Here is a 144,179-nt window from a genome sequence, read left to right as displayed (position 1 = left end):
TTGGAAATTGCTTCGAGTATGAATGAGTGGTGGATGTTGTCAAACGCTTTTTCTAGATCTAGGCACAGAATGGCTCTCACGTCTCTGGTTTCATTGTCGATGACCTGGTGTTTGATAAGCTTCAATGCATCTTGTGTGGACAGCCCTGCCCTGAATCCAACCATATTGTGTGTATATATGTCGTTATCTTCCAAGTACTTGTTTACCCTGCGCAGTATGGCATGTTCTGCAACCTTGCCGATACATTATGTCAAGGATATTGGCCTCATGTTGTCCAAGGTAGGGGGCTTTCCTGGCTTAGGAATAAGGATCGTCCTGGCTAGCTTCCACTGCTCTGGCACCCTGCCTTCTTTCCATGCTGCATTGATCATATCCTTCAGGGTTTCAATTGAATCGTCATCAAGGTTACGAAGGGCCTTGTTTGATATACCGTCCGGGCTAGGGGCCTGCCTGCCGTTGAGATCATGCAAGGCTCTTCTGATCTCCTCGATGTTAAAGTCGCCCTCAAGACCTGGATTGGGCCTGCCCTGGTACTGTCTACTTGGTGGTGCGAATCCTCTTTTGATTGGGAGGTACGTATGCCCAAGCTGCTGCACAACTTGCTGTTCTGTAGTGCGCCCTATCTCTTTATGCAAAATTCGAGCGATAACATGCTTTTGATTTGTTTTGGTGGTGTTTTCGTTGAGGGGATGCTTTAACATATTCTATGTCTTGCCATTGCGCATCTGACCATCGACGGAGTTGCAGATTTCGTCCCATTGCTGCCTGGATAGTACGCGACAATGTTCCTCGACTGATCTGTTTACCTCAGCTATCTTCTTCCTCAGTCTTCGGTTCAGGCGCTGACCCTTCCAACGGCTCAGTAGTGCTTGCTTTGCCTCAAGAAGATGAGCGAGCCGGCTATCCATTCTCTCAACCGGAAAATCTGTGGTAATGGTGGAGGAGACGGATTTGATGTCATCTTTAATCTGTTTGACCCACTGCTCCAAGCCTTGTCTGTGGCCATCTTGTTCCCTTTCCATCCTTATCTGCCTGAACTTATCCCAGTCTGTGAAGTGGAATTCTCTCTGCTTTTTACGCTCCACGGAGAAGGTAGTGGCAAGAATGCAGCGGTCACTCCCTAGGTCTACAGCAAGGTTCATCCATTAAATGCGAAGCATTTCTTAGCGAACCTCGGCGACTTTGAGCGTATACATCTATCTATCTATCTATCTATCTATCTATCTATCTATCTATTTATCTATCTATCTAGCCGCCTACTACTTTTAGCTCTCCTGGCCGTTTCGATAATGGTAACGATACCAAACTTGGTATGGCATAACATGACTGTATGAAAAACATATTTGACTAGTCATAACATGAAAATCATGACATGCATGTCAGGAATGTCATGATTTACGTTTCATGGTTCTGCAGCTCTCGCGGTGATTTGGTTCACATGACATATTGCAAAACTGGTATGGTATGACATGATTGCATGGCGAACACAAGTGACAGACCCTAGCATGAAAATCATGACGCGTGTTATGTAACAACATGATTTCATGCCACGCTCATGATGCGCTCGCGACCGTTTCGCAAGCTTCACATATACCAAATTTGGTATTACGGTACGTGAATGGATGACAAAGGTATCTGACCGGTGCAAACATGATAAATATGATATACGTGTAATGGAACAACATGACTACATGCTACGCTCATGATGCGCTCGCGGCCGTTCCGCTAGCTTCACATTACCAAACTCGGTATTACGCAACGCGAATGAACGACATAGGTAAATGACACATCCAAGCATGATAATCACGACATGCGTGTCATGTAACTACATGACTACATGCCACACTTATGATGCGCTCACGGCCATTTCGCTAGCTTCACATACAACAAATTTAGTATTACGTGACGCCAATGGATGACGAAGGTATGTGACTGGTGCAAACATGATAATCATGAGATACGTGTCATGTGAGAACATGACTACATGCCACAGTCAAGACGCCAATACATTTCACCGTGACGGGGTACGCGTGCGCGCCGGCGTTAATTTCGTTGCGTCACGCCGGCGTTGCCACGACAGGTGCCGGTCCTACCATGTACTCGCAGGAGCGCGCCGCGCTGCGTTGCTTTGACGCATGCGCGTTTCAGCGCGTCCGGCGTCCCTCCGCGCAGCGTTGTCTGTGTAACGCAACGGCACGAAATGTAGTATGTCGCATTTCGCGCCGGTTGCCGTCGGGCCGCGCCGACGGACGCCGCGCCTGGCGTCAGACTATAGAGTGCTCGCGTTTTACTAACGTAGCGTCGATTTGCCGAGCATGTGCGCGCGTCAAAGCTACATTGGAGTATATTGGGCCCTTCATGATGCGCTCGCGGCCGTTTTGCTAGCTCCACATATACCAAATTTGGTGTTACGTGATGTCAGTGGATGATGAAATATATGACTGGTGCAAACATGATAATCCTGACACGCGTGTCATGTAAGAACATGACAAGGACTCGCTTGCTGGATTCCGTGCCAACCGGTTGTGCCCTCGCAATCTCCAGCGTCAGCGTAGCTCTGGCCGATTGGGCTCGCCCTACGTCATCTCCTGGCGCCGACCTCCGACGACAGTGTAGCTCTGACCGACTCGACTTGCTCTACGCCATCTCCTGACGTCGACAAGAGCTCTCTCAAGTGGTGCCCCGTCCTCGGACTCCTGTGACCGTGTTTCCATCTTTCCTATCTCTTCTATCCCCTCGGTTTGTCGTCGCTCTCTCTGGCTTTCCTCATCTCTTTTTCTCTCTCTCTACACCTGTATTCCTATCCTTTTAATCCCTCCTCACCCCCATCCCTTGTGAGCTACTGCTGAGGTGTCGCACCCTGATGCAGACAGTTGCGGGGCTCACTTTTCTCTTCTTTTCCTTCTTCTAAACATAAACACTCCCCCCCCCCCCTTAGAACATGACAACGTGCCACGCTCATAGCATGCTCGCGGCCGTTTCACTAGCTCCACGTATGCTAAATTTGGTATCACGTGACGTGAATAGATGACGAAGGTAAACGAGAGATTCAAACATAATAATTATGACACGGAAGTAACGTACGGAATCATTTACCTCCACTCTTGACGTTAATTGTGCTGATTTTAAAGTGACATATCAACCTTTCCCATTCGTGCTTCGCATATCATCGATTCCCACTGCACGTGGGATCTTCCAATTCTTAGTATGTTGTATTACATACACACACACGCACACAGTAGATCGTACCAGCGCGCGCGCGCGAATGGTACATACAGGTTTTTGATCTAAAGCAAGAGTCGCATGGCCTCCAAGATATACGCCTCACGCTCGCCATCATGGAGGCCATAAATAGTCTCACAATGCATCACAGGTAGCACCACATTATCTGGTGTTTGCTTGATCAACGCCTCTGAAAAGGCATGATATGTTTTCCACTAGATAGACATAGTTTAGAAGCTGTTTGAAAGTTCCCGTGATTTTTTAGTGGGGCTGCACTATCCGGCAATTTTTGACGTAGCTTCAGGATCCCCAAATGTTTCTACAAGTGACTTAATTGCCTCGTTTTCGTCGTGGGACATGTCGAACTAAATGCATTAAATGAGCCCTAAAACACTTTTTCAAGTAACCATGGCTTGAATTCACTAGAAGAGCTTATTGCCCCACGAATTCAACGTCGCAAACGTTCTAAGAATCCGTCCGGAGCGAGTGAAGTTACAAAGGATCGTCGCATGCTGCACTTGCATTATCTCTTCTCTCGTCCCGACGAAAGCACTGGAAGCTAAGCAGGGAAAGGTGGCAGGGGCAAAGAAACTACCGCGCCTCATGACCTTGAGCACTTTTTTTTTCCTTCGAATACAACGCTTTTCTAGCGTGATTGCGCGAGCACGCATGGACAATAGCGGCCTCCCGCGGCGATCTCGATAACTTGACTTTTCGGTCACAGACGCACAGGCGATTTTTCGCTCACAACCAACGGGGCAGACACCGACGGCGGGATTTCTGCGACACGAGCTCTCTAACGCTATCGCGTTGAAATACACATGATGAAAAAGGAGACGATTACAACTTGGGCACTTTCTCTGCGAAGGACGTGGGGGTAAATGCAGGTCGGCTAATCGAAGCCTTCCACAATAGTGCGGCAAAATTATCACTCTAGTTCAGTGATATGAGCAGAGCGCTCATTTATTTAGACCTTATTTACTGTGCTTCGGTTGGCCATCTCATAAATGTCCGTATGCGATTAAATACTTAAGCGTATCACCCCCCCCCCCCCCCCTATTTCGACGATATGTCAAAATAGGGGGGCGATATGCTTCAGCGAGAATAATTAGCCCAGAGAGCCCAGATAATCAGCCCAATGCACATCTCCAGAAAGCAGGAATGCTATAATGGCTCTATATTTCTGAAATCGAGGTATTTAGCACCAAGATAAAAAGGACCGTAATAGAAAAAAGTAATAATGCCTTAACGAATTCATATCTCCTTACAGTGATATATATCAGGAAAATTCGGAGTTGCCACGCTTTTCTTCGTAAATTAGACGAAAATAAATGCAGTAACAGAAAAAAAGTCACGTGCTTTTAGTGCATCCAGAAGATTCTGGTTGGCAATTCTTGCTTCTACAAAAAAAAAAAGCACGCACTCTGGAATCCCAGGTGCTCTGCTCTCTGCCGCGGTCTGCGCCACCGTCGGAATCTGCACCCTCTCGTGGTAGCCGTGCGCGCGAAGAGATTGTGGTTGTGGGTATAAGAGGGAAAAGAAGAGAAAAGTGAGCCCCGTAACTGTCTGCATCAGCATGCGACACCTCAACAGTAGCTCACAAGGGATGGGGGAGAGGAGGGATTAAAAGGATGGGATTAAAGGTGGGGAAAGAGAGAGATGCGCAATGACAGTGAGCGACGACATAAGAGAGATAGGAAAGATGAAAAAACGGTCACAGGAGTCCGAGGACGGAGCACCACTTGCGAGAGCTCTTGTCGGCGACAGGAGATGACGTAGGACCAACCCAGTCGGCCAGAGCTGCGCTGTCCTCGGAGATCGCGAGCGCACAACCGGTCGGCGCGGAGTCCAGCGAGCGAGTGGCGATACTCGTTTTGCAGGGGAACGCGCCGATTGGGAGGACGGGAGAGAAACACGCCGGCCGTAGGCTCGCTGTCTAGCAGGCACTATGGTTGGAGTCCCCTGCTTGAAGCCCGATTATGCCCGGATATGTCACATGTGTGGTAATGCCACCAGCGACTTCAATGCATGTAGGGCACTGCCCGACGAAGGCGTTTGTGCGCAGCTAAAGCCATTTTTTTTTTTTTTTGCTCGCTGTTATATATACTGCGCGGAAATGCACGCGAATTTCAGCAGCGTAGGTCATGACGCGGATGTAGCCGAGAAAATTAAAAGAAAACTGATGCGCTCTCGGTGCGTTGGCCAATATATGCGTGCCCGTGAATCACGATAACTTTCAAAATACTCTAGCGTGGTGTATCCAGCTCTGCTGTTAGTTCGTGATATCATGTTAAATGAAACACACTCAAGACCGTCAGTACTCGTTCGAGTAAAGCTGCCGCAAAAATTTTTTGAAACTCTGTCATCGCTATACTCGTGCAACGCGCGATTACACTGCATGCAAAATTAGGTAGGTACATGCAAGAGATTGTGCGCTATAATTTCATATGCACATCAATCGCACTTGTGTGTGGTAGTGGCGGCGAACTTTTAGAAGCTTACATTGCGCGACTATCAATTGTAAACTTGATTCTTTGTACTCCGTTAAAAAGGCACTCCTTTCGTCATGCACACCTTTTACGAGTTTGTGAAAGTACTACCGATTCTGTTCCAGTTTAGTTTGCTACATGCACGTAAGGTTATACATTCCTAATCGTTTAAAACCTTGCAGCTGCTTCTTGCTGCAGATCTCCAGTATACCTTGGCTCTGTAGTTTGGCTACTTCTGCACAGAATATTTCTATTCAGAGAATGTGAAAATCCACGGATAAGAAAAACAGAAGGACACTGTACTCAAGTGCAGGGCACAAGCATGATTATTTATTTGTCAGATATATTGATGACAGTTGCTTACTCGGCATTTCGGCTTCAGTATCGAGCAGCGGCTCAAGTTTGTTTTGCCTTTTCGCGCTTCCCTGATCTCTCGCCATTCACAAGAAAGTGCAATCGCGTCACGACATTAAAGCTGATTATGTCTGTTGAGAGGCCAGGAGAATGTTCCGTGCACCCAACTTCTTGGGAAAACCTTCCTTTGACGATCGCAATACATCCGAAATGGCCCCGCCGCGGTGGTCTAGTAGCTAAGGTACTCACCTGCTGACCCGCAGGTCGCGGGATCGAATACCGGCTGCGGCGGCTGCATTCCCAATAGAGGTGGAAATGTTGGCCAGTGCGCTCAGATTTGGGTGCATGCGTTAAGGAACCCCAGGTGGTCGAAATTTCCGGAGCCCTCCACTACGGCTTCTCTCACAATCATATGGTGGTTTTGGGACGTTAAACCCCACATATCTATCAATACAACCAAAATTTTGTCCGAATGCAGCTAGCGTCAGAAAAAGCACTCCATAAACATGTTTCTTAGCTTGCTCACAAAACTGTACAAGTGGCTGAAGGGATACGACAGTCCACCTATAGCTTTGTCATGAAAGGTAGTGAGACGATCGTCTCGCCACCTTTCGAGCGAGCTGAAAATCTGACGAGCGAGCACACACGGCAAATGCGTCGTCCAGAGCTTTATCCGCTCGATGCAAATTCTTTTCTGATTGCTTCCTCAGGGCTGCATCCTTCGAAACACCGGACAAAGACGGCTTTGATCGGGCTCCCTGCTTTTTACGTGGACGTAATCCATCCGACAGCTTGGCACAAAACTGTGGTTTTGCCGCCGCGGAGGCATTTTAACCCCGTAAGACAGCCACTGCTTGTCAGGTTACATCACTGTTCACTGAAAACCTAGTGGATTTTCGAGTCAAGTCGCGACGGGTATTCAAGGAACAAAACTCGCACACACCGGCCGCCGCTCCAAACACGCAGAAACTGGCGCGGTGCCAACGCTGACGACATTTGACGTCGATGATGATGATGATGATCCTCTCATATTGTTGGCACTCGCCCACTAAAGAGAATCGGCCAAGAACCAAGCGGCAGGATCTATAAGTTCCACCCTGTAAGCGGAGGCGCAAGCACATATCGAGGCACCCTATGGTTATATAGTGGTGTCCTGCCCTTTTGCAACAGGGGAACATAGTGTCCTGGCCTCACGGGAAAAAAGTAACGAAACATTAAGAAACACCCGCCAATGGCAGGAGTTGCGCACATAACAAATCCTAAGTTCGGCGTACAGTTCTCCACCACTCGGAAAGCCGCCTTTTCGTGACAGCCACCGCGCAACGTCCCCCCTCATTGCTTAGCATACACAGTAAATATAGCACCTGTGGGTTGGTTGCGCCCTCCACCGGAGCAGTGGGAAGTCTCCTGGAGCGAAAAACAAGGTGCTCATTGCGTCTCGGTCTCCATACGCAGACTCTCCACAGGCTGCTTACGACAGCATCATCGAACCTTCTGCTGTACTTGAGAGTGCGAAGAGCCTCTGCTCTTGCCTGGAACAGGAGGCTGCTGTTAATTCTGTTGTCATAGAAGCCCGACCCACTCATGTTTTCCTTGTGAGTCCTGTAGCACTCAAGAGTGGACTTGGATGGTAGAGTTACTGCATATGCATATACAGTAACTCTACCATCCTTCCAAGTCCACCTTTGAACGAAGGCGGAGTTATTGTATATGCTACCTAAAGGTAGCATATGGTAACTTTAATGGATGCCATGAGCGCCCGGGCCCCTTTATAACGGGGCGGTGACATGTGTGCCATCAGGCTCGTAAGAAAAAAACAACACGAAATCTTTCTTTTGGGATGGTCTAATGCCTTATCTGCTTCGAATAAATCGATCTTATTATAACAAAGAAAAATATAAATTTGCATTACACCTCTCTGCCTCTTCAGGCAGAATGACCTGATTCCCGCTATTTCTGTCCTTTACCTCTACCTTTCTGCAACCAATACCCTATCTCTTATTTGCTTCTATCACGGACGTGTTCAGCTTTTCCTGTTTAATCCTGAAACCCAAAGCCTCGTGTAGGCTTGTACCCACACGTATACCTAGGAGGATATCGTCGCATTCAATCAGAACTTGCTCTATGGTATCCTTAACTCCCCCCCAGCGTGTACATCGTTCTTCTTCTTTATTGAATCTTGCTTTATGACTACCGGTTCTAAGGCAATCCAACCTGGTTTCGAACAGTACGGCTCTTTCCCCTTCAATTGTCATGAAACCTCTTCCTCGCTGTTTCGTTTTTGCTATTTCTGTAGTTACTGAGAGCTTTTCCATCGCTGTCATCCAATACATCCTCTCCGCCTTTCTGACTTTTTGCTTAATGCTCCTTGTTGCCATGTCGCCAACACAGGCAGCCGCATACTTATTGGTGTGCCTCCTAGTTCTTTTTCTCCACTTTGTGTCCACGCTTTTCCTATACAAATACCTGAACAACTTCCTTGCCCATCTACATTTTCCCAAGCCTCTTTTCAAATCTCCTTTTGCTCTGAGCTTCCCTTACTTTTTTTTTGTCTCCCATACAGATAATAATAATAATAATACCTTTATTTTGGCGTGTTACAGTTACATGGCACCGAGATCAAGCAAAAGGAAACGGACGTAAGTGCTTCCTGACAGGCCTGTCCATCCCATATCTCCCTTTACAGCCTCATTCGGCATCTTGCCGTGAGCGCCCAACGCGAGGCATCCCACAGTCCTTTGATTGACATCCATTCCTGATTGCACCTCTGCTCTGACTTCATGCATGTATGGATGGATGGATATATGTGACTGTACCCTTGAGATCGGGCGGCGGCTTACGCCACCTAGCCGTAATACTTAGTGAACCACCAATTAGATTTATCTTTTTTTTTTCTTTAAATAGTGAAGTATAGGACTGGTACTTTGCAGTGAATGGTTTAATTTTCCCCCATGCCCTGATTTTAGCCACCAATCAGATAACCTCCTTCTAGTTCATTCTACCCGCTTAAAGTCTATTTTTGCCCTCCCTGTCCCTAAACCCCTATGCTTTGAAAAACTCTGCGCCATCATCCTGAACTGTAGGGTGAAGCCCTTTACAGAACATTATCAAGTGTTCGACAGTTTCCGCCTCCTCTCCACATGCACTGCATACCGCATCGTATTTGGCCCGATATGTATTGGTTCGCAGTACTTCCGTCCTGGCCTCAAACAGCTACCCCGAGTATTATCATAGATCTTTTCCTTGGCGATTTCCTGCTTAAAGGTTCGATAGATCTCTAGTGCGGACTACTTAATCATGCCAATTCTCCACATGCCAGTCTCTGTTACCTTCACCTTCTTCTTAACCGATAGTTCTTTTTGGTTTGGTCCCCTGCTGTTTTTCAAGTGCTTACCCGTCAATTTTCTGGTTCACTTCCTCCATTTTGTATCGACATTCTTCATGAACAAGTAGCTGAATACCTTCCTAGCCCAACGCTCCTCCCCCACTTCTCTCATCCGTTGCTCAAATTTCATCTTGCTGCTAGCTTCCCTGCCCTCAAATGACGTCCATCCCAAATCACTTTGTACTCCCTGATTTAATGTATTCCCGTGAGCTCCTAAAGCAAGCCTACTTATTCCACGTTGCTTAATTTCTAATCTTGCTTGGACTTCTGATCCCATGCGCAAGACCGCATTGCCGAACGTCAGACCCGGAACCATGACCCCTTTCTATATTCCTCTCACAACACCATGCCTATTGTAATTCCACAGTGCCCTATTTTTCATCACTGCTGCATTTCTGTTACCTTTAGTCGTTACGTATACTTCGTGTTCCCTTAGGTACTCGGTCTCATTGCTTATCCATATGCCCAGATATTTGTATTTACACCACCGAGTTGGGTGCCATCTTGTGACGCTTCGCGCAACTACAGTCATAAACACGTATTTGTTATCTATTGCCTAGTGTGGGTCAAATTTATTAAAAAGGCAACTCATTTGTAATTATTCCACTGCAAAACATTCGCACAAGGAGAATGTGTGATGTTTCTGCAATAACAATTTTGTGCTTGCCCTATTCATTTTGACCCCACTAGATGACACTTTCTATACAGCCAGTCGGCAAAATAATAATCGATGGAGAAGTTCCCGATGGATGGAAACTTAGCAGGATGAGCATTATCTATAAAAGAAAGGGGGACAAAGCTGACATAAACAACTACCGTCCTATAACAGTTACATCAGTGGTCTACAGGCTGGCGGTGCAGCTTATAAAGGAAATACTGCAGGCATGGATAGATGATGAGGGGGTGCTGGGGGAACTACAGAATGGGTTTCGGAAACACAGGAGGTTGGAAGACAATCTGTTCTCACTGACGCAGTGCATCAAAATAGCAGAAAAGGAACACAGGCCCCTGTTGCTATGGGTAGCAAGAGAGCGTATGATAGCGCACGTGGTTCAAGAGGACTTGTGGGGAATACTGGACACACTATAGGTGTGGAAGATGGAGTCACTAATTTTTTTAAGAAGATCTAGAAAAATAACAAGGTAGTTATAAAGTGAGAAAAACAGGTATCTAAGCCCACAGAGGTGAAACGGGGGCTCAGGCAGGGGTGTCCTCTGTCACCCTTGTTATTCGTGATGTACCTACAAGGATTAGAGGCCAAATTAGAGGGAAGTGGACTGGGTTGCAACCTCTCTTTCCTCAAACAAGGAAAACTCATTGAACAGGCACTAGCATTGATGTACGCAGATGATATAGTGCTAATGGCCGACAACAAGGAAGATTGGCAGAGATTGGTGGACATCTGCGGTAATGAGGGAGATAGGTTAGATTTCAGATTCAGTAAGGAAAAGTCAGCAGTCATGATTTTTAATGACAATGAAGGTAGTGAGCTTAGAATACAGGAGGTCATGCTAGAGATAACAGATAAATACAAATATCTGGGCGTATGGATAAGCAATGGGGCCGAGTACCTAAGGGAACACAAAATATACGTGTCGACTAAAGGTAACAGGAATGCAGCAGTAATGAAATAAAAATTCCGCCATATCCACGAAGTGAATGATGATGAGTGGGCGAAGCTCTGGAGGTAAACCTGGTAAACCATGAATCCTCTGTACATTTTGCCCACTCGATTTTATTACATCGCTCCCCCTAGCGTACGTCGCCGCACTAAATCGAACGATTGCCTTTAACTAATGACACGCGCCATATGTGACATCATTCCTATTTTATAAGATCTCGCGTCTTTCATCAACTACAAGTACCGTTTTCTAGTTTATAACATCTTGCATCTTTTCATCATCAGCTACAAGTACCGCCATCTAGTAAACACTACAAGAACTAAACGAGAGGTGGCTACATACAGGAGACGGTACCGCCATCTAGTGAACACTGCAAGAACTAAACTAGAGGTGACTACATACAGGGGACGGTACCGCCATCTAGTGAACACTGCAAGAACTAAACTAGAGGTGGCTACATACAGGCTACAGGGGACGCACAGCCCACGCCCTAAGGAGCTTCGCCCCTAAAACAGGGCACTGTGGAATTACAATAGGTATGATGTTGTGAGAGGTATACGGAAAGGGGTCATGGTTCCTGGTCTGACATTCAGCAATGCGGTCTTGTGCATGAGATCAGAAGTTCAAGCAAGATTAGAAATTAAGCAACGTGGAATAGGTAGGCTTGCTTTGGGATTTCACGGGAATACACCAAATCAGGGTGTACAAGGTGATATGGGATGGACATCATTTGAGGGCAGGGAAGCTAGCAGCAAGATAAAATTTGAGAAGCGATTGAGAGAAATGGGGGAGGAGCGTTGGGCTAGGAAGGTATTCAGCTACTTCTACATGAAGAATGTCGATACAAAATGGCGAAAGCGAACCAGAAAATTGACTGGTAAATACTTGGAAAACAGCAGGGGGCCAAACCAAAAAGAATTATTGGTTAAGAAGAAGGTGAAGGAAGCTGAGACTGATATGTGGAGAATTGGCATGATTAAGAAGTCCGCACTAGAGATCTATCGAACTTTTGAGCAGGAAATAGGCAAGGAAAGGATCTATGATAATACTAGGGATAGTTCTCTACTGTTTGAGGCCAGAATGGGAGTATTGCGAGCAAAGACATATCGGGCCAAATACGAAGGGGTAGACACGGTATGCAGTGCGTGTGGAGAGGAAGAAGAAACTGCCGAACACTTGGTAATGTTCCGTAAAGGGCTTCACCCTGTAGTTCAGGTTGATGGCGCAGTTTTTCAAAGCACTGGGGTTTAGGGACAGTGAGGGCAAAATAGACTTTAAGCAGGTAGAATTAACTAGAAGGAGGTTATCTGATTGGTGGCTAAAGTCAAGGCCCGAGTGAAAATTGAACCCTTCGCTGCAAAGTACGAATCCTCAACCTCACTATTTAAGAAAAAAAAAATTAATCTAGTTTTTGGTTCATTAAGTATAACGGCTTGGTCGCTCTAGCCACCGCCCGATCTATAGAGTACAGCCATATCTATCCATCCATCCACCCATCGTCGGGAAGTTTAGGCCCCTTACGTTTATAGCTTCGGTATTCTACGTCACTCTAACTTCAGTAAGCCGGCTGAAACAAGGTCATCGCAATTCACACTCGCATTCCAGCTCATTTGGTCTTGGCAGCTAGTCTCTGAAAAGCGGCATCACGCATTACCACGAATGAAAGCAGATTTGTGATTCTGCGAGTAGTTTACGTTCTGTAAAAAGTCTACGTTCTTTAATGGCCTGTATAGAGTTTCCTAATATACACTAGAGGGAACTCTGACGCTAGTGCCTATGGGAGCTGCAACGCACGACGCTTCAGCGAGCATGGGAATGATGGGTAGTGCACATAATTGTCTCATTTTCGTACTTCTGGCCTACTTGTGACTCCACGTGTGTTCGTGTGGCTTGAAGCTTTTTTTTTTCGCAAAAAAATATTAGCAAATGTTCAGCATTTCGCTTCACAACCTTATTCTTTTAGGCTTACCATTTCGAATTGGGTCACAAAGTCAAAAGGGTTCGTTCTTTTCTTCAAAACAAAACCATAACCAGCAATAAACGAAGCCCCAAGTACGAAGACTAGGCAAATGTGTATAATACCCATCATTCCCATGGTCGCTGAACGATCGCAGTGCCAGATTCCCCTCTAAATATATTTAGGAAACTCTATGATGGCCTGCACATGCACAGATTTGTTCTGGCATAACGTAAAGAAGTATACGTACAAGCTAAAAGCTCCAAAATGCCAGTTTTCTTAGAAGTGTAGCTTCACGTTTATGTGGCAACATCTCTTGCGACCAATCAATGGTAAAAAATTTATTTTAATTTACACCCTCTGCTAGCATTACCGCAAATTGTGCCACAAACGGCTTTACACAACACTTTCACCCTTTTAAGAGAGTTCTGAATGATCAACAAGCTCCCCGAAGGCATCTTTGGCAAAGTAGCCCAACACGAGATGAGCGGAAACAACAAGCCACTAAACACCCATTGTGCACTGGCCTTTTTTAACCGCTGGAGGTCACTATGGAATGTTCCAAGATTTTATTCGATATGGGGGTACTATTTATAGACAGTGGAGTGTGCCTACAACCAAAACTGCTAATCCGTGCTTTGACATGCATACAAATGTGATTAAGAGTCAATGAGTGAACTGTATACCTTATGAATTATTTAACATTTAAATCATGGCCTAAAACGTTAGTGAAGCAGGTGCAGGATTGGAAACTTTAGTCTAAAGTGTCTAATCATAGTGATGTGCCTTGCACATCAGTGTGATGTTATGCGAATTCTTATGTTGTACATGCACACTCAGCATCGAAACCTAATTAATAGCAATAACTGGGAGCATAAGTAATACTATAATCAGAAGTCGGCACATGAAACCAAGTAGGAGAATTTCCACACGAGAGTTTATAATTGAAGCTTGAGCCCACCCTCCCAGCACCAAAATGTAAACGCTGCTGCATCATCATGGCAGGTAAAACAGAAGTTGGAGAGATATAGTGATAGATTAAGAATTGTTTTAACATTTCTGGTTGTAAACATCTGTCCTTCATCACAGGTGACCCTAGCGTTAGCTTAGTTACATGAAGCATTCTTTGGCTGTGAATGGATCAGCCATACTCGGCACAATGACCGAGAAATTGTTGTTACTGCATGTCGAGAGGGGAAAATTGTTAATGTTTTTTACATGTTAGGCAAACTAATTATCGAACAGCACACTATACGAGGAGTTCTGTTGTATTATGGATGTAAGATTGTGCTTGTACGCATCAAGGGTTTATCGAGAATTGATTATTTTTTTTTTATTTTTTGAGTGTGTGAAATAAAGGTGTGTGTATGTGGAGGGGGGCGGCGGGTTGAAGGAGTGCATCTTTGTAAGAAAGGGAAGGTTGGGTCGGTTTGAGAAGAAATTGTGGTGTTATATAAATTGAATCCCTGAACACTAAACTGCAAAAAAACAAGAAAAATATGAATATGGAGCATATGCGCGAAAATATTGTACTTTAATGTCCACTACAAAGACAGACAGCTCTATTAGCTGACTCTTCCGAGGAATACTAGCTTTTGAATTAGTTGTCGAAAGACACAAGACGCGCGTGGATGATGGTATTCCACGGGTTGGCATCTAGCAGATCACAACTTCAAGATCAAAATGACAGGTTAGTATGTGTGTGTTGTGCACTGAAGCGTGCACAACACACAAGGCAGCGCAGGACCAAGCACGATTTCCCCAATGACTAGACGAGCGCACAGCTTGGCACATAATTCTACTGTCAGCAACACACCAAGCACGATGTGTTACCGAACGGCCCACAGCACGATCGAAGCAACAGGCGAGGAATTCAATCGACGCACGCGCTGTCAAAACACAACCAACAAGAAAAACCCTTTGAGGAGTGGTCTCAAACCCTTAAAATCACTGCTTGTTCTTCCGAACACCGTCGTGAGTCCTTTTCCGGTCACATTTATCAGCAGTGACCTTCCGATCATCGCGTGGGTCCTGTGATGTTTTTTTCGGGCGGTCCTCAGAAGACTGGCGACGGGCCGACCTGCCTCCGCCGTCAACTGGACGACTGTCCTTTTCGGGCTTGCGCTCCGACTCTGCCTTCGCCTCTCCTCTCCTTCCGCCTTTCCTGCTGACCAAGGTGCTGAGAATCGTGTTCTTGAGAAAGTTCTTGTTGGTCGGATGTACACGCGGTTTCTCCCAGCCGTAGGCGCCGTGGTCTTTCGCCCTTTCGGCACCGCGTCTCGTTTCGCGCAGTATCTCCTCCCTGGCGAGTCGCTCTAGCTCTTCGTCGGTCAGAGACATGGCGAAGTCGCGCACTGGCGGCAACCGAGCAAAGCAGTTACAACAATAAGCAACGGATCAACAGGTGCGACTTCAAAAGCGGCACGGCGCACTTGAAGTAGCGGTCCCCGAAGCCCTAGCTCGTAGGAGCTCCGACGTTTTCTGACGTTCGTTTCAGTTACCGGCAAACTCGCACATTGGGTAAAACAGCCTTGTACTTTAAACGTCGCAGTACTATCAGCACTATCATACCTACGCCGCGCTTGATTCAGTTTGATGACTCGCGCAGCTGAAAGCGTCCATGTTGACAACTATACAGCCATTCGCTTGAGACGCAAGTTTCGAATCAGAAACCGAAAGTGCAACCAGGTACAATTCGCGTGCTTCAGCTGGGCTTTGTTTTGCTTGCTTGCTTGCTTGCTTGTTCCTTTCTTTTGTGGCTCTCAACCACTAAGGGGGATTGGCCAAGAAGCCGGTGGTTAATGCAAGTCAATACCTTTAGATTTTCTAGACTAGGGGAATATGATTACTGTGTTTTGACTGTGAAATTAGTTTGGCGCAATGTGAAAAAAAAGAAGAAAAGAAAAAAAAGAGAAAAGGGGGGAGAGAAATAATAGAATTTGTTGAATATCTGAGGTGGAATTGTTATATGAAATTCTCCTGAAAGTTGAATCATTGCAGTGTATCAGCTAAATAAGAAGTGGTAGTGTGGCTAGTAAAATTCGAGAGCTGATCGCTGACTCAGCAAGGCACGGCTTCCTCCGTGCAGCAAGGTAATCTTCTTGTGTTATATATGAATTCGCAGAGAGCCCCGCAGATGTTCCTGTCGCTGTGTCCCAATGAAGTGGACCCAAAAGACAAAATATTGGGAGTAGTAAGTGATATTCCTAGTTTTTTTAATAAAATTTCGAAGCAGTTTTCTCTTTGATTTTTGAAACGGTGACATGTGATAAAAAAATGGTCTATATATGTTCAGGTTCGTTACAGCTTGAGCACAGAGGGGATGGCACCAGACCAGACCTGTTTAAGTAGAAATTAAGAGGTGGTACACGGTAACGTAATTTTGTTATCAAGACTGCCAATTTACGCGTGGGACACCATTTATTATTCTATGTGAAGTGCAGGTGCGACAAATCTGGATTCGGTATCATGATTTTTGATGAGTCTTCAAGAAGAGAAAGTTTTCTAAACCGCGCTGCTGTTACATAAGCTGTAGGAGGCATGATTGGCACAATCGGAAGATCAAGAGATGTTCGCGCAAGTGTGTCAGCCATCTCGTTTATAAATATACTACGATGGCCTGGCACCCATATCATTCGCACTAGACGAATGTTTGCTGGGATTAGTGATTTAAAAGTTTCTACTACTGCTGATGTCGACGACGATGATAAAAATGAACACACGGAATACGAGTCAGACACTATCACAGCAGACATCGAATGAGTCGCAGGAAGTTTACGAATAGCTAGTGTAACGGCCATTAATTCCGCTTCAAATATTGGTGTATAATCTGGGAGGCGTAATGAAAATGACCAGAATAATGAGAGAGAAAAAATTCCCACACCTGCCTTCTCGCCACTCATAGATGCATCCGTTGCAATTACTATATTAGTACCTAATTGAGACAGATGTTCTAATAAACCAATCAAATATTTAGAGGGCAAGTGTTTAGCGTTCATGGGGAAGATATATCGTCAAATTTTATTTGCACTTGGCCGATTGATTTGACAGATGGTGTGATCTCGAATATATTAACATTTAAAGCATCTAGAAGTGTTTGAACAAATAGTACCTGGGGTTTATATACACGGGACCAATGCTCATTGAAAAAGACACCAGGCTTGGCAAAGAATACAAACTGTCGCCTTCTTAAAGTGGATTCAGAAAATTTTAAATAGGTTTTCACTGTTAAAATACGAAATCTGCAAGCAAGGGTGGGTATCCGAGCTTCTTGATACAAAACATTGTTAGCTGTGAATTTTGGCACACTAAACAACTACGTAGAGCTTCCCGCTCTAAGAGAATCAGGGGGTTTATATTGTATGCTGGTCCACCAGAGAATAGTACACATCCGAATTCAAGAATCGGACGAACGTACATGCGATAAATCATGATCAGCGTATCTCTGCGAAGACCGGAACGGAGGCGGCCAAGCCTACCTATCATTCCAACAGCGCGTGTAGCCTTAATTTTAATATATTCAATGTGGTCACGCCAGCTCAGTTTTTGATCGTACAGTACACCCAGATATTTAATACAGTTAACCTGGGGAATTATTTCTTGATGGTATGCATTTCCGATCGAGGCGGAAATGTTGTAGGCCCGTGTGCTCAGATTTGGGTGCACGTTAAAGAACCCCAGGTGGGCTAAATTTCCATAGCCCTCCACTACGGCGTCTCTCATAATCATATGGTGGTTTTGGGACGTTAAACCACACATATCAATCAATTATTTCTTGATGGTACTGAAGAGAAATAGTAAACGGTGCGTCCAACGGAAAAACTATTATAGCACTTTTAGTTACGTTCAGGTTCATATGAATTTTCTGAAACCAGGTTTCCAATGTTGCCAAACAACACTGTAAAGTCGAATGTAGTAAATAAATATCGCTGTCAGATGCAAAGAACGTGGTATCATCTGCATATACATACACTTGTACCTTATCACTCAGTGGTATTGAACTTAACAAAATGTTAAATAGCACAGGCGATAGAACAGAGCCTTGAGGAACACCTCTCGTTTGGCTATACTTCGGCGTGGAAACACCTCGTTGGAAGCAATAAAATTTTGTCTTTTAAAAATTCGTATATCCAATTTGTTATGTACTGCGGGAACGTAAGCTCTTTAAGGACGTTGATAAGAATAGGATGTTCAACACTGTCATATGCCTTAATGGCTAAATCAAGGGTTACTAGGGCCGCATATTGTCGTCTGTGCCGAGCAAGCTTTATACGAGCCTCTAAATCAACATGCGCCCACCATATAGAGTAACCTGGTCTAAATCCAATCTGGCACGCACTGAGTATCGCATTATCTGTTATGAACTTCGTAATTCTAATGAAAAGTATTCTTTCTATTAACCTAACTACGTGTGATGTTAAAGCGATTGGCCTAATGTTATCTATCTGCATTCCTAGTCCCCGTTTTTTAAGAAGCGGTATTAATTTTGCAAGTCTCCAGTCAGGAGGTATCTAACTATTTTCAAGTGAATAGTTGACAACGTTAAGGAGGTCTTCAGGAGAGATGACGAATAATAATTTTAACATTTCTGAAGTGACGCCATCTGGTCCAGGACCTGTGTTTGGCAGAATACGAACGACGTGCGCAAGTTAATCCCTACTTACTTCAATAAGATCATTTCCGAATGACGGTCTTGCACACTTTATTTTGATTTGTGATGTAAATCTCTTCTCCAATCCTAATGCAATTTCAGTTAATGTAGCTTCCAACTCAGCTGGAGAAAAAATAAGCCAGGGGAACTCTAAAACAATGCAATCTTCTTTCTTTTCATTGACAGCGAGCATTCCAGCACATCAATTGTCAGCCAACAACACCTCAGACAAGCCGTTATTCCCTTTCAAAACCACGTTTAATGTTACCAAGAGCTCCATATGCATCGCAGATTTACAGTGCATTATTTACTACACTTACCCTTCAACGTTCTAGCGGGACACCACGAACGCTTGTCAACTGATCTTCATTGTTGTGGATACAAACCTTTCGTTATCTTTCCAAGATATATCGCCGCAACGACTTATCACTCCGTTATCATCACACCCAGGCTTGTACCCAGCAATTTTTCGGGGTGTGTTTTGTGTAGAACAGTTAACTTTGGCAACTGTTGGTCGATGTGAAGGCGTGCAAATATGGTGGTACCACTATAAAAGTTAAAGCATTAAAATATTTCGTGGGGTGTTAAACCCACTCAACCACCCTCCAGTTACGGCCCTGATCCAATGTTTTCGTCAAGAATAGCTTCTACCCGATGTTAAAGTCAGCTTTCTTTTCTTTATGGTCACAGTATACTGATCGCGAATTTAAACATGACTGCCATGAGCAGGTGTTCGCGATGCGCCAGCTTGCAGTTCCGGCCGCTAAAGGTGATGCATTTGACGCAAGCGTTCCAGTGATAGACGTCACTTTGGAGTTGAATAGATAGATATGCCGCCGGCCAAAGTAGCCTTTGCATCAGGTGGACTCAGTATAAGCACAGAACACCTATGTACTGGCATATGTGTCTTGGCCAAATTGTATTAAAAAACAAACTCAAGTTAAAAACACCTCTCCTTTCGGGTTTTTCTAGAGTTACTGTATATGCTAAAGGCGAAAAATGGTCGGGGTCATCGATAAAGTGAGTTCAATGATGGTGAAATGCATTGCTCGCGTACGTACTTCGTCGCTTTGGCATCATGTCTACGTTTAAATGCAACGCATTTAGGCGTTACAGAACGCACGTCGGGCTGCTTGCCTCAAACTCGATGTCAATACGATGCTGGCTTGCACTTTACGTGCAAGTCGCAGCACGCCGAAATAAACTGAAACATCTTTGGCGTTGTACCCGCAGTTCGCTATGATGAGCTTCATACTATGACGAGATCCTACTTTTCTGAAGCGACGTTGTAGTGACGTAATAAGCTTGCCAGGTCCTTGATTATCAGGAAAACGCGCCTTAACACCAACGAAAGAGGGCCTATGCACATTCGTTTGCAAACGGCTATTTGCACTGCCCAGTTATGGCTAGCGCGGCGACTGGGGCACTGGTGGCGGCGTTTTTCGCAGCGCCGCCTGGACAGAGTGACGTATATAACTGTAAATGCTGGAAACGAAAGTACGTGCACTGTTGTACCCTAAATATTTCCATCCTAATCTGAGAGTACTGTAGACGTTTTTATCAATTGCGTCGCATACAGCAATGGCTGGGCGCGCAGGTATAGAACGCGCATGCGATGCACTCTGTCATGAAATGACGCAAAAGATTTCAAAGGAAAAAAAAGCGCACTTTATTTGACCTTCAGTTTGTACAGCATTCCTGGGTGCTTCCCTTGTGTGTGCCAAACCAAAACCTGCAAAACTCGATCACAACACGAGATGAGAGCATCCACATCCTAATGCAAAAAAAAAAAAAAAATCGCACTACGGCACTCGAAATCCCGAACATGGAAAGCGATGACGTACACTCATGTTTATTCACAGAATGATCCAGTTAAAAACCAGCAGCAACAGTTGCCTAAGTGTCTTCCATCACGTTGCGCCGCCATGTTTACAAAAAAAAAGGGGGGAAGGGGAGGTATTGAAATCTTGTAGCAAGGAAGTGAACTGGGGGAATTTTGGAGTAAATAAAGTATGCCAACACACTGATGAAGGATATTGGGATTTCTGGCAAAAATGGAATTGATTTGTGAACATCACATCAAAGTTTTCAATCAATGCAACAAGGCACTAATAAAAACATTTTCACACAATAAGAACATCACCTAAGCAAATAACTTTCTCAAATGCACACACAGTGGCAGTGCAGATGGAGATTAAATGTGTGACAACAATGTTCTGGCATAGATAAATAAAAAATTTTCAAGGATAGGCAACACTTCACATTACAAACAACATTGCAGCAAGGAAACTCGCTGCATGGATTTCATGACCGAGATGACATTTTAGAAGACCAAAGGTACACTGCACAGGACCGCTGCAGTCACTTCAAACCTGAAGTGCACGACTTAAGAATGCGAAAGCTTTATTGCCGCACAAACTTGCTTTCATTCTTCACTCTTGCTTCCTATCACTCTATTACTAGTTACATTAGAATATAAAAATAGGATAAGCAAGGAAAAGAAATTTCTTATTCAAAAGCCCTTACTAAATGGAGAATAGGGGCTTTTTTCAAAGCCCTCTGAAAAAGATGAAGTTGCAAAGATACAAACAAATGAAAAAAAATAGGAAGTTGTTAATTACCCATTTGTCGATATACCCTTTATCTTAATATGAATAGCTTTCCTTGCTGCTTTGTTTAGTGTTATTTCACTGAGTCTTATCCCACTATCAAATCGCAAACTCCCAGGAAGTTCCTTTTTTTTTAGCCATCCACAACCTGTGTAGCGCCACTTTAAGTGTTGGCATGCTAACCATCACTGTTACTTCGAAATGTAATGTACGTCGTACAGCCTCCACGCACAGTGGCCAGCGAAGTATAATCGTGCTCACTGGGCAACATGAAACGATGCGGTCATGTAGCATTTGCTAACAAAGATGGCCAGCAACTATGGCTCGTAAACAGGTGAAACGGCTTCTTTTAAGCAAATTAAGAGCTTTAGTGAACTTTCATAGGCGGAAAGTGTGGGCACAGATGCTAAAGACACAGTAAAAAAATATATTGTGTGCAATATACGTATTACGGAAAACAAATTATGCTTATGATTGGAAAAAAATACCAACTCGTCCAGAGTGACCACGAAAAATAAAGGTTGCGAAGCTGGTATGTAATGACAGCACAAAAAAATAACAAAAACATTGAAATAAAAAAGGTCCAATAAAGATCATCTGCATGTGGAAATTTCTTATGCGACAGTAGTAGACGAATAGACATTGTGCCTCAAAGATGCAATAATTTTAAGATTAGATGAAAAAGTAGAAATATAGGGTGCTGCATGAGCACTGAAGCTGCCCACTCAATGACTGCATGCAGTGCTACAGTGACTCAAACCAGACTGTGCACCTTCGTCACTGAAGTTTATTAACAATAACAGTAAGTGAGATAGCACTCTTTGCAGGGGTACAACAAAAAAAAAAGGTAGAAGGGTTGTGGGGATGTGGGTTCAAGAAAACATACAATCTCCTGCAATCACCACGGTGAAGCAGCAGCAGAGGCGTGCAAACTTAAATGCAGATGTGTCTGAAAAACCGGGCAATTTGCATAATCAGGAATGTACCAAACACGTATCCAACAATTGGGGGTTCCATACAAAGGCTTAGCCCACTACTCGAGACAAATTTTTTTTTTTATGCATCATGGCAAAGCAGTCCGTAATTAAAACTTAAGTACTTCATTACAGTTTATATCACAACATGGCCAGAATTACCAAGGTTCGAAATCGGTAGAGATAGCCACAACGCATCTTCCTCGCCACATTGTGATGCCAGTTTCCTCTGAATGCTTTTCCTTTTTCTTGTTAGTAAGCTTACATTATTTTAATGAGTATCACAGCACACTTTAATTCCAGGACAGCTTGACGCAGAGCAACATCTCCAAGCCACGCTCAAGGCATGTCGAACAACCTGTATGCCACACTCAGCCATAGTGCTTGTTCAAGAAATTTTGTTGACAGCGGGCACCAGATTTTCCCCTAGGTAGCACTGTAAGAAACTACTGAGGAAGGAGTTTTTTTATACATTTATTTTCTGAATTAGCAGAACAGGATTTTGCCACCATGGGTTCCTCGTCTACATAGCTGTGTGCAAACACACACACACAGTCTACAACAACAATGAAAACTGGTAATGGTGAAAAGGAAGATGAACTTGTGACAAAACGAACGCAGTGAAAAACACTAACACAAGATGAGAAGGCAAAAAAAAATAATAATAGCCGTAACAGGCTTCCCGAAACCCTGAACTTTTTCGGTGACTTGGCTTTAGAAAAATACGCACGGCCAACTTGGCAATGTTTCGATGAAAACTCACTCACATGAGCACACACATACAGAAGAAGGTACACTGCCGTCACATTTTCCAACAATGCACAGGAGAGAGAGAGAAAAAAAAACAAACGTCCCCGGCGACAGATCTTGAAACTAACGCAAACCTCGAGGACCACGTGCCCCGTTTTCAACTTGCAGCCACCAGAACCCTCCAGTTGTTTGAGGAGAGCAACCATTGTGCATTTGTAGATGCTCTCAAGTATATCTGAACCACAAAAGTCACGCAAAATAATTTCGTCAGGGCCGCCACAATGTGCATCAATAGCTTGTGGCAACCTAAACGACACCTGGCTTAGCTGTGCCTTCAGAGACGCTTACCATGAAGAGCAGCAGTTTAACAACACGCAACCTAATCAATGAAACTTTGAGCACCACCTGCTCAGCGTTGTCAACGCTTCTGCTTTACCCTTCACAGACAGCAGTCAAGCACCAACTTAGGAGCAGTGCGATATAAGAGGGATGCATTTTAATTAAACTGGTTCTTCTAGAGAAACCTAAAGATTGAGAACACGCTACATCCTCCCAGCTTAATACAATAACACAGATACTAAAAAAGAGAGAGAGAAAAAAAAAGGAACATGTAAAAGACTTGAAACACACAAGCTGTAGTGTTTGCACAAAAAATGCGCAACAAATGGGGGATATCCAAAATCCAGCTTACGTTGCGGTTCTGGCCTTCTAGTGCCATGTCCATCTTCTTGATGGGCAGATAAGTCAGTGTCCGGCCAGAGCGGCCCGATACGGCTGTGGGTTTCAACCAGCAGCCGGCTGCTGCGTATGTTGTAAGCCTAGACAAACCTCATCTGAGGTGTGTGGCCCCTGATCCTTTTTCATGACAGTAGCAAAGTATGCGGCGAGCCTTCGCAGCACAATGAAGGAATTGGTATTGCACATCACGGCTGCCTGACCAAAGCTCCAACAAAAAGGGAGCTACAAATGATGCTGAGCCCTAACAGTAATGTAACAAACTGTGTAATGGCCAATTGTTACTATGATTAAGCAAAAAGAAGTTGTCTTTTGTAGTCCCTGTTCAAAAAAAAAAAGAAAACTATAAAACACACAGTGCATTGCTCCTGCCCATCAGACGAACACTTTCCCTCAAGGCCGACACTGAAATCAGGGCAAAACTAAGACCAGATACACAGCCCCGATCGGTCCCTCCCCACAATAACATAACTGGTCGTGTCCACTGGTGCGGAAGGCGCACATTGAGTCCGGTCGGCGATGACAGCTGGCGACGACCGAAAGAGCAGAATCGGCGAGGAGGAGGTGACAAACGCAATCCTTCAAGATAACTGCTTGGCTTCTGAACATTAACAATTATGCAGAGATAGTGACAAGTCGAGACAAACAAGAGGCGGGTGAGGAAGGACGGTGGTTACATCGAGAAAACAGAAAAGAGTGGATGACTGATGGCAGGACAGGTTCGTGAAGAAGGTGGAAGCAGTGTGTGAGTGGACATGTTGAGCATCCTGAAAATAGCAATGCCGAAGAATGGAGTGGGTGCAGGGAGGGTGGATGTGAAAGCCAAGCAGTGGTGACGGAATTTCCTGAATCCTCTGCTCCTGCTGCTCAAGATATTTTTTGTTGTTTTGTTTCACGACTTTGCGCCTTTGTCCTGAGCATTTTTTGTCTCGTTCTCCCCTCTCTTTTGTTACCTGCGGCAGTGGAACGAAAGGCTCACACCGTGGACTCTAGCGCCGTCGCGTGCAGCGGTGACCTCGCAGTGCTGTCAATGCCCTGTAAGAGAAAGAGAATAGAGGCAACATACTTGCAACATACACTTTCATTCATTGCCACACTGGAGACCCTGTAACACGATTTTTGAACAGAGTCAGAAAATGGAGTCAATCGGTTGCCGAGAGGTTCTGCAAACTTGTAAGCCAGGCTACTATATGGTGCCAGGCACAAGATTGAATTTGAAATCCAATCAAGTTTCAATGTCAGCTCGAAATTGCTTGCCTTTCTCTCAACAAATGATGCCATAAGTGCAATTCAGCTTATGACATCACTTTGGCTGATTTGACCATATCGTGACCTCGACAGACACTGTAGCTGCAATAAGGTGTTGCGACATGCCTGCACTGCGCACGCTTGTGACCACATTGAACGCGAGCTGCACATTTAATTAGGAGGAGGAGGGTGCGCTCGAGGTCATGACGTGCACTGCCATATGAATGTAGCTTCTTATTCTCTTGCATCGACCACCCCGTCTAGCTTTGAAAAGCAAGGTCACTGGAATGCAGGGGAGGGAGGAAGCTACAAATCCCTGCAGCCCCGCACATAGTACTTGATGGATTCTAAAAAGCTTTGCAGCACTCAACTAGTGCAGGAATAAATTCTGATAGCATCATGGGTGCAACAGCCAAAATAGAATTTGGAGTAATTTTGGAGCAGCAAAATGTAACTTTTGGAGCACTACAATCCAAATTTGGAATATCATGAAACATCAAAATTGGAGCAGTATTAAAGAAAAAGCTTACATTAGAAAAAAATACATCGACAAAACATTCAATACACCTAAATCATGCAGGGATAACATGAGCACTGCTATTTCAATAAAAGCAGTGTACCTAAATACTCCACCTGTCAAATTCTTTGTCAGACTCTGCAAATTCAAATTTGGCTCTGCCAAGCTGGTGGCCTTGAAATTTGGGAGATTTGTAAAACCAAAGAATGGGGTGGCAAAAAACAAACTGATGCACAAGTTTTTTTGTTTTTTTCTAAGGTGGGGGGTGGCAGCAGCAATGTCATTCGCTGCTCCAAATGATTACCAGTAACTTTTTTAGACGTCAGCAGCCATACTAGTAGTACTCAAAATTACGCGGCACATACACACATGAGTAATTGAACAAAATGTGATGTGTCGCGTGACTAGCACTAACAGCCCTTTCCAAATCATGATTCACTTTTCGCAAGGCACTAGTGAACTGCGGAAAGGGTGGCTTAGGCAGCGACCTGTGCAGATTCGAACAAGGCTAAGCAACTTTTAAACCACTACAACCACCTCCACTCTTTTTTTTCTTTCACGCTGTGGTTAGGTTTAGGGCAGAACTTCTAGGCTTGCTTGCAAGCTGCGTTCGACCAGATGAAGTAACAACGGCGTGCGCCTGTCAGCCCAGCGACGGCACCGGATATCTACCGTCGGGACAACGCAACATCCAAGCCAGAAAATGTTTCATGTGCTGTTGCTACGGCAACCAACGTCGTGGATGGCAACGACAACGTTTGTACACGAAAAACGCGGCATATGTTCCCAACATGCTATAACCACATTTGCCGACTAATAAATTCATATTTGTCACGAAGCTACGCATTTTGTATTTGGCGTGAAGTTCCATTTTTCCAACGATATGTATCTGCTGCGGTCAGCGGACCGATGGGCGTGCGGCATTGTTCCTTTCTCTTATATTATCTGGTTGATCGAGTCTTGCAAGTGACCTCACCTAATGAGTATACAACTTATTATACTGTGCTCTAGGGTTAGTGTTTCCGCGATTGGTTTGCGTGATGACGCAAAAGGCAGGTGGCCAATGTGACCTCCATTTCTTGCTGAAATTAGCCCAGCTCCTCAAGTTTTGAGGCTGGTCAGGCATTTTGGCACCGCATAGAGCAATTTCTGCAAATTTCATGGTTTTGGTACAGCTCGGCTCAACAATGAAGAATTCTATCAAGAGGCGCTATTGGCGCAGCTATTGCACCTCCGGGTCACTTAACGATTAATACTTGGAACGGGTCGCATGACCCCTTCAACTCCTAGCATTAGATTTCCCTGCTTGTCCTACAAACAACATAGCATAGAGTCGACAGCATAAGAATAGACTAAGGACCTTGTTGGCAGAGAGTTACTTTATGCCACAATTTCATTTTCCCCTCCTCCAACATTGAGCTTCATCGATTTACCAAGTCCTGGACCACTCGCCGGCAAGCTGTGGACGCCTCGGCTCACAGGTGGCTACGTCACATGCACATGATCCATGCAAGACCGAGCGGCCTCGGGCCATCTGCCTGCTTGATGCTGTCTGCGTCCGCTGTGGCATCTGCTGTGCCGTCTGCTCCTTCCATGGATGTGACACAGGCCACAACGTCGACCCAATTCCAACCTCAACAGGAGTTATGTAGTGAATTATACCTATTTCAGCTGCAATACAATTTACTGTAAGTCAAATACTCGAGCGAGCACACATCGTAGACCCGCAAAATCGTTCCGCCGCCGTTTCTCCTAGCGAGAATTATCTCGTGTATGCCCAACTTTCGGGAATACGCACATGCTCAACGTGGCTCACAACACCGATGACAAGAACTGGGTGTGCAAACAATGTGAAATCTAGAAACATGCGAGACGCGGACATAAGAGCAAAGAGAGAGCAAGAGTGCTTCAAACATTTACCGTGTCTAATCCAAAGAGAGAGCAAGAGTGCTTCGAACATTTACTGTGTTTAACTCAAGATTGCTGCACAGGCATGCCGCTGCGCTGTCGTCTTCCAGCAGCCCAAAAGAAATTGTTTAGACAGTCTTGGGCCGCCCGAAGGTCACCAGGCACGCGAAAAACGAACATGGGTTCGTTTTTCCATCCCGGACCAGTGGGTGGAGCTTTCGGTTGGTCCCCGAGAAAAACGAATGCGGCACTAGCGTCTGGGGCCGTCCCGAACGTGTAAATCAATGAAGCTCATTATTGCAAATACACTTCAGTTGTATACAACACCGCCCATGCTTTCCTTGCTTTCACATGGCTGTGTCAAGCCGAGTCCATGAGATCAATACCTTGCATTAATATAAAATGGGAACAATATATTAAATATTATAAAAAGGGAACAAAAAATAGCTCTATAGTTTTCTCCATTATTCCACTGCTTTTCTATTGTTCCCCTTGTTTTAATTAGCATTTTTAAAGCCTAACCAGCACACAAGAGACAGCTTTTTCAATGCCCATTTCACAAAAAGACTGGCCACACTGCACACTTACGTCTGAGATGCACGCCTTTTCTTCAATGGCAGTTGACGATGTTACGGCAGAGCAGGGCTTCGGACTGTCACGCTGCAAGGCAATCACAGACTGCACAAGAAAAATGAGAAAAGCAGGGATCGCAGATCAGCCCATCTCCCTGAAATAAGCTCGCACCTGAGGACGACCCACACACTGAAACCCAGCGGGACACGTCTCAGGCACACAACACGAAATCACCATTTCTTCTAAAGTCATTAGTCACTGCAAGCCCACAGGTAACGGCGAAAAGTGCAGCTTGAGAAACAAAACGTTCACAAAGGTTTCGAAAGCCAGTACTTTCACTATAACTGAAAGGATGAATTATGAGAATGTATCACACTTAGCAGAAAAGTGTGGGTAGTCGGGGGAAGTGTATATTCTGCACCTGTTTTTATCAGACAAGAAAGACGCACATATTCGATAATATACAACTTCTCCGAGATGCTTATTAAATGAAAAAAGAAATACCTGCTTAAAGAGTGTGACTGCTGAGAAACACTTAAAAGACACAATTTGATGGCCATGTTGGTATAGTGAAAATTCACTCGGCATAATTGACATTATTAAAGGGACACAAAACGCAAATATTAGGTCAACGTTGATCGTTGAAATAGCAGTCCAAAAACCCCAAGAAAATACTGAAATACCATATTTGCTCTCGTAATGAACACACTTTTTTCCCCAAAAATAGGAGCAATGTTGGTGGGTGCCTTTTTTACGCGGGTTAAATTTTATGAAAACATTTTCCGGAAAAAGAAAAAATGCGGTAATGCAAAAAAAAAAAGTTAGGTCACTTAGCCTTTAGCTATTTACATACGCATACACTGTTTGGAAACAGCTTCTTTGTTGCACTTTACTCATCTTCGGTGGTTGATGGAGCTAGGGTTAGTGGGACTGCAGCGGATGAATGTAGGTGATGCGTTTATTACAGATAGAAAAGCAACACGCACGCGGCAGAAGGGGGGAGGGAGCGAGCCAAGGAGGTTGAGGGGGTGTGCAAACTGATAAAAAAGGGAAGAGATCCAACGGGTGAGGAGGCCATGGTAAACGGTACTGCAGCGGATGAATGTAGGGGGTGCGTTTGTTATGCGAGGGGGGGGGGGGGGGTAAATGCAAATTTTGATGACCGAAGTTTGGGGTGCGTTTCATATGCAAGTGCGTTCATTACGCGAGTAAATACGGTAGTGGTCCAAAATGGTCCTCCGACAACTTCTGTGCCAAGGAAGTGCTTAATTCGAAATAGTCACGTTTCAATATTTGCATCGCGCTAGCATACTTGAAGTCCCGCCTGAAAGTGGTCCTTCTGATGTCACTGTTGCCGTGCCCAACATTGCCCACCTATACTGCGCGACCGCCGGCACCAGTTGTAGCAGATTTACGGTGAAAATGGATCATCTCCCCGAAGAGAACCCTGATGGGATGCGAAGCAGGTACACTCCGCACAGTGTTGGCCCGGTAGAAACCGGCGTCGGTGCGGGTGCTGAAGGAACAGTTTGAAGTGAAACTCGATGCAGCGTTTACGCGAGTAAAACCTTGTTTGAAGCGCAATGACACAGCAGGCGGGTTGGGTTTCGTGCAAGTTTTATAGCAGATAAATGAGCTGAAAGAGTGTTTCCACCTGATGTGCAGTTGAGCGTTGTGGGCGGTGGAGAGGGTAAACCGAAAGAGAAGTGTGATACGAGCAAGCGGGGGATTCGGCAGCTGCTGCAGGTGAGAGAGAGTCAATGCAAAGCTGCGATTTGGCTACTTGGCACCGCTCCAACACCTGAGACGAGGAGAACGCGTTGCGGCGCGTTCATATGACCGTACCTACAGCGTTACGCACCTGAGTCAAAGAGATGCTTCGTATCTAAATGTAGCGGGAACCATAATAGCAACAACGGCCATTAAACAATTTTCTGTGATCTCGGAGGCCATGCTTCTGCTTGCTTGATCCAACTGATCCCTGCTAGAAGGCACCGCTTACCCAGCCTAACCAGCCGAAAACGGAACTTTTGAACCACTTGCATCATTTCCCACAGTAACGCCAGGCAGTTCTTTGTTTTCTTTAAGGGGAGACACTGGTCTGAAATTTTTTTTTTTTAATTTTCAGTATTTCCAGCTGAAATTTTAATACAATATGTATTTTTCACAGCTGAAAACAAACATGCAATTAGTTTTGTGCTATCACTTTTATATTTTTAAATATTGACTGTTACATAAGCTTGCATTCTGCCCAGCCTTTTGACATCTTCCTCATAAAATATTGCTACAAATTTGATATGACAGCATTCCATGAAGGCCAGGGAGTGCAACAAAACCATAATTTTATTTTTAGCTTCATTGGTACCAGAGTTATGGCCTTAACAAGTATACTCACTAGAAATCTGAAACTGTTGCTTAAGTTTGTTGCTAATTAAATCACTATTGTAAATAAAAATATTACATTTTTTTGGTTTTCTTGCACTAATCAATGTATAAGCTTTCAAATGCTGCAAGAATTATCAAAATCCGACTGCTACATCAAAAGATACTATGGGCAATGGCTTAGGGTGTGATGAAAAATGTTGTTTTCAGAAAATGAGAAAAGAAGTTTAGAAACATGCTGAGCACTTATATTTAACAAGAAAACGTGTCAATCGGTGTATTAACCATGTTAGAAGCCACCAGGAATGTAGTCATCATCATTCTCCTGGGTGCGCTTTCTTTTCATGGCATGCTTGAAGTTTTCAGCATGTTCATGCTTCTTCTCCACTGCCACTAGTCCGCGACTGTCCTTTTCTGAGCATCTTTCAGCGGCCACAACACTCTGCTGCAGGTGCAGCTCCTTCAATATGGCAGCATCTGCTCTCCCTTTGCCAGCGCTGAACCTTGCGACAGCTTCGGCCACAGCAGCTTCAACGGTGAAAAGCGACGCGTGTTTGTTTTTGGACACAAGCGACCAGATGACGGAGTGCAGGCTCTCGTTTGGGTTATGTGTATTGCCTCGCTGACAATGCTCCAGCAATTTCTTGTCAGAGAGGCGCGTGTAAATAGGCCGCAAGGCATCAATCACATACTCCGGCAGGTTGTAGCGATGGTTTGGAGGAGTCTCCTGCTTTGCAACAGCCTTGTTGTACTTGCACCATGACTCTTCACCAGTTGGGCAGTGAGAGTGCTGAGGGCCTGCATCAGTAGATGCTACGTGATAAAAGGTTGCCCAGACAGCATTATTCATGTCCTCAATGCTTCCTTGGTTGCTTTGTAAAGCCCATCCATAATATGACGTGAGCTTTGTGACCAGCTCGCCTGTCAGTTTGCCCTTGCCGCCAAGGCTTGGCATTCCTTCTGCTCTTTGTTTCTGCAGGAGGTTTCGAAGTGCAGTGCCCATGCGCTTATGCACAAGGTTGACACAGTCCTCTTTTTCTATTGGCACGAAGCCATATACCTGTGCCTCCTGCAGACTGTTGAAGGCCTGGCTGTCTCCATCACACAACAGGGGTGTGTAGTGGAGCCCATGTCTCTCCAATGAGCGGCCAAATAAAATTTGTGCTGCTCGCACCTCCATTTGTCCTGGCTTACTGGCGGTATTCTTTTGGCAAGTGTGACCAGCTAGCCACTCGGCATGCCTCGGGTTGTCCTCCTTCGGCCCTAGCTGGCAGCCCAAACAAAAGTTCGATAGGACGATGAAGTCGAGCACATAACCCGTGAATAGTTCAGTCACAGTCCCTACACAAATATGGGATGAGTGGCCCCTGGTCAGCTAAGTCCCATCAAAGGAAACGGCGATATTCCCAGGATTTCCATAGTTGAGCTCGGAATACACAGTTTTCACGGTACACGCGCAGTCGTCAAGAAGGCTGCCGCGCAGCAGCCTTCTGGGCGGCAGGGTTCATTTTCAATTTCACATTATCCTGGTATGTCTTGGTGTGCACGCCTCTCCGTGAAATATTTAGGGCGGAAAAAATATCGTTGAGCGCAGTTTGCCCGTTTCCTGTGCACATTGCCGTGCGAACCGGGGGCACGTTAATTTCGAAGGGGCCGTGCGCTGCGTCCCGCCCTGCTCTCGGCGAGCTCCATACGGTCCTCAGTTTACCGCACTTGTCACCTGTGAGAACAAGTTTCGCAGCTACGCCATATTCGCGGTCTTCCTTGGAGATTCTGCTAGGCCCGCCACACACACCCCACTTCATACACTGAAGAAGTTCGTTGCGGCTCCATCCGAGTCACGAAAAAAAAAAAAAAAAATGCTTGCGTTTTGTGGCAGACTTCGATGAAAGATCTTGCATAAGATCGCTCGCACGACACTCGATGGCCACTTTTTCAGCGTCGGAAATCAGGGGAGTGTCGACGCGCACAGCTCTCGTGTGATCTTGGGACGCGGCTATCGCGTCCGCGATCGCGGGTGCCGCGGCGGTGATAGCGCTGGCACAGCCTGCTTCTTCCGAGTTCTCGGCGGCAGAAGGTCTCGCTGGTGATAAGGTGCTGGCTCTCGGACGCCGTTTTCGCCTTTTTCCGAACGCATGAGCGCTCCGGAATTTCCGCCGGAACTTCCGATGACCGCCTGCCATTGCACCGAATGCACAGCCGTTGTTATGCCTCTACGCGAAATGGCGGCTTGCACGCAGCTGTCTAGCAGACGAATCCATTCGCGTCAAATAGTAAACCGGGAACTGCCCCACGTGACAAAAACGCACCAATAATGTGCGAGTATTCAGTTTTTCTTTATGCGCGATAGCTGAGTTGTTGCTAGACGAAAAATGTACTTCTGCTAGGAACAGATAATAGAAAAATGCGTCTTTGAAATGAGACCAAAATGGCCGCGCTACTTGGAGCGGTTCTCACGCGCTGCGGCGTTAAATACGACCGTTTTTGAGGTGGTTTCGGAATCGAAAATCGTCATCAAACTGACTTTGCGACCCAATAACTCGACAAATACGCATTACAGGGCTATAATATTTTAGGAACAGCTTCCTTAGACCTTAATTATTATGAAAAAAAAAACATAAAAAAATCGGATTTTCGGAAAATTTTCGGCCTCCCATACCCATGTCTGCTCTTAAATCAAACAGAAACCGGCAATCAGCATTGTATTACACCTCTTGATGCACAGAGAGTTCTTTTTCTTTTTATTGCAGCTTGTTTGATTACTAGTGATCAATTGTAGGCAGACACTCTCACGTCATCGAGATCATTTCGCAGATGTCCCATTCGTGGTGCACGTCCCGTGTTACATTTAGATTAATCTCTTGGTAAGTAAGGCATTGTTGATGATTTTGCCGTTTTAGACGTCATACATTAAGCTTTCACTCCGCCTTAAATTGTCATTCGCCTTTAGTGTCCCTTTAACATGTCACAGCAACATCACTCATAAGAGCCAGTGTATCGCATGCCTTGTACCAAGACAGAAATTGGCTCACATGTATTATCGTCAGAGTAGATTAGCTGTTCCAACTTTTGCCAATATTTTAAACCTGTGTCAACGGTTAAAATGAAATGACAAAAAAAAAAAATGAAAGAGGTCTGCTCAGAGGTCGGTCGTTGCACATTCACTGAGCTGGTTGAGTGAAGAAAAAAGGCACTTTCCATGCAACAAAATTTTCCAGGCACCATCTGGAAATACACGCAAAGGATTAAAGAAACTCTCAGAAATAAAGCACTGGTGCAATAAACAAAAGAGCTTGTGCGTCAAGCAAACTTACGCCTTGATTGCTGGTAAGGAAGTGCCACCCTAAAGCAGCGCCCAGCCACAATCCAACACAGCTGCACCACACCAAACGACAACAAAGTCTGTTCCGTTGCCGCACAACAAAAGTACTAGCAGCTACACGCAAGATACACACAGTGCTATTTCTAAATACAGGTTACCAATAAGTGATCATCTGTCATCTTGCTGTTGAGGGATTACCAAATCATAAAGCTCAGTCCATACTACACCTTTTTAACACTAACCAAGTTATCCTTTACCGTTGACCAAATTACAGCACATTGTCCGGACATATTTACAGATTACTGGTAGTGAGACTAGGCACTGCAACGTTTAACGAGAGGCACGCAAAGCTGATGCTGCAGAGACTCAAATATTGTGTGAAACAAGTGGTGTATAGCTATACCATTGGAAAGAAGGCATTTCCTAAAGTACTAATGTCATGTTCTTTTAATGAAAGCAGTAGTGCGTGAAAAAATGTTTTATAAGCATCGTTTCTGGACAAATTGCCACAAGAGATTGTGCACAGCTATGCTACTACTTTCCAGGCGTCCGGAAAACTGATGATGTGCAAATCCCAAGAAGTTTATGGACAAGCTCGAAATCTACCCAACATCTAGTTTAACAAATGTGACTTTTTCAGGTTACCAGCAGCCAACTCAACACTGGATGATTAGTTGGTAAACACAAGTTGGCACTTCGAATGCCTAGAGCGGGTAATCAATATGTTCTATTCATCAAAGTACAACACGGTGCAATGCTACGAATATGACCTTCAATACACTCAGTCACATAGCGTTATATCCAGGCATCTGAACTTATCATATTTATTTGAAATTTGCCCCAATTCAGTACATTAATACTTCGCTAACTCGAACTCGCATCTCGAAAAATCATCCAAGTCGAAATGTTCCGCAGCATCGCACATTTTCCAATATGTCCTATGTATATTTTTCCCTATGTTTCAAAGTATTTTTGGGTCGGATTGTAGATAACTTGAAATCTTGACTGGGAGTGGAAAGAAAATTCCACCCCCAAACCATTTCACAAGATTCGCGTGATGCTGCCACGACCGAAGTCCATCGACTGTTTTTCCTTATCTATCCGCACCTGCCGCTGCGTCGATGCTTTCCGCGAACTTGAAGTGTGCGAAGTCTGAGCCCAGCAAAACATCAACTTAGTCATGCAACCCTGTGGCACGTCGCGTGACACATGCACTCAGCAAGTAGGCCCTCTGCCCACGCTTGGCGTAGTTTGTCTTGTTTGCTTTGTACAGTGCACATAATTTTCCCTGAGGTGTGATTTCCATTCATCTGCACAGACCAAGTGGTACGGATTTTTCGCTGCCTGTGAAGAGCGGCAACTTCGCATGAGTGCCGCAACTATGGCATCAAAGCAGTGCAAGTCGCTAACTCTAGAAAAAAAGGTTGCCCTAACTAAGGAAGTGGAGAAAGGAGGCCGAATAAAATCGAGCATCGTGCAGGGATTTCGCATCCCTTCGTCTAAACTTTCGCGGATGCCCAAAAACAAGCAGCAGGTGCTGGATGGATTCGAGCAGAGCTGCTCCAGCTAGCGAAAACAAGTTCGAGAGTTGAAGTTCCCAGACGCTGAAGCAGCGTTGATGGTATGGCTTCGAAATAAGGTCGCGTGCAGCGACGGGGAATATTGACTGATGCGATGTGTCAAACAGCTGGAAGATGTCTTCCTAGGCCCGAGTATGACCGCAAAGCAAACGAGCATTAGGCAGTTTTTCTCTGCTAAATAAAATGGCAGAGCGGTAAAACCCAGATGTTAAAGTCTCTTGTGTGTTAGTTTTGTATCTTTTAAACCTGCACGAGAAGAAAGATTAAAAACTGCAGCTGAAGAGCCAATAAATAGTAGTGATTTTGCTGAGAAGTGCTCATTTTTCTCGGCAATTAGTGCAACTCTGCTTATCTCTAAAATATGTTAATCTCTACATTTTCTCTGGTTTTTATGACTTCGAGTTAACCAGGAATGCCCACAATGTTTACTTCCGTGAGCACAGTGCTTCATTCACTTGGTACTCTGGAAATATTTCGCAACAGATGAGAACTCACACTGAATATAACTGGAGTGCTAAAGCAAACTTCAACAACTAAGTGATTTAAGCTACTGCTCAACTGTATCTAGCAGAGGACACGTCCCAGCTATAAAACTATTGTTGGCAACAGAGGCTGAGATGTAACACTGTCTCGAGGCAAAAGCTACTTATGCTGCTAGTTTCACTTGACCCTGTAACTTTTTTTAAATAGGTTTGTTCAAAATAAATGCCCTCTCCATTTAACTATACCTGCGTTTAACTATACTGTAGACCTAGCTTCCGCTATGACACCATCCTCGCACTAAGCACAAGAACTTTGCAGTGTAAATGCCAGGGTGCTGCATGCCGCAATGCAAAACCATCTGGAGACTGTTTTGCTTCTCGACTTAATCTAGCTGACAGAAATGCTGTCTGTACGGATAGACAGACGCACGGATGCACGGACAGAAGCAAGAATGAACGGATTGACTGATGGATGCTTCGCCCCACTCATCATCATTCACTCTGTGGATATGCCGTGAACAGCAACTTCAAAAACAACCCTTCTAGCTTTCAGAACTTGCTTTACATATATGAAAAAAGCACCCCCTTCTTGTTGAAAAGCCATGCTACCTTCAATGTAATTGAGCGACCACTGAGAACTAACATGGGCAGCCCGTCAAGTATGGCGGTCATTTTAGCCTGTTATAAGCAACCATGATCGAACTTGTCACCACCCTAAAAAATGGAGACGCCTGCACATGGACTCTGTGTAAAACAAGATGGCACCCAGACGACATTCTCCTTCTGGGATCTTTTCTGGGCTCATTCATTATTTTTGCAAAATTGTACAAAACATTTGTAAAACTATAAAAACAAGAAAAAGCCCGAAGAGTTAACACAGCAGTCAATTGGAAGGAATTGGATGATATGCATCCCCAGCGCTCCTGCTTACACTAAACAGCTATAAGGTTCTAGGCAACATGACGAGACTGTGATGTATTTATTCTTTTACAGCAAGCATTGCCGACACATTAACCTTCCCATCAGTACATAGTCATCATTCCAGTTTGGGTCAGAGTAGCTTGGGGTTATTACTCACCACAAAAAAAAAAAAAAAAAAAACAAGACCCAATGCCTAAATGCTTCTTCAAGCAATGAGAGAGAAGGAAAGAGCAAAAAAAGAAATAGAGAACAAGTGGCCTCCCGACGGGGGGGGGGGGGGCAGGCTCTGCCCAGTCGCAACAATACCTCGGGCCCGCTTGCCGACGACCCCAAACTCGCAGGCTCAGGTTCGGGCACCACGTGGTTGCGCTGTGGCGACGATGAGGACACCGTGTTGTCGTCGTCCTCCATCTTCTGCGCAGAAAACACAAATGCCAGACAACACATTTCCGGAATTAAGATTTGCAGGTAGTTGACACCAGTATTGTACTTGGAGGAAAAGTGCAACCATCGTGTTGACGTCTATGGAAGTAGCAGTGCCAGTGTTGGACATGCCGTGGCCGTTTAATAAACAGTTAAGAAATGTCCGTATTTCATGATGCGCTTGTCAAAGAAAAACAATATACATGAAAAGGAATATTGCAATCTTAACGATCTAACCATTCTACAGGGTTGAACAAATGGCACAAGACTAAACTACTCTCAACCATGACCTCAGCATTCTGTAAACACTGGAACAGACGAAAGCTTGCAAGAGCAGGTTACAGAAATTGCACAAGCAAAAGAACTAGACTGACATGGCACTACTTTGAATTGAGCTTTGTGGAAAGGTTAATAGAATTATATACCAAAGAAAGAATAACAAGTACAAGAAACGGGCAACCATATGTACAGTCATGAACAATCGAAATATGAACAAGTTAGAGCTGACTAAAATACGTTCTCGTTTTTGCCGGTGTACTTGTATCGTCAGCATGATTTGTTTGTTATGGCTAAAAAAAAATTTTACAATCGCATAATTACCGGTGCTGTACTGAGATAATTATGCGATTACGGCTGTGAAAGCTCATGTGCTTTGTAATTTGTTGTTCATGCTTCATACGAGTATGCCCACATCTGGATTTTTTCTTTCTTTTTCTTGTGCACATCTTTCTAGCCTTGTGTGGCATTTTTGATGATGTGCAGTGTGAAAAAACAAAGTGATAAAAGAGAAAGAAACTGCCCGAATTCAGTGAAATCCCCAAAACACAGCGGTCACTCACACAAGCTATAACACGCACCTCACTGCTGTCTGGCTTGGGCCGCTTGGGCGCCTCCCCGTCAGCTTCACAGTCATCTTCGCAGTGCCGCTTCGTGCCACTGCTGGTGTTCAGGGGCGACGAAGAATCGTCCGTCTGGAGACAAAGGATCGGGTATTTCAAAGCACTGACTACTGAGCAAATGCCAAGATACCTGTGTCAGTCAGCCAGTCAACAAACTTTATTCAGGTCCTAAGGAACTACAGAGTCGTAGTTGTGAGCCGCGCCCCCGTTTAATCGAAATGGGAAGGCTAAATGAAAAAGGCAGCACGACAACAATAGGCCTGGAGCAAGTATTTCCTAAAAAATTTGCCCCAAATGGAAATGTACAGTATTGTCGAATTGAAACAAATTCAATACGTCAACAACCGCGATCACAATAACAGAGTTGGGCCAGTTGGTTTCGGTACATTCATGATAAACAAATGCTATGAACAATTGCGGTAACTATGTCAAGTTGCTGCAAACGTTGTTGCTAAAAGCTTTGACACAAATCTGTCATTCCACCAATGTAACAAGAATTGTAGACAAGAGAAAAATGTGCAAACATTACTTGGCCCTAAATTACAATTACAATGTAAGAGTACTCTGCCCATCACAAATTTTCCAGCTCCTTTTATTCCAGCTGACTTGAATGCCACAGTGCCCCTTGATTAATTTCAGATACTGTTCTTTTTTTATGATGCAACTAAATTCATTATGAACAAGGTTTCCACTAATAATGACAGTGTTGGTTGGATCGATCTTCTGCACAGCAGCAGAAGAGTACAGCCGCTATTCCACTGTACTGGGTTAGCACTCACTAGAGACACACACTTCGTAGTGGATCCGTAGAACCAGCACCAAAGTATCCTACATGTATGTCAAGGCTGTTTTCTGAATGTGACACACATTAGATACCTGCAATAAATAGTGCTCAGATCAGGAGCCGTGCACTCTTAAAAGACACCGACACAAAATCTTTGCACTCGTTTTGTTGCAACAGGTATCTTATGCTTCACTTATCACAGCCGAAAACCTCGTTTGCACAAATGTGTGACAATCATTCTTTTAGAGACACTGTTAGAAAGCCCAGTTGCAGTTTCGGTTTCAAAGAGCATAGAGCTAAGGTGGAGGAGTTCCAGCAGCAAAACACGTCTGGCCACATGGCCAAGCAAAACTGCGACGTGGCGGTGCGTGCGAGAGCATACGTAAGCGGGCGCTGCACTAAATGCCAACACACGCAAAGCCGCAGGCACGGAGAAAGATATTGCAGGCAGTGCAAGCGCAAGGTGTGTGCCAGCAAGCAGCCAACACAAACTCGCAACGTAGGCTGGTTTACACTGCCGCTGCGTTGATGCTGGTGTTGCAAGGGACTCCGAGTGTCGCTCAATTGAATAGGATGCACTTTAAAGTTGCTTTTAAATATGTTCAAGCTATATTTGCCCTTGATATTTTGTAGATGCAGGAGGATTGACAACTACTATACTCGCCACACACCGAACCAACAAAGACTATACTTGTCAAATGAGTCTCGCAGTGCTAGATGGCCACACTTGTCTATGCTGTGCTATAGTATTTGTCACTGCTCTTAATCTATTGCCATGCAGTGTAGTCGCCCTCAAGTTATCTTGTTTTTGGCAATTGGTGAAATAAAGGGGCCCAACTGAATTAAAGAAAAAAATGGTGCAGATTTAATTTCAAAAAGGATCCACAAGTTCAACCAACAAAAATTTTTCTTACAAATTCTGGCGCATTTTTCTTTACTTCTTATGGTAGCTATAGGGTTCCAATGGGTACTATTCTGAAATTCTGCATCTAGGTGTGAAGTGCCACCTACAGTACTAGACAGTGAACAAATTTTTTTGTTTTTTTTGTTTTTTTTGCAAGATGGGCACGTACAGTGCCCCCACAAGTTAATATGAGACATTTTTTCCAGTATAATGATAGCTATGACCAATTGCTCGTGATCACCACACCATGCCATTGCAAGCCTGGCCATTAAAAGTGATTTGGGCTCCAACTGTAGACGCTGTAAATAAGAGCATGCAAAAAAGTAGGCTGGAAACAAAGGTACGAATGCTGAAATATATGTGAACGCAACTCTGTGCAGGCAAGCAGTGTATTTTTTACTCTTCGAAGAGCACACATAAGTTGCCACATTTTATCTTACAGTGTAAGACCACCTATGTTCTTTCTAGTATAACATCGTGAGCTTCTCCAGTTAACACTTTCTTTAAGAAACCATCACTGCTTAAAAAATACAGCACAATTACCTGCTGTTGACCATAGCCCCATAGCTCTGCTCGAATTGTCGAGTCTACTTCCGAGAAGGCAGACGCCGACTGACACTAACGGCACATCGGATGCACTTACCTTGCATGAGCAACGGGCGAGACATGTGCGTACAAAGAGAGGCTGGCACGTAGCAAATTGTACAGCACAGGCTTTATTGCAGTTAGTAACATTATCTGAGCTTTATTTACAATACAACACCAGCGATGTAAATTCACGTCAATTTTCAAAGCAATGAACAGCGCTGCACAACCATAACAAGAAATCGCAGCATTGGCATGAGAAGCTCTGCTGCTAAGGGTGAACTTCGTGTTGCAGACTCTACTCTGATGAACTACCCCTATCCGTGTCACAATGAAATGCAAGATGGTAAAGCACAATGGTCATGGTATGAAATGCCAAATCAAAACATCCGGCATGACTGGTACACGAGATTGCTTGAGAACTACATAATGCCATTATGATATCGACAACTGAGGACTGACCCCAATGCAAGTGGACGAGAAAACAAACTGAGGACTGACCCCAATGCAAGTGGACGAGAAAACAAAGTGATGCTACACGAATCAAGGACGAAACAAAAGTGTCGCATAGTCACCCATTTCATTTCGTGGGCACTGTGCACCGAAGTACAACACGAAATACCATATATTAATGCTCAAGTTCCAACTGTCTTATAGTTCTTAAGAGTACAGAATATTCTGCAAAATAGAACGACACTTAAGTGTGCACACGTCCATTCACATTAGCAACGAAATGTTTTTCTTCAAACTTGTTTCCATTTACTGAGCAAGTTTATTAACCAATAAGAGTTCTTGTCGTATAGTACAGTGGCAGTTTTGCTTTCCGCAAGCTCACTGCCATACGTCTAAGGCTTCAACCCTGCGTTTTATTTCCCACCATAATGATACACGCCAACAAGTACTTGCAAGAAGCGTTTAAAAATTTTGTTTTTTCTGTCTCCTTGCCATTTTCTGGAACAATGTCCAGCTTTGCATCACATGGTCTGCAGCAATGCCCTTTCGTGGATTGTTTCGTCGTGTTATCAGAATGCATAGTCACAAGGGTTTAGCAGTCAGTGAACGCACTAGTCTCTGGAAGAGACTGTCGTGGATTTGTCACAACTGCGTTTTAGCCGTCGTAGCTTGAAGTGGATAAATATCAACCCTTGGAGGGCCAATGACAAACTTACATCCTCCGCAAACGTCTTGAAGATATCAATGACGCACATTTATCATTAATTTCACACTATTGCCCCGTGCACTGCTGAAATAAGTGAACAATTCTTGCCGCCATGTCTTTCTATTTTTATTTTATATGCTTTACAAAAGCAGTGCACCGGCTAGTTTCTGTTGCATCCTATAAGATGTCCCCGCTTGATTTCCGCCCGTAAAACTGACAGCTGTATAGTTTAGAATCTCTCACTATTTGGTTACGTTCTCGTTTATTGCTCCCCAGGGTGCAATTACACCAGTTTCCGTGCACGCACTGGCACAATGCCATTGTGGTTGCATTTCCCGTTTAGACGACTGTCAACAACCTCTTCAGTCTCGTTCGCGATAAGACGAAAAAGATTACCATAAAATACCGAGCAAGGTGAAGGATAATCCAACTAGATTTGGAAGCAGTATGCTTGCTCAACCCCGAACCAGTCATTGGCCCTTGCTCGGGTCGAGGGGCACTTGCTTGGAATTTTTTAGGTATTGTAGGTTTCAGACTCGTTTTTTGCTTTCCGGGCGTGTGCACCACTAGTTTCCTTCAGTGCGCTCACTGAGGCAGCTCGCTTGCTCCGTGAAAACGTGTGCCGGTTTCTCTGCTGCAAGTGAACCTAGAAGAGATTCCTCCGAATAACTGCTCAACTGCCAAATCGGAATCAGATTCATTGCACGTCAGCCTGTCATACATGGAGTTCGAATTTGAATGTTCATCACCGTGCAGTGTTTCAGAAGCGTGCGGCTTTTTTTAGACTATACAGATTTTATCAATGGCGTTATTTCCTCATCCGCGTTTTTCAGTTGACGCAACTTCTTACACTTACTTTCGTGTGCCTGGGAACTACACAGAACAGATCTTATTACAGTTGGCAATTTTTAAGTCGAATAAGCTTTTTTTACAAAATTTATCTTGGTATTACTTGTGAATAAACCATGGGAATGCAACAACAACACAAACCTTTTTTTTGTCACATTATGGTAACCGTAAAGAAACTTCAACCTTTTCCAATACAGTAAGCAACCTGGATCGCGTTAGGCGAAAAGAATAGACCCTCAAAAGGTTAACCCTTGGACGCACACGTACATCTCACAGAAAAGCCACAAGATGGTGAAAGCTTAACATGTGCGTTGTCGCTTGAATTTTTATTGATTGATTTGTGGGGTTTAACTTCCCAAAACCACTATTTGATTATGAGAGACGCCGTAGTGGAGGGCTCCGGAAATTTTGACCACCTGGGGTTCTTTAACGTGCACCCAAATCTGCGTACACGGGCCTACAATATTTTTGCCTCCATCGGAAATGCAGCCGCCACAGCCGGGATTTGATCCCGCGACCTGCGGGTCAGCAGCCGAGTACCTTAGCCACTAGACCACCGCGGCGGGGCCGCCTGAATTTTTAAACCGGTCGCTTTTTTCCATTATTTTTCTTGCTTACAACATGCTGTCAAGTTACAGGTATACATGATAATTTCTTCTAGCACTGATGCTTCTCAGTTTCCATTGCTACGCTCAAGTGAAATGGCTAGCTTTGATTTCGTCCTTCGATTGGTGCCCACTCATTGCACTGACGGAACTGATGGCTTTAGAATTAAAAATCTCAAAAGGAGACAGATTAGTCAGCATCCAGTTAGGTACCTCCCGGTATGCAGTCACACCCATTTCTGCGCAATACACTTATTGACACAAACAATGCCACTGTGGTTGAGTTTCCAGTTTCGGGGACTCAAAAACCGCTGCTCTTTTATTTGCAACAAGAAAAATTTTATTTCTATATTTGTAAGCTCAGCACTAGCCAAGAACAAGCTCACAACTGCTTAATTTTCTTCAGTGCACTCACCCGCACAGTTCCCTTGCACAGTTCAAATGCGTGCTTCTCTGCTGCAAAAAAGGGTCTAGTCGCGATTCGTCTGAACTACTGCTTGACCGGTGAATTTGAACCAAATTTAGTAAGTGCTTGGTGATGCCACATCCTGGACTTTGGTGTATGACAGCCATTTATTGCAGCACGTGATGTTGTGAACTCTTATAGAACGATTTTTTTCATAGAATTTATATGTGCGAAAAACTGTATATGAAAACACAAATAATTTTTTTGTCACTTGGCATTCACTTAAAGTGGAATTTTTATTTCATAGATTTGTCTGTAGAACCTTATTCAACTATAAAAAATATACAATTCTGAGACTCATTGCACGAAAAAAACTAGCCCTCAAAAGGTTAACCCCTAACTGCAACGAAATTTCGCACACCTCAAAACATCGATTTACAGGCACTCTAGCTAGAGTTATTGTTGCGAAATTTCACCTCCAAAATGCAAGTGGTTACACGAGAAAAAAAAAAAAAAAAAAACTCCAACAATCCAACCCTTCATACCAGAGCTAGAAAAAGCTACGCCATTACGGCTGACTAACACACAGCCTGCAGCTCAAGTACCAGGCAAATTATTTGCTCTGTGCTCCAAAGTATTCTCTCGGCAGCGGTGCTACAGAGTTTTATTCTTAGATGGTGAAGAAACAAACTATATAAAGGTCCACAGTGAAGGAAACACTAATACATGCTCACAAAGCACTCCTTTAAGCGCGCTTCACACCTGTAGTTTCATCCTGTTGTCTCCGAGAACTCACTGGTCCACAAAGCGATGCTGCTGGTTTAAACATTGTGCATTCTCGCTTCATTAATAAACTGCAAACGGTAAGATAGCATTGTTTTCAATATTGATGCTGGGTTTGGCACACTTCCAGGTCTACCAAAATCATTTCTGCATTACTGTAACAGTAAACTGCACCCAAAACTTTCATTATATTAGGCTTGACGAAATTACGTTTACGTTCTTGAATCACTTAGAATTAAGCACGACTACATTTATGTCAAACTTCGCTGCTTTGACTACTCTCAACAAGATGCAATCCGATACGCTTTTGAGGCTTCCATTACTCGCACGTAGATAGTGCAGCTGCCAAGCTAGTCCTCTGCGGGGCATTGTTTCACTGGTTTCACACTATTCTAAACGTCTTTCGAATCGCGTTGCCCTATATGATAGCGCGCAAAACACACCAACTCAAGCGTTTTACGCTATACTCTAATACGAAGAGTACCTCTCGACGTACTTCCCGGTGTTAAGCTCACAGTGGCTGAATATTCACGGCACTGCATTGAGTAAAGATTCAACGTTGTTTGAACAGTATTTAAGCAAAGAGACATTGGCTGTGCATACTGTTGTCACCTTTGAAGTGCGCCATTCAGAGTACCACACTGTTTGATACATCGCCAATTTCTTCCACCTAGTTGCAATGACCCACAGCTATTGGAGCCTTACATTTTTTGGGAAAGCACAAAAGTTGGTTTCCACCATAACATACCGTAATTACTTGCATAATCCTCGCACTTCTTTCTGGTGGAGAAGTGATGCAAAGTTGGGAGGGGCAAGAATTACGTGGGGAAAACTTTCCACGAAAATGTACAGAGCGAAAAAGAAAACGAAGTAGCCGCAAATAGGGCTTCTCGCACCAGCAACTAACAGCAAGCTTTGAGAAGTACTAATTAAAATTTACCTGAACAATAGAAGCAGAGGTTCAACACAAGGCAAGATTTGTTTGAGACATAGTGCAAGCAAATAGTCGAGAATTAGAATACCATACGCAAAGCTTGTGGGCGTTGCGGGCGTAGCGGTAGCATTCGTCACTCAACAGGAGCCCTCAAAACGTAAGAGTAGGACATCAGTATTGGGCTGATGGCTATTTAACAGAATTGTCTGCAGTTTTTTTCTGAAGAAATAGTTTAGCATCAACCCCAGTCATATGCACACGGCCGGCCTAACGCGCCTTGGTGGCTTTCAGCTGCCGTCACCAGTAGCGAATACAAAACTCGCCGACTTCGAAGGGCCTACCGGCAGCCCTGTTGCTGTTGTTTAGTGCATGATAAATCACTTTCAACTTGAAAACAGCCGTGTAGCTTCAGTACCGCCCCATAACATGACAAGATTATCGACACAACATACAAAACACGCTGCAACGCACACATGGCGCTTTGGCTTGGCTTCGATTGGATTGAATCTTCGTGCAATAATCATACTCTTGGTGCTTAAAAGATGGTGCCAGATGGCGCCCGCTATCATCATCAATGGCTGGAACGAGCAGACTACATTACTGCATCAATTTTTGGGGTGCGATAATTACTTCTCGAGAAAAAAAAAAATCGTATTTTTTATGGGCGATGTCGGGGGTGAGAGAATTATGCGAGTGCGAGGATTATGCAAGTAAATACGGTGTTCTAGCATCCTACAGCCATTCATTTCGTCCAAAAAGAGTTACCTCTTCCGAATTAGCCGCTTGTTGAGGGGCGTCACCAATGTTGGCGTCACGCAGAAAAGGAAGAGATGCTGCTGCAGAGTTTTTGCTAGCTGCAGTGAGCTATAACTGACGTCACTCGAGTTTGTGCCAGATTCGGCGGGACACACAGGTAGGGCTCCACGTCGTGTTTAAGCTGACAATTTAGAGCACAGATTGTAAACCAAATACGCGACTGCGAGATTTTTCGCTGTGGTTGTAATTATTGCGCATTTCGAGCAAATCCTGTCCCAAGTGAAATTTCGTTGCAGTTGACCTTTAAGCTTTGCAGTACTTTCCGACTTCACATGCCAGATCAAAAATACAGCTAACCCACTAAGGTAAAACAGCTCACCCAAAGTGAACACTCAAGAAGACGAGTACATCCACAAGCACGGCACTTGGCTTTTAGAAGAAAAGTATACCTTTATTGAAAGCCATTACAACCTGCTTTGGCACACAGAGATCATAACAAGAAATTGCACGCGCTGTAATTTTGATGCCGCCCACGGGATGTGTGCTCAGATGACAGTGCACACAGGCACACCCCCAATGGGAGAAAAAGCTACATGCAGTCCATGATTTAGCGAGAACATAGGTCAGCAGACGAGTCACAACAGGCACATAATTAAGGATCAAGGATAATGAGCTGAAGGTGTGAGAGGGCAGCTGAGCCACAAAGTGAGTGGCAACTTAAAAATAATAAGCAAAGGAAGGAACTGAAAACTAAACTGCCAAAAAAAAAATTTCTTTAATGCCTCAATGATGAACGTAACTTTCCCACCACAGAAAAGTGTGGCACACTGCTGAATGATGACATAGCCCTGACCTATCCTGCTTGAAACTACTCAATTTTTTTTTTCTTTGGGGGGGGGGGGGGGGGGGGGGGCGTCATAAAATTTACAAAGGTGGGAAGAAGTTGACTAGAATTGACTAGATTATGCTGCAAAAGGAAGAGAAACACTGTCATGACTGTTTCAAGTGGGTCTTCCTAAACAGAGGTTACATTTAAGGGGGAAGGGGGGGGGGGGTAACAGCCTTTCAAGATTAAGGGTAAGAAAAAGAAAAGATCGCAGGGGATACAAAAACATCCGAAAAGAAAAAAACAAATCTCGCCACGAACGGGTTAAACACCGGATAGAGGGAGAATTTACGTGCTAGGGGTACTGTACGTTTTCCAAATTGCCGAACTGCCACTAACTAAATAAGCAGAATGTTACGCGAAAAAGAGGAGGGTGGGAAGGAATGGCAGGGTGTCAATCCATTGCAGCCATGCGGTGTACAGCTACACTACTGCTAATGCTGCCACCTAGCAGGAAAGGCACATCATGTCGTCGGCTGGCGTCTGGGCCAGGGGGGTGTGCACAGAGAGAAGCAAGGCCAGCACCCAGCATGCATGGAAACGAGCGTCCCCCTCAGATGACAACAGGCAAGCAGGGTGCAGCAGTGCAGGCCTTGTGTTTGGAGGTGGCCGCAAAGGGACCTCGAGAGCAAGCGAGGTGGGCGGGCACAGCGGCAGTGGTGGCGGCAGAGGAGAAGGCGATGCTTTTTTTTGTTCATTTTTTTTCTCTTTTTTTCTGCACGTGCTCATGAAGCGGAAGTAGCGAGGAAAGTGTCAGCCCAACACCTACAAGAGAACAATGCAAGGAGAGAGAGGGGCATTGCTGAAGTAAGGAAGGGCCTCTTTCATTTTGACATAATTAAGCTGCTATAAATAATTGGTAAAATGTTACGATGCAACTGCACGCTCCACAATAACTCGTGGCGCTTGGAGCCTTGGAAGCAATGGCAAAGGTAGCATGATGTCGAGAGTTCACCCGGGCATCCACACCAGGCCGTCCCCGTGGGCCACAGAAGCGGCAAAAGCAGTTGCAATTACAACCCGACCCTATAGATTCGTTGCTTTTTTAGGCAAAGTGGCCACTCCTGAGACAGCAAGCCATGACCAAAAGAAATCCTCAAACAGGGCACATTATTGGCGCCAGCAACATATTTCGTTTGAAGATTTCTCATCACCTCAGCAAAGCCTCCACGCTCCCCAAGCTTTGGTCTCGTTCAGATAATGGCCCGAGCGCTTACAGGCACCGGTGCATGGGCTGCACTTGAATGCTTCTTAAATATCTATAACTTGGCAAACAGGTACATGAAAGTGATCACGGCCAACTCGCTACCATTACACTGCAGAAAATGCTTGAGCAACATCCTACAATGTAGCGAAAAAAAAAAAAAAATTATTCTCCTTTGGAGACGAACACTTGCTCAAAAGGCGGGAAAGATTAGACTGCCGCCACAGCTGCTGCAGCACACCTTCATGGGCAATGCACCCTCCTACTTGGTGTCAAACTGGGACGCCACAGGCCTGTTAATGTTCATCATGTTGCCTTTGCCACCACCATCACCACGGGCCACACTGAAGCACATGCTGCCACAGCTGGCGGTGGGAGCATTGCTCTTTGCAAGAACCCATGCAGGGACACTTTCACTGGCAAACACAGAAGCGAGCGTTCCGTGCAACGAGTAGAGAGGTCAGCAAGCACATCTGGAGGAGTGCTGAAAGCACACTTAGGCGTCCAACATCGAAGAACACAGTTTTTCACTGGTCGATCCGGGTCAGATTTGTACACATCGTGGTGACGCATCCTATTTTCACTGGTCAATTTGGAGCGAGTTCGCACTTTCCAATGGTCATTCTGGATGCACTCTTTCCTTGCTAGAAGTAGCCCTTGTCACATCTGTCATGTCTCGAGTTGGGCATAGCTTTTGATAACAGTTAGTGACACATGTCGATGCACCTCCTGTATGCCTCCTCGCAGAGCATTTTCGCAGGTTGATGCAGTTTTAAGAAATCCAAACTCTCCACCCTGCATTTCTGAGGCCATTCCGGATCGGCCAGTGAAAACCACCACAGGGATGCGCGCACTACAAATTCAGCACCCCTTGCTGCTTTCACACCGTACCTCAAGCACAGAAGAGTTCTTTCATGAAGCATTTTAATCCAAATGCATTATTATTGTAGGGCACTTGGCCTGCCTTAGGTCTACAATGCTAAATACTGCCACTACTGGAACAGTCATTAAAAGTCAATGCATTGGACCACTGCCACCTGAGTATTGTGCACACTGGCAAATGCTGAAAAGCATCAGAGGTTTACTGCTATTCAACCCAACACAGGCAGCATTGCAATATCCATGATATCAAAGGATACACGAAGAGAAAGTGTATCGCTTAATATCAGGTAAGTGCAGCAGGAAAGTGTTCTTGCAGACACCTTTGGCAATATGATCATGTATGCCACTTAATTTTCGCAGGGAATATTTATAGCAATGCTTTATTTGCATTGTGCGTTTCCACACCATGCTTTGAGTGTTCCATGGTTCTGCTGGCCAAATGTGTTATACTACAGTAGAATCTCGATAATACAGTAACGGTTTATGTGAATTTCGCGATGATACGAAATTTTTTGCTTCAAATAAACTACATTATATAAAATACGCCGTGGTTCAATGTTATACGAATGGTTCCCCCAGCAACTGCGGATGATACAACGCACGATGGACTGCTGCATGCGAGCGGTCCAACCGAGCTTGTCTGTGGGAAGAAGGCCCATTCCTACCTAGCCTCGAAGGAAGCGAATGCGGCAAAACTCACCAAAATGTCCCTCGCTTTGCTGCTGCAATTGTGCCCGGAAAACAATGCCGTGAAACCAACTAGAAAAAATCAGTCCAAGATCAATTTCGTTGCCACACTATATTGGATCACTGTTCTGCTACGGCACTGGCTAAACCTGCTGCGCTAACTCTTAAACCTCGTGATGTAAACAACGAGCCGTACATTCAAGATGGCAACCAAGCCGCCGGCGGGTGCGGGGGCTCGGGTTGGCGCAATTACAAACTACCTGTGCACCAACATCAAGGCTCACGAACTTGAAAAAAAAAAACATTCATCGAGAGCTTGGTTTGGATTACGATCGCTGCAAACACCAAAAGAAGAAGAAGGTTCAGCAGTAGCGAATCGGCATGCCCTAACATGTCTCTTTTGCTTTGCCAGTTGAATCTGTTGGTGCCGGTGTTGGTGCGTCTGCTCCTGTCGTTTCCTCTGACGTATCTCCAGAACGTTTATAAAGGGGTAAACTGTTTCTTCTCAGGGCTTTGCATGCATAACTAGAACTTGGTGGGGATTCTAATGCTCAGGAATAAATTCTCATGCGGCGAAGATGGCGGCAGAACAAATGTGAACATTTGACGGGCGCGAACGTGGGACTCACTTTGCCGCTTAAGCGTCAAAGCGAGTGAATTTTAACAAGTTCTGCCACTCCCCCCCACCCCTTTTTTTTGACGCCAAGTATGAACGCGCCTTATAGCGCCAGCAGCATGAGTGAGGAAACCACGACACTTTATTGAGATGCAGTGAAAGCAGAAAAATTCAGAAGATCATCATAGACTTTCTTGAGCAAGAAGCAGTTGGCCCCAATAAAGTTCTTGTTCATCTTCACAATCAGCTTTAACTTGTTTTTGGTCCATATGATACTAACATTTTGCGATGATACTAACATTTTGCGTGCTCCCTTCGAGTTCGTATCATCGAGATTCTACTGTACTCTGAAATTGGTCACAGGGATAATAATAACTGGCACCGCCTGACAGGATTACGGGTAAAACAATAGGTCGTATTTTTACACAGAGTTACGACAACCAAATTAGACCAGAAGTCTGCAGTATCACTGACAGGGAAACCCTAAACACTGCCCCAGATGAGATGAAGTTTGCAAAAGTACTTTCTATGACACGGGCTGCCATAGAGTTTCTCACAATCATACCTAGAAAGAAATCTGGCACTACTGAGCTGCTGGATGCAAGGAAATGACAGCGTATGTGAGCTTCGAACTTGACTTGGGTTTGTATACCTAGAAAACGCGTCTGGCTTCACATAAAAATAATTGCTTTCTTACTAAAAGGATACGTATAAGCTATTTTTGTCATTGTACAGAAACGTGTTGTATTTAACCTGTTGTAAGAAGTAATGAACGACTGCTAAACTTCGCAGGCAGGCAGACGACTAAGCGAGCGTTCTTTCTGCCACTTTTATTTCGTCACGTTTTTTTTCCCTCGCTGTTTCGTTGTGACCTCAAGGCGAGTGGACTTTTATTCTAAAATATAATATGCATGAACAACATCCGCTCAAACGTTTTGCTTTAGAGAAGCTTTATTTAAGCAGTTGTATTCGCTTTTGAGCCGGAGCCTCGCTCAACACCAGCAAACACAAGCCTCACAGACACATACAGTCGAGCCCCCTTATAACGAATCTGAGCGTGACGCAGCATCCGTTCACTGTATCCCGAAATTTGTAGTAAATGAAACTCATCTTTTAAAAAAGTTATCGAGTGAAAGCACAAACGTTTTTGAACCAAAGAAGTCTGTGATGCACGTGTTCTGAAGAGCAGAAGCGATAAGGGTGGTCTCGAGTTCACTTAAAATGGCAGAGTGCGCGTTCGCCGAGGCCCGTAGAATAAGCTGCATGAGGCACTGACTCCAAAATTTCGTCGTTCTCGTAATCCGATTCCTCCAAATCGCTCTCGCCACGTGCTTTATTCACAATGCCCTATTCTGTGCACGGTTCCGCAGTGTCGGCATAATCATCGGCCGTAATTAAATCATCGATACAGATGTCCCACCCGCTCTCCCAGGTTGAAGTCGGTAACGCACTGTCACAAATCGCCGCCGCAGTTCGGAAGCTTCAGGCTCAGCATCGGTACCGACGTCGAGGAAGTTGGCCTCGCGAAAACAGTTTCGCGCGCATATAGTTGTCACCGCCGCCCACAAAATAGTCACCATCTCCACAGATGAATACCGGGACGCCCGAAGTGGCAAGTTGGCAGCTAGATGGTCAACAGCTATGAGCGAGCGCTCCGCAACGCGGCACCTAACGTGCGGATTACGTTCAAGCCAAGCGGTTACACTTTCGACGTTTTGTTGAGCGGCAGGAAAAAGCGTGCTAGTCCTCCCGTCGGCCATCATGACCACACACGCACACCAAGAGGGAGCAAGACCTGCACACGCGACGCACATGCCAGAACGCGTGGAACACCTCTGCACCCGTTTCCAGTCAGAAAACGAAACTGATTCAAGCCAGCGTGGCGGGCGTTGCGGAGGTGTGGAGACGGGCGAAGGGGTTGTGATCAAGAGAGGAGAGCAGACTTGCGAGAGAAGGGCAAGGAGTTGCAATAAAGAGAGGGGAGGATGCGGCGGGTGGGCGACCTTGAAAACCAAAACACACGGGAAGGAGGCAGGTTGGGTAGCTTGCTTGAGAAGTCCACGAAACTCGCATGTGGAAAAACTTGGAAAGAGTGCCTGCGCGCGCAGAAGTTAAAGCATGGCCGCCTGGATTGATGCGTGCGGCAGTGTTTGAAGAATCGGCGGCCATGGTCAAAAAAACGTTTTGTTGCGCCGGTGGGTTTGCGTGGCCTCACAAACTTCGATATTTCGCGATTCTTTTCGCGTACACACGTTCGCTAGACGCAGACTATCGGATACAGTCGGTGGCCGACGATGTTGGCGAATGGTCTGGCAATGGCAATAGAATGGTCTGGCAACAACAGAATGTATGGGCACTTCTCCGATGCCTGATCGGTGGTCGAAATTTGTTTCCTAAGAAGTCTGTAGACTGCCGACTCCGTTCGCTGTAACCGATCAGCGGCGCTCGGAGAAGTCCGTTGCAAGTGCGATTTTGTGCCATTGAACCAATCTATACTTTCACGGTCACGCGGATATTGTTAGTTTTAAGCGAAAGTTCGTTTTATGTGGGGCCGTTATATGTGGGCTCAACTGTATACTGCCATTCCCAGCGCTCCAACATCGCCCCATAAGAAATTCGCATAAACAGTGGCGCCACACTTCTCTCTAGGTATGTGTGAGAAACTCTATGCGGGCTACTGCGAGCAACTGCAAGAGTCTGCAGACACGCAAAAATGCACCACAGGCCATATCCCTGAGTCGGCGATACCACTTTCAAGACATGCTGATAGGTTAGACAGGCAGGCAACCAACGGCTTCAGTGATTTGGCACTATCACGTGCTGCTGTGACTGCTGTGACTATCATAGCTGCTGTGACTAGGCGAACTTCCAACTCTCGATCATGCAGCGAACCGATTCTCTGACATGCTGCAGCCACAGCAAAAAAAGACACCAATGGGACCCGATAATCTGTATCAGCCAATAAAATTGTATGAGCACTCCATAGCCAATAATTTTGCCACAGTAAGCTTATAACAAGAAGGTAAAATGAAGGCTGAAGTGTGCTACGAGTTTCGCGCTAAAACACCAGCACAGTTCACCATGAACCTAAATCTGAACACACGAGCCTCTAACATGATGCCTACATCAAAACACGGCCGTCAAGGCTAATCGAACCCCACAAACTTCAGGTCAGCAGTCGAGCACTATAACCACTATGGCTGTACACCTTTCTGAGAGACAGTGAAGTAACACACTCGGTAGGTACACTGTGATGTAGGTACACTGTGATGTAGGTACACATCACAGTGTACCTACATCACAACAGGCGTTAATCCCAAAATTAAAACATGGTGCCCTATTTATAAGATAACTTCACCTAAGCGACAAAAGTTACTACTCCCTGGAGTGTGTCTCTTAGAAAAGAGTTCAACTGGGTACCACCGAGGCAGGTCTTTTATGTATGACCATAAAACCCATGGAAGGATACAGGCTCCATCTATTACGGCAGCCTGACTATGACTTCCCAACTTTGGCGCAAAAATACTCACCGCCATGATATGCATCAATACAGTGCACTCACCTGCAGCTGACTGTCGGCAGCACTGCAATCGAGAAATGGCATATCAGGGTTGGAGTTCTTGCCCAATCCGATGGCATCCATGAAGGCGGCGCTGTTGATCTCGTCCGAGCGGCACCGCTTGTTGGCCCCGTCGTCATCGTTGCCCTCTTCTCCTCCAGAGCCCCCGCCGCCGGCACACTGATTGTTGTACAAGTGGCCGCCAGCGTTTGTCACTCCCCCACCACCACCACCACTCGTAACAGCCACGTCCTCACCAGACTCTGGATTGAGCTTGCGCTTGTGCACGGCGGACGCCTGGTTGCCGCTTGCAGTCTGCGCAATACGGACAGGACTGAAGCGTTCTCACACAAGAACGATTTGGGTGAGTTGGTGCACAGTCAACCGGAGAAAAGCAGTGAAAAGGACAAAGACAGTCAGTGCTTGTCACACCAGTGTTCACAGTCTTCTTTGTCCTAGTCCTTATACGCTTCTGTTCCCTGGTTCTTCACAAATTTGCAACGACAGAAAGCACGAAACGCAAGCCCAAACCCGGTTGTATCTAGCAGAGATATCGCACTTTCTAATTTGATCCCGTCCCTTTCCCCTCTTATCCTTCGTATGGAGAGACGTTACCTGGCTCGCGACTTCGACTTGACTTGAGCAAGTCGAAGTGAAGCAAGCAGCGGACTTCATAACGCCCAAGTCAGCTTTCGCATTTCATAGATGCTCAGGCTGTCTTGCTTGGTCAAGTCAAGAACGAGCTTCAAAGCAGAAACACGCTGCTCGCCTGCTAACGAGGTTAATAATGAAGATGTTTGCGTAAGACACGTGTTACAGCAAAAAAAGACCATATGTTTTAAAATAATTATAAAAACAAAGTGCCACAAGCATATTTTTGCCATTTTACGGCTAACGAGCGGCACGCGGTGCATGCCGCCACAGCGATGCGCAGTGTTACTTCTGTGAAGCGTATGTTGTCCGCTAGTTTTAGTGGCCACCCAAATGCAGCTCATTTCTCCACACTTGCTTGTTTGGAGGCAAACAAGCATCACATTGAATTCTTTCATCATTTTTTTTTTTTTCAATCGAACGCCAAGTGTACTTGTGCTGACCTGGCTCGCAAAGTAACGCGATTTTCACGGTATTTGCGTTTCTGTTCGCCTGTAGACATGCCTGTAGACATGCTTGTAGCAGGCTAAGTCGCAGTTATATATGCAAAAAAAAAAAAAAAGTTCTGGGAACGAAAGTGATTCGTATCCTTTTGTTGAGCTTGGTAAACAAGAGAAAAAGCAGGGGTCAGGACCTTGCCCTGAGTAGAGTTTGGTCTCGCGGGGTGCAGCAATGTCTCGCTGCATGATGGTGAAGGGGGAGGCACATGATCAAAAAACCTGTGATAGGGGCACCTCTTTTTTTTGTGTGTGTGGAATTTTACGTAGCGTTGTGCTGCAAGCCATGCCTTTCTGAGCAAGAAACAGTGCCCTAGACGGGACGAAAGAGTAGACTAGCAACACATACACAGCGCCGAGTCAATGTTGTACCGAAAGAGACTGAACATGTCGTCGTGTTTTAGAAAAACAAAAATAGCCTTTGCAGTTATGGAACACATAGGCAGCATCACTACTGGGGCTATTAATACACACGCGTGTGTAGTCGACAAAACGTGTAACGCCAGGGAACACAGCCACTTCATAAAAGTCCCGCATAACTTTAGAAAGTGCCGCCGGCTGCGGAAAGCGCACCAGCATCGCGTACAGGTGCTTTGCGATGAGTAGCGTAACTTTTCCGACTGCACGGCACAATGTCTACTAGACTACGAAATGCGGGCGAGATTCCCGGTGACTATTTGGAATGTGCCAGCGCCGTAAAACCGAAGAGTTATCAGTAGCTGTAACACTAGAGGCATAGGCTGTCTTCAGTTGTCCTCAATTTCACGGAGCAGCAACTAACATTCTTTGTGAATCTGTACAGAGCGTGGAATTGTTGCTCGTCGTACAACTGCATCGTATTTCTTCGGTCACGTAAAGCGGGTCCAAGAATCTTCGGCAGGCAGTGCGCCTCAGAAAATGCTACGCTTATGGTGAGGCAAGCAAATTCAAAAGCGACCACCCTCTGCGCGATGTTCATTCGAGATGTGGCTATGTTGGAGTAATGCATGAAGTCTCTTTCAAGTTAGTCCACAGATGACTTGAAACTTGTCCTGACTTCAACCGAGCCAAGCTGCCTTCAAATCGTCCGCAAGTTCGAGAGCGATTTATGGCGACCGGCAAGACTGCCTTGAGTCAAGAACAAGTCAAGTAACATCTCTGCGTTCGGGGGTTATTACCACAGGTTGTTCAAAATGAACTGCCTCGTAAAATGGTATTGCTTTAGCGCAGCGCAGTTTGAGCATGGAGATGCTACAGTCAACAAGGAAAAAAAAAACAGACTACAGTATTCATACTGTTTTGCGATGATACGAATATTAAGGTTGTTTTGAATGGACTACATTACACAAAATACGCAGTGATTCAATGCTATACGAATGGGTTCCCCAGTCACTGCGGATGATACGAATACACAATTCACCACTACACGCACGCGCCGCAACGTGGCTTGTTTGTGGGAGGAACTCTTGGCTTCAAAGAGAGTGAATGCGGCTGAATTCGGCCCAATTTTCCTTGCTTCAGTGGCCGGAAAAACGCCGCAAGGTCAACGTGAAAAAAATCGGTCCAGGACAAATTTTCCCGCATTAGCAGATCGCTTTTGGCTTTGGTTACATCGGCTGCTCTAGCTGTTATACCACGTTATGTAAACAACCAGCCGCAATTCAACAGGGTAACAAAGACGTCCACGGTTGATCGGGTCGGCGCAATCGCAAACTACCCCGCACAGGATGGAAAAGCTCACTGCCTTAAAGAAGACTTGTTGCCGCTGCGTCCGCGCGTGTCGTTTCCGCTGGCGTACCTTCCAAGATGTTTGTAAAGGGTAAACTGTTTCTTTTCAATGCTTCGCATGCATAACAAAAACTCTGTACCAACCATAACACTCGGGTAACGGGCAAAATAGAATGAATTCTCAAATGGCTATGTCAGTGGCGGTGGTGGCATGTATGAGGGGCAGAACGAATGTGAACGTTTTCGACGAGCGTGGTCGTAGTTTTTCTGCCGCTCTGGCGTTTCCGCTTGAATTCCCCAGCGTGAATCCTCCAAGACTAATTTTTTTTTTTCATGTCGACTTCGCGGCGCGGTTCTCTGGCCGCTTAAGCGCGTCGAAGTGAGTTGATTTCCAATGAGCTTAGCCACTTTTGCTTCCTTTGACGTCAAGAGCCACACCAGCAGCATGAGTGAGGAAACCGCGGCACTTTAAGGAGAAGACGGTGAGTGCAGGATAGTACAAAGGAACGTCACTTTTTCAGCAAGAAGTACCGTAATTACTCGAATCTAACGCGTACCTTTTTTCCCGGTTCAAAGACTCCAAAAACTCGAGTGCACCACGATGCCGCTTTTAAAAGAAAAGTGATCGCGTATGCAGAAACGGACGGAAATCGGGCCGCATTGCGGTCGTTCGGAGTTCCCGAAACGTGCATGCGGGACCGACGGAAACAAAAGCAGAAGATTGTCAACAGCAAAGCTTCACGCAAAGGCTTCAGTGGACCACAGCAGGGTCGGTTTCCGCAAATTAAAGAGCTGCTCGGCGAGTATGTGCTTGAGCAGCGAGCGGCACAGCGGCCCGTGACGACAGAACTGCTCCAAGTGCGGGCTATGCAATTAGTCTTAGAAAAAGGTCTAATGCGGAGCCAGTTTAAAGCGAGCAGGTGCTGGCTAACTAACTTTATGAAGAGGAAAGGCTTTTCCCTTCGAAGGGGAACATGCATATGCGAAAAGTTTTGCGGAGAAGTACGATGAAAAGCTTCACAGTTTTCAGAGGTTCGTCCTAAACTTGCAGCGCAACAACGGCTACCTGCTTGGGCAAATCGGGAATGCCGATCAGACGCCTCTTTACTTAGACATGCCTGGCACCACAACTGTCGAGAAGAAGGGGGCGAAGCAAGTTCGCGTGCTGACATCGGCCCACGGTAAAACTAGTGACGGCAATGCTCTGTTACACGTCAGATGGGCACAAGCTTCGCCCGTACCTCATATTTAAATGGAAGATGCTCCCGAAAGTAGTAGTTTTTTCGAGTGGTGTGATCGTGCGGGCCAGCGAGAAAAATGGGTGCACGTTGCAATCGATGTCTTATGTTTTCTTTTTTCGCGGTGGAAATCGGGTGTGCGTTACAATCGAGGGCGTGGTAGAATAGAGTAAATACGGTAGTTGCCCCTTGCGAGGTACACACATTAACCACACATTGCTACGGTCGTGCCAGACCACAGATGCAGCCCACCATGGTCGGCCACAGCTCAAGTTCTTTTGCGGTTGATTCACGCGTGCGTTTTCTCACTGCATTTTGCGCGACTTCTAAAGAGTAAGTGAACTGTTTTTTTAGAAGCTTTGCTTTTTTGCTCCATTTTGGGACCACAAAGAACCGAGGGTGCGTAAAGATCTCGGACCACAAAGTATTCAGATGGTTACCACACCACACAAATTGACCACATTTCTGTTCACTACGCACCACAGTGAGGCTAGAGCAGGAGTCGTCGCTGGTCAGTGCGATGTCGTTGCCAACCGTGCTACCCATGCCGTCTCCCACTAGGCTGAGGAGAGCAGAGTCGGAGCGGCTGGAGGACAGCGCCTTCTTTCCCGCCTGCGATGTCATGCCAGGGCTGTGCTGAGGTGTGGAGTTTGGGGTTGTGCTCTGGAAGCAACCACAGCACGCACATTGGTTGAATCAAAACTAGGGCCAGGCAAATAAGAGAAATTTTCAATGATCAGATCGACACGGTGTGGAATATTATAGCCTTTACATGTTATTACTTGTCTTTTTCCAAGTTGTAAAAAAGGCCAATTGCACAGTAACCAGCCCTGAATCACTGCAAAATTGCAACAAATTTTACCACCATGCACATAGCGAAGGCACAAAAGCACGACAGCACAACAAATACCTTGCTCACAGGGCCAATTTTTACCGGCTTTCCAACGATCTTACGCACTCTCCAAAGGGTTTGGCACATTTAAGAATTTTCGCTCTCAATCTTCAGTTTCTGCTTTCAATGCTATAACTACAAATCCTAGGCCTTCATCTATTTGATTTTGATTCAATTCTAACACAGTAGTTGCATCTGCTCAGCTCTCAAGTTGAAACACCTCAGGCTGACCCGGATGTGTGCGAGCAACTTACCGTTGTCTTGTTTCCTTTTTTCTTGCACCGATTGAGCACCGTCTGTGGTAGGTATTTCACAAGCTCTCTCCTGCACCCAAAGAACAACAGTGTTGAAAAGTGGGGTAAGGGGAGGGGAGAGAAGCAATGCCATTAGAGGAGGATACTGAAGTCATCTAGATAGCTCCAGTAAGAATGCTTTTGCCCGTGCTCCCCGAGAGCCAGCAGCTAACAGGACTCAATTTTTCCCCTTTTGTCACTAAATTTATCGTACGCTTACACACAAAGTTGGACATGTTTATGTGGTGTCTCTCAAGTTGCCTGAAAACTAGGCACATTCACCAGAAAATGGCAGAAAAAAAGACCCACCGTCTGACATATTTGATGTCCACTTCCATGTCCTGCTTGAAAATGTTGATTGCTGTCGCTTGCCGCTTCACTGAAACACACAACGTAGGTCAATATATAAACAAAAAACACCAAAATGAGGGCAAGCAAGTCTGCCACGATCACTCGCATAATTTGCGCATCTGTTCTCCCTGTTTCAAGGCGGTTGCCTCGGATCTCAGAAGAGCTACAATCCACCTCCGATTATGCATTACCCGGCTTGTTCGGGCGGTCTGTATCAGTTTTTTGGGCAGGGCCGAGTGTCACCGACTATATTCTTAGTCTTTCAATTATACGATGCCCGGATTACATGAATTTGCTTTGTCCCCTGAAGGTCGCATAATCAGTGTTCCACTGCAACTGCATCCCTCACATTAATGAACACGGCTGCTTCGATGGCATTTGCCACGGCACAGTTTACAGCATTCCAATGCATTACACATGCTCCTTTGACCGAGAACCTTAGCGAATGTGTAAAGTCGATCCTGTTTCCCAAAAATTCGAAATACAAAATATGCATATTTAAGGCCAAAATCGAAGAACTTCAGAGCTCTGAAATTGTTACGAAGAGCTAAGATAAAGATTCGCTCAAAAACAAGGTGCAAACTGCAGGTTACCGCACTTTATTTAGTCCGTAAACATGTCTTGCTTCTTGCGCGCTGTCAAATTCCAGTCATCCTTAATGTCGTGGAAGCTTTCCAAATAAGCGAAGTTAGCTTCTTCGGCCACATAGCTGGTTGACGCAGAATGCAGATGCAAGCTTTATAGTGCAGCAAAAGCTTGGTTAGCGGTGGCAGCGAAGGCGTTGGCGCATTCATAACCGCACGGCTACACTTCTGTGGCACTGGTGACGGCAGCCAAAATCTCAGCGTCGATGCAGCCAGAAACCACAGCATCGTCATTTGTACTGATGAGCCACTAATGTCGGAGATGGTGGCCGGAAATGCTGACAAGTCGCAGAATTCCCTAAGGCACCGTACGCCGTTGTTAGCAGTCATGACGCATTCGAAGTCATCACCTGGCCCGCAAGGAACGTTTACAACAAAGTGTTTTACTTGATGTCGCTCCAAGCGCCAGTCAATTTTTATCGCTACGCGCAGGTCAACGTTCAGTTAAACTCCCCAATGAGGATTTATCCGAAGCGAGGCAAGAAGTGCACAAGGCTACAAGGCGCAAAAGACGCAACGCGGAGTTTGAGTTTTCAGTCGACGTGTTGGCGATATCGATGTCACTATGGCTGTATAGATGGCAGCCGCTGCTTTTAGCGACACTGAAAACACTAAAAATACGTAACAAGGTACCACATCCAGAAGACCATGCTATTCAGGCTTGCATGCCATTGTGAGCTAAGGAAGAGCATGCGAATTGTATTTGAACATTGCACTGAAATCGACAAGTCACTTCCCATTCTCATTTCGGCGCCCTCATCAATCGGTCTTCTGGAAAACATTATGTCCGCACGCTTAACACCTCTAGATCGCGCATCAAACGTACAGTGCTGCACAAGGAACCAAATCAGCACGACGGAATAACATCCGTTTCTTTCGTCGACTGAGCGGGAAAAAGGATTGAAACTTGTTAAAATGCGGCCTAAAATTGATCAATATTTGCTAGGAAAAATACACTTTCTGGGCTTTGGCGCGGCACAGCATTCGATATAGCGGATCTCCCGCTGTGCGGAAGTTTGATATAGGGTGCACGTGCCCTATATTTTTGCATGAAAAGTTCAAGGGAATTTTTCAACAGTTCGATACAGCCAAGAATTCGATATATCCTGCATTGCTTGGGAAGTTCAAGAGAATTTTTCAACTGTTCGATATAGCCAATAATTCGACATAGTACTGCATTTTTTCGCACATAACCCCCTTGCATAAATCCCCAACCCTGATGAGGAAAAAACTTAATGGAGGGGTGGAGGAAGTAAGAGGTCCAAGCATATCATCACAAAGTGTCGCAAACATTAGACTGCAAATAGAAATTTGCATATAACCTGCACTCTAACTTTACGAGGATCAGCCGTCATGCAGACACTGCGAAATCAGGGCATCGATGAAGTATATATAAACATCCTGCAAGAAATCTACAGGGGATGACCTGCTACCATACTGCTCCATAAAGAGAACAACAGAATACCAATCAAGACGGGTGTAAGGCAGGGGGACACAATCTCCCCAATGCTGTTTACTGCATGCTTACAGGAGGTTTTCAGAAGCCTAGAATGGGAACAGTTAGGGATAAGAGTTAATGGAGGGTACCTTAAGGGGGGACGCGGCACTTCGCGACCGAAAATCAGCCAAAAAATCGAGTTTTCGCGGACCTTCTTTTCGCGTTCCCGACATCATTGCGCACCTATTTACAAAATTTCATAGCCGAATACCATCAACTTTTATCGTTATTCAACTTTAAAAAACCGAAAACGGGCGTCCTGCCCTTTAAATTAAGGGCGAATAGCGCAGGTTTCGGCTCTACGATACGCGGGAACTACGCGCTCGATCGGCGCAATTTTGGTCTTGTTTGAAAGAACGCGTTTTAAGCTGTTTTTTTTATTCAGTAAGCAACATTGAGCGTTTCCCCGGCTCGAAAAACGGGGCCTCAAAGACGAAGAGCCGCGCTCACTGCCATTGGCTAAACGGCGCACGTGACTGAAATGGCGCTTTCCGGTTGGCTGGAAGCTCGCGGCTTGCGCCTGCATACGCGACTCGACGCCATTTTGAAAGGGTTACCGCTGTGACGCCTCGAAATCGGCAGAGCACTCTGAAGCTTCTGATCGTATCGCCATGCCTGGAAACGCAAAAAAGTATCGGACCGTGCACGCATTTGGTCGCAGGAAACGCAAAGGTCGTGGGAGAAAGTCTACGAAGTCATCAGAGCCCTTGGTTGACTCCGACGAACGATGTGTCGACGCTCCGCGGCCGTTCAGCGATGGTGCGACCGAGCGCGTTGCCTCCGACGACGATGACGGTGAAGCGAACTCCGGACGACTACGAATCGACGCCAAGGTGGTGACAAACGCCGAAGTTGAAGAAAATCATGCCCGGGAGAAAGCGACGCTCGACCGGCTTTCATCGGCGCCAGCAACTGCACGGAAAATAGACTTTTTCACCGCGAGTTGTAGCGAGGCAACCGCACAGGACTCTGACCACGCTGCTCCTTATCTGCTTATGCATCTAGATATCCTAAACGCGATAATGGGTGCCTTGTGTTGCAAAGCCTGCCACGGACCGGCTACAATCGTCAGAGGGGATCGGGACTACGGGCTTGCCGTGAAAGTGCTAGTGCAGTGTGAAAGGTGCGGCGAGATCGCGAATGAATGGACTTCGCCCCGCACGAACGGCACGAAAACGTGCAATCCGTTTGAAGTAAATCTTCTCGCTTCGAGGGCGATGGTGGCTACCGGCAACGGCCAAACAAAAAATGAACGATATTTTCGCAACGATGGGCATCTCACACCGCGGTATGCACCACAAGACGTTTCAGCGGCATTTGAAGAACACGCTGGCACCCGCTGCAACGCGAGCGGCTGAGTCCGCTATGAGCGAATGTGCGGAAAAGGTTAGAACAATTTATGATGACTTGTGCTTCGGCCACCGGGGCAATATTGCCGTTAGCTACGACGGCACGTGTAAGACGCCAGGCCATTCTTCCCACATCGGCGTGGGCACAGTTATCGAATTATTTAGTGGCTACGTGTTGGACTACGTCGTTCTTTCCAACTTTTGCCTAGGCTGCGAGGTGGGCCCAAAGCCTAGTAGTGAGGGCTATCAAGAATGGAAGGCTAACCACAAATGCCAAAAAAATACGAACAGCAAAGCGGGGCAAATGGAAGTGGAGGCGGCTCTAATTCTATTTCAGAGGTCGCTTGAACGCCATGGCCTGCGCTACACAACTATGCTGTCTGATGGAGACTCTAGGACATTTTGCGCCATACAAGACGCCAAGGTGTATGGTTACATTGACGTGCAGAAGGAAGACTGTATTAATCATGTACAGAAACGGATGGGCACCGCATTGAGAAACCTGGTGCAGAAACAAAAGTGCAATGGGAAAAGAGGCCTTGGTGGGAAAGGCAGGCTCACAGGTGAGCTGATCACCAGGCTGAGCACATATTATGGCCGGGCTCTGAAATCGCATGAAGGTGCCGTGGGCGAGATGCAAAAGGCTGTGATGGCCACATACCGCCACGTCACCTCCACTGATGAATGCTCGGACCACAGTCTGTGTCCAGCTGGTGAAACTTCATGGTGTCGGCACAATGCCGCAAAAGCAAAGGGTGAGCCCGACCCCAGGCATGCCTACAATCTACCGAAAGACGTGGCAGAGGCATTACTACCGGTTTATACCCGGCTTTCGGAAAGAGCCCTGCTTCAGAGGTGCGAACGCGGCAAAACGCAGAACTCCAACGAGAGCATACATTCGGTAATTTGGAGTTTGGCCCCCAAGGAGCACCATGCGTCCCTGTTTGCTGTTGAAGCAGCTGTTGCAGAAGCAGTGCTGCGCTTCAACACGGGCAATTTGAATTCTGCAACGGCAATCTTAGGTGAAATGGACATGAATGCGACAAGTACTGGTGCCAGGAGAGCGAGAGAAAAAGACCACCGTCGCAGCATTGTCTCCAACAAGAAAAGAACAGCCTCATTGGAACTCCGGAAGCTAGTGAAGAGGAGGCATGAGCACAGAATGCATTCAGACTATGCTTCTGGTGCGTTTTGAGGTTGTCTTGTTGCATCTTCTGCAATAAAAATGTGTGCCCACGTTTTTTCTCGATTTCTCAAAACGACAATTTTCATGTGCTTCCCATTATGCCGGAGCAATATCTCTTGTTCTATCTGGGTTATCATTACGATTTCTTTTTTGTTTCGAAGATAAATGCAGGGGATGTGTCGTAAAGTAAGTTTTATTGTAATAATTTTTGGAGAAAATTGTCTAAATGGATCTTTTGTTTCAAGTGTAGATGGGGAAATTTTTCATGTCATATTCAACATCCCACAACTTTGCTTCGAAATAGCCCAGAACAATGATTTATACTTTATTGCACACTGTGAACATACCGAATTGGTTCTATAGGTTGCACATCAATATCCAAGTTAAAGTTAATTAGCTAATTAGGCCTTAATTGAAAAAGTCGCAGTTCATTATATGTTTAAAACTAATTGTCACAGCAAAAAAAAGAATTAGATTTTTGAAATCAGCAGTAAAATCTACATAGGCTCTCCAAATTTGACTGAGGTACTTGCAAAAATAAAAGAGTTTTTGGAAGGTGTAGCATCCCCCCTTAAGTAACCTGCACTTCGTCCATAACATTGCATTGCTGAGTAACTCAGGCGACGAATTGCAACTCATGATTACGGAGTTAGACAAGGAGAGCAGAAAGGTGGGTCTTAAAATTAATCTGCAGAAAACCAAAGTAATGTGTAACAACCTCGGAAGAGAGCAGCGCTTCGAGATAGGTAATAGTGCACTTCAAGTTGTAAAAGACTGTCTACTTAGAGCAGGTAATAACCGCGGAACCGAACCACGAGACTGAAGTAGATAGCAGAATAAGAATGGGGTGGAGCACATTTGGCAAGCACTCTCAAATTATGACAGGTAGATTGCCCCTATCCCTAAAGAGGAAGGTATATAACAGCTGTATCTTGCTGGTACTTAGCTACGGAGCAGAAACCTGGAGACTTGCAAAGCGGGTTCAGCTTAAATTGAGGATGATGCAGCCAGCAATGGAAAGAAAAATGATAGGTGTAACCTTAAGAGACAAGAAGAGAGCAGAGTGGATTAGGGAACGAACAGGGATTAAGGATATAGTTGAAATCAAGAAGAGGTAATGGACATGGGCCAGGCATGCAGCGCGTAGACAGGATAACCGCTGGTCAATAAGGGTAACTAACTCGATTCCCAGAGAAGGCAATGGTAGGTGTAACCTTAAGAGACAAAAAGAGAGCAGAGTGGATTAGGGAATTAACAGGGGTTAAGGATATCATAGTTGAAATCAAGAAAAGAAAATGGATATGGGCCTGGCATGTAGCGCGTAGACAGGATAACCGCTGGTCATTAAGGGTAACTAACTGGATTTTCAGAGAAGGCAAGCGGGTTAGGGGAAGACAGAAAGTTAGGTGGGCAGATGAGATTAAGTTTGCGGGTATAAATTGGCAGCAGCAAGCACAGGACCGGCTTAACTGGCAGAACATGGGAGAGGCCTTTGTGCTGCAGTGGACGTACTCAGGCTAATGATGATGATGATAACTTTAGCTTCAGATTTTCTACATGTTCTGTGTGAGTAACAAGTGGTGATATTGTCAGTCATTGCTTGGGCAAGGAGAAACACCTGCCTCTTTTAAGTCTATCGTTTTGGTACAAGATGGTTTCACCGTTCTGTTCCTACCAACATTTCGTGTGTGATAGGACAATGATGCAGACACAAGAAGCACTTCTTGAGAAACCCTTGCGTAAAATGAGCTTTTCAAGGTAAGGACCTTTGTATTCGAATATAATAAAGATGTACCCAGTAGAGATCTCAAAGTGAGCGAAACTTGAATGCAGAAGAAACGTAACTGCCAGGAGAATTAATTTCCTACTCTATGGGGTGCTTGCCGCTCTCTCTCTTTCAATCGTCAATGCAATGGCATGTCACAGTTTCCTTTTTAAAATCCGGTATGGATACAATCTTGTGCATTCTTATTTTAAACTGCAAAGTTCTAAGCTAGATTTAAACGATTACAGCACGTAATTCGAAACAAATCACATGTGACAATCCATTGGGTGGGCTTGACTCCACTACAGAGAATTCAAACCGCCCCTTAAGTTGTGGCTAAAGATCATCAAGGAAGTCTATACCAGATACACGTAAGCCACGTACCAGTGTCGACGAATGACCGTGTGTCGTAGGTGAGATCGATGTTGACGTGCTCGGTCTTGTTGAACTGAAGACCAATGAACCACATGGACTGGCGCTTGTCCCTATGGGTCAAGCACACAAATACGTAAGTCACTAGACAAGCGTAAATTCAAGGCGTTTCAGGCAGCTTCAACTCGCACACAACTACCACAAAAACTGGGATGGAAGGAGTCTATTTTTTAAAATTTTTTATACAAAATTAAAATTACAAACAAGGATCATTTCTGAAGTAAATATTAAGCACCACGTACCCCCTAAAAAATTCTGTGTTTTCATGCACAAAACTCCTTCCCCCATCCCAGTTTTCACTCCAAGAAAAGAGCCTACCTAGATACATTGAAACGTCATTAATATGTACCTGCCAGGAACACTGCATAACAATGCCATAAATGGTAGTACGCATCAACCACCAAGTGCAGATTTAAATTTGATGATATGAGCCATTACCGCCAACAAATAGTTTCATAGCAAATACTTCCTACAGTACCTGCCACTAAGCCTTTTCTTTCTTCTTGCCGAAGTGTAGAAAAGATTCCGCCACTATCTAATAGCATGGCCAATACAGTCAAATCTCATTGTAGTGAACCTCAGGTCAACTTGTTCATTCAGATTGACAACTTTTTTGAAAATCCCGCTCAATATGTCTGTTGGTTTAATGCAAAATATTTCACTACTACCACATTTGTAATATCGAATGTTCAAGAAGATCGTATAATTTTATCGCCCTTACATCTCCGAACACTTGAAGATAACAAATAGTGATATTTAAAAAATGCTCATGGCTGTGAAAACAATGCCTAGCTTCTAACGTGCTACTATCATAAACAAAAAGCCCCCGTATTTCTCTATGGGCCTGTGCTATTTAAATTTGCGACAGCCCTATCGCCATTGCGACAGCCTGCGCTTGTTTTTAGGGTCGGGCATAACTGCATTGCATTGCCTTAGTTTAGTCTGGCAGCTCTACCTGAGAGCATGCAAAGCTGTATTCAAATGAGGGATGAAATTGTAGCGATTTAACCTGGGCAACGCATATTACGAACATCATTGCATCTGCTAACAAAACACTCGGGTTTTTAAAACGCCATTTGCGTCACGCTCCTAATAATGTCAAATTACTAGCTTATCAATCCCTCGTAAGGACGAAGATAGAATACGCATCAGCCATTTGGAGCCCGCATCAAGCATATCTCATCAATCAACTCGAGTCACTTCAAAATCGAGCCACACGATTTATTCATTCTACGTACTCTTACGATATCAGCATATCAGCACTGAAAACAGAATCTGGCCTATCATTGCTTGCATCTCGTCGCCGCATTTCTAGTCTTTCCCTTTTTCACAAGTTTTTTTACAGCTCGCTCGGCAGGCCACCATACATTCTTCCTCCGGCACGCATCTCCCATCGCACTGGTCACCCGCAACAAGTTGAGCGGCCGCGTACGCGCACCGTCACTTTTTCGTCCTCATTCTTTTTTCGTGCAGCTACGGACTGGAACGGCCTTTCTAACGAAATCACCGCCATAACCTGTCCTACCACCTTTTTGAACACCGTAACAAACTACCTTGCATTGTAAAAAAAAAAAATGGCTTTCACGTTTTCATATATGTACCCACCCCTTATGTAATACCCCTTCAATGGGGTCTTTAAGGTAATAAAATGAAATGAAATGAAATGAAATTGCGATTAACACCAGCAAATAACCACCTCATCCCCATACAGCACCCGCCCCACTTTTCGTGAAAAAACGGACGCCCAAATCACAGTTGGAATCCTTAGAGAGCAAAGCCAAAATCCTCACTTGCAGGGTGAATTCACTGTCTCGTGAACCCTGGTTGTGGAGGGATCCGAATCGCATCACATGTCACACGACTGATCAGCCCCTGATCACGTCCGTCGTGTGAATACAGCTTTACACGGCTATTTTCTCGCCTTTGAATTGGTGGTCGTACAATCACAAGAGCTCCGAAAACTGCTGAACAGAATGCGATGACAGCGAAAAGTGCACCACGAGCAAGAACTATGTAGAAACAGTGCTAAAGAGTTCGCCTTGAAGCAGTCGAGCTGCACCCATTAGGCAATGACTGCACTCTTCCTCAAATGTGCACTTTTTCCATAATAAAATCGAGCCCGCTTATAGCGAACCTGAGCATCACGCTGAATCCGTTCGCTGTATCCCGAAGTCTGTAGTAAATGAAACACAGCTTTTAAAAAAAGTGATGCCAGTGTTTCGAAGAGCAGAAGCGATAAGGGCGGTCTCGAGTTCATTTAAAACGGCAGGGTGCTCGTTCGCCGAGGCCCGTGGCATAAGCTGCATGAGGCACTGGCTCCAAAGTTTCGTCATTCTCTTCTCGCAATCCGATTCCTCCAAATTGCTCTCGCCCCATACTTCATTCACAATGCCTTAATCCGTGCACGGTTCCGCAGTGTCGGCATCATCATCGGCCGTAATTAAACCATCACAACAGATCTCCCACCCGCTCTCTCAGGTCAAAGTCGACGATGCGCAGCCACAAATCGCCCCAGCAGTGGTCCTGTTCGGAACCTTCAGGCTCAGCATCTGGCCCGACGTCGACGAAGTCTGCCTCGTGAGAACAGTTTCGCGCGCCTGTAGTCGTCACCGCCGCCCACAAAGCCAAGCGGTTACACTTTCGACGTTTTGTTGAGCGGCAGGAAAAAGCGTGCTAGTCCTCCCGTCGGCCATCATGACCACACACGCACACCAAGAGGGAGCAAGACCTGCACACGCGACGCACATGCCAGAACGCGTGGAACACCTCTGCACCCGTTTCCAGTCAGAAAACGAAACTGATTCAAGCCAGCGTGGCGGGCGTTGCGGAGGTGTGGAGACGAGCGAAGGGGTTGTGATCAAGAGAGGAGAGCAGCCTTGCGAGAGAAGGGCAAGGAGTTGCGATAAAGAGAGGGGAGGATGCGGCGGGAGGGCGACCTTGAAAACCAAAACACGCAGGAAGGACGCAGGGTTGGGTAGCTTGCTTGAAAGGTCCGCGAAACTCGCATGTGGAAAAACATGGAAAGAGTCCGTGCGCGCGCAGAAGCCAAAGCATGGCCGCCTGGATCGATGCGTGCGGCAGTGTTCGAAGAAACGGCGGCCATGGTCAAAAAATCGTTTTGTTGCGCCGGTGGGTTTGCGTGGCCTCACGAACTTAGATATTTCGCGATTCTTTCCGAGCAAATCAACAGCCCTTTTTCGCAAGCACGTGAAAGGCATGCTGAGCCGAGTGCGAAGTGAGCGAGAACAAGTCCTAAACACGAAAAGAATCGCAAACTATCAGAGCCGATAGGGTAGCGTTTACGCGTGAACTAGACACAGACTATCGGATACAGTCTGTGGCCGACGATATTGGGAAATGGCTTGGTCACTCCAGGCCGGCGATGCCAACGACAGTACCAGCGATCAAAAACAGGGTAGATGGCCGACCAGTCGTTGAAAGATCGGTGGCAGTGTGAAAACACTGGCCTCGTCTAGCGATGCGGCGTGCTCAGAGTAGCGGTGAGGCAAAAGACAGAGGGGTGCTTAACAAAAAGCAGTCGGGTCATGGAGGAAGGAAACAGCTTTCTTTCCTCCATAGGTTGGGGAGAGCGGCAACTAGAGGTTCGCGGAGGCAGGGTCGGCGTTTAACAATAGAATGCATGGGCACCTTGCCGATGCCCGATCAGTGGTCCAAATTGGTTTCCCGGGAAGTCTGCAGACCGCTGACTCCGTTCGCTGTAACAGATCAACGGCGCGCGGCGACGTTGGTTGTAGGAGCGATTTTGTGTCATTGAACCAATGTACAGTGCAGACCACTTATAACGTAACCGCTTTTTGCGCGGGACCGGTTATAACGTGGGTTTTTTTGACCACCGATATGTCGCCCATAGAACTCAATGTATAAGCCGACTGTTTATTGCGTAGGCGCGCGAAGAAGAATACCGGTTATAGCGCACAGTTTTTAGGCGCGCTACCATAAAATCAGCGAACGGAGCACGGTCGGCACGGTGTCCCAACGGCGTTCCCGGCGCGCCAGAACGCTGGGAGTGTGAGAGGGAGGGCGCACGTGGAGACCGCCGCAAAAAGTCAAACATTGCGGAGGAGAACAGTAGGGAAGGAGTCAGGGGGACCTTGGAAGGAGGGAGCGTGTTTTCGTCACTGTGGCGACTGTGGCAGCGTCCAATCCGGGTGCGCGCTGCGTGGAGTGGGGCAGAGAAGCGGTAGCATGCTTTTTTTTTCTCAACCTCCTTCTTTTGCCTATTTGGATTTGCTGTGTGCGCTTTGCCGTGTTGTTGCCGTCTGAGAGCCCAGAGCACGTGTGTTACGTAGCTCCTGTCGCCATGGCATCGGCGGCGTCTTCAAGCGGTGTGAAAAAACGCTGTGCATTATCGCTGGAGATTAAGGAATGCGTCATAAGGGACATTGAAAGTGGCCTGAAGAAGGCGTTGGTGGCGGCGAAATACGGCATTTCAACACGTCCATGTCGACTATCTACAAAAACAAGGACAAACTGCAGCAGCAACTGCAGCAAGATTCGTCTTCCATGTCATGGAAGAGAATACGTACGCCAAAATACGAAGACGTGGACGCAGCGCTGTTCAGGTGGTTCCGCGAAGTTAGTACTCAGAGCATCCCAGTAAGTGGCCCCATGCTCCAACAAAAGGCCAAGTGTCTCAGAGCTCTTTTAGGCCACGACGACTTCAATCCACTCAACGGGTGGATTCAGCGTTTCAAAGATCGCCATGGCATCAGCTGCAAAGTGGTGTGCGGAGAAAGCGGTGCTGTCGACGACGAGTCTATCGAAGTCTGGCTTCCCTTGAACTTTGAGAGTATGCTGTCGACCTATACTGACAGAGACATTTATAATGCCGATGAAGTTGGTTTATTTTATAACCTTTTGCCCAACCGCACGCATGCCCTGAAAGGCGAAGCCTGCTCCGGCCGCAAGGCCTCAAAGAAGAAGGCATAACTGTATTGTTTTGCGCCAATTTGGACGGGAGCGACAAGCGCCGCATCTTTGTCATAAGTAAATCGGCAAGGCCACGTTGCTTTAAAAAGCGAGAGTGCCTGCCAGTGACCTACAAAGCCAATAAAAAGGTGTGGACGTTGCAGGATTTGTTCACCAGCTGGCTTTGCAAGTTTGACGAGGATATGGTGGCAGAAAAGCGGCGGGTCGTGCTTATCCTCGAGAACAGCACGGCCCACAACGTCAAGCCGAAGTTGACTGCAGTCAACCTGAAGTTTTTGCCTGCCAACACTACCTCTCGACCAGGGTGTCATCGCAACCGTAAAGGCGCTGTACAAAAAGCGCATTTGTGAGAGAGTTTTGCTGAGCATGCAGCAGCAGCAGCCTCTTGAAGTGAACTTAAGAAGAGCAATTGACATGGTGGTCGCTTCATGGTGGCAGGTAAATGCTTCATGGTGGAGGTAAAGACCGCTTATAACTTACGTTATAAGTGGTCTACATTGTATATTTTCACCGTCCGCGAATATTGTTTGTTTTAAGTGGGGCCGTTATATGTGGGCTCGACTGTATTTCATGCTTGCTTTATCCCTCTCATTGAGTACTGAGCAATCGCATATGTATACCCAGGACAGGTAGGAGACTCGCGTCGTTTCATTTGCAATTTACGTGCAAATTAATACCTCTGTCACACGGGCACCCGTGAAGACCGTTTAACTCCCTCGTCTTTACGACAACGAAGATGCGGTTGGTGTCACACGGTCACCCCTACGCAAACGAAGGTGAACAAAGCATTTCGCCAAGGACGTTCAACGATCTCCCTTCGCAGCGGAACGAGGTACTCTCATCCTCAGCAGTCTAAAGGTCAGAGAAAAATTTCGAGCACTAAAAGGCCGCAGTGAAAGAATAATACATTTTAGCAATATTAAACATTCTTTCGTTGTAGTACTCATTCACAACGCGTGTCTATTTACAATATTTAAGCCCGCCAGAGTTCACTTACTCTCAACACCGATGCCCTACACACCGTGCCTCGCGAGTCGGGCCGGCTGGCGCCAGCCGACCAACGTCATTACCAGCGCAATATCGCACTACTTCCTCACGTCGTCCGCTGTGTCACTCATGGCTGAAGAACACAAAATGTGCACTCACGAGGCAAGGACGCATAAGAACTTTTGTACCGGGCATGTACACAGGCAACAAAACAACTAAAAGCACAATGTGGCCAGCGTCACTAGCAGCATTGCTACAATTAGCAAATGTGTTTTTATTTGAAATTATTTTTAATGGTTTGTTAGTCGCATACCTACTTTATAGTGCTTTTTTGTAAAAACCCCATAACGAGGATTCACAAAAAAATCAATAGGGATCAAATTAGAATACTTTTCCGAAAATAAAACAGCGCCAGCTGAGCCCCCTCGCGGCAACTGTTACAACCTTGTGATTGCAGTGTGACACTGCCACAACTCCTTCTCCGTCGAAACCCCTAGGGGAGATTTACATTGACGGTGTTCAACGGAGTTTGGTGGTGGCCGTGTGACAGGGGTATTAGACATTTTATCTACAAAGACTTTACAAAATAACAAATGATTTTGAGCGGTCCCTGCAGATTTGTTGTATCGAGATTTCACAGTAGCACACGGTGGCAATGGCAAGCACCATTTCGAAGATACTCTGTGGTCCCGGATATGCAGCAACTGATATAGCAACGAAACAGGCAGCATTAGCAGCTGTACACAATACAGGTGTTCTGCAATCTGCTACCAGTCAAAAATAATAGTTTTCTTGGCCCAGCCGCAGGTTGCACATTGTCTATTGGTTAGTTGCGTGCAGGGCTTCACCTACTCTGCTCACTCCATCACTGCCAGACTGCTTGCTTTACCACATGTGCGCACCTTGTGGCGATCTGAGGCGCGCCCGCGACCATTTCGCGGGCATTCCGCCACACGGCCACACCCTTTTGCTTTCCCGCTCTGTTAACACCACGCGGCGATAGATGGCGCCACGTGCGGGCACGGTACGCGGTACGCGCGCGCCGAGGCAGCGCTCTTTTTTTCCGTCGTCGGCGTCGGGTAAGCACGTGTTTTCCTTCGTCCGCGTCCCCTTTGGGAATCGCGGACTGTAGCCTGCCCGGGGTGGCCTTGGGCACCCCGGCAGGCGTGTTTGCTTGAGTGCTGGCTTCGGTAGCGTATGCTAAGCCCAAAGCGGTGCCTAGTGCTTGAAGTGGTCGTACCACAACGAGCCGCACTTGCCGTAGGCCTACGCGTACGAGGTTTGCCCTAACACTCGCGACCAGGCCCAGTGGCCATCGTGAAGAGTGCGCAGCATAGCCGCGAGGGACCTTTTCCCGACCGGTGTGTCAAAGCTCGCCATTGCCAGCTGCGACGTGCTCGCGGTTTTTCCCCTTATTGTGAACGTCCGCGTGCGAGTGCCTTTGCTACCCGCGTACCGGGAGCGGACGTTGTACTGTGGTTCGGGGTGCCGCCAGAGGCAATAAAGTGTTGTGTACTTTTGCCTTAGAACACTGTCTATTTGCCGCGCCGCGCTAAATGCCTTGTTAGTTGAGCGCGCGCGGAGCGGCGCGCTACACGCGAGTAAACGGAGTAGCTGCCCTGTGGCTCGCTAAGCGTGAACCCGCGGCGATCGTCCGCTGAAGTTAGTAGCGGGGTCGACCACAACCTGCAGTGGGCGTATTCTTTATACCGACTCCGATTCGGACAAGGCACAGACGCAGCAAGCAGCCCGACGTGGCAATGACGAGCTCCTTGCAAACATTGCACTCAAAATGCTGCAGACGAAGTACTCAAGCAGCCCTGGCAGCAGATACACATTTGGATTGTCACTTAATAAAAGCGTGCAGCACAGCGCTACGCTTGCTGCACTTTATGTACACTTTATACAGTAGTATGCAGTGAGGTTTCTCGGCGCCCATGACCTGCAACGCTCAACTTCGCAAGAGCGAACTTCTTTTTTCTACAAGGAGTGCTTGCTCACACAAGGAGGCAGAAATTGACGGCCCAGTGTATCAGGGTAGTCACCTATGTTAAGTGTGCAGTGGGCTGTAAGGGGAGATGCTACTCGATGACACTTTTTAATATTCACCCTAGAGCAATGAAACTTGAGCTGTTTATGGGATTTAATATCCCGATTTCAAATATACAATAAGTTTTCTTGCAAATTGCACAACTTTCAGCTCTGTGACATGACAAAGTGAAACAACCCTTTTGCCCCCCTCTTTTTATCCCTAAACTTCCATAATTTTTTAACATTCATAGTTCATAATGTTTTAAATAAAGTGTGGTATGCAAATAACTAATTAGAAAGCAGATACAAAATATGTAGTAGACGAAAAAAGTCCATATTTCACCTACCCTAGTAAAGGTGTACATGCAATTTTTCATTATATAATAAGATATTGAAATTTAAACTACATTGTATTTGCCATACTTTGGAAAAGATCTGGGCAAAATTTCATGCAGATCCGAGCACCAGAAGTGCCCGAAAAAGGAGGGGCACTTTGACAAAAATGGCAAAGTTAGTGTTTTGAGAAACACAAGCTTTAAAAGTTAAAATTGAGTTTATTTATGAAAAAAAGTCATTAAATGCAATAAAATTTGCACACCAGAAAGAAAAATCCTTGTAGTGGCCACTGCCACTAAAATACGCCAGCACCACGAGTTTGCCCCCGAGAGCTAGGAAAAGTTCGACAGGACTGCGAAATCTAAACTAAGTTCAGTGCTAATGCCATTTTGCGGCCAGGCTTGTGCTACATACCATTGTACATTAAAAGGCCAGGGATGGCTCAGACTTTTTTTTTTACACCCACCATACAAGCTAGGCAACTCGTAGAATAGACCATAGCTGCCCCGTTTTCTGAATATTACACTGCTGTGCGCCGCACAGAGCCTCTATTTAAAAAAAAGCAATTCCCACGGATCTTTCCTACGCCTGACCAACCCCATTGCACGAGCCGTGACGTCAACTCGGCGATCGGCAATGTGACGTAGCACGCAGCTCGCAGATTGGCCTAATCAGGTGTGAAAAAAACAGTAGTGAAGTCAAGATCAGTTCCTGTTGCCACCCACAGCCACGAAACTGCCCCTCGTTTCATGGCACTGCGGTGAAAGAACCAGCCTCGCAGTTGTCTTGTGCACATGTACACTCCTCGCTCAACTACAGCACCTGTGCGCACGTACGAACGTACTTGGCCCTTGACATGAGCAACACGGGTAAAAAGGCGTTGCTCTGTCGTCAGCTGCAAATCAAGCAACTGGGCAGAGGAGCAGCACTGGCACCGGGTGCCCCACGATGGGGCCCTGCGCGGTGCATGACTGAAGCGAATCGGCCGTCCAGCGACGTACATCAGGGACCTGGTCGTTTGTGGTCGACACTTGGCCCCCGACGCTTACACGGTTGACCCGCGGCTGGTGCGGCAAACGGTGAACAAACAACCACGCTTCGCAGCAAGCGGAAGTGCGTTGCGACTGATCGAGTTCGCCGATGACGTCAATCGCTGAGAAGGTGTCACGTTGCCGAAGTGAGCGGAGTCACGACAATGGGCTATGCCTTTTCCTACATGGAAGGGAGAAGGGGGGCGAGGCCGCGCGAAAATTTGAAACCAGCTTTGACTGATGTTCCAACTTCTGTAACTTCCTTAATATAACATGTATTAGCAAAATTCTTGCAGCAGCATGTTTGCAAAAAGAAACTGCACATACAGTCGAATCTCATTAATTCCAACACGCTTAATTCTAACTTTCGGTCAATTCAAACTCACGATGAGATCCCGTCAAAGCTATGTGTATTCCAATGGGCAAAAATGCCCGGTAATTTGAATTCGGAAGCACTTGCGACGGTTAATTCGAACATGCCGCGCTCCGAAAATGCTCTCAGCACCCCGCCCAATCCCGCGGCAGCACCTGCGACACCTCAACGCTGTGCGCAACGCAAATGAAAAGGAAAGAAAAGGCTGCGGTGGAATGTTTGCTGTCTCTGAAATGCCGATCTGCGATGCGCTCGTGTCACGCTTCTCCCTTTTCCGTCTCTGCCACGTAAAAACCCTTCTCCTTCCAATGCCGCACGCGAAGAGAGAGAGGAAAAAAAGAAAGCTGTCGCTGTGTTGAATGAATGTGTGGTTGAAAGAAAGGAAAAAGGCACTATCTTCTGCAGCCCTTGCTCCTAGTGGGAGCACGGTTATGCGCCTTGAGAGGGGGGTCTCTCACGCGCCGGTGCCACGCTTCCCCTTTCCCGTGTCTGCCACGTAACCCTTCTCCTTTCAACAACCCCGCGAAGAGAGCAAAAAAAATTTAAAAAGAAACTGCCGTGGAGTGTTGGTTTTTTTCTCAAATGCCGATCTGCTTCTCTCCGCCTGAAGACGCTCCTCCTTTTTCGTCACGTGCTGGCCATGCTGCAGCTCCCCTATGCAGCCGTTATAGTCGTCATCTCAAGAAAGTGTCGGAACTGGACATTTCCGCACGCAACGTCTCTTGCCAGGAGAATGCTGAAGCCGAAGTAGAAATGCTTTGCAAGCTGCGTGCGAAATTTGTTTACTCGTCGCAAGGCAAATGTGTGCAGATGCGTATCACCGATTACTTCAATTATTAACGGATGTCCTGTGATTTGTGAAGAAATGTAAGTCTTCTGAAACTTCTCCCTTGTGTGTTAGCTCAATGCACATGCGCCACTGCATGGAGAGCCCTCCATTTAGCTTTCATTAATTCGAACTTCTTTTAACTAGAACAAATTTTCGGGCCCCTTCGAGTTCGAATTATTGAGATTCGACTGTATATCTCTTTATAAAGTTTTTGGACCTCAGGGCTGTTTACTGGCCCTTTATTAATGGCAATGTTGTCCCCTCTAAGTTCCTTCGCCCTCGCAAGATTGGCGCCGACGTCATCCATTGCCCCATCACAAAATTTTCGTCTGGTGGCTGTGAAGGACTTTTGATGCATTGGCTTTTGCAAGCCAACAACTGTCGCAAATCGGATCAGCTGCTCATAGCCTACTCCTACAGAGCACGCCCCAATAAATTTTAAAAAAATCGGTAATTTTGAAGAAAACTTGCATTTTTTGACATGCATCTCCCCTTAAGTAGCACCATGCCACACACGTGCCGTAGCTGATAGCAGAGAATACTTATTTGGTAAGGCTTTCCGTCAACGATAAGTCATACTAACGTGTTCAACAGATGATGCCACCTCACCTTCGTGCTCTGATGTTGCATGCAACGTTCATGGTGAAAATTTACCGTGCAAAATGAACAGTAAAAATGCAACATCACAAGCGATCACCGTGCCAAGATAAGAGAGTGGCAGCTTACCCGTTCGGCTCGGTGGATGGGAATGACTCCGTGTTAACGTGAGCAATGGCGATGTACGGGTGGCGTTCCAAATTGGAGATGAGGATGCGGATCTTGGACTCGACCAGGCCATACCACTCCAGGTGGTGCTCCTTGGACTGGGTGCTGGCCATGAGCACTATGAAGTGCTTGTACTTGCCGAAAAAGTTGGGCGGCTCGAACAGCTTCATCCAGTCGGTGCGCCGGAGCATGATCTCGTCAGTGATGGCCAGCCCTGTAAAACAACACACTTTTGGAAGACACACCCCTCACACCTTTTACAGGATATAACATTTCCAGGACCCTATCCCACCATGCAATTCCCAGACAACTATGCATTACAATCCCCCTCTGATTTGTTCCAGGCATCCTCTGTTACACTGCGAACTCTTGCTGTGTTTGACATGCCAAGGAAGCAAGTCTATGGGCTTGGCGATGGGAGGAATACAAGAAATTCATACTACACTCAAGACGGCTTTACCCTAAAGCTCCATTCACACCTTTCCAAATTTCCAGTTGGCAAAAAGGATGGCAACATGTCGTACATCACACTGTAGAGGGACTTGAAGAGAGAGAAAAAAAAAAAAAAAAAAACTCATCATGGCAATCGGTCTGCAAACAATTTTAGTCACTGGGATGAAGAACCAACCTTTGTCACAGGCCAATCAAACTGCTATGTTATGAGATAAAGGAAGAGAACGAGAACCTTAAAACCGGTATGTCGCTCAGTTGAGAGCATTTATCTATCAGGCTACATTGCAGATGACAGTATTTTCATATTGCACAACATCGGAGACCGTATTGGCAATCTCTTCACCAATCAGTAATGGAGTTTAGTGTACGGCAACATGTGTACCGTACTTTCGGGTGTATAACTCACTTTTGAAAAAGACGTACCACCAACTTCTTACGACTTTTACAGAAAAAAGGATGATTTTGACACTGCCAGAATGATCCAACACGAAGCACGCAGAGTGCTTTCATTGCAAAATGCAAGGTCATGGTCATGCACAACGTTGAATACAGTAGAATCTCGATGCGAATTCGAAGAGATCGCGTAAAATATTCGTATTAGCCGGCATTCGTATGAACCAAAAACAACTTAAACCTGATAAAAATGATGAACTTCATTGGCAACTACACCTTGATAAAAAGAGTGTGATGTTCTTTTGAACTTTCCCGTCTTCACAGTCTCTCAAGTGCCGCGATTTCCTCGCTCATGCTGCTCACGCAGCACGTTTACAGTGGACGTCAAAGCAAGCGAAAGCGGCTAAACTCATTGGAAATTCACTCGCTTTCCCGCTTAAACAGCCAGAAAACAATGCCGCGAAGTCTACCCGAAAAAGAAAAAAAAAAAACGAGTCTTGGAGAATTCAAGCGAAAATGCCAGCGCGGCCGGAACACCACATCCACGCCCGCCGAAAACGTTCACATTCGTTCTGCCACTCGTATACATGCCACTCCTGCCGCCGCCATCGTTGCTTGAGGATTCATTCCATTTTGCCCGTTTTCAGAGCACTGAAGTTCACACCGAGTTATAATTATGCATACAAGGCACTGAAAAAAAAGCAGTTTACACCTTTACTAACGTTATTTCAGAAGACACACCAGCCGAAATGACACGAGCAGGCACAGCGGCGGCAACGGATTTAGCCGGCAGTGCAAAAGCAAGACACGATCGGGCAAGCAGACTCGCTGCTGCTGCACCTTCTACTTCCGGTGTTATCAGCGATCGCAATCCAAGCTAGGCTCTCGACCACCCCGTCCTTATCAAGGTCGTGAGCTTTGACATGCCGCGCGGGTAGTTCGCAATAGCGCCGACGCGACCAACTGTTGATGCTTTCGCCGCCAATGTCAATTTTCGGCTGGTTGACATCACGTGGTTTGAGAGAGAGCGATAGTGCAGCCGGTGAAGCCAAAGCCGTGAAGCGAAAAGGCGATACTATGCTTATGGCATGGGGGGAAAATTGGTCTCAAACAGATTTTTCGCATTGGCCTCGTGGTGTTTTTGCCGTGTTGCGCCGCTGGCATGCAGCGGTCAATCGCACATTCGTACCATCCGCGGCGGCTGGGGAAACCATTCGTATAACACTGAATCAAGGTGTATTTTAAATAATGTAGTCCATCCAAAGCAATCTTGAATTTGAATCATTGCAAAATTTGCATCAACCGTAACCGTACAGAGATTTTACTGTATCTCGATGTTGGTAAAACCTGTAAATAATGCTACCATGAGGTGCAGAAAACCAGTATTCCACTGGATTCGAAGCCTTCGATGCACTACCAAAAGTTTTTACGCCTCGGTTGGCAGCATCTTCGTCGTTGCCGCCGTACTTGACCATCAAGTAGCCGACATTGAAGACTACACCTGCTTCATTGTTATAACACTAGATGTCTTTTTATAAATGTTCCCAAGCTTAGTTTACCATACTCACGAAAAAAATATCGGCATTATTGACCTCGCAGAATCGCACGAATTTTTGCGTATGCAAGACGCTCGAGCGCAAATACATTAAATAAACTGCATCTTAAACACCGGAAAATGTGGTAATGCCCCTCCTCCTCCACAGCAGCTGCCAATCCACACCTGACTTGAACTCCTGGCGCATGACGGTCAGGGTGGAGATAGACACGTTGAAGGTGGAGTTCTGCTGAGGGTAGGCAGGAGTGATGATGGGCATCAGGTGGAAGCGGTCCGCCACATTCACCCGGGGGTCCCACAGGGGGAAGCCCAGCCGGCTCTCCTCGGGCTGCTTGAGCAGCACGGGCTTGGGCCAGGGCCACTGGGAGAAGACGAGGAAGAACTTGTGCACCAGGGTGGCAGCGGCCGCGTTCGGGTACAGCTGGCAGGTGCGCGCCACCAGCATGGCCCACGACACGCCGCCCAGGTATCCCAGCACGTTGGAGTACACCCCGTGGCGCTTAGCCCACAGCTTGATGGCACGCAGCGCCAGCCGGAATGTCTCCCGGTTGGGCACCAAGTGCAGGATCTCGTCCGTCACGCGACAGCCTGCGCGAGAGACGGGGATGGCAAGACTTGGCAAGAGTGCGCCAGGTCATAGAATACATGCACTACTTCGCGAGCTTTATAGTAATACTCCAGAATTTTACCTTCCAAACCCTGCAGGATCTCAAAAGAGATGCTACACAACAAACGAACATAGTACACAACATTGTACAATGTATGTGTAGACTTCTAGTTAAAGGAAATGCGGGTTTAAAAAACCCAAGATTTCCTTAAATTTGCTGTTTTTATGAGGTTATTACCTTTACTGTTCTGAGAAGAAAAAAAATTTATGCCGAAAATGGCGTCGTAAAGAGCACAAGGTAGCTGTTGAAAGGCTGGAAGTGCGCAGTCTTTGAGCACCTTGCCATTGATAATGCGCCGTCAATCGCCATTGTCGATCACATGAGGCAAAGAGCCGAGCCTCACTCTTCAAATAAGGACGGTTTCCTGCGCTGCTGCAGCCCTACAAATAAAAACTCTCAGCATATCCACGGAGTGAATGATAATGAGTGGGGTGAAGCGGTGCAGGGTTTCATCGCTAAACCGTGAACCATCCGCGAATATTGCTCACTACATCATCAAAGAAGTGACAAACACTGTATACATTTATACAAAAATTTTCATTATTTGTAATTGGAAGCTATACGTCGCTTCCGTTCCCCCTTCATTATAACGGCTTTATGGTCGATGAAGTGCTGGATGTGGTAGCGGGCAGTTTGCGGTATAGGCGGTCATGTACATACAATGGATGGACAGACCCACGCGTTTAGGAGCTTCACCCCTAAAAGAAGCATGCCTTTGCCAAATTTTTTGGAGCGCCGTGACTGGCTTTTAAATCGGGGACCGCCATTGGCCGCTGAGCACCTGTAAGAGCTGTGAAGCCTACTTGCAGGGTCTGTGTCTCGTTGAGCAGCGTAGCCGAACAATGCTTTTCTCGCGTTTTTATCTCCACTATGGGTGAAGAATAGTGTAGCTTGCGCGATAGCTACACTGTCAACGTCAGAGCTGTTGTGGCGGCATGCTCTGTAGGAATAGACTACGAGCAGCTGGTCCGATATGTGGCAATTCGTGGCTTACAAAAAGTCAATGCATCATAAGCCATTCACATTATCACACGGAAAGTCCGTTATACAGCAATGGATGCAGTCTGCGCCAATCTTGTGAGGTCGAGGCAGCTCACAGTGAAACAAATTAGCAGGGACGACATTTCCGTTATGTACGATGGTGCGTGGCACAAACACGGCCACAAGAGCCATGGCAGCATGACTTTGCACGCATGACTTTGCACGCATGACTTTGCACGCATGACTTTGCACGCATGACTCCGTGCGCGAGTTCGGAGGCGTGCTTTGGCACTCGCACGCCTGGCGACCTCCGCGCAGCACCACGCCTCCGCCAAAACCCGAAACTCTCAAAAAGGTAAGGGCGATAGGGCTCGAACTGCACAATTTCCACGGAAGCCCTCCATGACAATCTCTATCTTGCGAGAAGGCTTTCTTTTTTTTTGTTTCTCTTTTTTCTTTCATGTTTTTTCAGCGTATCCGTCGGGTCGGAGAGCAGGAACGAAGAAGCTAATGTCCTCATCCTTTAGCCTTTTATTTTTTGTTGCTGTTTTGCGAGGTTTGATCAACCAACCACCGCTCGCACCTTTTGCTCTTGCCCTCACAGGTGGCCGGCCATCGCCTCGCGAGCGCTTTGCTTCTGTAGTCGCGTCGCCTACGTACATGTACCATCGCATGTGCAGAATTTCTCTTTTGCGTGCGCAGTGTGCAAAGCTGCTGCCGATTTCTTAAATTTACTTCTCGTGTAGCTATAGCCAGCATCAAGAAGTGCAAGACCTTTGACTTTGCGACGAAGTTGAAGGCTCTTCAGCGTGTTGAGGAGGGCAAAAAACGTTTGACCGTCGCGGACGACTTTGGCACACCACGGAGCACTCAGAATACCTTGTTAACAAAGCAGATATCAAGGCAAAAAAAAAAAGCGAACATCAGGAGTCTCATGTGCACGCTTCTGCCCACAAGAATGTAGAAGAGGCAGTCTATGCCTAATTTTTAGAAGTGCGCGTGAAGAACGTTTCGGTGGATGGCCCGATGCTGATCACCAAGGCCAAATAATTTGCTACTGCACTCAGCAATTTAGCCAACAACACCGGGTGGTTTCACCGATTTAAGCAGTGCTACATCATTAGCAAACCGATTCTGGCGAAAAGTGAAGCTGTCCAGCTGTAGATGACAAAGTGGTCGGAAATCTCCACGATGTTCTCCCACGGAGATCTTCAATGTCTGGTGAGACGTGCAAACTGACACAATGGTCAACTGCTTTCACAAGGCAGGCTTCGAGAGGGTGTAACTTGTAGAAACCGGTGAAGACGACGACGAGCACATAGAAGACTTGTTTCGCGAGTTGTTGTCCCGCTTTCCGGCAGCAGTTTAACATGAGGTGTGTGCGGACGACCATGGAAGCGGACTGCAATGTCCAAGCCGTTGTGAGCCTCGCTGACGAGAACATAGTAGCTGCGGTGGCAGGAACCCAGGATGCCCAGGCCGACAGCTTAAGTGATGAGGAGGATCGTCCTGTCGAGGCACTGGCTAAACACGCATACTCCACCACTGAAGTAGCGGCAGCGTTCGGCGTCATTTGTCGATGTACCAGCGACATGGAACGAACTGGACTGTCGCACCTGGACGGCCTTGATAAGATCGAGACTAGTATCTTCAACTTCATTTTAAAAACGAAGAAGGCCATGATAAGCAATTTTTTTTTTCATGCAAATAAATCACTGTTGCAGCTTGCATGCGAAATTGTCATTCTTGAATGCGCCTATTACAGGTGACAATCTGCTTGAGATAGGCTCTTGAGGTTTTTTTTTTTTTTCAAAATTTTCATAGATCGAACTAATTCGCGGGCCCCTTCGAGTCCAATATATGTGTTCGACTGTAAAACACAACAGATACAATGTACCTCCAATGCAGGGTCACCAACACTCTGCCTACTGCACTGGTTCGCAAGATTGGGCCACGGTAACTAAAGGGCCTCCCATAACAGATGGCCGTCCATGGACACATCAAACCCCAAATAAAAGTCAGCTCTTTCTCATGTGCCCGTATACTGTATTTACTCGCATAATGAAACTTTTTTTTTTTTTTTTCAGAAAACTTGGCGCCAATTTCGGGGTAGGATTCATTACGTGGGAGAAAAACGTCCCGGTAGTTACAACAGTGAAAAATTCGCACGATTCGTTTGGCCCGCGAAATTAGTGATGAATATTTTTTTTGTAGCCCAAAGCTCTTATTTTTCCCCGTAACGAACGCGCACAGATCGACGCCAAAGTGTCGTCCAGTTGCTCGGTTCCCATGCTCCAGCGCATGCAGCCATGTAGCTAGCGTATTGGCCGAACGCACCCCGCGAAGCAGATTCGTAACTAAAATCCCTACGACAAACCCGACAACAAAAACGCAGCGTAGATTAGTGGCGCACCAACTCTGCAGATGCGCAACGTGCTGTCAGCGCCGTAGCGCTTTGCATGGCGTCTGATATGGCGGGCGTGCGCCGCAAAAACATGCCGCACGCCCGTCATATCTGAGGCCATGCCGTTGGTTTTTTTTGCTTTACTTTCGTGCCACTGTGCTTTCATGGCACGCAAAAAGGTTTCTCCAGCAATCTACAAATGGCGCTCTAGCGCGACTTTTAAATTTTGATTGACGTCACTTCGATTGATAGCTACTTCGAATCTCCCAATGCAATTCACCACCAATTATGCTATCTCTGACACATCGGCACGATGAGGTGAAAATGACATCACAGATGGTTAAGCACTCCCTGCAAACCATACATTAAGTTACAAGGCACGTAAATTTCGTGCAGATTTTCGAACAAGCATCCAACTGTCAAGTATGCAGGCATGCCGGCATTTCAACCTCATTAAATTGCTGACACCATGGCCATGAACACTGATCCGTTCTGCCTGCTTAAGAGTTCACAGGTTGTCTTGCGCCAAATTAGGATGCGAGTAACAACAGAACTAACATCCCTTGTATCGAAAGTATTAGACAAGAGTCTCTAGGTACACTGCCAATATCAGCGTGTGTTGATCATTGTTGCAACACTACAGTAAAAGCTCGTTAATTTGACACCCGTTAATTCGGACGGCTCTATTGGTCCCGGCCAAAGTGCATGTTAATCTATGGGACCAAACCTTCGTTATTTCGGAATTCGGCTTGAACATTGAATTCGGCTTTAACATTCGGCTTGAACATTGTATCGTTGAAAACGTCAGAAGGGTGGTTTGCGAGGTTTCGAGAGAGACACGAACTTGTCTTCAGGAGTGTGTGCGGCGAAAAGGCCAGTGTTGACGAAAGCGTGACCACCGAGTGGAGAAACGTGAAGCTGCTGGAGCACATCGCCGCATATGAACCATGTGACGTGTTCAATGCAGATGAAACTGCTCTATTTTTCAGAGCTCTGCCCGACAAGACGGTGACTTTCAAAGGGGACGCGTGCATTGGTTGCAAGAAGTGCAAGCAACGGATAACTGTGCTTCTTGCCGCCAATATGACTGGCACGGAGCACTTGCCACTACTTGTCGGGCAGGCGCTTAAGCCACGTTGTTTTAAGAACGTCAAAAGCCTTCCTGTCGAGTACACAGCGAAAAGGAAGGCATGGATGACATCGGACATTTTTCGTGGCTGGCTGCAGCAGTTGGACCGGCACTTCACGTCGAAGGACCGCAAGATAATTATGGTTGTTGACAACTGCAGTGCCCATAACTGTACAGTCGAACTGAAGAGCATCAAAGTAGTTTTTTTGCCGCCCAACACTACGTCTGCTCTTCAGCCGATGGACCAGGGTATCATTCACTACGTGAAGTCGAAGTACCGCAAGCACCTGCTAGAGCGAATGATCCTATGCTCAGAAGCTGGAAAGTTGTATTAAGTGGACTTACTCGGCGCAGTGCACATCATCGCCCACGTGTGGAAAAACACTCCGCCGCTGTGCCAACTGTTTTTGGCACAGCGGTTTTGTGAGGTCCGAGCATGCAGCAGTAGCTGATGGCATTGAGGAGGTGTCAGCCGAGTCCACCGACGATGACTGCCCGACTTTCGATGCTGTCCTTCCCACAGATGTGACCTTTCAGGACTACATCGCGATTGATCATGGTGTCGCCACGAGTGGTCTCCTGACCGATTAAGAGATTACTAATGATGTCACGGGCGCCCATGAAGACCTCGATTTCGACGAAGAATCATGCGAGGAGATACAGCCGCGACCTCATCGCACCTCACGGGAAGTCTCGGAGGCGCTGTTAATATTCGAGGACGCTTGCCTGAACTCTCCCGACAGCTTGCGTGCTGTTGGCCATTTAGAACAGTTAAAAAAATTGTGATGTCAGTCGGAATCTGTGCGAAAACGCAGACGACAATTACAAAATACTTCAACAAATAAAGGTATGCTTCTGCAGCTTGATTTTAAATGTTGCTTTCCCTGTTCATTTGTTAATTCGGGATTCGGACACTTTTTGCGGTCCCGTGAAATCCGAATTACCGAGCTTTTACTGTATTTGTCACCAGGAGTTCTTGGGCTCTAAACAGCACACACTGCTGTAGGCTGTTTACTTAGTGGACTAGACAGCTCCTAGAGGTCTTGCCCGGGCCAGTTTTTTCTTGTTGGATCCTTGATAAAGTTCATTACCTACCTACATAGTGGACGAACAGAGTACCCCTTTCACGTCTTTGGGGCCCCAGATATTTATAAAACGGAGCTAGACATGGAACTGGCCGAATGTGGGGACCCTCCGCAATAATCCAACAAAGAGAGTTTCACTTTAAAACTGTTGACAAGAATCTGCACTTCCCGCCCTCCTTCCAACTCTCCTATGAGAATTGTGCAGACCAGTTGAAATTTGTCCACATTTGTAGTGCACCCACCGTTCAGACTGCGCACACACTTCTGGTCCAGATTCTTGAGGATGTTGACGTCACGCAGGTCCTGGTCCTCCGGAATGTCCTTCAGGGCTAATCGAGCAAACAGCATGTCCAGCTGCAACAGAAACAGTTTCATTCACTTCCTTGTGCATTTAGTCACAGTGCTACAGCATATGCCAGAAGAGAGGAAAAAGCAAATAAATCAGTTACGAGACAATGCACAATGCTACTCGACATATACACTTGCGTACCTCTCAACTCTCTCCCAATCTGCCCAAACGACCCGAATTTCGAGCAATTATGCGAATTGTACGGTAATAGCCATTAATCTCCCAAGAAAACAGCCTCTACCCTGCCGTGAAAGAAATGGCGAAGGGCAGCAGCCCTCAAATTTTCTGGCCTTGGTCTATTGAATGTGCAATACTTCTGGCCGTGCACCACTGATGTCATGCAGAAAAGCATGCCAAGATTGGGAAGGGTCTAACCGCCATCCCCAGAACAGAGCACATGTGCCCTAGTTATACGCTTCTGTAGGCACTATATGCTGTACAGTAAAAGCTTGTTCATTCGGATTTGATAGGACCGGAAAAACTGTCCAAATTAACCGAATGCCGAGTTAACGGATGAACAGGGAAAACAACATTTAAAATCAAGCTACAGAAGCATACCTTTATTTGCTGAACTATTTTGTAATTGTCGTCTGCGTTTTTGCGCAGATTACGGCTGAAATCACAATTTTTCTTAGCTGTTCCAAATGGCCAACAGCACGCAAGCTGTCGGGAGTGTTCAGGCAAGCGTCCTCTCATATTAACAGCGCCTCCGAGACTTTCCGTGAGGTGCGATGAGGTCGCGGCTGTATCTTCTCGCATGATTCTTCGTCGGAATCGTGGTCTTCATGGGCGCCCGTGACATCATTAATAATCTCTTGATCAGTCAGGAGACCACTCGTGGTGACACCATGATCAATCGCGATGTAGTCCTGAAAGGTCACATCTGTGGGAAGGACAGCATCGAAAGTCGGGCAGTCATCATCAATGGACTCGGCTGACACCTCCTTGATGCCATCGTCCGCTACTGCTGCATGCTCGGGCCTCACAAAACCGCTGTGCCAAAAACAGTTGGCGATGACTTGCGGCGGAGTGTTTTTCCACACGTGGGCGATGATGTGCACTGCCCCGAGTAAGTCCACTTGATACAACTTTCCAGCTTCTGAGCATAGGATCAATCGCTCTAGCAGGTGCTTGCGGTACTTCGACTTCACGTAGTGAATGATACCCTGGTCCATCGGCTGAACAGCAGACGTAGTGTTGGGCGGCAAAAAAACTACTTTGATGCCCTTCAGTTCGACTGTACAGTTATGGGTACTGCAGTTGTCAACAATCATAATTATCTTGCGGTCCTTCGACGTGAAATGCCGGTCCTTCGACGTGAAATGCCGGTCCAACTGCTGCAGCCAGCCGCGAAAAATGTCAGATGTCATCCATGCCTTCCTGTTCGCTGTGTACCCGACAGGAAGGCTTTTGACGTTCTTAAAACAACGTGGCTTAAGTGCCTTCCCGACGACAAGTAGTGGCAAGCGCTCCGTGCCAGTCATATTGGCGGCAAGAAGCACAGTTATCCTTTGCTTGCACTTCTTGCCACCAATGCACGCGTCCCCTTTGAAAGTCACCGTCTTGTCGGGCAGAGCTCTGAAGAATAGAGCAGTTTCATCTGCATTGAACACGTCACGTGGTTCATAGGCGGTGATGTGCTCCAGCAGCTTCACATTTCTTCACTCGGTGGTGGTCACGCTTTCGTCAACACTGGCCTTTTCGCCGCACACACTCCTGAAGACAAGTTCGTGTCTCTCTCGAAACCTCGCAAACCACCCTTCTGACGCTTTGAACGATTCAATGTTCATCATTGCAGCGTATTTCTCACCTTGCGCCATGATGAGAGGTCCGCTCAAAGGCAGATGCGCGTTGCGACAGTCAGTAATCTACCGGGGCAAAGCCTCTTCGAGCTGGGGATGAGCTGCGGTTCGCAACCGCTTTCTAGAGGCATGAAACTTCTCGCTTTCGAAGGCTTGTCGAATCTGTAGTTCATTTTTCACGTACGTTCCCAACGTGCTCCGCTTCACGTTGTACTTGGTCATAACCTTCTGTCGCGATTCGCCGTTCTTCAGTGCTTCCAAAGTTTCCACTTTAGTCGCGAAGTTCTTCGTGTCGTAGTTCTGCCGCTTTTTCGGCGTTGCCATCACTGTAGCGCACGATGGTGGTGGCATGCAAATACAGTCACAATGGAAGAAAAAGAGAACTCCGCAAGAAGAGATGGTTCCGACATGACAACACAAGAGAAAACAGCGTCGGAGGCACTGAGTGGAGAAAAAAGAAGACGCCGACGTTCGGTGACGCTGCGATCGCCCCCACTAGTTGATGATGGTGGCGATGCAACTCAGGTTTCGGTTTCACTCCAGTGATGCCAGCACTGCTTTATCACACTTTTGTGTAGCAGCAGCCGTCAGCATTTGTCCGAATTAAGTGGTGCGGAGCTGAATTCGGACGAAATAACGAAGGTTTGGTCCCATAGATTAACATGCATTTTGGCCGGGACCAATAGAGCCGTCCGAATTATCCGAATTGACGGGTGTCAAATTAAAGAGCTTTTACTGTATTTTCTAGCAGATAACCTGCATGATGAAATGGGCTAAAGTTATATGCGATGGCATATAACCTGCAAGAAAATATGAGTTACGAGTACCAGTATCATGGCAGACGCCTAAAAACATTGTCAGCAACCATTCAGATGAGCTGCCTGCGAAGCTGCTATGGCCTAGATGAGCTGCCTGCGAAGCTGCTATGGCCTTGAGATACAGACATAGCATATTTACTTGCATAATTTAATTCTCGCACTTTTTTAGCAGAAGACTGATGAAAAGTTGGGGGTTGCAAGATTGCGAGGAAAATGTTCCACGAAAACAAACGCGGTAAAAAAAACTAAAGATTGACAAATCGATATTCTCATGCAAGCGATTAACTCCAAGCTTTGACAAGTACAAATCAAGACTTACCTTAACAATAAAATCACAAGTTCAACGCAAGAAAAGATTTATATGCGACACAAAAGCTGCAAGCAAATACTACCGAGCTTTGGAATACCGTACACAAAGCTTGCAGGCAGAGTTCGTCACTCAACAAGAACCCGCAGAAGCATAAAGTTTTGTAAAATTAACTAGAGCGGACTCTGGCATTGCGATCGTTTAGCGACCATGGGAATAATGGGTAGTACACGGATTTGCCTGATCTTCGTACTTGTGGGCGGCGAGTCGCACTTGTGGCTTCGTTTGTTGCAGTCTTTCGGTTTTGGTTTGAAGGAAAGAACAAACCATTTTGAACTTCGTGACCCCATTTAAAATTTACGGTGAGCCTAAAATATAAGGTGGTGAAGTGCAACTGCTGAACATGTGCCTATTTTTTCGTGACAAAGCGAACTGAAGCCACGCAAATCCAAAAGGAACGTGAAGTACGAAGACTAGGCAAATCCGTGTACTACCCATGATTCCCATGCTCACTGAAGCTCCATGCATTGCAGCTCCCATAGACACTGGTGCCAGAGTTCCCTTTGGTGCATAAAGTATTTACTGGCATAATGAACCCATTTCCCACTTTGGTCCTTAAAGAAAAAAAATGTTTTTTGATGTATCTGCATTTCATTTTTGTAAAATAGCTAGTGCCATTGACAATCGAGACATTAAATCAAGCCATTATATCAGAAAATAATGGAATATACCGTATTTACTCGATTCTACCGCGCCCTTGATTGTAACGCGCACCCGGTTTTCACGACGAAAAAGAAAAAGTAAGACGTCGATTGCAACGCGCACCCATTTTCTCGTTGGCCCACTCGATCACACCACTCGGGAAAAAGACTCCTTTCGGGAGCATCTTCCGTTTAAATATGAGGTACGGGGGAAGCTTGTGCCTATCTGACGTGCAACGGAGCATTGCCGTCACTAGTTTTACCGTGGCCAGATGTCAGCACGTGAACTTTTTTCGCCTCCTTCTTGACGGTTTTGTGGTGCCAGGCATGCCGAAGTAAAGAGGCATCTGATCGGCATTGCCGATTTGCCCAAGCAGGGAGCCGTTGTGCCGAAAGTTTAGCACGAATCTCTGAAAACAAGCTTTTCTTCGTACTCCTCCGGCAACTTTTGGCATGTGCCCATTCGCCTTCAGAGGGAAAAGCCTTTCTTTTTTATAAAGTTAGTTAGCCAGCACCTGGTCGCTTTAAACTGGCTCCGCATTAGCCCTTTTTCTAAGGCTGACTGCATAGCCTACATTTGGAGCAGTTCTGTTGCCACGGGCCGCTGTGCCGCTCACTGCTCAATCACATACTCGCCGAGTAGCTCTTTAATTTGCAGAAACCGACCCTGCTGTGGTCCGCTGAAGCCTTTGCGTGAATCTTTGTTGTCAACAATCTTCTGCTTTTGTTTCCGTCAGTCCCGCACACACGTTTCGAACTCCGAACGACTGCGATGCAGCCCGAGTTACGTCCGTTTCGGCACACGCGATGACTTTTCTTTTAAAAGCGGCATCGTGGTGCACTCGTCGAGTTTTTGGAGTTGGCCCTTCCATGCCGTCGATGCTAATGCACACCAAGATGACGAACTCCTCAACACACGTACGAAGTGCCGCACATGGGAAACACATAGGCAGAAATGGCCTACGCGCCATGCCGACGCACGTAGGGGCGGCCATTTTGGAATGCCGATGGCAATAGAGTGACCGTATTCATTTTTTTTTTCGCACTCGATTCTAACGCGCATGCCATTTATGAACTTGCTTAACAGGAAAAAAAATGTGCGCGTTAGATTAGAGTAATTAAGTTAAGTTAAAACACAGTTTCACAACTACTTGAAACAGTTGCGAGCACCGCGAGCATAGACAACTTCAATAAAAATGTTAAAGTCGTGCCTTTTGCAACAATGCACCATCTGTTGAATGCAGGAGGAACTTCTTTGCTGATAGCGCCACACAACCACGCCAATGGCGTGTCGTGCACCCACAGCGTTTACCGTAACGTTTGTGCACCGCAATCTGAGCCTGCCTTTTCGTTGTCTGGTTTCTTGTTGTGAAATTGGTAGATTCTCCTGCTGCGCAGGGCACGTTCGGCCAATACATTAGCCAAACGGCTGGTTACAAACAGCATGCGCTGGAGCACGGGAACCGGGCAGCTGGACAACACTTTGGCGTCGATCGGTGCACTTTCGTTATGGGAGGAAACAAAAAGAGCTTCGGGCTACAAAAAAGATTCATCGCGCACTTGACGAGCCAAGACAAGCAAAGCCATCACGTGAAACTTTTGCTTATAACTCCCGTTACTTTTTTTTTCACCCACGTAATAAACCCTCCCTTCAAACTTTTTGGAGAAAAAAAAGCGAGTTCATTGCTCAAGTAAATACAGAATTATTGAAATCTTAATGCGCAAAAAGTTAACGTACAACATCAACATTGCGACGACGGCCATCTAACACGGAATTATTCGCAGTTACTTCCTGACAAAATAGTCTTACGTTCCGTCTATGTCTGACACATGGAAGGTCCAGTGCATCTTGGTGGCTTTCAGCTGCCCGTGCTGCCGTCTCCAACAGCGAACAGAAAACGTCTCCAAAGTGCCTACTGGCGGTCCTGTTGCCGTTTAGTGCGTGGTCAATCACTTCCAACTTAAAAGCAGTCATGTAAATTCGGTATCGCCCCATAGCGTAACCACATAACGGACACAATGTACACTAATACGCTGCAATGCGCACTTGCCATTTTGGCTTGGCTTGGATTGAGGCTTCGTGCGTTAACAGTACGCGTAACAGTTAAGAGATAGCACCAGACTGTCGTGCGCTATCATTAGCAGTGGTTGGAAGGAGCAGATGATTATGTGGCTCCTATTTTCGGAGGAGCAATAATTGCAGAAAAAAAAAAATCTTATTTATTGTTGGGAAATGTGGAGGGTGCGAGGATTACGTGAGTAAATACGGTACACCAGTTTCCATCTATTGCAAGACTAGACCTACTTGTAGCATACTGTCACAAACGAGCGTTCAGAAAAGAGTGTCGCCAAATACTGGCAACAGTGACGATACCAAGCGCCAGAGAGACGCCTCAAGGTCAACGCTAAAGAAGAAAACAAGCACCCAAACTCCCCGGGCGCACTGTATTTCCCCCTCAAAAGCGTAGTTTCGCAGACCAACCTCCTCACATCGCCCTGCTACGGTGGACTAGTGGACAAGGTACTCGGACGCTGACCCGCAGGTTGCGGGATCGAATCCCGGCTGCAGCGGCTGCATTTCCAACGGATGCGGAAACGTTGTAGGCCTGTGTGCTCAGATTTGAGTGCATGTTACAGAACGCCAGGTGGTCGAAATTTCCGGACCCCTCCACTACGGCGTCTCTCATAATCCTATGGTGGTTTTGGGACATTAAAACCCCACATATCAATCCAACCTCCACACCGGCGGCCGAACAAGCCCTGGAAAGATTTGGAAGGAAAACGGCGTGGCGATGAAGAGTTGCGTCACGAGTCGTGGACAGTCCTCGAAACGTCTCACTCTTTCCCCAGCCTTGGCTGTGAACCATGCCGACGAAACAATTAGAATTTTCTGGAATCTAGCGTGAAAGGTATTTGAGCGAGCAGCGAAGAAGGGAGATGAAGACAGTTTACACCAGTGTGCGTCGACAGGAGATGGAGTTTTACGCAAATGTACGTAGGGTCATTCCGCCGTGTCGGCGAAGGCTTTTGTTGTCAGTGACAAAGCAGGTGATGAAAAGGGTTTCGGCCCGAAGGGTGAAGGCTGGTGGTACCAGCAGAACAGTGAGAGTCTGCCACCATAGAGCGAAGACGCGTCCTGCAATCGCAACGTGTGGGAAGTCTACGTGTTTCTGGCAAAAATGTTTGGTGCTTGGAGTGCGGACATTTGAAGACTATTTCCTGAAAAAGAAACTTCGGGGGCAGCGAATCGACAACAGCGCTGGACTGAGCGATTCTTGGGAGAGTACCATTCAGACTTTGTTCCAAGGACTTTGGACTGAATGAGTTTTCGAACTCTTTAGTCTTTAAGTGTCTTGGTTGTTTGATGCATGTGTTTGCATTGTAGCGTGTATTGTTCTTTGTGTCTGTTGTTTCCAGTGTAGCTGATTGTACTGGGTAGTCCATTGTTTGATTGGTGAAATATTGTACTGAACTATTGCCGAGTGTGCATGTTTGTGTATCGTTTGATCTGACATACTTGAGGATATAATTTTGTTTTGTTTATCAACTCTCGGATCTGACTCGTTCTCTAGACCACAGCCGGCGTCTGCTGGCGCGCCAAATAGGACCACTTTTAAATTGTCCATGCTGTCGTGGTGCAGTTCAAGAAGCCAGTACTTCAGCCCTTAGAATTAGCCTGGTGATCGCCTCCCTAATTAACAGGACCTGTGACACATACACAGTCTGCTCTAGCCTTCATGCACTCATACACAGTGTTGCTAGAACTGTGCAATGCACTGTCAGTAGTAAAAGGACGTCATTGCCAAAAATTGCGCCCCCCCCCCCCCCCCCCAAAAAAAAAATGGCATAAGGCAGGAGTAACAAGTGAGGCAGATTACCTCAATTCCATCGAATGTCATTTTGATGACAGGTACAAAAGCCTCTTCAACAGCCTGCAAAAAGAGAGGTCACAAATATGAGCCACGCAAGCACGCACACAAACAAAAGCACAAAGCGACCCGTCTGAGGCAGATGTTGCCATTGCGTTTTCGAAACCACATTTAGCAATTTTGAGTTACAATGCTGGACAGGAAGTGCACGTACATTTGTTTATATTTGCTTAAAGAAACACACAACCCCGACTTCATTGTGCTCCGGTAATGCAATGAGGAGGAACTCACCCGGAGGTCCTTGACCTCCTCCTGTTGACGGAGTAGCTCTACAAACGAAGTGAAGAAGTCACTGCGCTCTATGTGTCGTGGTGCCACGCACAGGGTATCAATATCAGCCCCTGAAAAGCACAAACAATACCACGCTTATGGGTGTGCAACGTTTCAAGAATTGCTCACATTGTATCAAACCATGTCCCATTCTATTCTCTCTTCAAATATAATAGCTGCTATTCATAAGCAGGGTGCCACAGCCGAAATACAATTTGGGGCAATTTTTGGGAAAGCAAGATGTTTTTTTGAAGCACTAAAATCCAAATTTAGAGCAGATTACAGAAAAAAAATACATTTCTGAAATGCGAAATTCGGAGCAGTAAAAGAAGGAAACTCACCCTTAGTGTGGACTCCGAGACGGTACGACCCAAATGTGTAGATCTTGCCACCAACGTTCTCAGCGACACTAGACGGCATATTCTGCACCAGATTAGGGCACCGACACTTTTGAGTATACCATAATAGCATACACTTCACCTGACGCAACAGAGTAGGAGAGCAGCGCTGATTAAAAGCATCGCGACACTGCGCAAATGCATAAGGTGGGGTCAGTACGCACAAGGAAATAAAGTCGCTTAAGTGAGAACTCTTTCACAAAAGCAAAAGCACCGCTGTTACGGCCCTTCGCAGGTGTGCAAAGATACCAAGACACTGCTGCCAATGCTCTGCCTTGAAGTTCCCTCACATAAATGCTCATGGGATGCCAGATTGCATATCATCTGCTACAGACCAGATCATTATCAGCAGAAAATACTTGCACTATTTTAAGAAGCCAGAAGTAGCATCACAAGTTACAGAAAATCTTATATCCTCACAAGACTCAGTGTGAATTTCGGGTAATGAATTTTTTTTAACGCTTTCTCTGGGTGCACGGATGAAAAGTGTAACGTAGGTTTCCTAAATTTCGTGTTACTTGTCATGCTCCATGCTGTCCACTATATTACATTATAGGGTATTTTGGTGGGAGGGGGGGAGAGAAGGTATGGGGCACGCAAATGTGTGTTGCGTTTTTATAGTTCTTGCGAACAAAAATAGACACTGAAGTATGCATAAATACATGCAAGAATTCGTAAAAACTTTTACCCACTTCCTAGGCCGCTGGTGTAAAATGTCACTCGTGCTCAATCACCATTTCTAATGATCCTGAAAAGGCGAGAAACGCCGTGACTGACCATATTGCCTAAACAGGTGCACAGGTACCAGCAGCAGCTGAAAACGTGCTTTTAAGAGACCGAAGCGCCTCAAGAGCCACTGCGTGCCACCCACGTTCTATTGTTTAATATATTGGACCAATTTCTAATTGCCAATTCTCAGGAAAATATTAGTCAATATGGCTAAATGTACACAAGGTTCAACGTTCTAATTTAGGTACAGAATTCAATTATGGAACTTTTACCTTCATTATCTTTCACAATCAACATACAATGACAAAGTGAATTATGACAAGTGCTCTCAAGGTAGTTAATGTTTAACAATATGTCCCTCGAAGCCGCCCAGACTGCCGCAAAAGGTTGAGTAGGAGGCCCAAACACAATAATTCATAGCCATCAGTGCAGCTACAGTCGAACTCCGCTACAACGAAAGCCGCTTCAACGAAACTTCCGCTACAACAAAAAATTCACGATTCCCTGTCAGCAGTCCATAGGAGTCAATGCATACATATTGTCGCCACAACGTACACTTTTTCTTCGATTGTCCTGCTTCAACGAAATTTTAGGATCCAATGCCAGGCTCAGATACTTATTTCTATGCAGTAAACCCAATCTTTAGCATTTCGATGCATTTTAAGAGCCTCAAAGTGCATCAACAAAGTCAAACACGCATTGGCACCACCAGACACCACCACTATGAGGACGTTGTTCAGCAAGCAGGGGCGCCACCATTGCTTGATAGCGATGGCAATGAAACTGCCCTGCTTTTGTTTTGCCACTGGCTTGCTTTTGAGCCGCAGACGATCTGAAGCTGAAGCTCAGTTCATGGTTTCCTTCTCGCAGCTGCTTGGCGCAACTGTGGCGCAACCCCTTTTCAGATTCCGATGCTTACCATTATGTTCGCGCTTGGCCAGTGTGGTAAACCGCCGCTCCACGATACCCTGCCTCCACCACCTCTGCGTTGTCGGACACTTTTGACGGCGGACAGCTGCTGGTGTTAACGTGTTAATGCAACTGTTTGGTTCGTTCACGAAAGAGGTTTTAGGAGTTGTTTGAGCGTGCTTTTCACTATGGTCTCGCTATGCATAGGTGAGAATCACGTAATGACGCTGCTGGGAAAGAATAGCAAGCAGTGGACATTTTTTGAATTTTGAGAATAAACGTTTCTTTGTTTTGCTAGCTCAGATCAGCTATATTTCTTTCGATTTCACTACAACGAAATTTTTTCCTTGCCCCGTCAGTTTCGTTGTACGGGGTTCAACTGTATTAGGAGATTGGTGGTGTGCCATCACTAATATTGAGAACGATTTCATTCAAATTACACAAGTTTAAAATAATAACTTAACAGGAGGTTAATGTTAAACATCAACGTTTAAAGAAACAATATCATCTGAAGCCCACGCCTGCTTACATCTAAATGCTCCAGTATGTCCAGTGTTTGCAATCGTTAAGAATGCATGAGCATCATCAATATAGGCAGTTTTGTTATGGCAATAAAATGGCACGATGTACTGATTGCATGAAAACCTAACCTAACCTACACTTCATAGCCACAACTGTTCATTAGCAATATAGTTTGTGGCACACATTGAGTAATGTAGCTGTAGAGTGTGTCGCAGGCAGCATAGCTCAGTGTCCCATCCATAATGCGATGGGCAGTACATGCATAAATACAAGTGTTAATAAAAGCACACCCAATGTTACAAGGTTGAATGTGTCACCATAGTGTACATACGTCTTCATTGGTGTTTTTATCCATATTAAAACTGCAGTTATGCTTGGAGGGGGAGAAAAAAAGTGCAATTACAAACCTTATGAAGAAAACTTAGATTAACCTTTCATGGAAACAATAGGAGAAAAAATGAACACGAAGCTCACCTTTTTAACACTGACTTCATAGATCCACTTCTTCACAAGCTGGTTGATTTTTGACAGCACATCCATCCTAGGCAGCATAAAAAACCAGGCAGAACGATATCGGGGACAGCTCACACCATGACAAGCATTTCAACATGGACCAGCACATGCAAAAGGCCTTTCACCAATACATCAAACAAGTGCAATGGCTGGCATGCAAAAAGCTCCCTTTCACACAATTGCTATAAAATAGCTAAGATGTTGATATATTTGCCACTCAATGCTTTTGCACATGAATGACTGTGCTGTGGGCCTCCAATCTGTCGACAGAATGGATGCAAAAACTTGTATAGATCGTGTGCGCACACCGACAGAAGCCACATTCGCTGGGCTGCTTTCTTCCGCTGGGCTGCTTTCTTCAGCCCAAATGACAATGGCACTTCTGCACAACTGATGCCACACAACACGAGAAAGGGCTCGTCTTCCAGATGAGTCAATCAACGGCACCAATGCTGTCTTTCACCAATGAATAAACAAGGCTTTAACACACGCACACACTTAAGCACAAGAAGCACATTATCCACACCACACACACAACACAGACAGGCAGCAGATGGTGAGCACCTGTGTGCCAGCTCCTCCTCAGACTCAAACAAGCCGAACTGGCGCAGTGTCTCTTCCAGTTCCTCAGTGCGCTGCAGGTCGCTGGGCTTAGGCGGAGCGGTGCTGATGGCCGAGGTCATGCCCAGCGTCTTGTCCGGCATGCCGGCAGCCGAGCCTATCTGCTGCGGTGGCTGCAGGGCTCCACCGCCATTGCCACCCAAGAGGTCCCCACGGCCCCCTGCCACAGGGAAGCTGCGTACAAAGAACACATCAGAAAGGCTTTAGGAGTAAAAAGTTTTGTTTACAACTTCTTAACAGTAATTTGTAGCTTTGCTCCTGGTGATCACATAATTAAATCGTAAATAACTGAATGCATTATATAATTAAAGGGACGACACAGTCCTTCATTGCTTTTCTGTTTAGTGTCGCAATAAAAGTGTAATCTTGCAGGGATTTTTCTGTGGAGCACGTAGACATTTTTAAAACAGAATTTCGCTATCTGAATTCGATCTTTAATCGGTGCCCATAACACTGGTCGGTCGGGGCGATGACCATTGTACTGCCGTAAAAGTCAAAAACAAACTGCATGCGGTCATTACAGGCTTCGTCAAGTTTTGTTTATTAATAAAACAAATGCTTTAGTAGTCATTTAAGGCATGCACACACTTTGTAGGTCTCATTAGCGGCAGCAAAAGCAGCACTTGAGTTCCTCCACCCTTTGCATGCAGGCAAGCAAACACAGCGCCGCCAGGCACTTCTTTGAAAGTGTGACAAAGAAAAGCAAGAATTAATCTTTGGCACTGCCTAAAGAGCGTGAAATACAATCTCAAGTTATAGATGTTTGTTTTTAAGCAAAATAAGTCTACCTTCTCAAGATCTCACTAGAGCCACAATAAAAAGTTTTCGGAGCGGTACACAGCCCCTTTAATAAGAAACACCATCAATCCATAACAATGATGCGACAGTTCAAAATGCCTGCCAAATTACCATAAGAAACTAGCGCCCCACAGCGAGGCAGCGCCTGAGACTACATGCACTCAAGCTGCGGTGACACTGAATGCGCTGTTTTCAAATTGGGGGACCCGCCAGCAGTGAACAGTGAAACAATGTGGGTGCTGCGAGCGCGTCCCCCTCGGAAAAAAAAAGAAATGCATCCCTGGCGTAAGCAGCCAAAACCACATTGTGAGCAGCATGACAACAGAGAGAAGCAAGAAACATCAGTCCTTGCCACATGCCAGTCGGAGTATTGCGCATGCCCCGCAATTGTTCTACAAGGACCATACTCTTTATGGAACGTAACGTCTCCGTCTACATCGAACCAGAGAAGATGACGATTGGAACTGATTTAGATGAGCACTCACCTTTACTTTCAAACCAAACTAAAATATTTTATAGGCAAAGCTCATCACTAATAATTGGTCAGAAGTGCCCCCGCCCCCACCTGCATGCAGCGAAACGACGCATCTAGAGTTTCTTAATTTGGTGTCGGGGGGTCCTTGAAGCTCTTCGTTGCGAAAGCTCGGCAGCACCTAGCACGCGCAGCACAGTAACTCTATCGGCACGCACTCTTCATTACCCTCCTTCTCTTTTTCTTAAGAATGACTGTAAAGAATGAACTTGGTGACGTACAGTCAAGAGATGAGACGTGTAAAATTTTCTGTTCCTGCAGCAAGTTGGAAAATAATAAAGCCCGTGACCTGCACTTTTTTGGGTTGACACGTTGGATGTGCAATGTTGTAGTTTCTTCAATACATGAGCCTTCCCAAGAAAAGAAAAAAAAAAAGAAGCCCACCACAGATAAGGGCAAGAAAAAGAAGAGAAACAGGCAAGAACACAGACAAGACCTTGATGCAGTACTGATTGACACCATGAAAATCTGGGCATGTTAATTATACCCTTGCTAATTAATACTATGTAAATAACTTAGGTCAGCCCCGAGCTCTGCTGTTAGTCCAGCCTTGAACAACTAGTGCAAGCTCCCCACATTTTCTTACACGTTCCCTTGCACGGCTGCCATCGCCGTCTGCGTTCTCAATCGCATACTACGCCTTTGCTAACCTAAAAAACTAACAGATCCCATGCACTGCGGGAATGAATTTCATGCGAAACAGTAGGCAAATAGCAGCCTATGCTGCATTTTTAGCCAAGCGTCACAAGGTAACCGATGTGCTTATGTAAATTGAGCAATTTCGCACATATTAAGGGCTAACCAATTTACCAAGCACACAGTTGGGTAAAAAGGCAGCCTGTGGCCTTATTTAACAACCGAGCTCACGCTAGAGTAAAGTTGTGTTTTATCACGGGCATGCAAACACTCCAGTGCAATGATGCAAACAACAGAAGCAGCTATCGTACGCGCATTTGCGGAACACTTTACTATTGCAGCGCAAAACGAAGATGTGCATAATATTCGATGTTTATTACATGGACATAAAAGCAGCCAGCCAACACTGCACCTATGAATAACATTATTCCGACATGATGCCTACAGCTTGCTGCAGAGATTCCTTTTGGAAGTTCAAATATGTCTCTAATGCCTATTATTTTCACTTTAACAAGCTTCACAACAAATTTTCTATCTACGGTGTGAAAATCTGCTTCAAAAATCATATGCACTTGATCCTGGCAACATGGCGAAAAGAATTTGGTATGCACAGCTTTTAAAAATTAAGCCACTGCAGGTAACGCCTTGGTAACACCACTGATTCAAGATGCACTTAAAAACTCCAAAAGGGGGTTTATTGTATCTATAACCAACAAAGAAGCAGTGATGCAAGGGAGAGCAGAAGGTGGTAGTCAGAAGGCGATTTCAAAGCTACATAAATCTGACCCTTCATTCGACACAGTGTGCATAGGAAGCACATAGGGAGGACTGAATGAATTTGTTATTTGCATTCGTTCATTAACGATGCGAATAATGATGATGGTGCGGCAAACCCTTTAAATCGGGTAGGCGTGGAATGCCCTAGCCAACAAGACAAATTAGTATTAATAATAATATTTGGTTTTCAACGTCTACACAGTGGATGGCTTCGAAAACTTAGACCATATGGTGATCTTTAACTTGCACTGACATCACACAATACACGGGCCTCTACTACCATTTCGCCTCTACGGAAATGCAACCCCTAAGGCTGGGATCGAACCTGCCTGTAAACAAGACTGTGAAATAGTGAGTGCCCCCTTGTGTACACTTTAGAAACACTTGGAAGTTGGCTTTTCCTACAGCAATGTTTTTTCACCAGAAACCTCATTCGCAGATTACTTTTATAGCTCCAAGCATTTTGAACCCTCCATATTTCAGCAAAAGGGGGGGAGTAGCAGGAATATCATGCCTCATTTTGTTCCCCCTCTGTTAACAAGGCAACAATCTAAATAAAGGAAAGATTTGTGGAGAATGGCAAAAATAGTCTGCCTGCTAGTCTATGGTGGTGGCTATCAGGTTGAAAACAACTTGCTCGCGCATGCACCATCCCTATTTTGCAAGCTGTCCATTTGGTACACAAACACAGGCAGTGTTTCCTTATTTTACAGTGCTAGCAGTGGAACAAGAACTTTGGTGATGTAACGAAGCATGAACCACAAGTTCGATCTGAACAACTCGCTCAATAAAATGTCTAGCCAGTCCATAGCTGTGAGTTGTAAAATTGCACTGTGTGCACATGCCAACGGCTTTTGTAGGCACTGCTCCTGCATCAAGCAGGTTATGGAGGATATGCAACGCAGAAGCCTGCATTCCTAAATTTTCTGTGTGTGTGTGTGAAAAAGTTCTTCCCAGACAGCTTTCACACTTCTAACCCTCCATATGCCAAGCACCTGGGAGACCTTGCAAGGTGCTCTAGGAATTTCACACAATACCCTACACATAGCAACAAAACTGCATGGAGCAGTATTTAGAAAAGCGGGGAACACTGTTGGTTGACTGCCATCTGCAGAGCAACAAAAAATCAATTCACATGGCAGCAATACGAAAACAAGGGGGCCCTGTCAATTGGCTGTCATGTGCAGAGCAACAGAAAAAAAATATCGCAGCATATCGACCGCGTGAATGATGAGTGGGGCAAACCGTTCGTCTGTCTGTGGATATGCTGTGCTGAATATGCTGGAGGGACGAACTGCCTTAGACCATATGGAGGTTTGCCCCTAAAAGGAAACAGCCCCAGGAGCACCCAAGCCACGGCATGCAAACAGTACCATTCATGACAAGCTAGTCATGACCAGTCATTTTTGTTCATCATACAGTCATCTTATATACCACATCAACTTTGGTATCAATCCCATTAGTGATACGTTCTGTAGAGCACCAAGTGGTAGGCGGCTAGATGCGACTAATATGCTCAAAGTCGCCGAAGTTGGCTAATACATGCTTCGCATTTAAAGGCAGGGTTGAATGGACAAGTGCACCGCGTGAAGTATCGGGTTTGACGCCCTGGGCTGCAGGGTACCTTCGCCCACGTCTCTGCAGAAACCACCACTCGTTCTGCTATGGAGCGACAAACTTTTATTTACGCATGCGCTGTCAACAATCCTGCGAATCGCCTGAGGCGATGTGTCACTTGCTGCGCCTAAGGTTACAAGTCTGAATCAGACTGGCAGAGCGTACCGGAACCGACCATCGCTTTCGCAGTCACTTCGCGAAAAACGCGCACGACAGGTCGACGACGCAATCGCAAGTACGGAGGTTTTCCACGTGCAAGGTAGAGACCGTCGAAGCTACCGCTAGGCACAAGGTCTGCAAGCTTGCGCAACCGTCCACAGACGGCAGCCAGACAACAAATGCACACTGAGCAACCACGCGATGGCTATCAACACGTTTGCGCCAGCCCTACTACGGACAGGCTGCTTACGCAAATCGACTCGCTAGCATCGCACGATCCGAGGAAGCCACGCGGTTATCGGAAACACTTCCGACGCACCCAAACTACGCATCGAAGTTGAGGCGTTGAATGAATGAACTGTCGTGACTCGAGAATGGCGCTTCGCTTCCGGCATTTCCTGGGACTTTTTTTTTTGTCCCTCTAAAAGATGAAAATGTAAGACAATTAGAAACGTTCGGAATTACGCAGCGCGTAGATTGCCACCACAGTCATAGCGTAGATCAGCAGCCATGCTGCGGCGGTGGCAGATAAGCGGCTCTTGAAGGCAACGAACTCTGAGAAGGCAAAAAAGGACGGAGGTGGCTATTTCGGCAGCGCCGGGTTTGCTTTTTGATGTTTAGACTGCGCGCGCCAGTAGACTGAGAACAGCGTAGCAGGCGTCCCGACGGGCGGTTATTACTACGCCCGACGGCTCTAGTGACAACTGGGTTAGGTTACCCCGTGACGCTCGAGGCGGCGATAAGGAGGAACGGGTTCGGCGTCGACACTTCGTAGTTTCGCTTGAAACATGCGTCGCGAGATGACGCACTTCAAAAACACGTAACGCCACGGCCTTAACCTAACACTTGACGCTACGACAGCGGCTCAAACGAAGGGCAAACACCCCGAACACTCGCGAAACGAGACATTCCACTACGAGCGAGAAGGAACGCTGCTTGGCACCAGCCGAAAGGTTCAAAGAGAGAGCTTCGATAGGCCTACCGGACGTTTTCCCAAAGAACCATTGTTCGCTGCGCTGTGTCGGCACGAAAGGAGGTCGCCGTCACTCCAAGGCCCGTCAGCTGCCCCGTCTGCGGCGATTCGCGCGATGCTCGGCGGCCGCGCGGTGCGGCACCGGGACGGAGACACTCCGAAGGTGTTGCTTATTGTTCGTGCGTGCACTAGGCCTAACCGCCGTGTCGGGCTCGCTGGCTGGCTTGACGCAGAGCGGTGGTGGTGTGCGACCGGCCAGCAGCGAGCGCGTCGCGCTAGTGCGCCGCCACTCACCTCGACATCGCCGTGGCTTTGTGCCCGTGGCCGCCGCGCTATCCCCGGATGCTGCTGGTCTTTAGCCTCGAAAAGAACTTCATGGGTGAAAATACACGGCGCTCGGACCGCGTATCATTGCGGGTAAAAAAAAATTAAAAGCGATCTGTCCGACCGTCTGCTGTGAACTTGTGTTGTAATGCAGCGACTTTCAGTAGAGGAAGCAAAAGACGAGAAAAAAATGGTGTTGCCTCTCTCGACCACCAGGGCAACACAAAATTGTGTCACCTTTATTACTAAACGTTAATAAAAACGCCTAAACAATTGTTACTCACATAATAAATATTATTACCTCAGATTTCAAACTGATGTTCTTGAGACAATTTTTTAGTAATAAATACAAATCTTGAAGGCTCTGCTTTTAAATACTAACGTCGTAACGGCAGTCTTGTTTACAGTTCGCTTCTCCACCACTACGTAGTTTTGGCGCTACCGTTTTAAAGTCAGTGCGCTACCTGTAATAAAGCATCATCTAAACAAAACAAACGTACTGCCCACAGAATGCCGCCGCAATCGTCTGCGGCCCCCTTCGGGAAAATCTACGGGACGTAATCTGTGTTCGCGCTGTTATGATCGCCCATCGTTGTGCGCCAGTTTCCTGGAGCGAAGCAGCCGTGGCACGATGATCCTCTCGCTGCTCAGGCTGCCGCTGACCGTGCTCAACAGCGCCAGGCAGCTGGTATCGCAGACTTTCTTCGTGGCCGTGCTGTTCTCGGTGATAACGTGGACTTCGATACTGCTGTACGGTGTCTTCTACTGGAACTACATTCCCAAGTCATCGCACGTCTTTCCGGTGCACCTGCACTTCGAGTGAGTTTGAAGACCGTGAGGAATTTTTTTTCCCCTTTTCGTATCGCGACCTTGGGGTGCTCGTGGACTCCAGCTGTTTTTCCGGTAGTGGCGTTGAGTAGTGGTTTCGGAAGCGGCAAACGAGGTCGCGTATAATGCGATTTGTGTCGCACCTTTCTGAGCGCTTCGTTTTCGCAGGTCCAGAGCATGTCCCGCTGGCTTTTGCGACTTCCTGATGGCCAACGTGACCATCGTGAGGCCGGGACAAGACGACGTACGTGTTCTTCGCACACACTGCGCGTGTATATCGTTTGATCACCTCCCCTTTTCAACGATCGCGCGTTATCTTGACGGCTTTGTGCGCCAGTTTCAGCATCCGTAACGGGATTATCGATATCGCGCTTCATGTGGTTATCGCTTCCAGTACCTGGCCAGAGGACAGCGCTACAAGATCTACCTGGATCTTGAGATGCCGGAGTCCGAGGCAAACCAGAGGATCGGTGAGAAGATTTCGCGCTGCAATTTCGTCCAGTTTGGTTCGCAGAGCATGAATGGAGAGCTCGTAAGAGACTAGCTGATGTCATCCTATTTTGTCCCATTGAACTGAAGTGTTGTGCCCTGTGTTGTCAGACAAGAACCGGTAAAAAGGTTCTGCTTTTCTTTTTTAACTTGCGACAGTTGCTTGTGGGTGGAAAAATCACACTATACACTGCGAATTTCTTACTGCTTCGTGTTGGTGACATTTAATAAACAGTTGATCAGATTTTAAATGAACTTGCGCAGGTATGTTCACAGTTGTACTCGACATGATCAGTGAAGACGGGGAAGTGCTGAAGTCTACGCACAGATCGGTAAGGCTGCACGCTGATGGTCTAACTCCGTTCACTCTAGTCGCAACCTATTGAGGCCTCTTGGCTCTTTTTTTGTTTTTCTCCTTGCCAATGCATTGGTATGTGTGGAATTGGCAGCTTCGTACAAAAGCCCACCGAACACACGTGCCTGCCTCATTTCCATTCGACTTCGTATTCCACTGCTTTCTTGCCTTGTCTTATTTGCATGCTTCACTTCCGCCATGCCCTGCCGGATGCACTCACAGCACTTGTCGCCTGTCAGTTTGCATGCCCCCTGTACTTTTGCACTTGTGTCGGCCTGTTGCGTGCATTCTATCTCCCGTGTCGGTCCCTGAAAGCTGTAGCACGGCAAGACAGCACATGTTAATCTACGCTCCAGAACAACCAGACTCAGTGGCTTATAAAGTCATGGTGTCAATTGTCTACAGTGACTACGGTTCGCTTAATCGACTGCAAGTGCCGAATCATTCCAAAAACTGCGCCCTTGGAACGCTTTTACGAAAACTAATAACACTGTAGCGACAGCGTTTTGCTGTATGTTTGTGTAGGTCAGCACTCGCATCGATGTACATACTTCTTTGTTGCCTCCTACACTAATGGAAGCCAGTTTCATAATTACCTATGCCGAACGTAGCCAGCAATTGTATTGTGTATATACCATGACAGTGTCTGCATCACGTGGCGTGGTTTATCACAACGAAAGGGCGACAATAGGGTCGCAAAGAAAAGTGCGAAAAGAGACGGCGTCTTATAGAAAGAAGCCCTGCCATGATGGTCTAGTGCTAATGGCGCTCCACTGCTAGCCCAAAGGTAGCAGGATCGAATCTCGGCTGTGGCGGCTGCATTTTTGATGGAGGCTAAAATGTTGGAGGCCTGTGTACTTAGATTCAGGTGCACGTTAAAGAGCTCTAGGCAGTCAAAATTTACAGAACTTTTCACTATGACGTTTGTCATAATTATACCGTGCTTTACAATGTTAAATTCCAGATATTATTATTATTAATGTAGAATGAAAAAAAAATTTTTAAGTAGCTATGAAATTTGACACTTGAATTTAAGAAAAATGAGTGTGACACATCACCAAAACCAGCGGTGAGATTTTGCAATGTTTGTATCCCGAAGGTATCCATTTATTAACATACGTTGTGCAAATTCAAATAATCCAAACCGAAAAGAAAAAATCACCGTCTCCTGTCTGGAAGTCCAGGTCTATGAAACTCACTTGTACAATACCTTGCATCCACGTCCGCATGCATTGAACTACAGACACATCACACGGGCAACCAACTAACCTTTCTGCGCACGTTCTAATGTGCTTTGATTTGTGCTGATTAGCGTCCACATTGTAACGCTTTCTCCCCTCACTAATTTGTCCTCTAACAGGGTGTTCTTCGTTACAAGTCTATGCTCGTCAAACTCTTCTCCACGTTGGCTTACATTCCGATGCTCCTCTTTGGCTCGGCAGAGGAGAAGCAGACGGTGTCTCTCCAGCTGTTTGAGAAGTATGTGGAAGACTATGTAAGTTATACATGTCACGCTTCCATTCATCATTTTTTTATATTTTGAATGGTGCATTATGATGACGGTGTTCACAAAATGTCCTGAATATAAAGACAAAAAGAACACACGCACTCAAAGCTCATCATAATAAAGTTGAACCTTATAGGAAAGTGAGTTCGCTATATCGAAAAATTCGTTATAAAGGTATATTCCTAGAACTATGTCAAATGCAAGAGTACTCTTCATATACTTTGTTATAACTGCAATTTCGTTATATCTGAATTCTTCATATCTAGGTTTGCAGTGTACAGCAGGGCCTGCATGGAACTTCAACCTAGTACTGCTTATACCAAACGATAATCTCTTATACGCTTTGAGCACAAATTGCACTGTACTTCCTGTGCCATTTGGTAGTTAAGTGCTCACCCTGTTGTGTGTTCCTTCTGTTTTCAGTTTGTGGGCATTGTCAGGATGAGCCAACGAGTGCAAATTAGAGACTACTGGTTGCTCCTCACTAGGTCTTGGCAATGCAAAAATAAAGTGCATTGGCGAAGCAATGCTAATGGCATCAAGTCAGTTGCGTGCTGCTGCAAAACAGCTGAAATTTCTGGCTTTGATGTGTTTGATCGTTCAAAGAATTCACCACATGGCCTAGCGAGGGACCCCTTTTACGCCATATAAGCATGTGTATCGAAACACTATTGGTGTTGTAACTTTCACATAGACACACTCATGACTGGAGGGATAGCGGCAGATGCACCATGTTCCTAGTACCATTGCATTTGATAGATGTGGTCGCATAAACCAAACAGCTGTGGCTCATGTAGATGTATGTTGAACAGAGCTATATAAATCGCAACCACAAAAATGTTTGAGTTTATTTGTAGAGAAGATTCACAAACTAAAAGTTTCGAATTCTTTGAACAGCGAGTTCAAATTGCGGTCCTCAGTTTCAACTTGTAGATGGAGACAAAAATTGGCTTTATTGAAGATCCTCTCATGTCTGTAGATTTGTTGCTCATGAGAATGTGCACGGTAGTACAGTGATAGGCCTAGCCAATGTGAAGCAAGTTTAGTATCAATAGTCGCATGGTATTGATACTCATGCCTAGTTCCAGATGCTTATAATGCTAAACCAGTGATGAAAATATAAAATCTTGAAAGATATTGTGCTTACAATTTTTTCACGTCTGTTTGTGTTGTAAACATTTGGATCAAGCAAGAACCAACTGGCCCAACATGTTTTCGTACTCATACCTATAGACACTATCTAGAGATGCTCCTCAATGTATATTAAAACGCCTTGATGATGTTGATGCTGCATTGGATTTCACAGCACAAAACCTATTTTTGTATCAAATTATTATTTTTCAGCTTATTAAGCATAATTGCTATCCATGTGAAGGCTGCAGCAGTGTTTTTACAACTTGGAAAATGCACGCCAGTACTACTTCTTATAGAGCAGCAAACCAAACATAGCCTTTGTATTTCCACTTACTGCAGGCAGCACTGCGGAGTCGTAAACAGTATCATTAGATTGTGATGTCATGACTTGCAGATTACATTGATGTGAGAGGAGTGAGGTCAATGGATTGTGCTCGAAGTATGATGTAATAGCTCAATTGCATTAGAATGAGGCGTAAAGACTAGAGTTTCTTTAGTATTGCAGCTTCCCAAGGAGTGTTGCGCTGACAGTCGTGCCATGTTTTTTGCACTGCGGATCTCTCGAGTAACATTAATCGTGCATTTTCAGTCAAAGCCGGCCACGCAAGCAGGCCTGGTCATCAGAAATAGCCACATCGAGGTCTACACTGCAACACTAAAAATATACGCAGATTTCACTGGATTAAGGTAAGCACAGTATTTGTAAATTACACTAGTTCAGTTATTGCGATAGCATCAGGAATAGCAAATATTATGAGCATACAAATAATCTGCTTGTTTGTTCCTAATGTTGAAATTAGAAGTGCTAGGTTGTGAGTGTCAGTCTGTATTATTTTTGTTTGTGCACTATTTGAGATTCAATGAATTTCTGGTGCCATTTGATTCGTATTCAATTTGGCCTTGGAAATCGCTATTTGCACACTCTTTACTAGAAAGCGAATAGATGAAAGGCCACTTAACAGTTGGCTCCCATCGCAACCATTCTGCGTTGTTCCCTAGGGCTGCACGCCTTTTGTTGCGTCTTCTGTCAGATGCTGCAGATCGGCATTCCTGGGAAGGGAAGGGCTCTCATTCTAGCTTCGCTGATGGCAGGTACCTCCTCTACAACTGGCCGCTCTTGTCGGCCGTCGTGGGCATATCGACCAACTTTTTTTTTGTGAGCCTGGTGGCACTGCTCTCTTGGAACCACCTCACTCCGGCCAAGCCAAAGCCGCGCCGCCGCTCCTCGGACGCCAGGAAGAAGGGCGCCGAGAAAGCCAAAGTGGACGAAAACGTCGACGAGACCGAAGGTACGGACATGCCGTCGCTACTTGCAAAGCTGGAGTTGGAATGGAAAGACTACGACTTGGGCGGTTCGGAATACCCTCCGCCCTTCGAATGTTTTCCCAGTGAAACGCCTCTCATTCGACCTTAGGCACAGTAGTTTGTATTGGTTACAAAAACAACCCATGCAGTTGTTAGTATGAGGAAATTTAAAAATAAAGCACTACAGCTTTTGTTACCTTGTGCCTGTGTCCTTGCCAGCTATACTAGGCAACAACTTTTCTTGGCCCTGAAGGGAAAGCTACAAAGGCAGAGCTTCTGCACATGTAGCACTACGCGAAGTAGTCTGTTTTGGCGCGCGTCTCGTAACGCTGTGGAAAGTGATGGGGTCGCGCCATCAGCGTTTCCTGTAGGCGCAGACCCCGCCTAGCGTTTGAGGTGCACGTGATAAAGCGGGACTTTTTCACGCGTTCAAAAACACGAAGTCACGACAGATAAATTTAAAAAAATACGAATATTTTACAGGTGTGAGCTGCATTCTCCACGTGGAAAAGTAAAGGAGGAACATTTCTATTTCACGTTGAAAACACGGGCGCTACTTTGGAACTATCCTGACTCGTGGTAAGACGCCCGTGATTTGGCTCCGTAGGTTTCCCTTCAGTGCCAAGAAAAGTTGTCGCCAAGTATAAGACGGGTCATGTTTATGGTGCATAACGCGCAATATTGTGAGATCTGGTACGCAGTACTAGTGTCAGTGTAAATTGCTGGTACAGCGCGATGTCTCCACACATGCATTCGAGACTTGGGCTCGGCTGCCTTAACATTACATGCAGCGTAAGAAGTACTTGCACGTGGTGCTGCATCAGCATGAATTGATCTTTGCAAAGAAACAAGCATGATGTATGCATCATATTCGACAGAGTGAAGAGTACTGGCGTATGGTAACAGCACTGTTGTTAGTATTACTCTTGACTGTCCATACTCTCATTCTGATGCAAACAACGCAATCGTTAGACATGCTTTGTGGAATATAGAAAATCTTCTTCTGGTCATTCTTCTGTGCAAAGAATGTGTCGTCTCAGTTTTCATGTCAAGTCTTCTACAAATAAAGATTTTTTAAAATTTTTTGTGACAGTGCCAAGGCCAAATGAATGTTTGAGATTTACACTGCCATCTTTTACAAATAGTCATCACTGAAAGCTTTGACTGTTCTGGTCTGCATAAAATAAAGCGAATATAAGTGTGGTTCCTATTGTTTCGTTTGCAAAATAATGTGCGAAGCCAACATTTGCATACACTCAAACCTCAATAAAACAAACCCGAATATAACAAAACATCGGCTATAATGAAGTAAATTAGAAATAGTCTTCAGTACATATAGTGTTAGGAATCTACCTTTATGTAACAAATTTTTAGTTGTAACAAACATATTAAGCTGTAAGATGCAACTTTTTATAATGGGGTTTGAGTAAATCAATGGCTGGTAGGTTTTCTTTCTTTGAATGGCCGCTCTAGAAGCCCACATGCTGCACACAGAACAATTGAATGTTTCCTGCTACTAGTTTTCTGTTTGTATTTGCTTCGGTACATAGCCTTTTAGCAAGTTAAAAAATGCAGTCCAGTATTATTGTACTGCTGCTTCTTTTTTGTTTGGTTGTACTTCAGGTGCTCCCTGTCTCATCGACAATGTGTCCCTCGAACAGTTAGTTCTTCCATCACCATGCGTATGCTTAGAGGCTATAGTGCTGCACGACAACCCCAAAGTAATCGTTTAAAGAAAGCATTTGTGGTGTTGGAATGCCTTCGCTAGAATCTGGAGCAGCAGAAGCATGAGACAAAGGAGGTGCAGTATGGTAATTGTAGAAGAAAAGAAGCCTCATCGTGAAAATTATGGAAACGGGGCTACTTTATTGCCCCCCGAAGAGCAGTTATATCGCGTCCACTGATGGCTGTTCCGAAATACGCGCTAGTCCTGTCGTCGTCCTTTTCTTCTAATATTTAACAGTAATACTGTATTGTATTTCTGCAACAAGGTTCGATATGAAAATAATCTATAAACTACAGAGAGAGTGGCAGTAAAATGTGGCCAGAATGGTGCTTTTGGTATTGCAGAAGAGTAACTGAGTATAATACAAGAAAAGTTATATTGTTCTCACTACTGACCCTTGAAAAGCCCAATCTGGTTTCACTGCTGTGCCACTCCATACCCACTTTTTTCTGGCAGGTGACATTCGAGCATAATCGCAACAAAGCTTTTTATTTTTCCTCAATCGAAACGTGTGTGACTGGAGCTTTACGGAGTTCAAGACATTTAAGGGTCTTCCGCACTAAGTTACAACGCATTATCTAGGAAGTCATGGTCAATGATTGTTGCCGCTATTGAGTTTCACTTGAGAGGAACATTTCTGAAGAGTTGTCTGTTGCAACCCAGGCTGAAACTCCACAGAATATACATCTCCAGCGTGCTTTTTATACGACATTGTCCAATGTTGGCACGCCATTTCGTGTTACAATGTAAATATTTTCTTACAATGCTCTATTGATGAATAGCATGGCACATGTACTTGTGCCATTGGCCGCATCAATGTACTAGGCTGCTGAATCTGCAGAATGCCACTGGCGCATGATCACAGTGCTTTGTTCCACATTAAGAAAGTTAACTACGTGCAATTTTACAGTCACCTCTGAAGCATTGCGTAGGAAACACTCTCCGTCTGACTACTGCTGTGCGAAGTAAATGGTCTGTTGTGATCACATGAAATGGCTGACATTAGATAGAACACCCAAAGCACCCTTTGTGTCTTTGGCATTTGTTATCCTTGCAGCTGCATTGTATGATAGCAGTCACATGTCGCTGCAGTGCTTGGCCTGCCATGCTTAACCATTGTGTGCATAATGTAACGTTTTATTCTCCAGCATAATAGTGACCACAGTTTTTTAGCATCGGTTCCATCTTTTGCCATTCATGAGGCAGAATCTTGGTGTAGCTGGAATGACAATGCGAATGCCATGTCACTAGCATACTGTGACAATACAGGCATGCCTGAGACAATATGCAGGAACAGTTCCAATAAACCTCCAAAGCCTTTGAATTGACGCATTTATAGTACCGTAGCCACTTGGGAACTGAAGCGCTATTCTTAGCGTATACATCTACAATGAAAGCTGTGTAATCTGATGTCATGCATGTTTATTTGCAGCTGACTCGTCTAGCGACGCCAGCTGCGGCCAGCCTGACATTGTCAAGGAAACAGGCGACGCCAAGATCAGGAAGAGGAGAGGTGCGTCCTCCTAGATTACGCTCGAGTAAAAGAGACAGAAAAATATATGACGACATTGAGCATAAATTTATTTTGTCAGGTTTTATGCACCTCCAGTTCGGTTCTTCACTTTTCTTTTTTAATCTAGAGGACCAAACGGTCCCACTGTAATAATGTTCCCGGTGTTTAGTCTGCCAACTCCTGCTCGTGTTGTAGGTTCCTCTTAGGTGGGACGGCACTGGTCCACGCCACAGTGACAGACCGTGCTTTCCAGGTACTGAAACATTCCATACACTGCGTTTGCTAAACTAGCTCATAACTCACAAAGCCTACACATTGCCTATCAAAGTACGTATAAGACCGAAATACGGTACTGAATGTAATACTTAGTTATTGCCACTCAAATCTCTTGGCACAATTTTTTGTGTGGTTCTACTTTTGTGAATTCACAAACTTTGTTATGAGTTCAAGAAAAAAATGTTTATTTGGGTGAACTTGTGCTAAGAAAGCGAAAATTCGAACCTCGTAATACACACTGTGCACTCATAGTGCCAAACAGGCGGTCAGCTGTCAAGTAATCTGTTAAGTGGTCAAGGACATCGGCTATTTATACGTGTGCTATCAAAGATTCCAGCTTCATTTGCTGGTGGCTGCGTAAGCTCTCAAATAAACTAGACAGTTTGAGGTTTGCACGCCATCTTCACAGAACGATTTCAAACAATCTCGAAGCTACTCATGCATTGCGACACAGTCTGCACCAAGCATTTGCTTACAGTGTTTTCAGGTGAAATCTGAATTGCATCAAAACAAAATACTCATGGCAGTAATGGGTGCGTGATGTGTACTTCATGAAGAATGTTGTAAATTGCTGTTTGTTGCTCTCTTTGTGTTTTTTATGAGTGTGTGCAGCTTTTCTTTACACTACTTTTGTCACTGCTGTTCAGTGCTGACGGGTTGAAGCTAGTCAATGTAGGACTAGTTAGGGCACATACTTTCCCTTTCACCGTACTCAGTATGTGTTCTATTGGCATGATATTGGCCTGTATGCTTACATCCCCTTCAGTGGCCCGATTTCTAGCAACACAACGTGCTTATCTCAAGGCAATTCAAATACCACTTATGCTTTTTAGGGCCCCTGCAACACATATTCAGGATACCTGGGAAATGCTTCAACTCTACTTGTACTTTATAGATTCTTCAAATTTTTGCAAATTTCTGAGGCAATAACTTAATTAATAAAGCAAGACTTACTGCAAAAATTGTTGCAGGGACCCTTTAGATGTCAATATCCCATCGCAGTCTGTAGCTTATCACATGTTTTGTATTTTTTGCTGTGGTAAACATCAACTTCAAATAAACTTCAGTGGTTGCAGAGTCAGCATCATGCCATAGTCACCACATTTATTTTAATGTTCTGCTTAAAACATCTGTTCCCAGTGCACTCATCTTAATCCTCCCAGCATCACACCATAGCCAAGGTGCCAGCATTAATGAAGGAGCATTGATAGCCCTTTGCACAAGCTGATGTACGTGACATCTATGTACATGGGTGCTTGTCACAAAGATGCTTATGGCATCCATGAGAAAATTTAGTTTCATGTCAACTAAGAGGGCGTTCAACTTCCAATTCGCAGTTGCACAATGCGCGTCTGCATTGTTTGTTTTGAAATGAGTGAACTATGCAGTGCTGCCAAAACCTGAACTTTCTCTTGACTACCTTGCTCAGAATGCTCCAGTATTCTGGTCTGCATAGCAATGCTAATAGTAAGGCCTGTGACGATTGGCAGATGAAGGCTTGCTCCCTGCTTTCCCTTGTGATCCTTAAGTGATTGTGACACTTGAGGCTGTTACTTGAAGCCTAAGGGAAGGCTAACCAGACAATGTTCTTCCTTCAGCAGAGCTGGACGAGAAGACGGGGAAGACTCTGAGGCAACTCTTTGGGGCAACGTCGCACGAAAGCAGCACTAGTCTCTCTTCAATGGGTGGCGGCCAAGAGGCAAGCAGCAGCACCAGGCAGCGGACATCGACATGAGCCCTAAAAAACTTCGCAGAGCTTTTACGTTAGCGCTCTTGGATAATCATAGACTTGAAGCTCCTCCTTCACTCTGCAGGATTGAGCACAGAGTCGCCTCTTGACTCGGTACTTGCTGTGTAGTGCCATTGCAAAGTAGCGACAACTTCTGTTGATCGCCAGCACTGCCACACTCTTCCTTGAGTTCCATTGAAAGGCTTAACAGAAGAAATGTCCTTTCTAGAGCACCGGGGCACACGCAGTGCCACAGGAGTCGCACGTCGGCTGTGATAGTTTCTGGTCTGTTATACTGCTCCCGCGCAGGTTGTGCTTCGTTACTTTGTAAGTGAGAGCGTTGCTCGGTTCTATGGCATTGTGTTGCACCTCATGCGTATGTATTGTGCCATGTATGGCACTATGGTTTCGTATGACGAAATAGATATGACTTATGTTGTAATGTTCGATTATACTCTCGTGCCCAAAAGTAGCAGAGAGCTCTCTCCAGTGTGTACTCTGTGTTTTAGTGCAACCTAACGAGATTGTTGTGTTGGTGTCTCACAGTGGGTGTCCTGCAGGTTATAAGTATGTCTCTTTGATCTAAAACAAGTGCTACGCGTGCATTCCCACTAGTGATTGACCACAATTGGCGACCAAGAGATGATTCACTGTGACCAAGGTTCACACGACCTGTCTGTTGCTGCAAGCAAGTGCGTCACAATCAGTTAGTCTTATTCACATCTGCTCGCAGTGTGGTTGCAGCATAAAATGAGTGACAGCGTGTATGTACCTCTTGCCCCTGCATTGCAGGTTGGTCTAGGAGCATTGTGAGTGCAGTTGCGTGACCAAGAAGCCAAGCTTGCAAGCGACTGACCCGTGAGCATTCGATTGCTTGTTTTATGGGTATTGTGGGTACCTCAAAAACTTGTATTGGCTTGTGCAAATGTCAAATCCTCATAAAGCCAGCTGATCATTTCTCAGTATAAGCAATATCTGCCATGACTTTTTAGTTCGTGTCATATTTGCATTCTAGCTCAAGTTGTGTGCCAGTTTGTTTTTTCTGCCAGCGAAACTTGTTTGAGATTTTAAGCTTTGCCGTAATTTTCATTTGACAATTGTGCGGGAGTTCACTTGTGTTTGTCGGGGATGAAATAATCCGTGCTGGCAGGCAGTCAGAACGTCACAGTCCTTCAGAAATCCTTTTTGTGAAGCATTCTCCCCCCCATTTCATCCGCGGTGCATAAACTTCAAGGAAAACAACCCAAGCATGGCAACGCAGCCTACTCCTCCGCTTGTACAATAAGCATTCTGTCTTGTATGGGGCAAGCATGCTTCTCAAGCAAGAAACAGTTGCTGGACTTTCTTTCTTGGCCCAATATTTCCAGTGATGGTTTACATGCATAAAGCACCAAATGCTGGAAGCCCGTGTAGCTTTAATGCATGTGAAAGCACATGAGATGGTCAAAATTTCTCGAGCCCTCCACTACAGTCTGTCTCGTAATCATACTGTGGTTTCGGCATCTAAAACCCCAGGAGAAAAAAATAAAAAGCAGCTACATTATTCAGGTTGTTTTTGTACATATATGCAGATGTGATTTGGCCACTGTTGTTCAACTGTTATCTCTCAGCAAAGATAAGTGTTGGTCTTTCTAAATGTGCATTCTAATGTGTGTTTGCCTTTTGTGTGCCTAAGGCACACAAAAGGCAAACATTTCTCTTCAATTTACAACTGGGTCAGAAACGTGAAAGGTTTGAAATACTAAAAGATTTTTTTCGTATTATACTTTGTGCAACTAGGTCTTGAAAGTACGCTAGCGTAAATATAATTTATGAGGTCTACACGAATAGCAGTTTGTATCAAATTGCCCTAATTCATAGCGGAATTTCACAAAAGTGATGTGCAACTGCCTGATGTTTATATAAATTTTGAAAATTTGTGATTTGCTTGAAAATCAACAAAAGTTTAATTTTGCAGTCACTTTATCGTGAAAATTTTGATATTCAGGTGCTATTGAAAATTTGCAGGTAGTGTGTGAAATTTATCTTTCGCTCTGTTCTTGTTGGGGGCGAGAATTGTTCATGGTAGAATATGGCACACTTTGAATGTTACTGTAATCTGAGTACTCTGTATCTTTGCTCAAAATTTAAAAAAAAGATTTCATTCGAAATGAATCTTCCCCTTGTGGTGTGGCTCACGACAGAGCGGTGCACCTGAGAGGTTGATTTATCGGTGGCATGAATCGCAGTATTGTGAAACCATGTTTTAAGTATTATATACAGGAAAATGCATATATTTGTTTAGGAAAAAGAGATTTGGGCAAGTTCCTTGGTATTCATTCTGAAAATAGTGCATACACATGAGGAGGAAGAAGGAATCGACAACGGGACAATGTTGTCTTTTCCTTCTTCGTCCTCACCTGTATGCACGGTTTTCAAGATGCATATATCAGTTGTTGAAAATACTTCAAGTACTGAAATTCAAGCTAAAGCAAACTTCAGATATCGTAACGCTCAATTCGATCGAGCGTTACTCTTATTAGTGTGCCTTCTTTGATATTTAACTGATTTATGCAGAGTGTACAGTTTTTAATTATTTTAATATGTGTGTGTACGTGTTATATGATTGTATAATAATGTTTATTCAAGATTGTGTACAGTGGTATTGTTGTTTTAATGGTACTGTTATGTTAGCTCATGATAATAATATTGCCAAAGGTTGCACGGAGAGGCTTGCCTTCTCGCGTGTTTCAACAAAAGCTGATTAAATTTTTCAACAAAAGCTGATCAACGAAAGCTGATTAAACAAAAGCTGATTAAATTGTATTTAAAGGGTAGCAGTGTGATTGGCGTTTTCTGTTGTGTATGCTAGTGTGCATACATCAACTGCATTTGTGTTTCTTTTGTATTAGCGACACCTTTATCAGCTATGGCTAGCACTACCACTGAGAAGTTGCAATCATCATTGAAAGGACCGAAAACTAATTTTTTTCAACCCAGCTTTTTCTGGCACGACAAGAAGCATACCCTTCGTAGTGTTCCTAGCTGCAGTAGATAATCCCAAAAGCAAGTAGTTATTTTATAAGCAGTATTTTTCTATCTGAAAGGCTCCGAACACGGACGTGCCTTTTTGTCCAGCAACGCTGAAAATTGATCGCGACGCCGGTAGTCCTTCTTGCCACTTGTGCATGCTGTCGTTGCTCTACTTTCGCAAGAGTTCCTGTAACTATGCTCAACCACATTTACTCTGAGCTTTACAACTATTCTTGAAAATAACAAGCCCTTACAATGAGACGATGTGGCTTCATACAGCTTCCCTGTATTTGTACCATATTGCATGCACCTGCTCCAAAGGTTGTTGCGCCTGTATCGTGGATGGCTTGTCCCATTGTCGTTACTATCTCTCGCCCCACAAGTCAAGCCAAGTCCCCGAAAACATCACTGCGCATAATGCGCGGCTGTGCCGAGTAGCAGTACATGCCGTTTCTAAGACAAAGTGTAAGTAGAAAAAAACCACATCACTCTAATATATTAGCGCCCTGGAAACTGTGTGTATGGCTTAATTAGCATGCAGAAAAGTTGCCCAAGATGCACTGACGAGCATGAGATAATTACGTCATGCAAAGGCAGTGCTACTTTATTGCGTACTACTAACGCAGGCCTATAGTATGTACCTAGTTCTTTATGGAGTAATATCTATTACTATTGAGAAGCAGACAATATTTGAATACTAACAAGAAAATTGTTGACAGCATACACTAATCTAAGGCCACGTGACAGGGTACATAGAATAATTTAGGTTTTTGCCACCAGGGGTGCCACAGTCTATTTTGTACGATTTTCAATGAAGCAATAAATTTATAAATACACTTCTCACGGAAAAAATAGGATATGGTTTGAGTCGCTACGAGAGACAATCATTCCATCTGTGCAGTCATCTCATTTCCATGTTCTGGGCAGTTGTCGGTACCTTTAAGAGACTACAGGCCGCACTATCAAAAAAAAAAAAAAAACTATTTTCTTGGAGTATGTGGTCATAGCCAGCAGTTGTGTGCAACACGAGCAATTGTTTATACGGCTGCATGTGCTGGAAATTTTAATAATCTACATAACATTGAGCGTACTTAAATACCCTGTGGGCACTCATGGCACTATGCGGGCAACCAATGGGAAAGCATCACTGCAACGCTGCTGCATGCGCCCACTTTAAGAGTGCTGTGACCGCGGTGGAGGCATTGCTTCAAGCCGCAAAAAAGGAGCACAAACGAACAAATCTGACAGACATGTGATATAGGTGTGGGAAACATGTCTATATGCACATGTTTAATGTTGGCTTTCAAACGAGTGCTGTCTTCCATTAGATGTAGTGTAGTCAGGTGACCAGGCTATTTTCGCGTTTCATGTGCTCTGTATGCTGTGTGGTCTTGTTTGACATATCGGGGATTGTGTTTTGAAAGCAGTTCACTTTCTAATTACAGTCTGTCACAGTGTCGCCAACTGGTTTCTTCTTACTCAATGTTTTCAAATGATGGTTGCACTTTATTAGCACGCATTCATTGCACATTTGTTGCACTCCTCAAAGAGGAGTGCAACATTGCACACCTCAAAGAGCCAGTTCAAACGAGGCTTGCAAAAAGTGTTTGATTTGCTTCATGGTATAAATGAATGAGCTTAGCATTATAACAGAAAGTCGAGAGTAAGATTTTCTGGTTTGCATTGTATAGGTGTTGTACAACCTCTGACGGCCTTGTTATTGAACTGAACAAAATTATATACCATGAGGCAGCCATTTCTCAGGATGATCAGTAGAAGTGAAATAATGAATGGGGGCATTGTTTGATAGTTTATACATACATTATAGCATGTGGGCTAATTTGTGTAATTAAAGTATTGTTCATGGTTCGTGTGTCGTGTCCCATTTTTGTTCACAACGCAAGTTTCACCTTGTAAAGAAGGTGAATTGACGTTGTAAGCCTGCATGACTGAGCCGTTCATGCGTCCAGAAATACATCACTGGCTACGTCTCGCGAGATTTTTTTTTTCCTCTCCTTTGTTGTCGCTTGTTCGTGCAAATGCTTGTTTCGTAATCAGCAGGGGAACATAAGTGCGGGAAACTGTACTCACATTTTATGTTAAACCTTTAATGAAACATTTGCTAAATATAAAGTGTGAAATATGATGAAAGCTAGCACTGTTTCTCCGTGTTGGAAGCGTGGAAGTGCTAACACTGACTTAATGGAGCATTTGCTACACGAATGGGGAAATCAAATAAAGCCATGTACGAGGGTTGTCCATAAAATAATGTTCCCAATGTTTTTTCATTATGGAAAACATGTTTCATGGCATTTAATAATACCTTTTTGAAAAGCTTAGACCGTCTCCTTATTTTTGGCATAATTGTTATCGAGATCAATGCACTTGTACATGTGTTGTACAATCTTCTTAATGCTTGAACAGTATAACTCTCCCATCGCGTGGTGAAGGGAGATTTTAAGCCTTTTTCTGCGGCTCTTCTGCAGTTCTAAAATGCATCCCACAGAGGCGTTTTTTCAATTCAGGAAAAAGATGGTAATCAATTGAGGCTATGTCTTGGACGTCAAGACAGCCAAGACATAGCCTGAATTGACTACCATTTTTTTCCTGAATTGGACAGCATCTCACCTCAATTTGTTGACGAAATCGCTTGCTACACGAGCAATGAGCAGACTAGCGTTGCCCTCATGGACACGCACCCCCTTCGTTAGCCTGCGCCTTCTCTCGTTTTGAATTGTGTGGAGAAAGCTATTCAATGTCTTGCAGCAGCATCCTTCATTGATTGTTCTACAGGCTAGAAGGAATTTGCACAACCATCCCTCCTTTCCCAGGAGACGTTGCCATCCTTTTGCCGTCATCCCTTTGCACGGCTTCGGTAACTCTGAAAGTTTTTACTGACAGGAATCTGACAGGAGTAGAAGCAACACGTGCATTAGGGCACGCTTTGTGAGCTTACACAGTTACCTTTCTACATAAATTTCAGTCACTAGGGAACAAATGATGTGGGGGTGCTGATACACCTTGTAAAGTTGTTTGCGCTGCGTGCCACACGTGTCTCGCCCAAAAGCCGCATTTCAGGCTACAACTACCAGACGGTAGGTGGCGTTGTGTAGGCGAGCGGTGACCCCTGGCGGAAAGAAAGCCTTGGTGGCAGGTGCGGGCGAGAGTTGAGTGAGTTTCATGGGCGCGTGGCGGTTGCCGTGAACGGTTGTCTCTAGCGTGGGTCCTCAGCGCGTCATACCGCGGCCTGCGCGCCGGGGCGCCCACGTGGTAAGTCAAGCGTTGGCGACACCACCTTGGGTATGTTATCGTGTGTTTGTCGTGTTATTGTGTTTGTCATGTTTTGGAGTGTATGGAAATTGTGTGTAAGGATGTCTTAGTGGGTTGGTCACGATTGAGGTATCATTCGGCGGACGATATCGTTGTTATAAATTAGTTAAATGTATGTACGTTGTTTGGTTTGTACCGACCGTGTCAACTGTGTCCGTTCACTCCAAGAGCGTGGCGCTCGCTCGCCATTTCGAGACCCCACAATGTTCACTGGCACAATGTTTTTTGCACAAAAAGAATGAATCTCAGCAAGTGATCTTCACCTGGCGGGAGAACAGAGTGGAACCTCCATCTCTAACATCAGTCAAGCCAAGACTTGGCTTCAGAGACAGGTCGCCAAGGCAGGGACTGTGAGTGGCTGAACAGTGCTAAATGCCAATGTCTCTGGATCCTGCGCAACAGTGATCCTCGCGACTTCAGCGCCTCACAAACCTTATTCTACAGACAACCCTCTTACAGAGAGACCGTGCAGAAATCTTGCGGCACTGATCTTTTTCTGCAGAGCTAATAGAATGAAGGAGTTGGCACGCATTCATAAACATACTATTTTGGCTCTTTATTCCTTATTTAACAACAAGATGTAGACAGTGCCATAGCCAGTCTGACTCTAGCAGTCGGACAGTGGGTTAGTGCTATTAGTCTTCACAATCCAAAGCTCCGTAGTCGGTCGCAATGTATGTTTGCACTTGAAGAACTCCATGGAGCCATGCCAGTGAAACACTGCAGTTGAGCCCTAATTAATGGCGCAACTAACAAAGCCATTCGTTTAGTAATAAGGGCAGCACTGCAGCTCTGTGTCATTCATTTCTACAAGCCCATACTGCCTGAACTGGGAGATGTCCAACTTTTACTGGACTGGGATTGTTAAAACTCTCGAAACTAGAAACAAACCCTCGTTTCCAATTAGCAGAGAACTCCCCCTGCGACACTTAAAGTGTAGCAAATCGGTTCTGAACAAGCTTGCAAGGTAAAATAATGTTCATGAAAGTTCGAGGTTTGAATCCCGAACTAGGACAAATTTTTCATCACCTAGGAAGCTATCATTACAAATCCATCGGGACGCCACTTGCAGCTTCCGGATGCAAGTGCACAAAAGAAAATTTTTCTCCTTTTACCTTGATAGAGAGCATGGACAGTTAATCAAGCGGCATCAAGATGCTCCAAAGTGCACGCATTACTTGCAATTTTCCATCTATTATACCTACAAATATGCACATGTCAAATAAAGAAGGGTGGACTTGCAAAACTGTGGAAATCTGCTCACGTCCCAACTACAGATCTAAATCTAAATAAGCGCTCCAGACTAGTCAAACTTGTTGGAAAATAGCTGAATTGCAATTCACGATGTCAGTTCCAATGCGGTTATTTAGATCTTGCTGAATAAATTAATGCCAACATTTTTATGTTAACAGCTACTTATTCCTAATTGCTCATTGTCTCGATTACCAGCCAAATGCTAGTTAATGCAGCAACCATGAACCTTTAGGCTGCCCCGAAATCGCAGAACACTAAGCGCATACAAAGTGTGGGCAGTCATGGATGCTTATTCAATACAACTATCTGATAAGCCTCTCTAATAAACCCAGTGTGCTTCTATACCTTCAACTTCATTGCACGGTGGCCATGAACAGAGTCTGCCGTCGTAATTTTGTTCGATATGCCGAGTGTGGTCGCACTAGCAAAGACGCTTCTTCACAGCAGTATAAGCGGGTACTTAATCCATAATGAAGCTTCATCCATAATCAAGCTTCAAAGCTCGAGTGAAAACATTATTCCTACAATTATTCAGGCACTTCTTTCATGATGTCATGAGCTTTGGATCAGTCAAGAATGATGTCTTTTTACTGTGCATAAGCTTAAATTGCATATAGCGCTGACATTGCAACTGAACCACCACTGACAAGGGTCCATTGCAACATTTTTTCAGCATGGCCAGAAAACATCGCTAGTCAATATTCGAGCCTCCAGAGAGCATGTGAACGACAGATTTAGAGCACAGCACGCGGCCTGGAATTTACAAACAATTCTCACAGTCGGCCGAAAATCGTTCTCTCTTCTCTCGACAAATGATGGCACAAACTCAAAGTCTATGTCCATTGGTAGATTTCAGCATTTCAAGCTGCGTAGTTACCGCGGCCGCTATGCGATGACGAAATGTACCTGTGATGAGTGGAGTGCGCGTTTAAAGTGTGCGCCTTGGAAAAGTGAGCAAAAGAAAAAGAACGGAGAACGCGTGCGAATGGTGGCCGAAGCAGTAGATATCGATGACGAAAACATAGCCACGAGGACGCGAAGTTAAAATGTCAATGTAAAATTAAGCCAATAAGAGAAGACCATGAAGCTCTAATGGAACCAATCAGGAGTGGACAAGTGTGCCCGAGAGCTCAAGGAAGACCCGTGCCAGAGAAGAGCAAGGAGTTGGAAGAAGACGTGGCGAGCGGAACATTGTCACCAGACCGGATGCTGAAGGTGAGCCGTCGGGTGTACGACCCGAGCCTCGAAGACTTCACGCGGCTGGGGCCTCTTGCCATCGCGTTCCTGCTTGAGAGGACCGTGGCCTTCCAGTCCTGAATACCATCATAGAGCCTCCGGACTTCGGTTCCGACAGGCGAGCAACAGCCATCAGGCTACGGGCCCGAGTTGTGCATCGAGCTGCCTGCCCAGGTTCCCTTGTTTCTCAACGCGTTGCCCAGCCACAAGCATTTCTTAGCCATAAAAAGCGAACCCGCTTAAACTCCATGAGTCAAACCCTCGACGACATGGTGAGCACACCACTTTTCTGGCTCCACTCCGCCGATCGCCCACGTTGAGACATCATAGTTTAGATATAAGGGGCTGCACTTCCATTTTGTGTACTTAAACAAGTGTTTCACCGCATGCAGTAAACTGTTTATTGAGTGTTTCGGTTTTGTGGAGATTTTTGTCTTTCTACTTAGTAATTAAACTTTCTGTGCGCATTTTGTGAAACCAAGTGGCTTTGTCCCTTGAGACTCTCACAGGCTCAAACCTAGGGAGCTCTTACAATGTAAGGTCACAGCTTTGCCACAAAGGCAAAGCAATGAACACGATAGCAACAAATTGGAAGATCACGCGTAGAATGGCAAGCAGATTGAAACGTGCCCGCATTTTTCACGCACAAATGACGCACAAAACGTACTCACAGGTACAGATGAATGCGAATAAGCGTCTCAGTTGTTACTTCGCTGAGTCTGAAAAGCGCGCCCTTTTCGCAAATGGAGAGTGTGCAACGAGTGCAGTGACCTTTGTGCGCCCAGTAACTACAACAGAATTGTTCATGAAAGATCAAGGCCAGCCGAGACCTACGATTCTCCCCACAACGAGATAAGGGCACGCGAGTGAGCGTCGCCCCCCTCCTCTCCGCGGCGCAAAGTACGCGTGAGAGATGATGGCGCACGCTGCCGCGTCGTGACGATGTGGCAGTACGCACTCTTGTTGGTTATACTGAAGATACGATAGTTCCCCCCAATATGCCTGTCAGCAGGGATAAGTGGTACATATATTGTAATTACTCAAATGTAACGCGCACCTTTTTTTCGGTTCAGCGACTTCATAAATCGCAAGCGCGTTGGAATCGAGTAAAAAAAAAAATGAATATGGTCATTCTATTGCCATCGGCATTTCCAAAATGGCCGCCCCCTACGTGCGTCGGCATGGCGCGTCGGTCATTTCTGCCAATGTGTTTCCCATGTGCGGCACTTCGTACGTGTGCTGAGGAGTGCGTCTTGTAGTATATTAGCATCGACGGCATGGAAGGGTGCAAAAACTCGACGAGTGCACCACGATGCCGCTTTTAAAAGAAAAGTCATCACGTGTGCAGAAATGGACGGTAATCGGGCCGCATCGCGGTCGTTCGGAGTTCCCTAAACGTGCTTGCGGGACTGGCGGAAACAAAAGAAGATTGTCGACAGCAAAGCTTCACGTAAACGCTTCAGTGCACCACAGCAGGGTCGGTTTCCGCAAATTGAAGAGCTGCTTGCCGAGTATGTGCTTGAGCAGCGAGCGGCACAGCGGCCCGTGACGAAAGAACTGCTCCAAGTGCGGGCCATGCAGTTAGCCTTAGAAAAAGGGCTAACGAGGAGCCAGTTCAAAGTGAGCAGGTGCTGGCTGACTAACTTTATGAAGAGGAAAGGCTTTTCCCTCCAAAGGCGAACGGGCATATGCGAAAGGTTTCCGGGGTAGTACGAAGAAAAGCTTCACAGTTTTCAGAGGTTCGTCCTAAACTTGCAGCACAACAACGGCTACCTGCTTGGGCAAATCGAGAATGCCGATCAGACGCTTCTTTACTTCGACATGCCTGACATGCCTGGCACCACAACCGTTGTGAAGAAGGGGGCGAAGCAAGTTCGCGAGCTGACATAGGGCCACAGAAAAACTAGAGTGACGGCAATGCTCTGTTGCACGTCAGATGGGCACAAGCAGCCCTCCGTACCTCATATTTAAACGAAAGACGCTCCCGAAAGGGGTCATTTTCCCAAGTGGTGTGATCGTGCGGACCAACGAGAAAAATGGGTGCGCGTTACAATCGATGCAGTCCTTTTTTTTACTGTCATGGAAACTGGGTGCTCGTTACAATCGAGGACGCGGTAGAATAGAGTGAATACGGTAGATAGCTTCCCGTTTTAACATTGAAGGAGCTGCTCCTCTGTGGCTCAGTGGTAAACACCTCGCACTCACGATTCAGAGGTCGCAAGTTCAAATCCGCGCACCGGAGTCTTATTCTGGATTATTTTTCTTTCATGCGTTTACATATATATAGATACGTATAAATATACGATGAGTGCTGGCGACTCCGATGTCGACGACGCAGGCGGTGGCGGCAAAATCTAACCAAGAGTGTCCATATAACTGCTATCGCAATAAAAGAACCTGCGTTACAGTACCCACACTCTCTCGCCATCCAACAGAAAGTAAGACGTGCAAATGTCGCTGCGATAGAGTTCCCTGTTTTGGGGACACGCAAAAACTGCATTCGTTTGGTTAAAAGTAACATAACTTTCCGACTCGTTTTCGCTTTCCGGATGCATGCAAAAACCATACTCTTTACTCTCGCAGTTTGCTTGCATACTACGAAAGTGCCCGTCACTTTCTATGCTGTAAGCCAGTCTATTGGAGATTCCTCCGAATCGCCGCTCGACTGTCATCTTCATTGGACGTCAACTTGTCATGCGAGACATTACTTATGAGTTCAGACTAAAATGTTAGTAAACAAGCAAAATCTCAAAAGTGTGTGCATGGCGATACAATGCTTACTTGATCAAAGGTGACTTTTGTTCTATGTTTTCACTTGAAGTCACTTCGTGCACTTATTTTTGTAACGGGTAATTTCAGAAGTCATATAAGCTTGTTTAAAAAATATATCGTAGAGTTATTATTGAATAAACCATGTGTATGTAACAACACAAAAGATATTGTTGTAATCTTGTGGTCACCCTAAAAAAAGGTACAATTTTTTTCCTGAAATACATTCACCTGAAAAATTTAAATCAGCAATAAAAGAAATCAACCCTGGCAGCTTACGTCTGGAAGAAAAATTTGACCATTGAGAGGTTAATGTGGCTGTTTCTCATCATTGGTTTTAGGATGTGAAGCCATGACTATCTACCATGGCTTCCATGAAGAACAAAAGCAATAGACATTGCATCCAGACTCCTTCATTCCACAAAATCATTGTTCGTAACACAAAACGACGCATAACTCGTCTATAGAAAGATGTACATTGCTGAGTCTTCGGTCAGTCCTCGCATCCAGAAGTCAAAGCACAGCGCGCGAACCGGAGCAGTGTAAATGCACTCGGGTGCACAGACGGCAGTGTGGTACTTTCAAGCGCGGATTCGACGAGATGAGAAGACAAAGAAAGGTGTTCCCGTATGAACAGAGGAACACTGTCACCGGTGCACCCTTGTGAAACGTTGACGGCTTGGTATACTTCCCAGCATATGTGCCCTTCACTTGGGTCCCAGCATGTCCTTGGGCTGGACCCACTTGTCGAATTCCTCGGCGGTCAGGTATCCGAGCTTGACGGCACTCTCCTTGAGCGTGGTGCCCTCCTTGTGCGCCGTCTTGGCAATTTTGGCCGCCTTGTCGTAGCCGATGTGCGGGTTCAACGCCGTCACCAGCATAAGGGACTCGTTGAGCAGCTTGGAGATGCGCTCCCTGCAATATTCGGAAAAGAGGCAGGGTGTCGATCGTCACAGGATGACGGTTCAGCACACAGCTTCAAACCTGAGTAATAGAACGTGACATCCATGCCATATGTTGCCACCTTGCGTTGACAAGAGGATGTCAAGAAAATCTCGGAAACTCTTTCATTAACTTTTATTGTGTTTGAAACTAGCTACAAAAATGCACTGTAGTTTCTATCAAGCACGTAAAAAAACGTGACTGTGTTTTTCGATGTGCAGGTGACATTCCCGTTGCATATCCATGCCTATTATTCATTAATTTGCACGAAGAGGCCACAATAATGATGGTCTATAAGACAATAAAAAATGGTAAAACTACAATAATTACTTTTCAATAATTGTGCACCTATCAAAAGGCAGCTGCAGTTGCCAGTAACTGAACACACCCCCTCAAACTCGGCAGTGCAACATCTTACCTGCTAACCTGGCCCTGCAGATGCAAGTTGCAACGATAAACGTTAAAGAGACTTATAACAGTGCCACCACTATGAAGAAGTTTTTGCAGTTCAGGAAAGCTGCGTGGCAGGTTTTCCACATTATCTAACAAACAGAAGGAAGCGCTCACTTGTTCGGCACAATGCCGACCACACAGTGGTCCGTGAAGGAGACGCTAGAGTCTGCCAGGAGCCGCACAGAGCGAAGCACGTTGGACACGATCAGTGGTTTGAACACATTCAGCTCGAAGTGGCCATTGCTACCCCCAACAGTGACAGCAACGTGGTTCCCCATGACCTGGCAGGCTACCATAGTGACGGCCTCGCACTGTGTCGGGTTCACCTTGCCTGCAGAACACCGGGAAGAGGCAGAACACAATATCGGCAAGCTTTATACTTTGTCAGGCAGAGAATCCAGCATGCCACGCAGTGGGATGAGTTTCTGCAGAAGCCAAGCTAATTGCAATTGGCCAACAGGCCTGGTGTCGCACGTGCTTATTTTCCACAGCCAGCTACTTGTTTTCACAGCATTACATACATGCAATTGTAGGACCCTGTCATTGCATACAACTTCAAAAGGCAGGGGCACATCTTCCTCAAATACCGGGGGAAATGAGCCAGCACCAGTGGGCATGCACTCTAGACTAGCCCATTGGAGACCCGTTTATCTTTTTTAAATAATTATTTCGATTTGTATCAGCAGCTTAACGAAAAACAAAAAAGCTTCTGCCTCATGGTGTGTTTAAGGGGCACCCTAAGCTATGGATAGGTTTATTTTCAAGACTGAATTTTTTTCACTGCATTAATTGAAAGGCTTCGCCGGGTGTCACACAGCTACCTAATGGGCTAATGTCGCGAGTCAGCCAGCCAGCGACTCCGCCGATCGGCTCGTGAAGGGGGGCTGCTTCATTGGTAGCGAAGGCAATTGGCAGTCAACCTTCAGACATTTGACCAGGGTCTCTTCTGTCTTCTTAAGTCTTATGTTACTATTATTTCCAGTTTTTTTCCTTTCCCCCTTTCAGCACCTCTCAAGCAGAAAAGGTGATAATGCATGACAGCAAAGTTTATTACTCATCTATGTCATGTCTGTCAGCTGACCCAGCAAACTTACCGTATTTACTCGCATAATGAATGAACTTTTTTTCTCTAAACATTGGAGCAAAGTTGGGGGTACATTTATTATGTGGGGCAGATTTTACGAAAACTTTTTTGGGATGAGCAAAAAGTCCGGTAATGGAAAAAAGAAAGTTAGGTTGCTTAGCCTTTCGCATTTGACATACGCGTACACTGTTTGGAAGCAGCTTCTTTGTTGCACTTTGTTCATGTTCACTAGTTGGTGGCAGCTATCTTCTGCAAGCTGTCCCCACGCCACCTGCGCATGCCATAAAAGCATTTCGCGGCTATCTTTTCTCGCAATCGTTTAATCGCAACAGTGGTATCTTATGTGATCCTGAGGGGCGCCCAGACACATGCACTACGAAACTACAACGCACTTTGCAAACTTCGCGTCCTCTTCGCACAATGACCGCGACGACGCCATTGACATTGTAGCAAGTAACCAACATTGCAGCAAGCTGCCCTCGAAGCAGCAAAACAAACCGTCGCCTCACTTCCACATGAAAAGTTCCTGTACGCGCAGAGAACAAGTGAAGCGAGTATCAGGGGTGCTACCATGTTGCGGAAATCATCACGATCTTTTCTGGATGACAAGCGATTCTTTTTTGGTTTTCCAGAAACCTGCGACACGATAGCGACAAAGGACCCTTCGTGACAGCAAATCCTCGCGTCGTCGCTCGAAAATGGCGTGTACGTCGTTGGGTCTTAAAGTTTTGTACTTGCACGAAGCGACTGTTGGTTGGCGCGGGCAGTTTCATGGCCTTCCCTCGCTGTGGGCTTATCAGCTGCGATGTCTTTAGACTCGCACAGTTCGTGAACTCCGCTGTGGCGTACAGATAAAAAAAACGGGGGACGTGCTGCACACAGATAGAAAGAAAAACAATATGGCACACAGCGATGGGCGAAGGCGGGAGGGAGCGAGCCAAAGCAGCCAAGGAGGGTCGGCATAATAATAAAAAACAGAAGAGATCCAACAGGTAAGGAGGCGCCAGGTGTCAGTTAGCGTGACTGCAGTGGCTGAATGTAGGGGTGCATTTATTATGCGGGGGAAAAAAATAATTTTGATGACTAAAAGTGCGGGTGCATTTTTTATGCGAATGTGTTCATTATGCGAGTAAATACGGTATTTCAAGTAGTCCGCCACATGGGCATAGCGAGGATATCATCTATGAAGAAAAGGGGAACTCGCATTACATCACATAGAAAAGGGGACAAATGTCGGTGTGGTTTGTGTGAAGGCAAGTGTTGGTGCTGCGGTGGAAGAGGGAATACAGAGAGGAAGCAAAAGCCTTTTGCACTCCCCCCTTCCCCACCGAACTGCCACCATTCGACACCTCTGAAGCACCTGCTATGCTTGCGGATCTGCATGTGCACCTAAAGACACAGCAGCAGAACGGTCACTACAGTTCTGCAAATGAACAGACCTGGCATGATGCTGCTTCCCGGCTCGTTTTCGGGCAGGGAGAGCTCGCCGAAACCGCACCGTGGTCCCGATCCGAGGAACCTGATGTCGTTGGCTATCTTCATCAAGCTGCAAGCAAGCACGTTCAGGGCGCCAGACACCTCGACCATGGCATCATTGGCGGCCAGCGCTTCGAACTTGTTCGGTGCCGTCACAAAGGGCAGGCCTGCAAGAACAAATAAACCACCCGGTAAGAGACGCAGCACAATGTACAATTCTGTCAAATACTACTGCAAAAACCAGAACATAGTTGGAACTCAAAAAAAAAAAAAAACAATGAAAAGTTGACTCTCATGTTATATACCGGTCATTGGCAGAAAAAAATGTGGAAGTCTCGCAACAGTGGGCAGCTCAAGTCTAAAGCCTCCATTGCCATCAGAAGCATCAGCAGCAGCGCCGTTGGGCAAGGCTAGACAATGCCTACAGTGTTTAAGCAACGCCATTTCACCTCGGTTATGTGCTGTCAGTCTGCTGTTTTCTGTTTCATTTAGAAATTAGTGGTAACCGACGACAGTTTATGATAGGCTTTAAGAAAAAGTTATCGAGTGTCCCGAAGCGCACGGCAACCTGGTGGCACAATGGGAATTCGGTGCATTAGAGAAAAGTGTCCAATACTAGAGGAGCCAAAAGCAGTCCATCACATCCTGCAGCAACCAAAAAAAAAAAAAAAACATCGTTTCGTGGGCGGACTGCAGTGCACCCTGAACTGGAAACACTACTCACCGAATCCGTTCAGAAGCTACGTGCAAGGTCACTACTCGTAACAGCGGAGTGCATCCGCACAAACGCTCTCAAGATAGCGCGCGACTCTGGGCTCACAAGGGCACAATTAAAGGACTTGCCATTATGGGCGCACCTATTTATGAAGCAAAAGGGCTTTGCACTGGGGTGGCGGAATTCCGTCTTTTCGCAAATGCTGTATCAGTAACACATTGGATGGAACGGAGGACAACGCACTCTAGGCGTTACTAGTGAAATACAGACGTCGTCGAACTCAAGTTTGGACGAGTCTGAGTGACAGCACTTTGTGGCTTTCTGGTGTTTAACTACATAAGATTGGTGTCCAAATAATAAGAAATATCACCACAGTGCAGCTGGTTGTGTCGCGTATTCACCAGGGTAAGGGTGTGTTGCGATACTTTGCGATTTTTTTAAATTTTATTTTCGGAAATTCAAAGTTTGAGAGGTCAACCTATATTCCGGTTCAACCTACCGTAAAAGCCCGCAGTTTAGCTTGGACCCACATATAGTCCGGGGTGTAATTTGGGGATAGCAAGCGCAAGAAAAGAAGTATACCTCAAGTGAAATGTATAGTGACTAGTTGGGTGAGTTGGTACATTCCTAACGAGCTTATGGCACAAAGATACACAAGAGAAGGACAAGCATCTTTCTCTTGTGTTTCTTTGCGCCATAAGCTCGTTTGAAATGTATAAATGCATTTTTTGACACACTTAATTCATCGTCGTCATCGGACGCACTCTCTTCCGAAGCTCCCTTGTTGGAAATGTTCTCACACAGCACATCATCTTCAGTCCTATCAAGTGTGTTTGAGATGGAGCACGTTTTGAACGTCGCGGCAAACGAGCACCTCGAAAATGCAGGCCCAAGCCTAGACTATCTATGAGCACAGCATCGCTGACGTGGACCGTTTCAGCCGTCCGGCAGGGGTCACTTCTGGTTCTCCAGACCTCATCTACTCTGCATACAAGCGCTTGACATGATCCTTAAATTTCTTATTAAGGCACACATTAAGCGGCTGCAGCTGTGATGTCATCCGAGCTCGGTGCAGAAGCCATCGAGCACAAGCATCAAAGGGAGCCCCAGCAGTACTTTGGGCCGTCGACACCACACCGACTGTCTCCAGTCAAGCACAAGCGATTCGCCCATCCACCCCTTGTCCTGGCAGCGGACGGCGACATTTTTTTGGGAACTTCTCCCCCTTCGGCAGTGTCTTTCGTTTGAACACCACGTAGGGTGGTAGCTTGCAAACGTCTGCAGTGCAGGACAACATTACAATCACCCGCGTTTTTTCGTTTCCAGTCCATTGCACAATAACTTTCCTGGAGCATTTCTGATGCACCGTCAGCGTCGAGAACATATCCGGGTAGACCGGCATTTGATCCCCGTTGCCGATACAGCCCAGCTGAAAAGGGACACGTTTTCACTTAACACAATTACATACCTTTAAAACTTCACAAGGTTCTCTTTGTAGCTCTTTGATAGCTTTTGCGAGACCGACGAACGCCGACGTAGGGAGAACCCAGCGCGGTCCATGAAAAGCAATGCTTGCTCGCTTTGAAATCCTCCGGCTGAATGCCTTTGTCCCAAGCAATCTCCATTGCCTTCGCTTGCAGCAGCTCGATGTTAACAGCGAGATGTGCAGCTTGCCGCTCCCACACAAAGTCTGGGAGTTCTCGTTCTACATCGGGAAACACAAAAAGGTTTCCGCTTTTGGTCCGCGGAAACATTTTTGCGGGCCGCTGCAAGCAAAAAGGGCGTCCTACTGCTTCCACCAAAACTGCGAATACTCCGCTCATTGACTGCTGCTCTGCTGCACAGTTGCCAATGGTTTCGGCAGCAGAGATAACTTTCCTTTTAAAATAAGCCGAGTACTGCCTGCACGGTGCTGACATGGTGTAAAATTACAAGAGCAAGATCGTGGCCGTCGTTATGAGCGCCAAGTTGAAGCAAAGGCCACTGACCACTGTTGCATACGAAGGTCTGTAAGACCGATGCCTGCTACTGCCGCTGCCACAACCTAGTACCTAGCACAAAAGTGCGTGAACACCTGATGATGATGATGATAGCACTGCATTATGCCGAAACCAAAACTGAATTTCGGCCGAAAATTCTTGGGACCCGCAGATAGTACAGGCCCAAAATTTTGTACCCTAAAATCTAGAAAAAACACCGGACTGTATGCGGGCTTTTACGGTAATATTCCAGTATTTATGGTAGGCATGTACTATGCAGGTAATGTTTAGTGGTGCTGCTGATAGCATCATGCGTTAAGGAACGAGATGAAAGGCTTGCATGCACGAGACACTATCGACTCACCCGTAAACTGAGAGACCTTTTCGGCCACCTTCTCGGCAAAGCCAATCCTTGTGTTGAGGCCTGTGCCGACAGCCGTGCCACCTGCGAAACAAATGCACAAGTGAAATCAATCGCAAGAAATACAACAGCCTCATATCATAACAAGAAAACTGAACAAACGACATTTGCAACAGTCTTGTGATGCTATAAAGATTCTTTCATCAGAAACTATGGTTGTCAAATGTTTTCAAACAGTTAAGCTCTGAAAGCTCAAGGTGAAACGTCAGCTGTACGCAAAAAACACTCCACGTCATTGCATATCACGCATTGGTACAACCTTCGCGCCACTGCTTATCAGCCGTACCCACCGACAGAGATAGCCCAAGCAGCCGCTGCACCCAGTTTGCCTGCCGCACAAGCCCAGTACGAGCGACAAAAGACCTTGCGCTTTTACTAAGGGTGCCACAGCTAGCTTTGCAAGTTAGCTCTGGCACATTAGTTTGGACATTCTTGCACGGTCTGCGAAAGACTGTGGTTCGATTCATCTTTATATGCCCTGGAAAAAACGCCACGTTAAGACTAAGATCAACCAGCTTTGCTGTTTTCTTTACGTGGCTAGTGTAACCTTTTCGTTCTTTGAGAAAGGCTATAATGAACACATCGTGATCAAAGTGTGACATAGATCAGGTAAATGAAATAATAAATGACTGAATCAGCTGTTATTTATGAAGAAAGCCCTATCTATAAAAGAGAACTGACACCTGCTTCAATGAGCACCCTGCTCTATCTGCCCCTGCCAGTATAACTATGCTTCAATTTTGGATCATGTCAAGTACTAATCACATTTTTTAACACGAAAGTGTTTTATGGCATGGTTCATTACGGCTCTGTTGACGTACTTCCGTCACAAAAGTGACCTTGAAAAACATATGCTAAGAGATTGCAAAGAAAAAGTCAGAAGGCAAACATCTGTCATGCGAAACCGAACCAGAATCTTCTCGATTCTCAGCGCCCGGCGCTCTCCACTATGCCACACAGCATACGTTGTCTGGAGTGCTAACGGCAAGCCATTGGTACACACCATACAACGTTTAGCAGTCCCCAGAGCTTCGAAACTTCAGCGCGCTTTTGTTATCAGTTGAGAGATGGTGTGACAGTCTCGTGTACGATGTGCTCTCAAGGTCGCCGCCTCCACGAAGTGTGGTCTCTCCTGCTTACACTCTTATCACACTCATAATTCGGGAAAGGATGAAGGTCACTTTGCAAGCGGCCATGATCGCATTTACGAAAAGAGTTCGCTGCTGACATAGGGCGCAGGAAGGATTGTGACAGTTGTTAGTCTGAGCTCGTCCTTTGTATGCTGAATTCGTGTGTGCTTTCTGCTTGAGGTGTGCGCTGCAAGTTTCGAGCTGCTTGCTCTTCTTAACGTGACTTTGCAATTTGTTGCTGTTGCTGAAGTAATACACAAAAAACACTCAACTGCCTCTGTAAAGACACATTTCACTTCCGTGTTACGCAGATTCCTATATAGAGAAATCAACCACGTTTTTTTTTTCTTTATTCTACCAAATGGCAGCCAAGTCGACATTACAACTATATAAAGTACTAGCTGCTCGTAATAGTCATATAGATCAGCAGCCATGAATGAATAATTCAAAAACAAAGGCTAACTCATAGATCACTGAACAGCATCAATATTTTTTCTTTATGTATTGAGTCAAGTTTTTAAGACATTCTACTGCGATATATCGCTGGTCATCAAGTTCCTATCCACACGACAGACCCAATCTGTGTTTTCTCCGGCGGACGGCGCATCACGTGAACTCCCGCTGCAAATTTTTGCCATTCGTGCCGGGTCCGCAGACATCGCGGACGGAAAATGCCAAGGCCTTTCTCGCAGTTGGATTCGCACGAAAATACACAACAAATTTAGCTGAGGTCACCATTACAGGTCTAGCAACAAGTGCTGATTTCTGGGCTGACACCCAGATGCTTGTTAGCGATGTAGTCATTTTGCGAACAAGATTGTTTTGCAGAAAAGATGGGCGCTTTATCGTCTGATTTCGCTAATGGGACAACCATTGCAGCTAATCGTCACTTTCTTTCGACCTCCATATTGACTTCAACTTCGAACTCAGCGTCATAGACTGAAACATAAGCCTTCAATATTTCTGCTAGCGATGTATGGGTTTTCAACCTTTAAACTGCTCGTGCCATCTAGAGAAAATAGGAATAAGCAAGCATTCCCACATTATTACGAAGTCTGAGATTTGGCAGCACTCGCGCTATCGCAGATCACCGAGCTCATGTTCTGCCAATAGCAGTGCTTGCTATAGCTCTCAGAAAAGGAGTATGGCGCTCGGGAACAGTATCAAATTGTTATGTATACATTGCCGCCGAAGCTTGAGGACACAAACCTAAAGCCGACACAACCATCAGTTTGGGAATAACAGCCCACGCAATGCACGATGAAGAGCTTAAAGATTCGAAGCAGACAGTGCCGCCATGTTTTTTTTCTCCAGCACGTCCGTCTGCTCACTTCGTACACTCATCATCTAGATGTGTTTCGCAGTCGAACGGGCGGCGGAACGATTGTCTACGAAAGAGATTTGCACAAATATATCCGTCGTGTGGATACACGCTAAGGGTAACTGAGTGGATTCCCAGAGAAGGCAAACGCACGAGGGGGAGACAGAAAGTAAGGTGGGCCGAGGAGATTAAAAAGTTCGCTGGTATAATGTGGCAGCAGGAAACACAAGACCGGGTTGATTGGAGACTCATGGGAGAGGCCTTTGCCCTGCAGTGGGCGTAGTCAGGCTAACGATATCGTACCAAGTAGGCAACATACTACAATGTCACCTTCAATTGTGTCACACTTCAACAGATTTTTATGATTAGCATATCATCAGAAATAAGGATTTGTCAATGTGCTCCCCCCTCCTGACATGGCCTACAACCACGAAGCTCCACAGGGACACTTATACCTGCGGCAAGGCTTAATAAACCTGCTTAAATTATACGCCATGCTTAGCATCTCAATAACTGCAGAGCGATTAAGCGAGACGAGTACGAGAACGAAAGTGGTCATTTTGCACACAAGGCCCAGAAACCATGCGATCACAGATACACAAACTACACAGCTAGGCAAAATGACAGCAGAGAAATGTGGCCAAGCCATTTTGCACACGACAACTCTATTAATGCAGTTGGCAGACGAGGCCCGATTGGCCCAAACTTACCCGCAGCGAGGTAGTATAGACGTGGAAGCGTCGCTTTAACTCGCTCAATGCCGTATTCAATTTGGGTAGCGTAACCGCCAAATTCCTGGCCCAAGGTCAGAGGCACAGCATCCTACATTAAAAAAAATGAAACACAAGGCATGTCTATGAATATACAAGCATGTCATCGTTACTACCGGCCGACATTTAGTTTACCCATGACAAAATAAACCACGACTTAACGAAATCCACAATGTAGTGAATTTTGGAATTCCCTAATCTTAGCTCCACAATGAAAACTATCAGCTATATTCAACGCTGCCCACCGTCATCGCTGTCTTCCCAAAGGGAATCGGCATAAATGCTCCATCCAATAGTGCTTACTCATACAGTTTAACCTCTTTATAAGGACACGCACCATTCTTGTCCTTTACACAAGATGTCCCTTGTAAGCAGGGTACCATCTTCTCATATTCTGATAACCCCCATTTCGATGCAGGCACACTGGTGTCTCTCACACCCATTTGCGTCTTATATTAGTCCCATCACAAAGGGGGTTCAACTGTACTCTTAATATCAAAAGCTCTTCGCGAGTTGTAGATAGTTGATGTTTACATACAGACACATCTCCATAGCTGTTTTGGATTGCAAACTGGAACGACCTGGTAAATTTCGTTGGGAATAATGACACTGCTGCTCCGCCAAATTCAGATAGTAACAACAAATTTTTAGCTGTGAAAAAGTACTTATGGTTCAAGCAGAACTAACCTAACACAATTGCCCTTCACGGGTGACGGTTCTGTGGGTGCCGCTGACATTTTTTCTCAGGTTCTGAGTAAACACTCAAACATCGTCATAACAAAGTTGCATCATACAAAAGGAAATAAGTTCATTATATCATTAAATTTCTTACAAAGGTTATTCCTAAAACTGTATCTATTGCAAGACTATTTTTTATTCACTTTGTTATAGCCAATATTTCATTATATCCATGTTCATTATATAGAAGTTTGAGCATTGTACTTTTTCTATATTTAGTACACTAACTTTGTGCTGCACTTTCCGTTAAACAAGACCCTCATACATATCAAACAAGCACCTGGTCTTCCATGACAAACGAAAAATCAGTAAACATTGGTCTATATAGTACGTTTTCTCATTGAACTTTTGCTTGTAGATGTTGCTAATTCAATGTCGCACTCATATCTATTGGTCGCATAAAAGTCAGCTGTTCGGCCCAACATTCCAAAATACTGCCCCACAAGGATACTACTAAATCAAACTTGCCCACAGCACCACTAATCATTGTTTTAGTGTCAAAATGAATCGTGCAATGAGGCATATTCTTTAACACAAGAACTTAATAGTGCCTGTGACTGAATGACATACACTTATACAGTGACTGTTGCTCCAATCATCACATCGAAACAATGCAGACAAAAAGGCAGGATATTAGTAGTACGAACAGGACAGATGTTGCCCTATATCAAATTCAAAGTTCCTTACTGATTAACAATAAGCTGATCATTTATGCATCTGTCCGTTTGTGTACTCTTTGTCCCACCGTCTACTCTTTGTGATGAACCAATGCTAACGAGCCCTGTTTAGGAATCTAATAATGCTCTCTTAAGGCCACATGCTGGGGTTCGAAAAAAAAGACCACTATCAGAACAAGCAAACACAGTACACACCATTGTGCAATGAGCACATGAACATTTATGAATAGCTTTCACGTAAAGGTGAGCTTGCCAGCCGAATGTTTGAAATAACTACCGTAACATGACAAACAACCCAATATAATGCCAATAAAGCACACAGAGAACATAACACACACAAAACAACAGATGATACACAATGTACCCCCAAATACTGCAAATGCAGCATCAACAACAACGTTAGGCTTGCCAAGAGAGCCTACAGGAATGAGGCATAGTATTGCACCGGTAGACCTTTCTGACAGCAGGCTATCGCTAACCACACAAAGCCACAAAAGCAAAGAAGTGCTTGTCCTCATGAGCGCGCGTGACCTCCCAACCGCCAGGTGGTGCCACTGCACAAACACAGCGCCAACTCCTGCCCGTCCATGACAGAGATAAGCTGATTTGCCAGATGTGCATGTGCCATGAGGTGAAAACGACTTCACCGGGGGTGCCAACATCCCCCCCACCAATGAGGCATTTTCCTTAACAAAAGACCAATCTGTACTTAACAGTAGTAAGCAACAAGTACCACAGCATTGCAAAGTCTCACCTGAGTGTGAGTACGGCCAATCTTGATAATGTCATCGAACTCCCGGGACTTGGTGCGAAGTGCGTCGAGCAACTTCTTGAGTGCCGGCAAAAGGAGCGTGTCGATCTCCATGGCAACCGCAATGTGCATGGCTGTCGGGTACGTGTCGTTTGAACTCTGCAACAAGCGTTGTCATAACAATAAAAGGTGCAAATGTACTGTGAGCAACAAGCACAGGTGAAGCATAGGGAGGTATGTTCACTTTGTAGCATCGCTAGCAATAGTGATGCAGATGGGAACAAGTTGACGAACTATACAGGAAGCAAAGGCTGGCTAATGAATTATTGCATCTGGCTGTACTTCTATGTCGTGCCCCTTGTACAACAGTGCACATAAAAGATGTTCCGAGTATTCCAGGACTTCAAGTAGTCAAACAACAATCATGCTGTTCTAATATTCACTTGCTCTAACGCGGAATGCGGGAGTTGCGCAATGCAAGGCCATCCCACCTGGCTTTTGTTGACGTGGTCGTTAGGATGAACAGGGCTCTTGCTTCCAAGCTTGCCCCCAAGAATTTCGATGGCCCGATTGGCAATGACCTCGTTGACATTCATGTTGGACTGGGTGCCCGAGCCCGTTTGCCAGATGACCAGTGGGAAGTGCGATTTTAACCGCCCATCAATCACCTGCAGAGAGAAAAGAATGACCACTCTCAGCACAGCTCAGGGGCTGTATCGTCACCACACCTCAGCAACCTTATGACAATGCACAAGAAGCGTTGTCAGGTCATTTCAAAACAAACAGCACAGCCCCATACCATCAGTGACTTAACATGAAATTAGCTATAAATTGGAAGCACGTGCATTCGTGAGAGGCATTAAGCTCCACAAGAAATCTGTCCGTAGCGAGACATCTACTTGTCATAGGCATCCAGAAAGCTGCATACCTCTAATGACCTTTCACGACTGCAATCTTAAGTGCACCGTTATTGTTTCCTGTACTGAAATGATTGCTGGTCCCCAATTAGTACATAGTCCCACACAGTCCTTGGTTGCATTTCCGAGCTTATGCATTTTAGGAAAAAAAAGTTTGCAATTGCGAAAAAATTGCAATTATGATGCGACCATATGACGAGCAGCCAAGGCCAGAACAAACAAACCTCATCGGCCGCTTGTGAGATGGCGTCCGCCAGCTTAGAGTCCAGGCCATACTCCTTGTTCACGATGGCCGCAGCTTTTTTGAGGATGCCAAAAGCTTTGATGACTGGAAACTGGAAAACATTGACAATGCAGGTTGTTTACAGTTTTTGTAGAGGAAAGAACAATCCAAGACAAAAATACCAAGACCCCGCGTCACAGACTATCTCAGTGTGACGATTTCTACTTCTAAGTCACTTGACGAAAGTAATTTGACACCAGATTCCCTCATACGTACATGAGCCAAAGCAAGCCAATTGTAAGGTACATTGTTATATACAACTTCAATGAAAGCGATCAGATAATGGAGCCAAGGATGGTATCGGGGACGTTAACTGTTTGAAGTGCTTCGTAGTAACTGTAATATAGATGGGAACAAAACAAAAGGGATTAAAAGACAACTTGTTGCCGAAAGGGACTGTACCTGCAACATCCTGACGAAGTATACAATGCTCCACCAATAGCGCTGCGGTGGCAGTCGTTTTTTCATCCTATTTATTGGGTATTTATTTGCATGCGAACCTGGGAGTTAGCCCTGCTCGTAGCCACGACCGCATGTGTGGAAGGTTTGGCTTCAGTCATATTGGCAAGTTGTCTTCTTGTCCACTTTACAGCCTTCACATCTATATCGCAATTACTACAATACACTTGAAATTGTACAATTAACATCTGCTATACCTTCCTCGGCTTCATTATCTGCAGGTTTTTAGTGAGGTGGCGTCAAACAAAAAGATGAGCTCTCTAAATACTCATCTTCTTTCATCTGTTGTTTCATACAAGCAGCTTTGAACTTATTTCAGGTATTTCTGCATGTTTGGTCAATAGCTGTGCAGCACACTAACTGTTAGGTCTTTGCTCCAACACCTTGCGACATTTACATACAGCATCTAATTTGAGCTATTATGTCATGTCAAGCACTTAGAAGGCTTGTAAACCACCCAGAGGTAGAAATTCAGTTGTGGGAGAATTGTGCATGAGTGTACAACAAACACAGAGCCGTGAGAATATTTCGAAACAGTGCAGTAATAGCGGAGTTAGACAAGTTTGATTGTCAAAACCGTGACGACCACTTCTTTCACTCTTTCCTGCGCTTCCCTCCGCTGGCGTCCTCTTCCATGCCACTTTTCCCTTTCGCCGAGCGCCCCTCCCAATCTCGCGTGGTTACATCCTCGCCGACGCGCTGCTTGATACACCGTCAGCTTCCAGTTGCCGACAGTTGTGTGCTTGTTGGCGAACCATCCGGTAATCATGCCGGTATGGAGCCTAGCTGCGTTGCGCACATGCCTTCAATGGATTGCCAATGCGACGGACCCTTAAGGAGACACGCTGTGCCCTGCCCATGTTATAAACGCACGCAGGCAACACGACGAAAAACAAGCAGCACGGACAGCTGCTTGCAGACTGACCAGAAGTCATAGGCTTTTGCTCGACAGCATATTTGGCGTATTTGACTCGGTGCACCAGAAATGTGGTGCGGCGCGTCATACGGAGGCCCGAAAGGAGGAGGGATTGTTTCATGATATATGTGGCCCGCCGGCGGCCCGCAGCACTGCCACTTGCATAATCGTTGATCGCACCGGCATTCTGCACTCGATGCTCGCGTTTACTTGAAATGCTTGAAAAAATATTGGAGGTGGCTTACGAGCCCTTCAACTATCTGGAGCGAAATCTTGAGGAAAGTGTGGTCCTGCAGTAAACTACAAAAATTTGTCTGTAAAATACTTTATTTAAATAATGATAAGGATACTCATTGCATGAAATACACGTGCCGATTTGAAAGTAGCCTTTTGCTCTCAAACAACACCAAACGCTCAATCACCACAGAAATTCCCTTCTCCACAACACCTACCGGCATCCTTTCGTTCTCGCCACCGATGTCGAAATTGAGCATAGAACGCATAGTCTGCGCTCCATAGTATTTGTCGCTCGGCACCTTGAGTTCACCAAATGTGTCAGACTCGATCCGATAGTCTCCCTGCAGATGGAAAAAAAGAAAGGACAGGGGTAAATGAATGCGTGGCACATGACATTCGAGAGAAGTGGTTTGGTGCAAGCAATATTTTCAATGCTGTAACACTTTTTAAAATTTTTTTTCTTCAATCTACCGGCACGAATTCTCGGCAATATTGCTTAGAGTGCGTGCCGTTCGATTGCTAAATGTTCATTTGTGAACAGGAACGAAAGGTACACTTTTTATTACATTGCGGTGACTGCAACTAATTTTTGACAGCTAAACTGACTTGCCGAAGTGCGTTTCGTTAAAAAAAAATGACGACTACGTACGCGCAACTTGTGCAGATCGATGTTTCACATTCCTCGAGCCCTGCAAGCTGTTCAGAGTTCATCCTAAGACTGAGAACGTTTTTAGTGATGCCCTCTCCGTGATACGGGGAGCTGCGAGTGTTTTACTGCACACGTTCTAAGTGCAGAACATTTCGTAGTCGCACCTACTCGCAAATCCGGCGTCGACGGTGTCGCCGACACCACCACTGCGCATGCTCGCGTCTCGTGCCGCATGCTCGCGTCTCGTACAAACTATAGTTATAGCGCGAGTACAAAACGACGACACAGAGACAAGAAGGAGACGAAGGATTCCTTGTCTCTGTGACGTCGTTTTGTTCTCGCGCTATAACTATCGTCATGCCATACCAACTAGCGCGCAAGCTGCCACACTTCGTGCCAACTGTCGAGTTCCCCCCGCGGGAAGATGCTGGCGCCTTTTTACACCACATCGTCACTTACCGATGTCGACGCCGAGACACTGAAGACGCGAACAACGAAAAGTTCACGAGACTTAGTAGCTCGTTTACGATGCACTTCTGTAACGTAAGGTGACCAAGCTCGTCCGATGCGCCGGACGGCGAGAGAGCGATAAAAACCCGCGTCCTTGTCCAGTCGCAGCGCACCGATGCGCTCACGCCGGCATTTACGCGATGTGCTGGACATATGCTCGTCTTCAGCAACGTTCTCGACGTCTACTAGCGTGGTTGTTCACGTACCGATCCGGCGGCTGCCGTGCTGCTAGCAGACGAGTGCAGTAGGGCCATGTTTCCTCGGAAAAAGTTGTGCCGTGCTGTGCACCGCAGTTGCGAGACGAGGGACACTGGCAGCTTCATGGCTGTTCAAGCTCCGATAACGGCACGTGATAAGTGCGAGGACGAATGAGGAGGGAAAGACTCGCGTTGTTTCTTCAGCGTCAACGGCAATCGGGCGCTGAAATTATCCTTGCGCAACAGCGAAACTTGACCGACGACTCTCTCGGATGACCTCCCCAACCTCCCTCTTCCCATGTTTTCTCGGTGTAGAGGTCGCTATATAATACAATACTTCAAGCTAAGTTTTGGAAGAGCAGTGGAAGTGAGAAGGAGACAAGATGATCAACTACAGGAAAATTTTTACTCAGGAAGGCAAATAGACATAGCTACTAAACAAATTGAGAAAGTAATCGCTGAGAATAATAAATCAGTGTGGACATACACGAATATGATTACACTGTTTAATCTAGAGCTTGCTAAGGCACGTGACAAGTCACCCCGGAAAAGGAGACAGAAAACCAAGAGTTTGTGGGATGAGGAAGTTAAGGCAGCCATATCAAAACGTCAGGAAGCCTCTAGGGAACACAGACATGCTAAGCAGTGGGGTGAACCGTCAGATCATGTAGAAAGAAAATGGGACATCTTTCTGAGCCGTAGAAGGGAAGCATCCCTTCTGATCAATGAAAAGATTATAAGGAAGGGGGCTCAGTGGCTGGCAGAAGTACATAAAAAAGATAGAAAGGCAGCTGCGAAATTTCGGAACCATCTAAACTCCCTAAGAAAAGAGACAAGTCTAGAACAGATGTTTATAACTACAGATCAAGGTGCTAATTAAGCTAGAAGGGGACGAAGCTGTTGAATATATAAGAACAAGGGTGACAGAAAAATTTCAACAACGAAGTACCTTATGCACCACAATAGACAAGAATTAATCAAGTGGCGCAATGGCTCCATTTTCACAACGAGAGTGGGAAAGGGCTGAGAAGAGGATTCCTAGTAGTACCGTCAACAGGCTGACAAAGACATTGGGTCCGAAGTCTAAAAGCAAACTTTAATAGAGGCAGTGAGCAAAATAATAATTGATGGTGAAGTCCCCGATGGATGGAAACTTAGCAGGATGAGCATGATCTATAAAGGAAAGGGGGACAAAGCTGACATAAACAACTATCGTCCTATAACAGTTACATCAGTGGTCTACAGGCTGGCGATGCAGCTTATAAAGGAAATACTGCAGGCATGGATAGATGATGAGCGGATGCTGGGGGAACTACAGAATGGGTTTCGGCAT

General features: G+C 45.7%; 3 protein-coding genes across 9 annotated transcripts; 1 reads left to right on the top strand and 2 right to left on the bottom strand.

Moving 5' to 3' along the window:
* Positions 1-24,599: 24,599 nt before the first annotated feature.
* hrg (poly(A) polymerase hiiragi) lies at positions 24,600-103,895 on the bottom strand. Of its 4 annotated transcripts, none has more exons than XM_075866160.1 (18): positions 103,729-103,895; positions 97,886-98,116; positions 97,283-97,349; positions 94,592-94,673; positions 94,212-94,321; positions 93,930-93,983; positions 86,317-86,428; positions 79,973-80,395; positions 77,368-77,620; positions 66,057-66,157; positions 59,189-59,258; positions 58,841-58,910; positions 58,175-58,357; positions 53,605-53,916; positions 37,961-38,074; positions 36,987-37,094; positions 28,009-28,098; positions 24,600-24,782 (listed from the first exon to the last, which is right to left on the bottom strand). In XM_075866160.1, the coding sequence occupies exons 1-18, from the start codon at positions 103,734-103,736 to the stop codon at positions 24,723-24,725; spliced, it is 2,448 nt and encodes an 815-aa protein (XP_075722275.1). In that variant the 5' UTR covers positions 103,737-103,895; the 3' UTR covers positions 24,600-24,722. The 4 variants fall into 4 exon arrangements, with proteins under 4 accessions (XP_075722275.1, XP_075722274.1, XP_075722273.1 ...); XM_075866159.1 differs by lacking the exon at positions 103,729-103,895 and adding an exon at positions 103,444-103,610 and having other exon boundaries at positions 36,987-37,091; XM_075866158.1 differs by lacking the exon at positions 103,729-103,895 and adding an exon at positions 103,444-103,609.
* Positions 103,896-104,215: 320 nt separating this feature from the next.
* Seipin (lipid droplet biogenesis associated protein seipin) lies at positions 104,216-115,023 on the top strand. Of its 4 annotated transcripts, none has more exons than XM_037419008.2 (10): positions 104,245-104,577; positions 104,755-104,830; positions 104,981-105,056; positions 105,340-105,407; positions 106,791-106,925; positions 108,661-108,758; positions 109,164-109,360; positions 112,535-112,615; positions 112,811-112,868; positions 114,493-114,629. In XM_037419008.2, exons 1-9 carry the CDS (start codon positions 104,390-104,392, stop codon positions 112,819-112,821), a joined length of 930 nt encoding a protein of 309 aa, XP_037274905.1. In that variant the 5' UTR covers positions 104,245-104,389; the 3' UTR covers positions 112,822-112,868; positions 114,493-114,629. The 4 variants fall into 4 exon arrangements, with proteins under 4 accessions (XP_075722279.1, XP_037274905.1, XP_075722278.1 ...); XM_075866163.1 differs by having other exon boundaries at positions 114,490-114,616; XM_075866164.1 differs by lacking the exon at positions 112,811-112,868 and having other exon boundaries at positions 104,216-104,577; positions 114,490-115,023.
* An 11,595-nt stretch (positions 115,024-126,618) lies between these two features.
* Positions 126,619-143,118, bottom strand: LOC119167516 (fumarate hydratase, mitochondrial). The gene is made up of 10 exons (XM_037419009.2): positions 142,856-143,118; positions 141,706-141,831; positions 139,820-139,930; positions 139,170-139,346; positions 138,682-138,837; positions 136,453-136,564; positions 133,235-133,315; positions 130,140-130,343; positions 127,731-127,947; positions 126,619-127,136 (listed from the first exon to the last, which is right to left on the bottom strand). Exons 1-10 carry the CDS (start codon positions 142,970-142,972, stop codon positions 126,929-126,931), a joined length of 1,509 nt encoding a protein of 502 aa, XP_037274906.2. The 5' UTR covers positions 142,973-143,118; the 3' UTR covers positions 126,619-126,928.
* Between the last annotated feature and the right edge of the window lie 1,061 nt (positions 143,119-144,179).

This window comes from Rhipicephalus microplus, chromosome 6 (assembly GCF_043290135.1).
Source record: "Rhipicephalus microplus isolate Deutch F79 chromosome 6, USDA_Rmic, whole genome shotgun sequence".
Lineage (NCBI taxonomy): Eukaryota > Metazoa > Arthropoda > Arachnida > Ixodida > Ixodidae > Rhipicephalus > Rhipicephalus microplus.
The sequence above is the reverse complement of the archived record's forward strand: the minus strand, read 5'-3'. Positions and strand labels throughout refer to the sequence as shown.

What these genes read in the sequence shown, in the direction of transcription:
- hrg (XM_075866158.1), bottom strand. Translation starts at nt 103,466, where the DNA reads ATGGTTCTTTGGGAAAACGTCCG. An exon ending in ATGAAGTCAGTGTTAAAAAG is followed by an intron (nt 94,674 to 97,282) that starts GTGAGCTTCGTG and finishes AATCTGGTGCAG; the next exon opens with AATATGCCGTCTAGTGTCGC. An exon ending in CCATCCACCGAGCCGAACGG is followed by an intron (nt 66,158 to 77,367) that starts GTAAGCTGCCAC and finishes CTTGACCCATAG; the next exon opens with GGACAAGCGCCAGTCCATGT.
- Seipin (XM_075866164.1), top strand. Translation starts at nt 104,390, where the DNA reads ATGATCCTCTCGCTGCTCAGGCTGCCGCTGACCGTGCTCAACAGCGCC. An exon ending in CCGGTGCACCTGCACTTCGA is followed by an intron (nt 104,578 to 104,754) that starts GTGAGTTTGAAG and finishes TCGTTTTCGCAG; the next exon opens with GTCCAGAGCATGTCCCGCTG. An exon ending in GCAGATTTCACTGGATTAAG is followed by an intron (nt 108,759 to 109,163) that starts GTAAGCACAGTA and finishes CGCTGATGGCAG; the next exon opens with GTACCTCCTCTACAACTGGC.
- LOC119167516 (XM_037419009.2), bottom strand. Translation starts at nt 142,972, where the DNA reads ATGAAGCTGCCAGTGTCCCTCGTCTCGCAACTGCGGTGCACAGCACGG. An exon ending in TCTCACAAGCGGCCGATGAG is followed by an intron (nt 139,347 to 139,819) that starts GTTTGTTTGTTC and finishes TTCTCTCTGCAG; the next exon opens with GTGATTGATGGGCGGTTAAA. An exon ending in GGGAAGCAGCATCATGCCAG is followed by an intron (nt 127,948 to 130,139) that starts GTCTGTTCATTT and finishes GGTGTTCTGCAG; the next exon opens with GCAAGGTGAACCCGACACAG.